The sequence below is a fragment of the Dicentrarchus labrax genome, unplaced genomic scaffold, assembly GCF_905237075.1.
Source record: "Dicentrarchus labrax unplaced genomic scaffold, dlabrax2021, whole genome shotgun sequence".
Taxonomy (NCBI): domain Eukaryota; kingdom Metazoa; phylum Chordata; class Actinopteri; family Moronidae; genus Dicentrarchus; species Dicentrarchus labrax.
Window position 1 is genome coordinate 17,650,110 of NW_026136718.1, and position 136,323 is coordinate 17,786,432.

Genomic DNA, 136,323 nt, shown 5'->3' on the forward strand with positions numbered 1-136,323 from the left:
TTGCGCCAGTGCTTGTGGCCTGAAAAGCCCTGTCAGAGGCTGCTGATGCTTTTCTCAGCCAAGTCAGATGTGATCATCTTTGACAAACCTTCTTCAGTGTGGGTGTGTTAAAAAAGGCCCCTCTCCTATTGGTAGATCTCCAACTTTAACAACCACAATGTATTGCCCCATGCCCTCTGATTATATGCAAAAAGGAAGCTTGAAAATTTAAAAATAAAAATAAGCAAAGAAAAGTACATTCCAGTCTCATATCATGTGAAATGAAAACAAGATGTTAAGACACTGCGTACTTTATGGTGGCAGTTAGACCCTTTTGTGGCACTCGGGGGCACCAGAAAAGCTCCAAAGAAATCAAAGACACATGTATGATGAAAACAGGCATGAGAGAAATGCGTCTGAGCACATGTGTCTGAGTTTTATGATGATTTTAATGCCAAAACACCTGCATGAGAATATTTTGCACCTCTGTTATCTCTCCAAACTAAAACAATATGGCAATAAAAACAGACTAACCTATAGCCTGGATACTTTTCCATCAAAATATTATTGTACAGCATGAAGTCAGCACCCTAATAGCACAGAATGTTTGATATTAAAGGATAAAGTTTCTATGTTTTTAACCATGATATATGTTCGTCTTTCAGAGAACCTGTTCTGTGTCTGATGTCCTCCCACTATGTCATTTAATATGCAGAAGTATTATTCTTCTAAAAACTAAACTAAATGACATTTGGAGTTAAAAAATCACACGTGGAGCGTGTCCACGTTGTTTCCTTGAAAAAAAGGAGCCACAGACACACTTTTTCACACAGTTGGTTTTTTTGCGTCTGAAAGAGGTCTCCCCCCTCGGAAGAATTTACTACATACACAGATGGAATAGCTTCAACCGTGTAGAAGAAGAAATTTAAGATATTTAACCCATGTGTTGTTCACACGCGTTAACTTTCCATGGTTTGGGGTCAAAATCAAGACAAAATCTTCTTCTGAGGTCATAAAACCCATAATGTAGAAAATGTACTTTTTACAAACAAAACTTCTACATTTGATGGTCACAAAATACATACATTTCCATTAAACAGTGTTATTACACCAAATAATTAATATTTATTTAATTTTATATGTTATATGGACGAGGAAGAAACAAATAAATATTCATTTTGTTTGCCAAAAGACAAATATATGTACAGTGTGTTTGACCTGAGAAAGACCTGTTTGACCTCTTATGAACAAACTGTTATGAACTCCAATAACAGGAATCCAGATAGACTTATTTTGGATTTGGGAGGCGCTGTGTAAAAAGTGCACTGATCACAGAAATAGATTATATTATATTATATTTTATTACATTAGAATTACAATAAACCAGTTTTACAGCTGGAGTCTCTGAGACTCCAAACAGAAGTAAAGTGACATTTTCATCATGTTTCCAAGCAATTCTCATAAAATTAGGAATTCTTGAAATCTCTGTGTTTTTTGAGCTGTTAAAGAGGATCCAAGAGTCTCCAGGACTCCAAACACAACATAAAGTTTGGTGGAATACAAAAAAATAAAGAAACAGTAAGTGTTGCTCAGTAATCAGCTGCTGCTCTATATTTGCCTTCTCCAAATATAGTCCACTACGTCTTTTATCTCACATGTTCAAGTATATGTATGTCTTTGTATGTTTAGGTGTGTTTGTATGTGTGCTTGTTGGGAAGGTGATGCTTATGGCCAGACCTACAGGCCCAACCCAGTGATTAGAGAGAAAAGCAACGCCTATCCCCCCTAGCCTGTGATCTCAGTCTCCATCTCCACATTCACTGCTGCTACTGTATCTGACCCCAAGAGAGACTTGCAGGGATAAACGACAGCGCAGAATGTCATATCCTGTATGAGACACACCCAGGCAGACTCACCAAAATTATGTTTAGTTTAATGGAAAACGAGTTTGGGAGGAGGAGGAGGAGGACTTTTATCAGCAAAAAGAGGAAGAAGGAAAGTCGAACGATAAAGAGAGGGAGAGAGGAAGAATGACAGGTATATAAAAACAGTCTGCTTGTGGCAGTTTGGTCTGTATACAGATCTGATACAATGTCATTCAGTGCGTTTGATCTTCAATTAGTCTGAGCCCTTGCGGAAATTAAAAGATCACAACAGAGAGAACATAGATTTCCTGCTGGGGAGGAATTCCTTCACTTTCCTGTTGTTGCTTTTTCTTCAGCAAACCTAAAAGGCTGCACATTTGTTTCACATTCCTCTGTTTGCACCGCTGAAAGATGATATCCATTCTACCAGAGCAGTTTTAACCCACGCAGACTACCTCATGTATCTGCTGATTGCAAATATTTAAATGAGTTATAAATACAAGCAATCTGTTTCCTTATACGTCTTCTTTTTCCTTTTCTCTTTGCCTCCAGTGTTAACATGTGTTTACAGGTGTAGTCTACGCAGGTGTAGTCACAATAATAACAACATGCAGTCCATCAGCCTCGCACGAAATCTCTGAAAGTGAGACTTAAACCTCATAAACATGTGTTTGGGCAGCCGTGCAAACACACTCTCACACACAGATCCCGAATGGTGAAATCCTCAACTTAAACGCTCGTTCTGATGAGTCACTGAGAAGGCTGTTTCTAGGAAAAAGGAAAGAGGGGACTGGGTTTCAGAGGACGATGCAGCATAAATATTTGCAAGCGAATTTGCAGCGGGGGGCCCCTATGCTTCAGAATGGTTGCACCATGTGTGTACAGTATGTGGCTTCCACACTAAAGTGGGTGTTTTGTCCAGAGCCAGCCCACAGGAGGTGTAGTTTCATGTGTATTAAGTGTGATCTGGTGACTTTCGGTGATTTTGACCTGGAGCCACACTTGCAACTTTGTCTCTCTTCTTTAAACTTTATTGCTTGCTCTATTGCGGGTGCAAGGCCATCCTCTCATTGTTTTTCATGACTTCACTGACACTCATCACATTGTGTTCTTCTTTATCAGAATGTTTCCACTCTCTTCATTGCCATCACTGTCCAGACACATCAGGAGATGGAAAGACCTTCAGGAATTTCTGATGAGACCTTGAAGCCAGCTGGAGACTCAGTAATGTCAAAGACAAAAAAACCCCCACAACTTATAAATCATGGTTTCACTAAATCATAAGGCTTAAATCACATTTTACTCAGTGACATAAAGAGAGAGCTCTAATTAACCAACATCAGAGTGGATTTTAGCTTTAATTGCCCATTCAGAAATCAATTAGGTGAGGGGAAAGAATTGCTAGGCAGGAAAGAAAGAAAGAAAGGCTCCTCAGTTGGAGTGCAGTCTTTTACGAGTCTCCTACTAAAGACATAGTAAGGTCATAAAAGAGCCGCAGAGAGACTTGAGGAGGAGACGTGCGTTTGTGAGGACGGCAGTATTTTATTCCTCTATTCAAGGGTGACACGAAGAGGTCGTGTTATACACTGATGCAGGCAGTTTACGAGGAAATTAACTGACGCATGAATTGCTCGTGTGTTTGTGTGTACATGCACAGGACGTTTGTTTATATCTAACATCCCCCGAGAGTGTCTCTTGTTTGTATCCACTGTTCACTGTAGACTGTGTGTGCCCCTTTTATGAACCCCTCAGCCCTCACTTTCCAGTAAGTGAACAAGCAAGACAACAAACACAGAGGAGGAAAATAATCTACAATACTCCTCCTGGGGGGGAAAAAAGTAAAAAAGTACAAAATGTGGAATTGAGGAGATCGTAGATTATAGACTAATGATGTGTGTGTGTGTGTGTGTGTGTGTGTGTGTGTGTGTGTGTGTGTGTGTGTGTGTGTGTGTGTGTGTGCAGAAACATCCAAACTAACCATTATTTTTTTATTCTACTGGACATGCATGAGTCTGAACAGTTTTAACAGATTAAATCACTTCTGTGGTCTCGCTGTTAGGCCATGTTGTCTTTTTGAGAGATGCTGATCATCATTATTACATATCATGTTCGACACACGTATAAATATATGTAGATATAGATAAATTAAACCAAAGTGCATGTACAGATGCCAAACACCAAGACAGCACTGTTACATAGCATGAGAACATTTTTCAGTTGGATAAGGCAATGTAGGTAATGTAGACACCATGTTTTGACAAGGAAGAAGTGTGAAGTGAATGTGTGGGGGGAAAAAAAACGTCCATCATGAGTCTGACAGTGTTACAGGAGTGCAATGCCAAACTTGGTAGGATACTCTTCTTTGAGAAAATCTGCCGAGATTACACCTAGAAATATGCAGAGCCCTTTTTCCTCTACTAAATCCTGTAATATGATCTCACTGAGGAAACTTCAATGACTACAGATGAGTGACCTCATGAGTTTGGTAGGAAGCCAGAAACGTCAGTCTTCTCCTTATATAATGTTTGTCATATCTTGAAATATATATATATATATATATATATGAAAAAGTGCATGTACAGATGCCAGACCCTAAGATGGCACTCTTTCATAGTGTAAAGACATTTTTGTCTGCGAGTTAGATAAAGCACGTGCATCTAAATACAACTACAGTATGTATGCATGCGAGTACTGTATAAATTGCATACACGTGCACACATCCCCAGAGGACCATATGGGTTGAAGGCTGTACATCTGTTGCTGCGTGTCCTCTTTAAGTCAGATCATACAGAGCGTCAGCTGTCCTTTATGTCCAGTACACAAAGGCCTACACACATTTGTCATGTATAAAAGTACACAGAGTCCCAACTGTGATATGTACACATAAAGCAAGCACGCATATATGGATGTGAGCAGGCTGAGATACACACACATAACACAAACCAGTAGCTCTGTGTGCCCAGTTGAGTTGTCTCCAGTTTTTCCACCACAGTTTTATGTACATTACATAAGCGCTTTTGCACATTTGTGTCGGTGGTTTCATCTGTATGTTACGAGAGGAATGCAGCTGATCAGAAACTTGAATGAGTCCTATGTTCAGTCCATGAAGGCAGCTGATCATGCCAGTGTTCAGTCAGTTAAAAAGGAGACTTGCGTCGCTCTGCGTGCAGGAGTCAGCACCAGTCTGGTCAGACCAGATTTACTCAACTCTCAAACTGATGTCCCAACTGAGGAGAAAGAGAGATTTCATAGCTATTTGTCTTCAACTGCTCCAGAAGATGCCAACGTCTGACTTGGCAGCAGTCAGAAGGGGTTGCACATGTTGAATTAAGATTATTGCAATGTTCATTTCAATTCCTGTTGACTTTCCTATTTTAATTATCTTAATTAGCTTGCAACCTAATCATATCTAAGAATAAACACATACATGTATTATTTTACATAAAATACTGGGTAGTGAGTAAGGTACTGTAATGCTGTGGAGTGATGTTATATAGAATTTCATTTATTAAGTCGTGTTTTGTGCAAAGACATTTAAAAAGTAACCAAAATGGCTGACAGGGCCATCAAAGATTATTTTTAGGTCAGAAAGATATATATATGTATTTTTATATATATATATACACACATAGATAAGATAAAGCCCCTAGTGACAGAAGCCCTGTTTGACCGTCCACTTGTTTCTCTCCTTGATGAGGTCTCGGACTGTGATGATCCAGCTTGGCTCAGGTTTGGCTTTTGCTCTCTTTTCATCAGTCTGGCTGCTGTCTGAGCTTGATGTCTTTGGCATAGCAGAAAACAAAGTTTGCATCATTCCTCTCACGCTGCTGCCCAGCAGCAGATGTTCTGGTCAGGATGTTCTGCAGGAATGATTGAGGAGTTTATGATCTGGCAGCAAACTGCCACCAGATGAAGTATTTGCCACATTGACCATGTCATCCTGTCTTTGATTTTGCCTAAAACCAAATTAAAATCCTGATCATAAATATGTTTTAACAAGTACAAAAAACATAGTCAAAACCTCATTAAAGATCTCTTATTTAAAATACTCAACTTCTCCATAGCCGTATATATAAAAGTTAAGTCTCTGATGAAAAACTAGATGTAGATTTAAAGGGAACTTAAACAGGAAGTACTACTGCATATGTGAATACAATTGACTAAAGCCTTTTGTGGATCCAGACGGACCTTCATGAAGTTTGATACATTTCCTCGAGTGATGTCACTTGAGTCAGCGTCCTTTGGGGCTTACAAAGTTTGAAAAGCGAACACTGCTCCTCATCTCTGTATAAGGCTAGCGGCTCGAGGCTACATTGGCCCTTACTAGCATAACACACCCAAATGTCTGTCAAGTGACATTGTGGGTAATGTAGGCACCAGACTTTGACAAAGAAGTAGAATGTGTGGAATAAATCTAGAGTACTATGGCTAATTAATATTATAAATATTTTAGACTTTCGATCATATAGTGCATGTTTTTAAATCAAATCAGGACTACATGATGCTGTTGACAGCCATTTGACACTGAAACTCTGGAGACCTCCTTCTCCTCCCTGCAGGTCAAGCTTCAGTTCTGAGAAAACAAGTATGTTGTCCCAGCTTTGTTTTCCCTCAGGTGTTCAAGGAAGCTCCTGGTCTCAGGTCTGGTGCCTTGCAGACTGCCATACAGAGAAACATGAGCATACCATCAAATGCAAACATGCAACACAAACATTATGACCCTGCCTCAGTTCCCCTGCTAGTGTCTTACATTTACATGAACTGCCACTGATTCAGAGACGTGAACCAAGGCAATGAATCACAAAGAAGATCTGACTGAAAACCTGCTGTGTGATTTGATATGAATCGTCTGTTTCTCACGTGCAGGACAGTGGTGGTGATCTGGCACCTGCTGTAGTCATCGCATCACCTGCTATACCTCCACATATCATCACAAAGGGAGAGTTCAGCTAAATGTATTACAGTTTGTAAAACCTATAGCCAGACACAAATAGCAGACCTCATGATAAACCCAAATGAATAAACCTGCAGATGCAAAGAGCACACATTGCACTGAAGCAGACCATTGCAGTCTGGTTTTAATTCTTGTTGTAGAACCCTTCTGTGTGATGCTTTTTAAAATGTCTCTGATGAATCAACAAGCCCAGATTTCCAAACAGACTAAATGTTTCATACAAGGAGGAGAGCAGCAGGCAATGAGCTTGTGTGACTTTGTAATAGATACAGATGTTGATATGGGAAGGAAGAAAGAAAGGGGAGTGAGATACAGCCGACACAGAAACATGGAGGACGCTTCAGTTAGACGACTCATCAGGACAGACATCAGAGAAAATAAACAGTTACTGTTCAAAGGTCAGGAATCTGGGTAAATGATGTTGCACAGCACGGGGTGAGCCTCAGGATCAGTGGAGTCAGTGTGCGTGTGCGTGGGTGTGTGTGTGTGTGTGTGTGCATTCCTTCTACATTGACCTCAGTGTGGGTGCTCGCATACATGTATTACTGCCTTAGTGTGTGTTTGTGTGTGTGTGTGTCCAGGTGAAGTGGCACAGACCCCTTGTGCACCTCACCCCAGCGACCATGGTCATGTTGATTTAAGTTGTCCGTTCTACATCTGGTCTGGATGGGTGTTTGGTGAAGTTTAGTTTTAGTGGAGAACCAGCTGCAGGGACACTGCTACATGCCGTGATTTATCCCCAGCATCCTTTCACCCACAAGTCATGTCCTCTAGGCCCCCATCTTCTGTCTCCATTTACCTCACTTCTGCTATGTGGCACTGCTGTCATCCATGGATACATGGATGCAGGAGTTTTTGTCACATGTATTGTATGGATGCAGTGACTGCAACCCTCTCACATAGTTGTTTCCAATGTAAATGTTGTATATCAGCTTACTCTATACCTGCACTCATTTAATAAATCTGCATAACATTACAATACAAAGGGAAACAAACAGTTCGGGCTTCTATTTATGGTTATTTGACACCCTCTAGTGGACACAAATAAAGATGACAAGCAAGCTGCAAGATATTGTAGACCACTGACAGTATATAAGGTGTAGACAGATGGGTGGGAATGTGTTAGTGATGTTGGCAATGTTGAAAGACCTATAGATTTGATATAATGGGGTCACCTGTACTGCCACAAAATCTAACATGACATATTATTGGCTAAAAGTATGTTTGGGTGCAACTGCAAGATAAATATGCATTTTGTCTTAAAGACTGGAACAAATTCACCTAGGAACACAAGGAAACTGCATATTTAATTTAATAGGAACTTTTAAGTCGGCTAAAAATTGTTATTGTAAAATGTAATGATATGAGCTATTGTAGATCATCAAGCTACAAACTTTACCGGGATTTGGACACATTTTTCTGGTTTACACCTGTTGAAAATGTTGTTTCACTCAGTTGATGTAGAAGCTCAAATTACCATCCAAGTCTGACGTTGAGTACTTCTTCAGTAATATACATATGAGTCCTCATTTGTGCTACATGACAGATGAGCTGCAGTGTTTGAAGGAGTAAAGTATCTGTGGAAAGACAGGAACTCCATTTGTAGAAAAGGAACTTGGGGCCAGTAATAGATAAGACTGAGGAAGTTAGAGGGAAGAATGAGCTATATCTGGAAATCATAAGCCAGTACTGACAGTTGGTGTAGTCATTAGCTATGAGTGTGAAGTACAGAGGTCAAACAGCATTAAGATCATTTCCTGTTGCAGTTAAACACACAATATGTAAGTAATCCTAGACAACCTTCACATTATGTGCTATTATTTTATATCACATGCAGCACAGACACTTGTTGAGATGACCTTTAAGACATGACATAACCAGCTTTCCCAAACCTCCCACTAGGTTAGCTATTGCCGGCGCTTGCTTCTTACCTAATTTCTTCAGTTTTCACTGGAGGTCTACAAGACATGTGAAATATATCTTTCCTTCATCAGTGGACTTGAGTAACACTCCCTCTGCTATTTGGCAAAGTTTCAGGGCACCAGAACAGCAGTCTGAGTGCAAGTACTGTTGTTACTGGATCACGTATCAGACTTACAGCAATACGGTTTCAGTCAGGAGAAACATCATGTTATGTGAAATAATCAGTCAGTGACAATACTCCCCATCATTACTACTAACCATGTTTGAAACATACGATACACAGGTATTCCTTCCATTAGAGGTATGGTTATCGTAAGATGTACACCAGGACCTGCTGAATGTGTCAAGTATTGTGACGATTACATTTCATTGCAACTGATTTTGACTGCTTGATAGGTGTTTTTGAATAACTGTGAATAACATCCACTTCCTGAACATTCATTATTGCATTAAGGCTATCTATGGGCTGGAATCTCAAATTTGCTTGCATCTTTGATATTTTCAAACCAATGTTTGTAGAGTGCTCCTAACTCTCAATGGAGCCATGTTTTGTACTCAGTCTGCTCTCAAAAAGACCAAAATGTTAATACTGTGGAAACTGTATTCACTGAGTCCATTTCAGAGTTTGAGTTGACGTGTGTGCTCCAACTGAAATGTTCAGGAGTCCACGGAGTCAGCCAGACTCAGTACCTAAGCCAACAATATTTAGCATTAAACTTACAAAGTGCATCTTTATAAGGAAGGGACAGAACAGAAGGGTTGAAAATTAGTCACACCAGCTCATACAGTTTTTGTTTTAGCTTGTTGAGCCCCTGAAATTGACAATTCATAACTGGCTGTTTAAAAATATGAGTCAGGGAACAATGTTTTGAGTAGCACCACTGCAAAAAGATGAAAAAAAAACTTTTATTGTTGGAGACAATTTACCCTGTGAATTGTACAACTGAGCTCCACAAAACACCAGAAGCTGATTTTTCCTGCCACTGAACTGAGCGTGGCAACTAAACAACACTGTCAATGGAAAGACAAGAGAACAAAATGTAACACAAAATACTAAACACATTTGAGTTCCAGAAAACTGAAACACCGTACATTGAATCTGAGGCTTTTATCAATCAATAGATTGAACGCATACACGCTCCAGGGGCTTTTATTACATTATCCAACAATCACACAAACCAAATACTATTTACAAAAATGCACTGATTGAAATATGTTTTTAAAAAAAGTCTAACAAGTATGGATAACCAGAATGTGACATGTAGTTTAAAAACCTTTTTTTCCCCCAGCAGCTCAACACCACCAATCCTCTGTGTCATAACAGAATAACGTCAAAACAGGAGCCTCAAGCTCTGAACAAATTAATTGCAACAATGGCTCATTTGATGAGAATGGAAACATGCTTCAGACACAAACTGGAATACAGAGAGAAGACTAGTGAGGTTAGGTCCATCAGTCCAGATGTCTATAAACCTGAATTTACAACACAGAGCTCTGACGTTGCGTGACTCTGCACCACAGGCCAACCCAGCTATAAAACATATTCTTGTGAGCAGACAGTCGTGTTACAGACAACGTGGGTTGGACTGAATGGTACAGATGGTAGTAAAAGGCAGGAGGAACACTACATCACACACACACAAAGAAAAATTAGGAAGCGACCAGAAAAATAAAGGTCTCCATCAAAAATGGATTGGAATTGTGTCAAAAAAGAATTCCTGGTTTAAAAACATGTACAAAACCAAGACGGTCACATCCTTCACGATATGACCTCCTGAAACAGCCCCAGAACTGTCTTCAGACTGACAGACGTCAGTAACGTCGACCAAATGCTCCACCCTGCAGCCCGCTGCCCTGCATCAGCTGGTTCTGTCTGTTGAGAGCTCCAGAAAGGGACTGAGATGTTCCTGTGTTCATGTAACCTCCACGGTTGCTGAAAAAAAACAAAGACACACAATGAACAATACTGATCTAACACACAGTGCTTGGGTTGGAGCTGAAAAAAAATATTTTTCACTACACACCCTGCCATTCCTCCACGTGCCATGTGGCTCTGGCCTGGGATGGCACCATCTCTACCTGGAACATCAAAGCAAAACGTAAGACACAGTAGTTATAGTTCTATATTGCCATTAAGCAGGAGACCACATATAGTTTCAGGACACGTTACACCATTTTCTTTCAGCCTGGTACTATATTTGTGCCATCTGCCACTCCAGTCTTCAGAAGGCAAAACTACTGTACTCCAAAATGTACATCAAGGTATCAAAAAAGCACACAGTGTAACTAGCAGTACAGTCCACACACACACAGACACACAGACAGACAGACAGACAGACAGACAGACACAGACACACACAGACACACACACACTTTGCCATGTTCTGTCTCCATCAATCTTCCGGCTGGAGTCCCAGTCTCGACTTCCTTCCCTAAAAACACAAACAAAAATCATATTTACATTTTGCCTGATCGGTTTTTATTTAGGTTTTAACAAGGCTAGAGCTGAAGCCTCACCTGGGGTTAATGCGTCCACTCCAGGAGTCCCTGCCGTCTCTGCTATGTCTATCTGACCTGTCTGAGAAGTGCTGCAATGAGACACACAAGACAGTTAAACTTTCTGTTCCTGTATAGTTGATACAAATGTTAGGCTACAAAGATGCATATGTTTTACTGTTCTATAGGCAGTTGTGCACATCTACAAAATGGGAATAGTGTGAGGATTTGTTTACATGTGTACTGGTCTGTGTCAGTCACACATGTGGCTTTAATGAAGTGCATGTGATAACTCTGGACTGTAGTGCTGTTTAGGATTCAGAATGGAGGAGCTGTTGCAGCAGTGATTACACCCAATCAAAGGTTGTGGCTTTGTACCTCAACAAGTATTTATGTCCTTCTTAAAAGAGTGTAACCCACACTTCTTACCTGACCATCTCTGTCTGCACCGATGCCACGAGCATTGTCCCGTCTGTCGACCATCATGTCGTCTTGGAAACGGCCCCGGTCCCTGTGGTCGAAGTCCTGATAACGCTCCTGTCGAGTGAAGTCTGAACGGCCATAGCGGTCATCCATGGCCATGCGCTTTTCAGGCCAGTCATCTTTCCTAAAAAAAAAAAGGAGCAGAATATCCAGAATATCAACCGATCTGTATCCAGCTGATACATACAGTTCATAGAAAAGTACTTAATCGCTGATCAATAAATCCATTGATCAATCATCCTGTTCAGCATCACTATGTCCATTATCTTTACCTGCCATCCATGTCGTAAGGCCTCTTAACAGGGCGTCGCTCCTGTTCATAACGCAACTGCTCCTGCTGCCGTCGCAGCTCCTCGCGCTCCCTGAGGATTCTTTCCTGCTCACGTCGCCTCTCGTACTCTATACGTAACCTTTCACGCTCCAAGAACTGACGCTCCATACGGTCGGCTTCGAGTCGCTGCTTCTCAGCCTGGGAGTCGAACCGTTCATGGGTTTCAGTAAGATTATCAACACGAAACTAATGAGAAAGTAAGGCTGATGATGAGAAATTTCACAAATTGATATATGGGAGCAAATTGATTGATGAACAGCTATTTCTATTCCATTATTAGCTTAAAACAGTATATGAATCCAAATATAATGCAGGAAATGTACAAAGTAACACAACTCAGTGAGAGAGATAAATAGAAATAAGTAATGTGACTGCACCTCCAGCCATTGTCTCTTCCGGACCAAGTGTCTCCTCTCTTCTCTCTCCCTGAAAAGACGGATTCGCTCGCGCTCACGGTCCGGACGGTTGTCACGATCACGGTCCCGGTCACTGAAAGAAGATGTCGTATCTTAATCTCTCAGCACCAAATGAACTGTTTTAAAAGACGTGTTGAGTAAATAGCGTCCAGTGTAAAATTATACTTATTTCGTAATCCAAAGGAATAAAGGAGCTTTATTAATACTTAAATTATGTCTTATTAGCTGCTATGGGGGGATTAAGATTGTTCGTTTGTGGCACCCCTTGCATGATTCCTTACGTGCATCTTCTTCTTTCCACCTCTCTGATCTCCCTCTCTCGTTGTCTCTGCCTCTCCCTCTCTCTCTGCTCCTTTATCTGGTCAAATGACAGGATGTCTTTCTTCTCCTTACTGGATGATTTGCGGTCCCGACTCTTTGTGCTCTGGAGAAGGAGAGAAAATGTAAAAAGAAATCAGTTAGGAGGTGGTTTGTTTTGCCTCCAAAAAACTACAAATGTATGGCCCTAACCTTCTTCTCAACCTCTGATATAATTATACTAATATATAATAAATATAATACTTAATGTATCAACAACACAACTCAAAACATTATTAGGGGTTGTGTATGTTGTTATAGAGTGAATGTTTCCTTACTCGTTCCTTGCTTTTGGTTTTGACGCTGATGACAGGTTCACCTTTGGACTTGTCCATCACTACAGTCCTCTCGTTTCGCCCTGTCAGACAAATTGACATTGTCAAAGAAAATGTTTTAGAGAGGTGAACATTGTTTTCAGAATTTGCTTGATACGTAGAAGCTGCAAATGATCCAACGTTTCTCACCTTTGCCATCTTTTCCTTCTCCCTCGGACTTCTCATCCTTTCCATCAGATCTACAGGGAATATTAACAGCATGAGCTCCATCAGACATATATCAACACACATTTTAAACACGGGGTTTCTGCAGGTCCCAACAGGTGAAACTGAAGTTTAAAATATCTGCTCACACGATATTTAAAAGCACACCGGAGCAAAATAAAAAGCTGCTGGGATATTTTTAGTAAGAGACTTTATTCAAACAGCTTCTAAGCCATCTTACTTGGAGTCAGAGGAGTGTCTCCTGTCACTGCCAGACTTCTTGGCGTCATTCTTGTCTGCTGGCTTCTTCCCTGCAGGCTCATTTTTAGCCTACAAACATTTAAAAGGGAACATGTTTATTCACAAAAGCCAAATCAACAGATTAAATTTCACACTGATCACACCACACAATGGAAATGCCTTATAACACCTATTTTGTATCAGATTACTTGTGATAATTGCTCTTCAAGTTATTTCTTAACAATTGTTACCATGCCTACTATTTTCCACTTCACAGACTTCACAATAGACCTTAAGCATGAAATTTACCAACATGTTCTGTAGAAGCTTTGCCAGCTGCTTCATCTGATCTTAGCTTAACAATCTAAGTGAATGTATTGCTTAAGGCAACACGTAAAGCTTACGACTCATAAAAATTATATATAGGCTCACCCTCATCTGGCTTGCCTAATGACCTTTTTCTTTATTGTATGGGTTTCTAATTAGGACTGGATGTGTAATAACGATTGTATCCATCAGGTTAGAAACACTTTTAAAGTTCTCCCATCACACTGAAGAGAACTTAAATTAAAAAACCGTAGATAGAGTCCTGCGTACAAATGATTCACTCAGATCCATAAAAAGGTGTTTATTTGACTGGTACCTACAATCATTGGGAGAGCCAACAATCACACTACGATGAAGCACAAATCTTCCTCCAACACTCACCCGCTCCACAGAGATCATCCTGCCGTGCAGCTCCGTCCTGTGAAGGTGGCTGATACAATTGGTGGCTTCCTCTGTGGAAGACATGGTGACAAAACCGTAGCAGCGAGCCCCAGGGCTCTTGGCGTTGGTCACCACCTTAGCTCCAACAACCTGCAGGAAATGGAGAGAGTTAGTGGAGGGGAAGCAAGGACAGAGAGGTAGAAGTGACCAGGGAATCCTCCATAAAATACAAATGATTTGTAAATTCTAGGCCTGGCGACAATGGCAAGGGATAGTTTCCATAGACTAACCTTGCCATATTTGCTGAAGAGAGTCTTCAGATCAGTTGCTCTGGTAGTGGAAGAGAGACCACTGACCCACAGATTCTTGCTACTGCTTGCTGCAGCAACACTTCCAGCAGCTACACACAAAAACACAATAAGTCAATGAGCAAACATCCATTGAATTTGAAGGACCCGATCAGGAAAATACCACTTAATTCACTCACCCTTGTCATCTTTTGACTCGGTCTTGCCATCTTTTTCCTCAGCGCTAGAGACAAAGAAAAAAAATCCATGAATATACAGCAGTAAGGATACCTGGGATCTCTCATCACACAGATGTATATACTTATGTGTTTTATGGTATAATACATAACTGACAGTGATCAGCCCATCATGTACCATAGTGCAGTGATTTAACGGTGAATAAATGGACCTATAGCCCATGGCAATCCCAGTACGTTACTTGTTAATGGGTAATAAAGTGGGATAGGTGAGTGTAAGGAATGACAAATGAAAACGAACAAATGCACAGAACGTTTTTACCTCCAAAAGAGCATCCAAATTTTGCTAGCACAAAGGAGCCAATGCAACAGAGATAGCCATTTTGGTTTCTAGTAGACAGAAAGCAACAAACCTCTTTGTCTGATCATCGCCCTCTACAGAAGAGGACTCTTTCACTGTCGAGGCTGAATCCGCAGCAGCTTCCTCTTCTGTCTTCTCATCCTCCTCCCCCTTCTTAGACCCCATTTCTGAATCAACAGTTTCACCCACAGCACCCTGTTCGCTTACACTAACAGCCTGCGAGCTTTTGTTTTCAGCGTCAAATGTCTCTTCTGGGACATTCTGCGTGTCCCCAACCTCATTGGAATCAGTCTCCACAACATCCCTGTCGCTCTCCACATCTCCAGCGGCCTTGTCGGACTTGGCACTGATGTCGGACACATTTTCTTCCCCTCCGGCGGTGGCAGCTTGCTCTTCTTCAGGGCTCGTCTCGTGGCTCTGGTGGTGATCTTCGTTAAGCGGCTCAGATAAACAAGACCCGGCTACTTTGTCATTTTCTACGGATTTAACAGGAATAGAATGGCACAGAGTTTAATCACTTCTGAAACACAGCAATGGTTAACGAGGAACTGGCAAGGCCTGGATTAGGAACGTCATGACCACTGGCCTGTGCTCTTAGAACTATGTATTAAAAGGGTGAAGTAGACCCTACGGAGAGACTGGAAAAGAACCCAAAGGCTGGAGGACAACCAAGCAACTATTGCGACACTTTGGCTCATCTCTCAAGTTGAACCACTTCACTCTGTTCACCTGATCCAGAGCAGACAAAGAGTTCAGCGCTGAAGAGAGCCACAAGACCAGCAGCGCAGCGGTAGATTCTCGCTGCAGTCCCGTCTTCTTTCAGCCTTTGACTTTCCCAGTGTCCATTCGTGAAGACCAGAAACTTCAGCTCAAGTCCAGCAATTTCATATCCAGCTGATTTCTGAGTCAGTGTCCTTAAAAAGTCGTAACAGTTGATGAATCTTGATTGATCTTCTTTGTCTTGATCTTCATGTGGCAACCTAGAAACACTGCAATCACCTGCAACAGCTCACACCTCCCTGACCTTGACATTTAATTGCTGCCAATGTGCATCAAAGTGTTAACCACTGCTGTTTTACTTGTGCCAGAACGCAACTGGAAACCTGAGAAATATATATAGCAGTAATATTATTAATTATGGTTAACCCAATTTCAACACAAAGCCAGCAATTTCCTTTGGGCTTCCAGTCTCTCTTCCTGGTTGAAACTAAACAAAGTGTTTGCATTCCAAGCTCAACACTGTAAGAAAAGATGCCTCCACCTTTTTATAACCCATTTACTACAGTACCTGTTTCTTCTTTCAAGTCGTCTGCATCTGGATCCTGAGCCTGCGAGAAAAGAATGACTGTCTTAATGAATGTGACCATTTGTGACATTTAGTTTTACTGTAGCTTCATCACAGGATTTACATACATGAAAGAAATCTGTGAGGGAACATACCATATTGATTGATGAGGACGCAGTATATTCATGATTATCTAACATCTCGGACTCATCCATCTGTTGAAATAGATACAAATGCAGTAACATTAAGACATGCCAGTTAGACAGATAATCGACTAGAATTAGTAGACACATTTATAGTCTAGTTTCTCACCTCTGGACCTCTTGCTTCATCTTCTGACTCGAGGGCCCTGTCATCATTCTCGTCATTCATCACTGCGTCTTCATGAAAATTGTCGGTGTCGTCCTCGGCTGGTATCCCGTTGTCATTCTCCGTCTCATCCAGAACATTCATGTCGAGGATGTCCATTTCCTGCATGTTCTCATGATCATCCTGAAGCTCTTCCTGAAAAAGAAAGATGAAATTCACTAAAAAAAACAAAACAAAAAAAAACACTGACAGAGATTAACAACACTGCAGTTGTTCAGAATAGCTTCCAATCTTGCAAAGAAATTATAATAACTTTAGCAAACTCACATGGCCATCATGGGATTCGTCCTCGATAGTGCTGTCCTCTGGTTCATCATTCTCTTGCCTCGTATCTACAGAAAATATGCTTTAGTTTAGAACAAGTCTTATTCTGGGTGTCTTACAGGTATCCGAGAAAACAGTTGTGTGTCAGACTCTACCAGAGGTGGACAATTGTAATGAAATCCAATACATCAGAGATATGTGCCACATTTACATATCTTCAAATGTTCTGTAATTGTGTCATAGAAGTGGTGATTCAACTCTACAGTTTGCACACCCAACACCATAATACATCAACTACAACTTTACAAATTGCCATTGCCTTTGGAGAACAGCTGCCTTATGGTCTAAAACTTTGACATTTTATGACTCATAAAAAAGTAGCTTTTGTTGTTTCACCCCCACTTATGTTTCCATGGAAAAAACAAGTGCTTAAGTGAACTTGCTAAAGTTTGACTGTTGTCCAAACACATTTTCAACATGTCGCTCACAGTAGTACTACTTCTAGCTCTGACATGCCCTTTGTTAATGTACACTGTACATTTCTGCAATCACTGCGAGAGCACTGGGGCTGAAAGACACGTTTAACATGTTATTCAAGGAACTTGCAATTCATTTAGTTTCTATCCATATTTAGGTCCAACACAACAGCCTTGAAGTAAATTATACCTTCATGAACATTATGTTTTAGTTCAAACTGACATTGTAGTCCATTTGGAGGCTGAAGTTTCTTCTCGGTGCTGTTTATTTGTATTGTATTGTATTACTTACAGATGCTATCTACTCTCAGTATAATACCTCCAAAAATGACCATGAAGTTTAATGATCACCAAAACAGTTCGAACAAACACAGAATATTATATCCTTCATAAAAAAATAAGGTTTGTTTTAAGATGTGCAGGCTTTTTAGGTGGACTGATGATGTCTACGTGCATGCTACCTCTAGTACGATCCACCTTTTCCAACCTGTGTACCATAGTGCTCTGTGTTTTAACTCTGGTTCCTGTTCCCGCTTTATGATTCGGTAGACTGGCCGTCACTAAGTCTATGTGGACAATTTCATTTGTATATTTTTGTGTACAAGCCCATGCTGGGTAAACTCTCCTCCTATTTAAGTAATTTCCTGCCCAGAACTCCAGCTTTGTTCCCTTTAAGCTTTGTAAAGGGTTTTTACTGAGGCCAGGAAAAAAAAGCTTTCTCCTACTTTGCGACATGGACTTGGTATAATTTGCTAAACTTACTACATCCTAATGATCTAGTCCCATTGGAAGAATTTAGGGATCATGTTATTTTATTTCTCTTTAAATGGTAACTAGTGTGCTGTATTGACCAGGTTTCCCTTGTAAAAGAGATTTCAATCTCAAGGGTCTTCTTAGTTGAAAAACATTTTTTTTAAATGAAGATGCACCTAATGAAATGACAACTGAGTGTAACGTTACTTCCAAGTACTGTCCTTTACACAAATACACAGAGAATACAATAAATAAAACATTGTACACACATACACTCATGTACTTTCTATTATTCCTGAAGGCAGCGTTAGTGTTATAATGTATCAGAGCAGTAGACTCTCCAGTATAGCTGAAACAGAAACTAATGGGTGTCACAGCTTGTACACACACTGTATGATCCGTGGTGTAAACTTTACCTTTGCTAGTCCGTTTGGGTGTTGATTTCTTTGGGGCTAATTCCGGAGCGACAACAATCTCATCAGGATTTCCACCCTCTTCTTCGATTGCCTGTTTATGGAGATTTAAGCAAAACGACATACGGATACTTTAATAAACTGTACAAGACAGAGTTTAAAACTGAACCAAAGTCAACTAATGGTTTGTAAAAAGGCCACAAACGCCGACAGCACTTAACCAATTAAAGCTAACGTCAGCTAACGTTATCACACAGTTCAGGTCAATGGGCCCTCGTAAGCTAATGTAGCATTAGCTACGTTTGCGTTAGTCTGACAGGTTGCCTTCAGGAAGCCACACAAACACATGCATCTGTATTCAAATTGAGTGTCTAGTAGTTAAACAAATGAGCATTTAACAGACCTTTTTCAGCCGCTCCGACAGCACGCTCTTCACGCCCGTGGTGTCCAGGTTTCGTTTCTTCAGCTCGGCCTTCAGATCGATAACTCTCAGCTCCGACAGTTTGCGGATCTCGGCGCCCTCCAGAACCTCCACGTCTGCTGATGGGTCAGCCATAGTTTTATCCATGAAAGTACTTCTTCAGCTTGACAACAATCCTTTGATGCACTTTATTTACTAACGCTGCACCGCGAGTGGAAGCGGCTGGTTAGCAAAACTGCTGCAAAATGGAGGCCGCGGTGAGAGCCAGTTGACGGGAGTGCGCAGGCGCAGTCCAGTTGTATTGCAGAGGCAGAGATGAGAGAGTTGCCCTTATTTGACAGCATTGATTGAAAAACAGATTGCAAACACACATTTAGTGTTTAAAAGGATGAACAAGGAACTTACACATGCAGAGTTTATGCAATTCATTTTAGAAACATGTTTTATTTCTTCCATCTTACAAACAGAACACATATTAAACTTGATCTGCAGAGTAATTACATTTTCAGTGCATTATAATGTAACCAATTCTTAAAACAAAAACATAGTTTGACTCTTTACTGACACAGACATTTCACAGGCTTTTTCTCCCCATATTTTTTGTTAATGTGTGCTTCTGATTTATCAGCGTGTAATGGGAATAGGTTTCATAATGCTTAATGAGAATGAAAATTGTACATGTCACTAAATGTGTAGTTTGTGTCATTCAGTTGGCTGTGGGGCAAGCTTTTGCTGGCAACAAGAGGTTGAGGGACGTCAAATAATTCAGGACTGTCAGTCTCCTCTGGTACGTTGGCACTTCTGGATGAAGTTGGAGAGTCAGTGGTGGATGATTCTCTGCCAGTTTGTGCATAATATGACCACGCGTTTGAGGCTGAACCAGCAGAGGCAAAGCCCTCAGTGAAGGAAGAACACTCAGGAACGTTGAATGAGTCGAGGCTGAAGGATAAAGAGTCAGAGCAGGCAGGAGGCCGTCGTGGTTCATGCAGGTTGAGTTTGGAGACCAGTGGTTTACCGACTGTCACTGTTTGCCTTTCCTCTACTTCTTCATCCATGTTGGAGTAAGTGTAATGAAGGCAGACAGTGAATGTGAGCTCCGTCTATAAAGACAGTATAGAGCAAAATGTGTTTTTCAGCTTCAGAGAAATTAATTATGGACTTTTTCAACATACATTTTGATTTTGATTTTATCAGCTTTCTGACCTTAAGTCTCTGCAGGCCTCGGATGCGTGTGTAGCGACTTGGGAGCTCAGGTGAAGGAAGATCTTCCTTGATCAATAACAAACTGCCGGCTTCAAGCAGAGTCTCCTGGTTACTCTTCTTCAGATCAATTTCCACATCCTGCCAAAGTGACGTAGAACACAGTGTACAAGCATCCACAATAACAAATTAATTCCTGCTTAAGATATAGTTTATTGTGAAACACTGAAGGATTCCCAATCACAAGCATGACGAGTCACTAGCCAAGAACAAGAACAAATGTCTCTGTGTATCTTTAAAATCTCAAATCTTCATATGTAATATTGGCTAACAAACCTCAGGGAAGTCAGTAAGCTGAGCACAGCAGGAAACAATCTCTTTGGGCTTTTCAAGTATCCGAGTGTAGATGACCATGATGTTGGAGAACTCTGCAGCAAACCCGAGCTGAACCTTCACTCCGCAGTCAAACTGCAGGCAGAGACTCTTAGGTAGAACTACAAAGGACGAGAAAAATGTTTGAATGTCATGCCAACATTAAATAAAGTAAACAAATATAATCATTTTTGCAATATTTCATCATTTAATGTAATGTTAGTGAAAAGAGTACCATGAGCAACAGCCCACTGCAGGTTTCGTGCTGAGTAGGATGCAGAACATTCTGCTGTTTGAATCCGGTCGGTGAGGGAACGTCGCTCAGACAGATTACTGCGTAGCTCCAAAGCCTGCCTCCCTCGTGTGATGTCACAACGACCCATATCTGGTCAGAGTAAACAAATTTTAACATGCATTAATTAGTGCTGTTAAAGAGTTGCACATCTGACTAGAACCCAAAGAGGTGTGCTCCATCACCTGTCAATGCTGTAATATGACTGAGTGGCAACATGCTCAATATTGGAGCAAGCCCCATCTTTTTCCCTTAATACGCTGTCCCACACAGAAACAGCCACATTACGGGTGCATTCAAACTGAAAACTTTCACAGTGGTCTGATGCATTTCCCTGGCAAAGAAAATTGTTTTCCCGACAGTTTTGTGCACCAGAAGAAATGTGGAACTGCATTTATTTGCTGCTATTGTTGCAACTGGTAGTAATACTTTGCAACAGGAAGTTCTCATATCAGACAGGTGGAACTAATAACAATGATGAGGTTTCATTTAGGTGTGTCAGTAATGCACTTCATTGAGTCAACATGCACATTACCAGAGCCCTGGAACTTCAAGAGTGAAACATTTGACACTATAAAGAATAACACCGCAGTGGTTGGTCAGGTAAAGTTATGATTACACCTGTCATTTCAGTAAGTTTTGATTATCTGATAAAATCACTAACAGATAAACAGATGCAGATTACACATGTAATAATCTAAATATAATCTCTGCACAATCAAGGAAGCAAAAAAAGCAAAATAAATGGCTGAAATAAAATTCACATACAGGAGCTACTTTGGATACATGTCAGGCGTAATCATACCTTCCAACAATAGCTGCTTATTGCATGCCTGGTTGGTGCAAATCTATTGAAGGTCTAAATTAGCAATCTCACGTGCTCTACATACCTTCAGCCACTCTGTCTAGCATGACTGTGACCTTCTCATCTTCACACACTCGCCGTTTGAGAAAGCTTATGAAGATGCCATTTGACACGTCTTCCCTCTTCACTTCGTATGCCTCCGCGTCTACACACCTAAACACACAAAGTCACACACGAGTGACACCTTTTTTTTAGTGATTCGGACATGTGTGTTTATTCTATTGTCTCCAACACTGAATTCATTCTGAGCAAAAAAAAAACCAACACAGTTTGAAAACGAATGTGTGGAAGACTCAGAAACTTACGTGGCATATCCAAACACTATATTTGCTGTCACCTTAATCAGTCCTGGCTGTACAATGATATCATCATTTGGGTTTCTAAAAAGAAAATCATTAGAAGCATAAATATGTACAGCGGATGACGTAACCTGAACTTGACATAAAAAAAAAGCTGGCACATCATTCAATGCATTTCGAAAAATGTATTTCACCTTTTGCGACACATGTCCAGCAGGAATACGTTAAGTCCCGTCTCTTTCTCCTGCATCCTGGTCAATATATTCTGTACACACAAACAGTGGTCTGACGTGTAGGAGGCCGGCGCATCGATGGGAACCATGAAACTGTTGCCGTAATTCTCATAACCATGACCAGCAAAGTATAGCAAGCCTGTGGAAGGAAGGACAAAGAAGGGTGTTACTAGCATGTAGTACTAGTATCAAAAGTATTTTAAAAAAAACGTTATGTGCTGAAATATTGGCACAGATGCTTGGTCAGATTCTTATTTTTTTAGCTTAATTGACTATGTAGGGGTAAAGAAGTGTATAGCTTGTTACAGTCTTTAAAAGTACAGACACAGATATGAAACACGTTTTTGAACATATTGTCCAGATGCACAAGAAACTAACCGTAGACTCCCTTGTCAAGCAGCAACAGGAACTCTGTAACAGCGCTGTGCATCTCCTGACAGTTGAGGTCGAGCAGGGAAACCACCTTGAAGTCCAGTTGTCTGAGCAGGTTGGTCATCTCGTGGACATCAGCGATGGGTGCACACAGTTGAGTGTGGTAGAGGTAGTTCATGTTGCCAATCAGGAGAGCAACTTTGTCTGTTGCTGTGGAGGAAGAAGTTAAGGCATCATGAAAGAACCAATGATCTAAAATTACAGCGTGTGCTTAAATCCACAGATACTGTATTGTGACTACAGTGTTTGTTTGATTAAAACTCACCATGGAAATGCTTGGCTGGTGTCGGTGGATTGACCATCTGTTGTAGCGGCTGTATTCCTGACCTGTGGACTTCCTGTGAGTCTGTCAACACAGAAAAGATTAAAGATTAAAATCAAATGTAAAAAATCCCCATGTGTTTGATCTTACATAAGACTGTTTATTTAATGTCTCATTTTAATTTCTACAGTGTTTTGTGACCACACATACTGTACACATTGCTTTCTTCTTAATGAGATAAACCCAGTCCACAGTTTGAAGATTTCAACACACACACACACACACACACAACAAACACACACACAACACACACACACACACACACACACACACACACAAAACGAAAAGAACACACACACACACACACACACACACACACACACACAGTCTACCAATACCAGGTCAGATTTTAACCCATGACCGCTACAGTAAGGACTCAGCCTTGTTACATGGGGTGCCAGCTCTACCATGGGAAGCTATCAGGGCACCCCAATTTAGCTGCTTTGACACACAAAATAAGCCTATGTGATAATTTATCACTGATGTACAAAGAAAAACAGGAATTAGGGGGGATGAAATGACGCACAAAAGGATGACGGAACTAAGATATAACTCTAGTTCCTCCATTCACTCATATATATTCTATCAGAATATAAACAGTACCTGGACCACGATCAACTTCTACCCAGGAGGCATCAGTGATGGAACTGGGACCTGCAAAAAAGTATAAAACAGGAAGTTATTCAGTGCAAAGCATGGCACTTTTGCTCAAGTGTGACATTGAACCTATAAATGTGTAATGTCAAACTTAATGCTGGTCTATCTAAATAATAAGTAATAAGTAAGTGATAATATTCATACAATTATCATTAGCATTTACACCTTTAACATCCTTTTTGATCTTTCTCATTTAGAATTTTACATTTTGAACACAGGAAAAAGAAATGTGCCTGGTTCTCACCAATGACAACTGTTGCTACGTCAGTCCACACCTCGTGGTACAAATTGAACACCTTGCATTTGTACAGTCCTCTGTGTGCTGTGGTCACACATGGGATCTACAGTGTGCACAAGAATACACAACATCAAGTACCAGTAGACCAAATGTGAGAGTTAGTTGTCAACTGTATTTTGATTAAAAAGTCCCAACACCTACATTACCGTGGCCTAACATATCTGCTTTCATATGATGATGTACAAAAACTGGAATATTTGAATCCACACCTGGTCAAACTCTTCATCTGATGACGCACCATCAACATTTTGGTATTAGATCATACTTACACTATATAAACTATGTAACAGAATCTGAAATATACAGATTACAAACAAATAGGACTTTGCCAATTTGGGAGGAGCTCAAGCTAAACAAACATTTATTTTTTGTTTGTTTTATTTTTTATAATGATAGCACAATTGTTTTATGGTTCTTGGCTTAGTTGTAAAGCTTTTTCTCCTTCTTTAAAGGTCCAGTGTTAAACATTTAGGAGGATCTATTGGTAGAAATGTAATATAATATTTATAGGTCATCAGTGTATAATCACCTGAAAATAATAATTGTTATGTTTTTGTTACCTTAGAATGACCCTTTTATATCTACAGACACCTTCCATAGAGGCCTCTATGCTGAATGAGGGAGTTGCAATCTGCAACTAGACTGCATGAAGACACTAAATCCTGCACACTGGTCCTTTAAGTTTTAATCCAAAAAAATATTAATTGTTATACACTAGTAAGCAGTTCACAGGTTTGAATAAACTTACCTTGAGTGAACGTGTGTTTTGTTGTTTCATGGGCACCATGTTGTGGTACCACTCGTACTGTGCAGGAGGGTTGGCCTCTGCATTGCACTCCAGGAAAAGAGTGTCGCCTTCAGACGCTGCTCGGGATTGAGGCTGATGGGTGATAAGCAACCCGCTCACGGATCCTTGAAACAGACTGCTGCTGCAGCCTGAGATGACAAGATTACACCACATGCCATGAAATAAAATAAAACAAAGGGAACCAAGAGAATAGAAGGAAAGAGAGGAGAGATACCTGCAGAGTGGACCAAGCGAACATGAGCCCACTGGGAGAAGATGAAGTTTACTCCATGGTTGACCCTACAGATATAGTGGCCCTGGTGGACCGGGGCTAAAGGACAAAGGACCAGCTCTGGTGTACTCCCTGTCTCATCCAAAATCTGATACAAGGAAATAATCAATCAAATAATCAATTTATAACTGACATGTTGTAATACTTCTTTTTCTTGTATATTGTAATCATGTAATAATAATAAGATGTTGGACTGACCTCTTCGTTGTTTTTGAACCACTGGTAGCTAAGTCCAGGGGGACCAGAGGCTTTACAGGTCAATACCAACCTGCCCCCAACTGTGGCCTGCTGGGACTGCGGCTGCACTGTGATCTGGATCAGCTCAGTCACTAACACACACACACACATACACAAACAAACACACACACACAGCGAAGCAGAGCGCAGGTGAGCAGCTGAGGATAACTTGTTGTCACTTCTACAGACAAAAATGATCCAGAAAAAAATACTTGAGCCCTATCTTTCCTCTTCCACTTTGAGGGTTTTATGGTTGAGCCAGGACTATTTCTTCCTGGACAAAGGAGAGACTGCAAACATGTACCCAAATAACCAATCAATAAAATGAATGAATACCATTAATAATAGCTGCATGACATTTACATTAGGTGTTCCAGGGTCTGGCTATTGTGCAAGCTGTGAACGGTACAAATGTACAAAGCCAGTTTTTGAGTACATGTGCTTTCAAACTCTAACCAGAACATGGCGAACGCACAATGCAACAATGGACAGTATAAAAGAAACAATGTGCTCTTGAATATTAAAGCACGTACATTTTACTAGTTGAACCCTAAAGAATAAATATAAGCACGCAAATGTGCATAATATGTGATCTGTAACAATTTCACACACACCCTGTGTTTAATGCCATTATAAGAAAAGATCTCATGGCTTAGGTCAAGGGCTACAACTCTTAAACATCTCTAGTAACATCGTCCTACAGCTGGTAAGCAAAGTGCTTTGTATTTTTGGATGGATCTTTATAGTTAAAGAGGTATTTCCTGGAAAACATTTCTCTGCATTTGCATTTGTGACTTCTGCTTTACCCATGGTGCTGAGGTACTGCACAGCTTCCTGGTGGTCTATCTTCCTCAGACAGTGGAGCAGGAAGTCCAGGGAGCAGCAACGATCAGCTAGCCGAGCCAGGAGGGCGCGTCCCGGGCTGCCTGTGGCGCTCAGCACCTGCAGCGAGCAGCTGGTCAGCTCAGTCTCACTTCAGGGAGGGAGTTCAGAGAGAGGAGCAGTGTCAGTAGGGGTGCTGATAGAGACAGGGCCCCAAAAAACTTACAGGAATGTAGAGTATGATGGAGGGGCAAACCTTTATATTACATAAAAAGAAGATCCTTGTGATACAGGATGAAATATAAATGTGTGTCAATGGCTTTGAATATTGTTTAAAGGGCTGCTACCATATTTGCGTGATGCCTTCATGGTCTCACCTGCAGCGGAATTTCGGTTGCTCGGACACCGCGTTGGCCAGCTGCCTCCAACCGCAGGTCGAGTTGTCCAACATCTTCGCCAGCTTGTTCAAAACTTCTTCACTCAGAGTCCCAATGCTCCTTTTGCACTCCTCCATCTTCCTGTGTGTCACCACTAATATAAAAAAGGGACGTAAGAAAGAGGCTTTTTATGCGCTAAAACCTGCCCCGATAGACTCTATGGCCTTAAATCATCCGCTCCACCACACAGCACTGATGATTCACTCAGGATGTGACTGACAGATGACCCACAGCAAAGTGGTTTGATCGCTGAATGAATCGCCCACTTGTTCGCCCACACGACTGGTGCGCCACAAATCTACAGGTTGTAAACATGGGCTCGGGTTTTCCCATCTAGTCAAATGAGGGAGGAAGACCCGCACCTAAACTGCACACGCATTAACGCGGCAGAGGATATTAAAAAACTTTACTGAGAAAATTAAGTCAAAAACGAAACTAACAACACCACGACGTCGATTAATAACGTCAAAAAAAGTGACATCACTTGCTGCTTCCGCCATTAACGTAACGACTTGATTTATCAAAGTCGGGAGGAAAAGTTTTGGACTTACCGATTTTTCAACGAGTACAGACCGGCGGTCAAATCCAGTCGAGGAGAAAAAGGAACCGGTGCCTTTTACATGGAAAGAGAGCTGTCTCACGCATCTTTACACCCAATCAGTCCTTCCAATCTTACGTGATTTTGTTCCCCAGATGATTTGCTTCTCATTTCGGTTCCTCATTTCTGTCGTCTCCGGTAGCCTCGATCATTTGCATGATTTGCGTTGTCATAGCAACATCGTTTATTGAAGTCAACTTTTACTAAAAGATGAACTAATGGTAATCAGATTTCCACTAGTGTTTCCCTCCCTTTTAATAGCTTGTAACAGCCCTATAAAGTATTAACTAATAAGAACAGACCTGTAAATGATGAATAACTCAGTTCTTAAACCCTTTATAAAGGGTGGCTCATTAGAAAGTGATATCAGATTAGTTCATATGATGATGTTTATTAAAGCTACGAGACATTCTGCAAGAATAAAAGTCAACAAATCTGCAGGATAATTGCATGTTTATTTATAATGAGTCTGAGAAAAACAACAAATAGTGAAAAAGTGATTAGTGGACATATCATCGGCCATTTCTCTCCATTGACAAAAACCAAAACATGAAGACATGTACAGATGAATTCAATGCAATGCAGTATTCCTGAAACAAATGCTGTATGTCTTTTACATATGATCGTCTACAGTTTAATGACAAACTCTGGGAAATACAACCCGCTGAAGAAGACTGTGTGATACAGTTGAACAACAAGGTCTAGAGTGAACTTTCAGTTTATCTTTCTAAAGTTTTTGTTGAGATCTTCTGATGTCTTACTCTGGTCGTATGTTGTGATCCATTACACTGTGAAGGTTTTTCTCCATTTTTAAACATAGTAATGTCACCAGAGAGCCACTCAGTGTTCTGTATGATTTTAAATAACTTGGTGTAAGTGGCAAAGAGATTCATGTCTAATGATGTTTCACTCTGGCTCTGAACATACACCATGTCAGATAATTCAGTCCACAGAGTCCGAAGCAACCTGACGTACAGGAAGAAGCCCATGGTCAGTCCAATGAAGGCCTAAAACTTCTTCCCCTTATTCAGTCTGTTGTGACGCCAAATGTTTTCCTTCCTCAGGCGCTTCCAGTATTCCCAGGTGTCCGAGTTGAGCTCATTAAGCTTTTTGGGCTCTCCCAGGTTCAACTGGTACAACCTGAGTGAATGATAGTAGGAGAGGGCGGTCAGATCAGTGACGACACATCAGAATCAGCTTTATTGCTCAGATATGTTCAGGCATACAGAGGATTTGATGTAATGTGTTACGTTGTATGCATGTGAAAATCAATTTTTACCCAGAAAAATACAGCAATATATTGCAGTATATTGTAATATGATTGCAAAATACTACAATATTGCATTACATTGTCTGGATCTAAGTGTGCAGAAAAAAATAAAAAGGCAGAAAACATTACAGGAAAAAAATAGCCATTACAAGCAAATGTGTTGTTATTTTTGTCCATATAAATGTATCTATGTGTATATGGCGTCATTCAACTACCAAAACATCAAACCTAGCCTTTTGCGTGTGTAGGTGTGGACAATAGCAATAGGGGCAGGCAGCATGTGATGCTTCAAATAACTGTAAATATACAGTAACAATCTTTATTTGGGTAAAAGATGTGCACAGTTTTCTGCTACAGAAGGAATATGTGCCCTCACCACTCTGGATATTCCTCAGGGGGCTTCAGCGGGGGGTCTTCTCCTTGCTTGAAGATGTTGACTCCTACTGCATGAGTAGTAAGTCTGACAGTGTCTTGACACACTTCTGGACCTTTCAGGTTTTCTTTCATCATGCCTTTGCCTTTCCCTTTGGACACTGCAGAGGAGGAGAGAGAGATATTAGTAATGTTTACATCACAATAGTGACACCTCGAACAGAAAATAAGTACGGCTGCAAAATATGGTAAAAAAATAATCATCATATAGCTATTATTTTGAAATATATCACAATACGATTCATGATTAGTGTGGAAATTAGCATACAACAGGACAATTACATTCCTGCCTTACACCACAAATATACATCCACCATGTATCCCCCACTTTCTCTCTCTCTCTCTCTCTCTCTCTCTCTCTCTCACACACACACACACACACACACACACACACACACACACACACACACACACAGTGCAGTAAACTAAACTAATCTGTTTCATAGCACAGCTGAAGAAACACACTGAACAGCGATGGTAGCTGTCCTCTTCACTCACCAATCTTCTTAGCATATCCGCATGTCTGTGTCCTGTTCAGTGTGCTCGTCCTGCACAGCAGCGTGGTGGCGTTGGTTGGGAGGCGTCTTGTTAACTGGACTATCCTGAATAAACTGCAGCCTGACATTTTGTTTTCACTGTAGGTTACTTAACCACGCAAACACCACCATGCTACAGTTTGACATTCATTTTTCCTCCAACTTCCGCTGCCTGATTTGTCTTTGGCTCTGTGGAAATGATTTACTGCCCCTATCTGGACGGGAGGACCCATTGCAGGCCGCGTCCTACCACCTCAACCCGACAGGGGGCAGCACCGCTGTGTCTGCTTCCGGTTGACATAATAACAAAGCAGAAGAAGAACGACAGGAAGCTTCTCGAAAATGTCCGAGTACGCCGCGGCCCAGAAGAGTGCCCTCAAATTAAAAGGTGTAGGGGCTGTTTCAGCCGCCAAAAAGTAAGTCTTGTTGTATTTGGGAATGTTTTTAAAGAGACGGGGTGTTTAAATTGATAAAATACAAGAAGAGAGAGTCGCAACTGGTTAAAAGAAAGCGTCTGGTATTCAGGCTAGGCTATCGTTAGCTTGTTTGCTAATAGAGAAAAACAGTGTTAAGGTAAAGTAATTAATAATAAAACTGTGATTGTGTGACTACAGTGGGGAAATGTATCATGAAAATAGCATTGTACGGTGGAAACATTGACAGTATGGGTGGAAACCACTGATCTCATCTTCAGCTACACTTACTGTTGACATTATTGAGTGCTACAAAACATTAGCTTGATAACTTTAGGTTAACTATAATAATAACTGTAAAACGTGTAACATGTAACCTTATATCATATAGATCACTTCTTTTTGGTTTAATTTACAGAACTACCTTTTCAAATTTTTCAAAGATTGACATATTTACTTGTGTTTAACAATCCCAATTTCTCTGCAGATGAAATTGGGATAATTCACTTGATTTATATTTTAGCTAAATATTATATCTACAAACTGATGTAACTTAAAGCTTAAAAGATTACAATCCTTTTATACTTTTATAAATAAAATATAATTTCAAATGTACTTCAATTGTTTAGCAGACTCCTAAAGTTTTTCCCCTTTATATTATGAAATATGCAGTAGTAGTTTATAATGTAATGTTTGGTATACTTACTGTTGTTCATGTATTAAATAACTATTTTCTATATAAAGTTTAAAAAAATACTACACAGCATGGTGTTACATGATATACGCAATTTCAAAGACAGTCCATGGTAGTGTAAAGTGTAAAACATAAATAAATAGGTATAGGTAATAGCACATTATTCAATAGGATGAAGAAATGTCTTGGAAACCACACACACATAAGGTCACATGATAATCATCAATTTGTCATTCCTGTGACTCTCCAGAACATTTGATCACGTGTCTGTACTTGTGTGTGCCTCTTTCTTTCTTTTTGCTTGACTGTCGATGGGAGTGGTTGGCCTGGCAAGCCACCAATCAACTATCTGACTGTTTACATGTCTGTTTTTAGGAAGAAGAAGAAGGATAAAGAGAGCAAGCATCGCCTGGAGCAGGTCGCGACCAATCAAAACGATGAGGAGGTGAAATCCAAGAAAGCATACGTTGACAAAAGGACGCCGGCACAAATTGCTTTTGACAAGATGCAAGAGAAAAGGGTAAGTTAAAGAGCTGCTGTGATTGGTCAAGGAATTGAGGCAGAGACATGGCAGTGCAACAGAAACACCAAATTGTCCATGTGTGGGTTGCAGGTTATTAACTTGTGCACTGTTTTGAGCTTTCTTGTTCTAGTGCTGATTATATTTGAAAAACCACGGAGAGAGATGCCAACTGTGTTCAGTTCAAATCTTAGCACAGAAGAAGTAACCCTACGCTGGAATGGTTTTAAAATAAACGTCATCAGCGGTGTAGTTAATATTGTTTCATAGTCTCAGTTTATTAGTCTTCACATCATCATACTGACAATGTTTATCAGTCCTTTTCTACTCAAAGGACAAAGTCCGCAGTGCATATTGCAACATATTGTACTGTGGAGAATACACATAGTGAAAGACCATAACATGAGCACAGTGTCTTTTCTTTACTTTGAGGGTAAGCTGATTAACATTTCTACTGCCCAGAAACAAAAAAACCCTGCAGACATGATTGTGTTGCAGTGGACGCAATTTGATAGCGTTAAGGCAGCTTTATCACGTGATTTATGGCTAACAGGTGATATTGTTGTTAACTGCAGCTGCTGTCACTGACCTTTAAAAATAACATCAAGTCCAGTACTCGTGTTTTCTTGAGTTTGGGGTGTTTTGAATGTTGTCATTGCTTAGAAGTATTATGGTAGTGATGTCCTTACAGTGACAATGATATTATATATTATTGTTTGCATTAAGTTTTTCTCTCTCTCTCTTCCCTTTAAAGCAAATGGAGAGAATCTTGAACAAAGCATCAAAGACACACAAACTCAGAGTGGAGGTAAGTCATGTCAGACCTGGCATAGCAGCGTTCAGTCCGACTCGTTAATTCAACTGTAAAACAGCACATTTATTTAAAGTCAAGTATTTTTGCTGATCAATATATCTAAATATTTAAAAAATGAAACATGCATTTATGTCTGTAGAATTCACGTTGCTGTTTAAATGTCAGCAAAAATGAATTATCTTCTGCTTGTTTGCAGGATTTCAATCGCCACCTGGACAACCTGACTGAGCATTATGATATTCCTAAGGTCAGCTGGACCAAATAGAAGAGGAGCAAATGTTCATTTTATTGTTTTCTTCACCGCTTGTACATCACTTTTTTGACATTTATTTGCTAGCTTTATATATTAACTATTAAAATGTGTTCAATTGGCATTCTTTTGTTGTAATTCCACGTCTATACAATAAAGGATTTGAGTAAACACGTATCTTCTGTGTTTCTTAATCATACGTTACATTCATCCTTGTGATCTGATCACAGAGCGTGTGAAAGCACCTGTGTGTGTGTGTGTGTGTGTGTTAACAATATAAATTATGAAGAAGGAAATATCACAAGTCAGAATATACTTAATCTTTAATGAATACACATTTAATTGAACTGTAACGCTGCACAAATGGCACACATACTGTAAACCAGAACACACAGAGTACAGCAGTGCACGTTGAATCATTTGGGATGGCACGGTGGGAATAAATTAACTGCCCTGAAGTATTTAAGACTTTAAATACCAAAAACAAAAAGTTGGTAGAGAAATACACAAATTTTACTCCAACAGAAAAAAACTGCTGTATTGATGTTTAAAAATGCTTGTGATGTTGAGCAACAGGTGCAACTATACTACTATATTGTTTGAACCTGTGGTTTTAAACAAATGGGTGGATTTACTGTTGTAACACCGCTGACAGAAGCGTACAACGGTGTAATTTATTCATTACCAGTATGCAAAACAGTGAGAGTAAGAGGCTGCATCAAACAACAGCAAAGGATGCTCTCTCTCTCTCTTATTAAGAGACGAGATGTTCAGGATTCAGGAGATGTTTTGTTCATAAAGTCCAACTGCTTTCATTTACTCTTTTCTTACATTAGAAAAAGGTATTTATTCTTTGTTTTGTAGTGTTTCCTGTGTGTTGTCAGAGTTCACTTTGGCCCCAGCATCTCACTGGGCTTCACCCACTGGTCAAACTGCTCCTCGGTCAGGTAGCCCAGCTCCACGGCCACGGCCTTCAGCGTGGAGCCCTTCTTGTGAGCCGTCTTGGCGATGGTGGCCGCTTTGTCGTAGCCGATGTGCGGGTTGAGTGCGGTGACCAACATGAGGGACTCGTTCATGAGCTTGTTGATCCTCTCCGTGTTGGCCTGGATGCCCACCACGCAGTTGTTGGTGAAGGAGACGGACGCGTCGCCGAGCAGCAGAGCCGAGTTCAGCACGTTCTTGATCATCATGGGCTTGAAGACGTTGAGCTCAAAGTGTCCGTTGCTGCCTCCGATGGTGACCGCGACATGGTTCCCCATCACCTGGGCTGCGACCATGGTCATGGCCTCGCACTGGGTGGGGTTCACCTTGCCGGGCATGATGCTGCTTCCTGGTTCGTTCTCTGGTAGGATGAGCTCTCCCAGGCCGGAGCGTGGTCCTGACCCCAAGAAGCGGATGTCGTTGGCGATCTTCATCATGCTGACAGCCACCGTGTTCAGTGCTCCGCTCAGCTCCACAAGAGCATCGTGGGCCGCCAGGGCTTCAAACTTGTTGGGAGCCGTCACAAAGGGCAGGCCTGTGAGGGAGGCCACAGTGGAGGCTACCTTCTCAGCAAACCCAATGCGGGTGTTGAGTCCCGTACCCACTGCTGTGCCTCCGGCTGCCAGCTCATACACCCTGGGCATGGCGGCCTTCACTCTCTCAATGCTGTACTTCACCTGCTGCACGTAGGCACTGAACTCCTGCCCCAGGGAGAGCGGGACAGCATCCTGGGTGTGCGTGCGTCCGATTTTGATGATGTCTTTGAACTCTTCAGACTTGGCAGCCAGAGCGTCGTGCAGAGTCTGGAGGCCGGGCAGCAGGACGTGGTGGACCTCTGTGGCTGCAGCGATGTGCATGGCGGTGGGGAAGGTGTCATTGGAGCTCTGACTCTTGTTCACATGATCATTGGGGTGGACAGGATCCTTGGAGCCCAGTTTACCTCCCATGATCTCAATAGCTCTGTTGCTGATCACCTCGTTGACGTTCATGTTGCTTTGAGTCCCAGATCCAGTCTGCCACACCACCAGAGGGAAATGATCGTCCAGTTTACCAGCTGAAACCTCATCTGCAGCCTGGACTATCGCGTCTGCTATCTTTGGGTCGAGGCCGTACTCCTTGTTAACCTCAGCGGCCGCCCTCTTCAGGATCCCGAAGGCCTTGATCACTTGGATTGGCATTCTCTCACTCGGTCCCCCAATTTTGAAGTTCATAGTGGATCTGACAGTCTGGGCGCCGTAGTACTTGTCAGCCGGGACCTTGAGCTCACCAAACGTGTCCCGCTCCAGCCTGTAGTCTGAACTGGCCATTCTGGACGTGCAGAGGAGGACTTTAGAGTTGACGTTGAGTCTTTGGAAAGTCAGGAGGTTGCAGTTTAACCGCCGGACGGTTCTCAGAGACCGAAACATGGCTTCTCATTAGAGGTGAATCCGGGGGGAGGTCAGGGTAGCTTTCCACATTGTAACCTGTCATTGGGTAAAGAGGAAACTGATCGTAAGACAGCCAATGGCGTGGCGAGAGAGGCGGGACTTCCGGCGTGGTTGTCGTATCGATCAGACTGTCTCATCCGGATCGGTGAAGCGTCTCACAACGTTGCACGATTTTGTTTCCGCTATGGCAACAAAGGGATAATTTACTTTGTAGAATAAAAGTCAGCAAATTTACATAATTTAGTTATTTAAAAAAAAGGTTGCACATTTAATTTATCCAACAGGCCTAAAAGAAATATAGATTTGACGTTTTTATGATGAAATATTTATCTTCACTATCTGCAATGTCTTGAAAAGTTGTGTTCAGGTTCTGTATTATTACACACCCTATTTTTTTTTACTATTTTTATTATTTATTACTAAGAAAAAGTTATTGGGAAAATAAAAATAAGTCAGTAACGCCTGAAAGCATTTCTACTGCTTGAATGTAATGTATAGTGCACAATGTTTGTGTAATGTTTGTAATGACACTGGACCATATGGAAGTTTATACTGTACCCGGACCGTACTGTACACCCAACTGAGGACAGTTTGTCCAATGTAGGCACTATTTAACAACTAAAATGCAATTTATATTTATTATTATTGTGATTGCTTTTTACTATATGTATGTATAATCATTTGTTTTAGTTGTCTGTTTCATGCCAGAGAGAGAGAGATTGTACAATGGGTGACTTTCCTTAAATATACCTTGAGGATAGACACCAAACTAAAAATAAGGACTATATTCTCATTATCTATGTAATCAGTGTACTGTACAATGAGTGCATGGTAATTTAGTACATTGCTGGATTTACTTTGCAAATCAGTCTTTAAGGTATTTGAATGCTGAGATATGTGACTCCTCAAGTAACAAGCTCTGTGTGCTCTATACTGCTTTACTTATTCTGGAAGAAAGTGTGTCCAATGTGTGTTTAGTTTAGGAGCATCATAATAACTATCAAGCTATTAGTGTCCTAAAATGTATAATTGAACTGGGTTTTTAACAACTTTTGTGTCATTTTGTGATATATTGTCTCTATATTGTGAATAAATCTCATGCATTGTCATGTAATTGCTTTTAATTGTCATTTCACCACCATGTTTTTATGTCAAGCAGAAGGTAGTTTATTTTGAAAACCTCGAGCCGTTCCTCACCGGAAGTGCTCCGCGTGTGGCAGCTAACTTCCCTCCGCGGTCTCTTCTCGCGGTAACGTTAGTATACTGTTAGCTTGCTAGCTAACCCCATCGTTTCCAGGTTTCGTGTCGACCTGAAAAAAAAGCAAACGAAGAGAGACACAGAGAGGCTACGCAGCTGAATACTTTTTAAATCCAGGCTGCATAGAGGAGCGGGACAATGCCACACAACTTCCAGCCCGGAGACCTGGTCTTCGCTAAAATGAAGGGGTACCCCCACTGGCCAGCCAGGGTAAGCAAGTAACGTTAGCAGCAGCCGGAGGGGCGGAGGGGATGAGCTGCTCTGTATGGGACGCTGTAGAAGGTTCTCTGTGTCTCCTCGACACTGTCTAACATGGATACCTATCGCACACATACATAACTTATATTTCTTGCTGGGCTGACAAGGCTGAGTCTCAGGCCCACAGTCAGTGTACGAGCTGCAAGCGGCATAATTTACATGAGATGCTGTTGGCCTAACGTTAATCTGCGTGGAGACGTGCAGCATCGAAAGCTAACGTTGTAATATTTTAAACAGAGATGTAGAGATCACTGTAGTTTTTCTAGAGAAGAAGCCCTCTTGTTTAGTGTAAAAAAAAACAACAAAAACCCAACAACAACAGCTGTGTATTATGCACTAGATAACCATGCAATTCTTTAATTAGCTAAAAAATACATCCGTAATGTTTTTATCAGCATCAAATACATGGTGCCATCATTTTTTAGTCACTGTGAAATGTTTTATTTGCCACTTTTTTTTTTTTTTTTTTTACTTGAAGGTCTTGCTTTGTTTACAGATTGAAGATGTGGCTGATGGGGCAGTGAAGCCACCTCCTAATAAAATCCCAATCTTCTTCTTTGGGACACATGAAACGTGAGTACAGTACTGTGTTGTCAGCTGTTAGAGAAAGGAGTTACTGGTATGCACACAGACTTGTTTAAACTCCAATGAATGTAAATGCATTTTGTGTTTTCAGCCATTTGAAAGGAGGGAATTAAATTACAAAATTGTCTGTAGTGCAGATGCTTTTTTTGTCATGCACAGTTGAATTGGCTGTTCCAGTTTTAAATTTAGGCCCTTGACTCATCTGTTTGTTGATGATATCCTCTGTGAGAGCAATGGTGTGAGACAAAAAAACACGAATCACTGCTTTTATCCCACACCACTGCACATTAGTCTCCTTTGTTAAGCTTTATTCTCTCAAGGTTCACTGTTGACTCGTGTCACTTTGAGTGTGCAGTATGTTTTTTGAGAGATGTGTTGATATGTCTGATCTGGCAACAGACACCATCTGTTTGACAAGATGGCACCTGCAGTATATTAATCCATCACTAGGTGGCACAGTCTGCTGTTCTAAAGTCTTGAATCAGTGTAAAGCATCCTTAATGTCAAACAACCTGTTGTTTAATGATAACATTGGAGGGGTTTATTTGAGTTAAGTCGTTAAGTTCTTCACATTGTGTTCTTTCTATCTCTCCGTTTCACAGAGCATTCCTTGCGCCAAAGGACCTTTTTGCCTATGAAAAGTACAGCGAACGCTATGGAAAGCCCAACAAAAGAAAGGGATTCAATGAAGGTTTATGGGAGATCCAGAACAATCCACATGCCTCCTACAGCGCCCCGCCTGTAGTAAGTTTTTCCTAATCTCAGAAATCCTGAATAACTCCATAACCCACCATTCCTCATACTTTACAAGATATGACTGGAAGTTGTTTTAACTTCAACAGTCATGCTCATAATCCTAGTGTCTGTCATTTTTACTCCCATTGTTTTACTCACATACTCGTCTCTGCTAGGTGGTAAGCTCTGAAGGACTTTGAAATGTCTGGTTGTTTAAAGCTGCTATACACATTAACTTGCCTTGTCTTTCGATTAAAATGCTGCAGTTCAGACTAAGGTGTCCTGGTGCCCAGCAGTTTAAGGAGTGAGGCATACTGTAACATCTACTGTTCATTTATGACCAGGGAACTTTACTGCATCTCCATGAGTCATTTCCCTGTCAAAGGCAAACTGTCAAGGAAAGACAAAAAGTCATAATTCTCTTCAAAAAAATTGCTTTTTTTTGACAGACCTTGAAGACTGCAGTGTGTTTAAGTGAGACATTTGTAATAATCTTCTTCTCACGGTTTGCCTGCAGCCAGCCAGCTCTTCTGACAGCGAGGGGAACAATGCCGGAGGAGGAAGTGATGAAGATGAGGACGAGGAAGAAGTCCCGGTGCCTCATAAACCAGACTTTGGAAGTGAGGTCGAATCAGATTCTGGGAGTGAAGACCAAGGAGGAAGAGGAGGAGGAGGGGGAGGAGGAGGAGGAGGAGGTGGAGGTGGTCCTGGAGTGAAGCGAAAGCCACCACCTGCTAAGGTAATTGATGTTTAATTGTACTGTTAGTTGAAATGCATCACTCCTTAAACTAAACCGTGTATTCAGTGATTCAGTGATTCAGTACTAACTCATTAACTTATCAGCCCACACTATAACTGTGTTATTGAGCTTTATAGAAAAGGGCATTCTTGGTCACAATCACGGGTATTTGGCACAATACGTACCCAAGTGCCAACCACGACTTATCATAACAATTAGTAACACTTGGATATGTACTAAGAATTTGTCTGCTTATATAAGAATGAAAACAGAAGGTAATAAAAAAAAAAAAAGACCACTAATTACTGGTAACTTCCTTTTTTATATCAGGAGTTGCCATAGCAATGACAGAAGCAATAATGAGCCATGATTAATGTGAGTTTGACAGGTCAGATTGTTTGGCTGAAGCAACCAGCTGCATATGAAAAAGAGCTGCAATTACAACTATAGCTGCCATTTTTCTATTTGCATGTTTCTATTTTAGCGGCCTCCCCCTCCCAAAAAGGCTCGAGGCTCGTCCAGCGACCGGGATGTAGAGGAGAGCGGATCCCCCTCTGAATCAGAACCCACACCTTCAGAGTCTGACTCTGGCAAGAACAGTGACCAGGATTTTACCCCAGAGAAGAAATCTGGTGGACGAGGTGGAAAGAAAGCTGGAGGCAGAGGGAAGAAAAAGGTGAACCATCAGCCCCGTTTCATTCTAAAAGTATTTTGACAGTTTGTGATTTCTTCCTTTATCTCCAAATCCTCTTTTCTCTTTGATGTTGCAGAAGGCATCTTCTGACTCAGAGTCAAACTCTGGATCAGGGTCGGATAAGAAAGTGGCGGACAGCGACTCGGAGGACGAGAAGCCCCGGCCAGCTCTGTCCGGCTCTGAATCCCAGTCTGGCTCAAAGTCTGAATCAGACTCAGATCCGCCTCCCCGGAAGGGCCCACAGGCACGCAAGAAAGGTGTGGGTTCAGTCTTGTTTAAGATAGATTATATTTCTGCTTCATCCAAAATTCTAGAGATGAATGTTGTTTGATAGTTAAGGACTAAAAGATTTTACGCCCCTCTTTTTGCTTATGTAAATGTGCTCACTGTTTATTTTTTCCCTTCCACAGAAAAGCCTGCACCAAAGCCTCGTGCACGGAAACCCAAACCCGCCACCGCCCCCGCAAAACGAGCAGCTTCATCGTCCTCTGACAGCGACAGGTCAGGCTGCTCTGAGGACTCTTTTCCTGTTTATGCACCACTTATTAAACATACTAGCGTGAGGTACACACCAACTTGTTGTAAAAGGGAGCTCTGTTTTTCTTTTTTCCGCAGTGACAGTGAAACCGACCACATCAGTGAATGGAAGAAACGAGACGAGGAACGCAGACGAGAGCTGGAGGAGCGCCGGAAAAAGGAGGAGGCAGAGGAGCTCCGCAGGCTACGCGAGAGAGAGAAGGAGGAAGATGAGAAAAAGAAGAAAGACAAAGATAAGGGTAAAAAAGGGAGTGACAGTGAGAGGAGCAGCAGCAGCTCGGACGAAGGTGTAGATGATCACCCACTGAAGAAATCCAAGAAACCTCCTCCACCGCCAATTCCCGCTCCCTCTGATTCTGATTCTCCACCGCCATCTGATGTACAGTTGCTTACTTAAAAAAAATGTTAATCACCTAAATGATATGTTATATTTTGTCTAGGTGTTATTGACACATGCAACATCTTGTGCCTTTCCCATCAAAAGGTAAAGAAATCCAAGAAGCCCGACAACCAGAAGAAGGCAAGAATAAAGAAAGAGAAGGAGAAAAAAGAAAGAAAGGAGAAAGAGCTAAAAGAGAAGAAAGCCAGACGGTCAGAGGAGAAGTCCAGAGCGAGGTGAATGCACACTGGGGAACAGACTATAGTATGCAAACCTCATTAGGAGAACTTCATTAAAATTTAATGTACACAGATCACAGAGTTTCCCCTCTGTCTCTCTTTCAGGTCCAAGCCTGAAAAACCCAAACGCAAACCAGAGAGGCCGCCAGAGAAGAAAGTTGAAAAGAAAAAGGGTCAGTCTCTCATACAGTTACACTTATTTGCATAGACAGAAACTGTGCAACAGGTAGATTCACACAAAGATCTATTATGTTCCTTTCTTCTGTGAGAGGGAAAGTAGTAATTCAGTACAACATATTAAGTGTTACTTTGTGTGTCCAAATGCAGAGCCATCACCAGAAGAAAAGCTACAAAAGCTCCACACAGATATAAAGTTTGCACTCAAAGTGGACAACCCAGTAAGTGACGTCTATAGGATCTGGGTTAAATACACGTTCACTTCTTTCTGTGTGTTTTCATGCCTGCATGAAAATGTAATGTTTTGAATGTAATTGTTCTTAGGACATAGAGCGGTGTCTACAAGCCCTGGAAGAACTTGACGCCGTGCCCGTCACCAGCCAGATCCTCCATAAGAACGCTGAAGTCATTGCCACACTGAAAAAGGTGCATTTACTGTCTATTGTTTGAGTGTCCTTAAAGGTTATACCAAGTTCACCCATACTACTGGGTGTCGCACTAAAAGACCAGCCTCTCAGACCAAAACGACAGGACAGAAACGAATTAAACCAACGGTGGTTTGGTCTAAATAAAACTTTAATTCAACGAGTTCGATGTGAAAAGGCTGCAATGGCCGCAACATAAACTAACGTTAATCCTTACAGACAAATCCGCTCATACGTCCAGTTAAAGTGCTTGTTGTTGCCACTGACAGGCTCAGATTGTTGTTGTAAGTGTCTGAAAACATTAAGGAAAGGATCCCTACACAGACCTTTTGTTTAACCAGAAACAGCCATAATATCACTATCACTCGCCACCAGACTCCAGAGACAAAAAAAAGGAATTTTACCTTGCATATCATTATAATGTCATAACTTCATTCAGCGTGAACAGAAACAAAATAACAACCACTAAGACTCTCTTTGTTAGTCTTTTCACTGTTCCAACAATCACCAACTCTGCTTTGGTTGAAATAAATTCACTGACATGAGAGAAACAGCGGTTTCAGTTGCTCTGCTCAGCTGCACACAGAGCAGACTAAACCACAGAGGCTGCGTAGACACCATGACGCCGCTATAACTTTACATAGTACATAGTTGTTTGCTATAATAATGTAGATGAAGTTTTTTATGTTTGCAAGTCAATTTGCATTAAGATATAACCCACATTGTTAAAATAATGGAAAGAATATACATGACATGGTGTCTGTATTGAAACTGTTACACTTGAATAAGTAGGGTTTTCCATTGTATTGATGATGTTGGATATTCAAATACTCTAATCCACTGCTTAATGCTGCTTCTCCTTGACATGAGGAAATGTAAGTAGAAACAGCAGTACTGTAGTTTGTCATGTCTAATTTACTGTACTCTTTATTTGAATAACTCTACCTAAAAATGTGGTTTCTTATCTACTTTTAGTGATTAACTTTATATTTATAATTCACTCAAATGTGCATTTAAAAGATACCACCACTGCAGTGAAACAAATATGGTGTATTGCCTGAGTGTTTGACAAGAAAAAGGTGTTGCAAATTGGGGTTTAATAATCAGGGCTGTACTACATTTGTTTCATTATATTATCTTCTCCATTCTTAACTTCTTTCATCTCCCTTTTTTCCTGTTATGGACAATATAGATTCGGCGGTATAAAGCCAGCACTGCAGTCATGGAAAAAGCTACTGATGTCTACAACAAGTTAAAACTCCGCTTTGTGGGCAAGGGGGAGCCGCCAGCTAAACCTAAAACGGACGACAAGGAACCAGAAGATAATGAGGAGACACAAAACACAGGTTTAAAAAAATTAAAAAAGCACACACACATCCATCTCGCCTCCATCTGAGTTCTACATTACCACAATTTCATTTTCTTATATTCATCTAAATTTGCATTTTCTAGACTCCACTCCAGTGAATGGGGATTCACAACAGAAAGCAGATGACATGGAGGTAGAAGAAAAACCAAAATCACCTGCCCCGGAGGAGAATAATGATGATACTGCTTCAAGTCCGAACAGGTGAACATCCCATGTGTGACAATGTACATTATCAGTTGGCACAGGCAGCAGTGAGGATGTAAGAGCAGATCTTGGCTTCAGGGTCAATCAAACATTTTTAAGTTTAAGCGAAGAGAACCATTGTACATCTACACTTATGTGAGCATCATCCTCCCTGTTTAATATATTGTAATTTAAGCACAGTAGCCGTTGTGACTGATAATGTGCTTTCTTTTTAGACGGAGCCCAGAAAGCCCTGCTGAACAACACACTCACACGTACGAAGAAGCAGACAACGCCATCTCTGCAGAGACGGAACCGCCTGCTGTAGAAAGCTGAAAGACCCTTAACCACCACTGCAGTGGACCAAGTGCTAAAGATGGTGGCCTCTTTGTTTGACGTCATACAGTGCCCCTGGCCCAACAACATTGCAACACACACCCAGCATTTCCTACACTATCTGTTACGTCAATGTTGATGTTTTGGACATTTTGTACTATAATGATCTCAAACCAGAAGGCCCCTGTTGCTCAACCCGTTTGGTCCATTATTTATCACAAGAAAAAGGAAAGCTTATTAGTGTGATAGTTTGTGGCGCCGTGCGAGCCCCCCCTCCTTTTGTTTTCTGAAATGTACTTTTCCTTTTATACGACACTCGGCCCGTCCTGGATCCTCACCCTGTACCCCCTGTTCCTGGCTGCTTTGTTCTTTCTACCACATGAACTCTTTCTTTGGTCTTTCATACCGTATGTATATTCAATGATTACATTTTTAGCACTTCTAACCGGAATATAGGCTGGGGTAGTATGAGATGTAACTTTGATGATCCTTGTGGGGAAATGGAGCCATGACGTTAATTTTTTCGCTAATTTTTGTGCAACCCGTGCTTGCGTCGGTTGGCTTCATTTTTTTATAAAGCCTACAAAACATCACAAAGGCCTTTTTGTCTGTGTGTATGGCAATGTGAGAGTGGTAAAGTACTATTTGTGAGTCTTTTATGTTAAGTATTTTTTTAATTATCTGGTCTTGATCCAGTTAATCCAGTCTGAAATGTAAAGCCATTAATTGAATCACTTAAAACTGTTTTCCAACAGAGGTCCACTGACTTTTTATAGCCTTGTTTGCAAATATTTGCATCTAGAGTTTTGTCTAAAAAATTAATTGCTGTGGAGTTAAAACACCTTGCACTCTCGTCTCCCCATAGTGTCCGCTTTCAGTAACTTGCATAATAAATGGAATAACTGTACAGATTGAAAACTGCCCTTAAAAGCTATTGAGATCTCATGTAGCTGCAGCCTATTTTGCCATTTTCCTGTCATATGCATACAACAGGTGTTTTTAGTGCTATGTAAATTGGTAAAGCATTTCTATCACTAAGTTGAGACTTGAATAAAAATCTCAGCATGGTTTGGTTTCTATCTCATTTCTTGCTGTGGAAAACTTCCTCTTTTTTCCCCCAGTTAATTTGCTGTGCTTGTGTAAAAGAGGGTGTTTTACCAACAACTGCACCACCATATATTGCCTACTTCTACATTACTGGGACTAAATTAAAAAAGAGTAAACTCTTATTGTGTGCAATATATCCTGCTCCTCTTACACACTCCTGTTACTGTAGACTGGTTGAAATGTCCTGAGGCTCATTCAGTAATCAGAAATACTAATATAATAATCGCAGGGGGAAATGACTTACTTCACAGGACTTGCAGTGTTTTATTCTTATTTAAATGTTTGGTACTATTTTGAAATCGGCAGTGTCATACAACACTTCACTCTACTGAACTGGGGAGGGGGGGGTAGACCTTTAATTCCCCTGATTCCCATATGAGAATCTCGCATAATACTCAAGTCAGCTGACTTTGGACGCCATTTTGTCAGCCATTTCCTACACTGATCCATTGCCAGCGTCTCTGCACAGCACAGGACGCCCCGTCTGGCCTCAGCTTCATCTGCCCGGGCTTGGTAAACAGCAGCGGATCTTGCACACACGGTCCCCGGGGTGGATGAGAGACAGTCTAGCGGGTCGGTCGGCACCCACTAGACCTCTGGAAGGCGCTTGGCCCCGCAGCACAGACGCGGCACAAGTCACAGACAGACATGGCTTTGAAGATTGTCAAAGGGAGCATCGATCGGATGTTCGATAAAAACCTTCAGGATTTAGTACGTGGCATTAGGAATCACAAGGAAGATGAGGTAAAAAAAACAACACAAACGACTAACGAGCAAACGCTGTCACATGTGGCATGTTTTAAAACCTGGCATTCATTGATGTTTTTGGTTGTTTTCTTTAAGTCGGCTCATATTACCGTTACCGTTCACTAGCTAACGTTGAGAGCTAACGCTAGGTACATTAACGTTACACTCATTTCACCCGCTAGCTTAACACTTAACTCAAAACAGTCGTGGTCAGTCGGCTACTAGTGCTGCCGACAAGAGCTAAGTTAACCTGTGGTAACAATAAAACGTCGGGGGATATATATGGTGCAAACTTTGCACTTATCGTTACCTGTCGGGAGGCTTTAATGAAGGGTTGTTAGTGACAGCTAGCTAACCGAGCTAACTGACCAGTTAGAGGAAGCAGCTCGATAGATTATCACAATTTAGCAGGAGATTACTCTTCGGCATAACAGAGATCATACCAGGCTACTGCTAATGTGAACACCCTTACTATTATTAGACAGCTACTGATAACTGTGTCCTTTTTAGTGGTTGATTCAATTGGGGAGACGCATCAAGAGATCTTAAGTAATATTGTCACTTATGTTGAGTTGAGGACACCAGAGTCAATGGATTTTCTTTATGCTCTAAAAGAGGCCTGACTTGCCTGTATCAGGTTCACTTTGAGCTTTAAAAAAATGCACACATGACCATTCTCCATTATACAAACTTGTAAACCATGTGAGAGATTGAAGGTGATGTCATCCCTGTCACAGGTCTGTGGGTGATGACAGGATCATCACAGCACCAGGTCTGAGGTGGGAGCAGGGTGGGATGGGCCATTAGAGGGCACTATTTGGGGCAGCCACGTTTCCATCTCTCAGCCTCAGCCTGCACTTCTCTTAAGCTCTGCACTGGGTGTGTGTAGCTTTGTTCCTGCTGTTAAATTGCAATGTCAGGTAGTTAGATGGGGTGGGTATAAGGCAGGATCCCTGGGTTGTTGTTGCACAGAGCGGCTGGTGCTGTGCACACCTGTCTCAAGCTGTAGGTCAGGTGTGAAATGTAGAGGTAGTGTGTCTGACCTGAGGGCAGCTTTTGGATTTGATTTCTTTCTCAACGTGGCAGATTTTGTACTGCTTCTTATCAGAAAAAACAATTTACAAGCAGGGGGCTAAAGCAGCAGATCTAATCAGCTATACACAATATGCTTGGATGTTATGTCAACTATATTTGTGTCTTAATGTTTTTGATGGTATTAGAGGTTATCAATTCTTGATCTCTTGATTCAACGCATGGGCTAAGCTGTTCACAAGTGGTAACCCAACCTGGGAAGCCTAGATAAGGTGGTGGTTGCCCAGTCAACAGCGCACAGTTTGCTGAAATATTAATACGCTCTGTGTGTGTGTGTGTGTGTGTGTGTGTGTGTGTGTGTACGCCTGAGTGTGTGTTGACTTTTTCCTGGCCAACCCACAGTTTCTCATAGAGTCTATTTATTTTTCACGTGCGTGCAGATTCTTTGCACAGGTCATTCATTCACTCTCCCTCCTACACTTTTGGAACAGCAGGCATATTGAAGAAAAGTGTCCTAAGTGTAATTCTGTGAGGTTACCAGAAAGAATTTTAGGCCTATTTGTAATTGGCGTGTGTTATGTGAAAAAAAAAAAAGGTGCAGCATAGTTAGCCTCTACTTACTCATTTTTGATTTGGCGAGCACAGGCCTCCTAGTTTATCTCCAGCTCAGTTTGCATTAGGGGCTGAAAGATTGTCTTTGCCGCCCATTTGAGAACTATTTAAGTTATTTCAATGGGTTCTGAGTTTGTCATTGAAAAAGACTGTGATGGGGACGCACTGTGTGTGTGTGTGTGTGTGTGTGTGTGTGTGTGTGTGTGTGTGTTTTGGTGATCGTGTGTTGAATACCTCCCTGCCTTCCCTCCAACCCAGCTAGGCACTGGAGCAGCAGCAGGGCACAGTCCTCTTCCTGCCCCCCCCCCTCCTGTCACTGTGCTGTCTCATGACCGCACACACATGACCAGCACACACTCACACTCTACAAAGCTATATGTGTATGTGTTTGTTTTGCAAGGTTGCCCCTCTGAACAGTGGTTGGTTGATTCCAGAGGTCTAACTGAGCTTGTCCTCCGCTGTTGAATTAAATGTACCTTCTGCTCTCGTTCAGGAAATCTAGTGTAATATTGCAGGGGTCAGAGGTGGAGCTATTTTTTCTCTCATTCATTCACTCATTTGTTAAAATGCTTTAGAGGATGGGAGAGCTGTTGAGTCTCCCATTACCTTATGAATTGCATAAAACAAGCCGTGTTTAGCAACTGTGTGATTAGAGCGATACAGTTTAATCTTTAGCTCATTTTTAATATTTTCTTGCTCAGTAAGCATGGTCAGTTTGTTCTCTGACCTAAACTCTGTGTGTTAAAGTTGTGTTCCAGCCATCAGGCCATGCATGATGACAATCTCCTAGGCAAGTGGTACCATTTAATGTGTGTCAGTAATGGCCAGCATGCCAAAGCCACATCCATATTTCAACTGCAACTATTTTAGCAGTCAAACCGACTGGCACAGTCATCATGAATTTGATGACTTTAGACTTGGTATAACTTTGAATCCAACACCAATGACTCGTGACTTGACTTAAAGCCCAGAGTAGAATAATTTTGGGCTGATGCCAGAAGCACTTTAAGAGATCTAGCATGCATTATGACTTCATAAAGTTTAGGACTTGCGTGACTTGACTTGGGACTTGCAGAACCACCATCCAGTTCCACCTCCTCTGGCTGGTGTCTTGGATAGCAACATCAGACAGACCAGGATTTTCCAGCTTGGTCCTGGGGCTTGGTAGCAGCCTCCCACTCTGGATATCACTCCACCTAATCTGATCTGGTGTCTGTTGTTTGTCCTCTGTTTTGTCTGCCCTCAGGCCAAGTACATCTCCACATGCATCGATGAGATCAAACAGGAGCTCAAGCAGGACAACATCGCTGTCAAAGCCAATGCTGTGTGCAAGCTCACCTACGTAAGATTTCTCAACACTGACTCTTTCTGTCTGTCAGTTCTACTTTATACATAAGCACTGATACACACATACATGGACACCATCATAATATGGCTCTCAGCGTAAGCCTGCCTGGGAGCCAGTCTCTTTTTCTATAGCACCAGCAGGGTTAGCCATTCACTATATAACACTCAGGATTAACAAAGAAGATCATATGAAAATTATATGTAATTTGTTATATGACACTAAACAGGTAAGGAGTGTATGTATATATATATATATATATATATATATATATATATACTAGAGAGTGAGAGCTATGGAAGATGTCTTTTGAACAGGCATTGAATATGCTCAGACAGTTTCATACTATATTACGTTGACATGCACACAATGGAAAATTCTAGCTGGCTGTGTTAACTGCAGACGGGAACCGCACACAGACTTCACTCTTTGTATATTATCTTTTCTATTCAAACAGCATCATGCTGAATCAAAGGCCATTGTTTCTGCTCAAGGCTTCGTGAAAGGCAAAAAGAAATGACCAGTTAGAAACAACTTAATCAGTTTTTCAAAATGGGTACAAGGTTCCATGTATATGTTTTCTTTTAGTCACTACACAGCCGCATATTGAGAAGAGTGTACAATTTATGTTTAAATAAAAGCACTCTATTTATAGCCTAGGTCCACATTTTGATTTAGATGGCATGATGCAATTGGCATCCATTCTGACTTTGAGAGCTTTCAGCTCAAATCATTTAGCCTCTCAGTGCATCATAGGGACAGCTTAGAGCCCCTCTTCTCCTTTTATTCACCCACATCTCTTTGTCTCCTTTCTTTTCTGCGTTACAGCTTCAGATGCTGGGCTATGATGTCAGCTGGGCCGCTTTCAACATCGTTGAAGTCATGAGCTCCTCCAAGTTCACATACAAGGTACGATTGGAGTATAATGCGAAGTCTTGGAAATGCAATTCTCCCAATGTCTCTTTCTTGACATAATCTTGACTAATGGGTATGATGTTATGACTGTGGTGTATGCCAACGTGTAGATTTGCCAGGACATTATTGTTGAGGTACAAACAGACTCACCAATCATTTCTCCACATAGATACTCATCTGAAAATAGCACAAGGAATAGTCACAGCAGAGCCAATGTACGCTATAGATCAGTCTCTGTGAAAGGTTGAATGTTTGTAATAATAGCAATGTACTGAAATATACATTATGTAATTACACAATATGTCATTCTTTCTGCTTTCTTCTCTTCCTACAGAGGATTGGCTACCTGGCAGCCTCGCAGTGCTTTCATGAGAGCACTGATGTCATCATGTTGACAACCAATCAGATCCGAAAGGTCAGTTATGTTCCGTGTCTGTGCCCCCTATGAATATTTCTTTGCTGTTATTCATCCCTCGGCCAACCTTTTCTGTCTTATGGACTCTTCATTTTGACCTTTTTGTTTTTTTTTTTCCCCTTCAGGATCTCAGCAGTCCCAACCAGTATGACACAGGTGTAGCCCTTACTGGCCTCTCTTGTTTTGTGACCCCTGACCTGGCTCGGGACCTGGCCAATGACATCATGACACTGGTGAGTCATGGACAATATGTCAAGAGGTTTATCAACAAGGACTGTCTTTTCTGGCTACAGTTAATGACTCCATTTTAACTCCTCCGGCATCTTTATTTACCTCAGAACAGTCGAGAAGAGGTGGTTTTCCTCTATTCTTTAACAGGTTGAACACAACTGTCTCTACTGTCTTTACTTTTTTCCCAACCTAGATGTCCCACACTAAACCTTACATCAGAAAGAAAGCGGTGTTGATCATGTACAAGGTGTTCCTGAAGTACCCAGAGTCCCTGCGCCCAGCTTTCCCCAGGCTCAAGGAGAAACTGGAGGACCCAGACCCAGGTATCAGGAAAGACACTGCATGATAGACTCAGCTGGAAACTCCTGTGGACAGGCTTTCTTTGTCACCTGAACCCTATGAATTATTCAGCAACTAAGAATATGAGATTAAGGAAGGCTCATTTGTGATACTGCCAGGGCTGTCTGGGAATATTGACCAAGTCACACGATCTATTTCTGTTGCACAGACAAAAGCATCTCACAGGACATTTATCTGGTTTTGTAATTTTTTTTTTAGCCATACTTAATTCAACCTGACCCAATAAACACAAATAAATTAATTTAATAAATTATGTTTAATTATTTTTTGTAAACTTATTGTGACTACTACATTTTTATTGATTTATTTGTTTTTTTGTTCCTGTGTAATGCATTTTCTCCTCTTTAGGTGTCCAGTCTGCAGCAGTAAATGTTATCTGTGAGCTGGCACGGAGAAATCCCAAGAACTACCTGTCTCTGGCCCCACTCTTCTTCAAACTCATGACCTCCTCTACTAATAACTGGGTTCTCATTAAGATCATCAAACTGGTAAGTCATCAGGATACTTTAAGAGTTTGTGGATTCGTGCAGAAATTGCACACATGGTCTTATATTGCTGTATGTACCAGCAGCATACGATACTATACTGTGCACCACCAAGCTACAGTTTAGTTTTACCCACAGTATTCCACCAATCATACAGGGAGAAATCCATCATAAAAGAGGAATTGATACTAGTTCCTCCACTAGCATTAACCTCACTTGACCAAAATGCAATAAAGTCACATGACATGTTGTGTTTTTAAAGTAACATTTCTTCTCTCTTGACTAAATTAGAGCACATTTTTACAATATAACTTCCTGTATCAATCAGTGATCATGAACAGATAGGATAGTATCAAGAGTAGTTTTAATTTTAGAGGAAATTCTGATGTGAGAGATGTTCAACTGTGAGTCAGGGCACCCTTTGTGTTTGTTTTACAGTTTGGTGCACTCACACCACTGGAGCCACGGTTGGGAAAGAAGCTGATCGAGCCTCTGACAAACCTAATCCACAGGTGAGATGAAATCCCTCAATTCTAAACGTTTTCACGGATGATAAAAGCAGTTTCATCTGGCCGGTATATCAATAATAATCTCTCTCTCGCTCTCTCTCTCTTGCTCTCTCTCTCACTCTTTCTCTTTCTTACCCTGTCCTCCTTTCTCACAGTACCTCTGCCATGTCTCTGCTGTATGAATGTGTCAACACTGTAATTGCAGGTCAGTACTGGTATTCTGTATGCAACGTAGTGGTCTCATTCAGCTTAATGTGTGTTTGGTATAGTAGTTGCCAGAATTTCAAATGTGAATTTATTGTTGCCTCTTAGAAAAATCCACATCTTTTCTTCTCACAAAATGTTATGTTCACAGTCACATCTAATAGTTTCTTTGTCCCGCATTGCAGTGTTGATTTCCTTGTCCTCTGGGATGCCTAACCACAGTGCTAGTATCCAGGTAAGCCTCTGAGGTCCACTCCTCTATCTGCACTTTCTTATAGTTAGATGTTGACCATAACCCTTTCCACTCCAGTTGAACCACAATGCATGCTTTCATCAGAGACACAGCAACTCTCAGGCAGGCCAGCGATAAAGCTCATAAAGCTGTTTGCTTCTTGCATTCAGTCCTATCAGCAATGCATGAAAAAATCCTATTGCACCATCGAATATATAGGGCCCATTTCCCCCCACTTTTGTTCGTCTGACCGCATGACAAGACTGAAACTGGTGTCGAAAGGTTTACAGTGATGTTAATGACTATCACTTTCTCCCCCCCTTTTCTGTTGTTCTCCCTCTATCTATCTATCACTTTCAGCTCTGTGTGCAGAAACTGCGAATCCTGATAGAAGACTCGGACCAGAACTGTGAGCCCTCTGTCAATGCCTGCAGTGTGTCATTTTCTCATTGTCTGCGTGTTTCTGGAACAGTCAACCCTTTTAGACGACAACAACGTAGACCCCTTGACTCTGGATAACTCGAACCTTATTACCTTCCCATTCTCAATTAGGCGGCTTGCTTAGGATGCCATCTCAATTAAGTGGCATACCTTGTGTATGACACAGGAAGTGAACTTACAGAAGAGTTTTCCTGATTTGTTAGTTCAATCTGAAAGGGGTAAAAGTTGCCATTTTCAAACATGGAGCTTAAATGCTTAAAATACACTCCTTTGGAAATTTCAAGTTTGAGTTTGTGCTGAGCATGCAGCATCCAGCCATTCGAGTTATCTGGATAACCATACGTAGATAGTTGTGTGTGAGTAGAGTTATAGACCTGTTAATAGAACAGACTGTGAAACTGTGGTTTTGTGGTTATCCTTTTACCACGCCTCTGATTGGCTCTCATAATCACGCTTTAGGTAAGAAGCCGGATTTATACATCTCTGACGACCTAGCCTGACAGTCATCTCCCCAGAAATGTAACAACACATTGCGGCGACGCAGACCCCAACAACTGTGATTGGTCTGCTTTGTGTGTGTCAGCCTTGTCTGAGAATGGGGAGCAACTCACGCGAAACCTGAGTTCATAATGCTGTTTGAGAATCCCTCACACACACACACACACACATTCTCAGACTAGCGTGTCCTCACGCACACATACACAGACAAACAGGCAGCATCATTCTTAATGCATTAGGTGTATTACAGTATACTAAAATAGTAAAATAAATTACCTTTAAGTCACTGTTTTTAGATGCATTATGTGTTGACACAAACACAAGATGCTATAGATTTATTCCACTCTTAAGTTTATAATCTACACTTTAACTGAAATTTTCAAATGTTTTTTAATGAACAGGAATAATCCTGGAAAGGCAGCGATGTAGTAAACAATCGTTGAAATGCATGCTCGCTTTCTCCAGCTCACATTTCATCGCTCAATTGAGAGAAAGTTTCATTTGAACCGCTGCTGTCACTTTTCCATCACAGAGTAGATTCAGAGGCTGTGTCGTTGTCTCCTGCAGCTACACTGAGGCCACATCCCTGATCATTTCTGCAATGTATTCACTGCAGTGACCAGCGTCACCTCACCCCAAGGTCACTACCACACACACTTATTGATCCAAGAAGCCGAGAGGCATTTGTCTCTGCCAGATTAGATGATCAACAGAAGGCCGTGATTCAGCAGATTTCTGAATTTAAAAAAATCTGTTAGGTGAGTAGGAAAAGCTGCCAGGATACGACGGAGGATAAAGCAAAGCAAATCAAAACAACTGGGTCCAGTGTGTGTGTGTGTGTGTGTGTGTGTGTGTGTGTGTGTGTGTGTGTGTGTGTGTGTGTGTGCGTGTGCGTGTGTTTGTACCATGTGTATGTGTTTGTGTGTCCTTTCCATTGTTCTGTGTTTTGTGTTCCTTTCCTTTTTGATATTTGATATATATACAGTTTGTTATTCCCTCTACATTTTATAGATTATTCCATAGAAGAAAACATAACAGTAATTTGTTTATATTGTATTCAAATATAGATTTTTTCTATATACAGCCAGTTAGGCTTTATAGTGTGACTAGATCTAGGGAAGTGTAGTATAAACTGAATATAATTTGTCTGCAACCAGACATTATATTAAAATCAAGTAAGGATAGTCAGGAACTTGATTAAGACAATATGACAGCAAACATTGTTGTTAATTCAGAGAATAATTTCAGGTGATACAAGATAAAGATCAAAATACCTAATGTAGCTACTTGATAGGGTGCAAGACGGCTAAGGGTGCGCTTGTGTCTGTTTTTAAATACGCTAAGGCCTTCTGTGTTTTATGTTTTTGAAGTGAAGTACCTGGGCCTGCTAGCAATGTCAAAGATCCTGAAGACCCACCCCAAGTCAGTGCAGTCTCATAAGGACCTCATCCTCCAGTGTCTGGATGACAAGGATGAGTCCATCCGCCTGAGAGCTCTGGACCTGCTCTATGGCATGGTGTGAAGCAACAACTTTTATTTTTACTCATCTATTTGTTTGTTTGTTATTCATCATTTTTCAGTTTTAAGAAATGTGTTTCAGTGCCAGATAATCTTGGTTTCACTTTGAATTTCTATTTTTGAAAATTAACTCAATACTTAGCAGGGCAGGAAACTCCCTTCTTTGCCATAGCTACTGGTGACATGATTTACTAGATCGGTTACTATGGGTTTGTCAGGGAACGACACAGTAGCTGGCCAAAGTAAGCTAATAGATGGTGTAGAAACTTCTGCAGGTGGTGTTGACTCCAGTGGTTGTGTGATATTATATTATCCCATATGGACAAATTCTGTGATTTATTCCCTGTACAAGATATTACACAATTTATTGTTCTCTTAATTTTAAAGCTGTTTTGAGGACATTCTGCCTCTTTCAGCCTCAAAATATCATATTTTTTACATTCATGCATGTAATTTGATTGTTGTTGAACTGGTGTTTGCTCTCCCAGGTATCCAAAAAGAACCTGATGGAGATTGTAAAGAAGCTGATGCTCCACGTGGACAAAGCCGAAGGAACCACCTACAGAGATGAGTTGCTCACCAAGATCATTGACATCTGCAGCCAGAGCAACTACCAGTACATCACCAACTTTGAATGGTCAGTCTCGCAGCCAGGGACTCCACACCACCATCGTCTTATACTTATATACTCTATATTTTTAAACTTTGTTTGATGTTTTTTTCCACTCTGTGACACAATTTTCAACTGCACCTCTCCACGTCTGCTTGACAGGTACATCAGCATTCTGGTGGAGCTGACCCGATTAGAGGGCACACGGCATGGCCACCTCATTGCCTCTCAGATGCTGGATGTGGCAATTCGGGTCAGAGCCATCCGGGTCTTTGCTGTTGCCCAGATGGCCACCCTGCTTGACAACGCTCACCTGTTGACAGGCAACATGCAGCGAATGGGCATCTGTGAAGTGTTGTATGCTGCAGCCTGGATCTGCGGTGAATTCTCGGAGTAAGTAGATTTATCTCATAGGGATACACACACACTGCTATAAACGGATTGTAGAAAAGTAAAAGAAGGCATATTTTTCATTTTGTACACAATAGGGTAACGGTAAACTTGAAGTACTTCAGCAACCCTGCATACAAATTTCATGTATTATATAGTAAGATATCCCATAATTCCCAGTTGAATGAATTAACTTACAGCTTGGTTCAGTTACTGCACTCTGCACCCTCTAACATCCTCTTCTAAATTCAAATAAGTGAGAAGGTTCTCATCGGTAATAGAATGTCTGTCTGTATATTCTCATATTTTTCTCATATTTTCAGATGCGTATTTCTTATCATGAAATAAGTATTACATCAATGTCATGGTGGAACGTACATTGTGATAGTGTAGTTTTCACTCAGGCTTTTTCTAAATCCACCCCCTCTTTTTAGACACCTGGAGAACCCGATGCAGACGTTAGAGGCCATGCTGCGGCCTAAGGTGGCCACCCTACCAGGCCACATCCAGGCAGTGTACGTGCAGAACGCAGCCAAGCTGTTTGCCACTGTGCTGAAGAACCAGGAGGGAAACACGGACAGCACAGCAGCACAGGAAACCAGCCAGCTAATGATAGACAGGCTGCCGCTGTTTGTCCAGAGCGCCAACCTGGAGGTGCAGGAAAGGGTAAGCTAGAGATATGCATATATGTCACAGTTGGGTTTTCTTTTGCCCAAACTCAAAATACAGATCCTGCTTTTTACCTTTTTCTGCATTTCATATCTCACAAGGTTACCACTACATACAAATCTGATAAATAACCTCACTAATCTCCACGTCTGCCTCGCCTTCTGTCTTGTCCTCAGGCGTCTTGCATCCTGCAGCTGGTCAAGTACATCCAGAAACTGCAACAGAAGGACGTAGAAGTAGCAGAGGAAGTATGTGCTCTGTTTGCTGGAGAACTCAACCCTGTAGCCCCCAAGGCACAGAAGAAAGTGCCTGTTCCTGAAGGGTGAGTGGGCTCAGTACATGAGGACGCGTCATTAAAACTACACTGTTACATAGTTTGACATGACTGTAAACCCATAGTGTTTGTTCATACCATGGTGGACCAGCAAGATTAGCTGAAACTTCAATGCTCACATATGTCTCTGTGGGTCTTGACCAGTGAAGTGAAACTGAGTTTGTTTGTGTAGTCTGGACTTGGATGCCTGGATCAACGAACCTCCATCAGAGAGCGAGTCTGAGGATGAGCAGCCTAAGGCTATTTTTGCCAAGGAGGAACCCAAACACTCCCGCCCTCGTCACACAGAGGTGGACGAGAAGGAGCTGGCAAGAGTAAGCTGGTCGATTACTGTAGTATTTCTGAATTGAACAAGCAATACTGTTTTTTTTTTAATAGTATAGACGTACAAGTGCATGTAAAAAAAAAAAAGGATCACTTCATTATTTTTTAATGACCTTAAATGTTTAGAGAACCTTTTTAATTGTTCTAGTTTTATCAGTGACATACAGATAAATTTTTTGTGTGCACTTATATGTTGTAGTGTTATTTTATTTCACTACTTGTATACTAAATTAAGACATTCATATAAGATGAAAAAGTTTGATTTGTTTCTTTTTACTATAAATCTGACTTCCCACATGGTTCCTCTCACAGGTAGGCTGTGCCTTCATTGATTAATTAATGCAACTGTATTTCTTTTCCCCACACCCAGAGGAGAGAAGCCAGAAAGCAGGAGCAAGCCAACAATCCGTTCTACATCAAGGCATCCCCGTCCTCTCAGAAGGTGTGCAGTCATCGCTTAATTTTTTCACTACACAGTACATGTCTCAGTTTATTCCAGTCTGTTTAACCTGACCTGTATAAATAATAATTGTAGCATATAAATTATATGTAGTTGGATATGTATACACCATAAACACTGTTTGGTAAGCCATGTTTTAAATTAATGTTTGCTCTGTGTAGGCGTACCAGGAAGCCCCTGGAGTGGAGCACATCCCAGTCGTGCAGATTGACCTCAGTGTGCCTCTCAAAGTCCCAGGTGGGACACACTGTTCTAACACTACCACAAAACACTAAATACCGAAATCACAATGGCTTACTTTACTGCAGTCGCACTACATGTCGTACTATAATCGAATTACGATATGTTTGTTTTATGAGTAGTAAATTAAAACCTAGTAGACATTGCTGTCTTCCGTCCCGCAGGTCTGCCCATGTCTGACCAGTATGTGAAACTGGAAGAGGAGCGTCGGCAGAAAGAGAGAGCGGACAAGAAGAAGAAGGAGAAGAAGAAGAGGAAAGAAAAGCGCAGCGGGCGAGGAAGGAAACATGATTCAGGACCAGAGAGCGAGGAGGACATCACGCCTGCCCACATGGTTGACATTGTTACCGAGGAGATGCCAGAGGTACACCGGAGCTGTTTAAACATCACAATGAATTTGAAAGGGAACGCTAGAACTAATATGATATCTGCCAAAGCCAGAAACATGGGGGATCAGATTTGATCCTTTATTTATATTGACAGGCATCATGACTCATCGTATTAAATATATATTTGATTTCATCATTTGTATTCTACATAGGGCTGTAATTTACTGTTCAAAGATATATCAGTTTTCCTCTCTAAATTATAACGCTGTTTACACATTACTCTGACCTTATTATTGACCAAAGCCAACCAACAATATTGTGTCTCAGTCAGAAATAAATACCCTTATTGCTTGTTTTATTGGGTTCACAGCTGTGAGACAACTGAGACTCGAAGTCAATATCTCAGATCTTTCTTTTTGTGGGTTGTGGATGTAGATTTATTTAGAAAGTTATTAATTGTGTTTCATTGATTTCACCTTCTCATTACTTCAGAATGCCTTACCCAGTGATGATGATGACAAAGATCCCAACGACCCTCATAAAGCCCTGGACATCGACCTGGACAAGTGAGTCCTCCCTATGTAGATCCTAATTCTACATATTCTCAGACCCTTGTGTAAATGTTGCTCTTGATATAAGCAATTAATGTTAAAGTTGCTGAAACTCGTCATTTATATCTGACTGAGCTAATCGAATTCGATTTTTCAGTCCAAATTTAGAGCTGAGACACACTGAAATTGAATCTTGAATGATTGTTTTAATTTGGATATTTTCAGAATTTATTCCTGACCCTCCCTGCCGTAGTGTCACAGCCGATGTGACTCGGCCCTTTCCCTCCTCTCACTCCTTCTCATGGCGTTCTGCTTTCTGCTTCCTCTTTTCTATGCCTGCACACACCCCATTACTGCCTCTTTGTGTGGGCAGCTTGTTGGAAGCGGCTGGGCGCAGGTGAGTAGCACCCCAGCCACAGGACCTGGGCTCCGACTGTACATGGATTGCTTTCTTTTTCTCGTTCTCTCTCTCTCTCTCTAAATAGTTGTCTTGCTCCTCTCACTAATATAGCTGTCCTTTCTTTCCTCATTTGGAGTTTGCAGTACCTGCTTCCTCTTTTTGCTCTTTTTTCCCCCTGTTTTTCCAAATTCTATTGTTCATTGTAGCCTAGTATGATATCCAGTATCCATTTTCTCTTACCCTGCTTCTTTTTTTAACTTCTTGACAATGTCAGCAGCATATTACTCTGTTTATATCCTTTTTTAAAAGAAGAGGAATGCTGTTAAAAGAAGATAAATCTTTGATATGGATTATATAGTTTAATAGACATAAGATCATTTCTAACTGGCTGCTGCTGATGTTCTCAGGACTTAATCTTTTACCACATGTCCTCCTGGAATAGGCTCCTAAAAGCATGTTGACTCCTGTTTCTCTTGGAAAAGATAATCGGCATCAATATGCTTTTAGGAAACTTATCCCAGGGGTTAGATACTACAATTTTTTGCTTACATTTCCCAGATCCTGCCTCAGTTGAGTTCAGTAGACTCACCATGCCTTTAAATCCTCACCAGCTGTTTTTTAAGTAGATGCTCCTTGCCTGCCCTGGGTGGAAATAACAAGCACATGTGCCCTTAGACCAGTACTATGACTTAGATATCTTAGATTATTTGGATGTTGTAAGATTAAACCCATGTTTTAGACTATGAAAGGAAAAGGAGCAGAGATGATGCAGGAGTTATTGTAAACATCTGTAAGAAACTGTAGTACATACATGTATATGCTATATGCATTTCTTTCACTGAAAATTGTCCCCAGTAGCAACAGATATTATATTTTTAACATTGTCTGTTAGATCACTGAAAACTATTATTTTATTACTATTACTATAGACTGCTGCTGCCTGTCTCTGGTCAGTCTCAGGGTTTGTCTGATGGCTTTTTAGTTGACATGGTTCAAACATCAACAATCCCAGAAACGGCTACATACATTAGACATTATTGTTATGCATACAAGCACACACACTATGGAAGTGTGCAGGAAACAAAGTGCATAAATTATAATGAACAGTCTTTCTAAGACAAAAACACACAGCCAAAGACAAAGTAAAACTCCATAGTGAAGCTTAACTGGAACTGAAGACAGATAATAAATGTACGATGATTATTACCCAGGTCGAGGTAATGACGGATAACAATGTGTCTTTATAGAGAATAACCAGCAGGGGGCTGCAGTGCATGTCATTGCTGCTTTAAAGGGTCATGCTTGGGGAAATAAACTTGACAGCTCTTACTAGTTGGAGGAATTTATTGGTATAGTTTCTAGTTGTCTGGGAATTTCCAAAGCTTCTATCTCCGCCAGGGGAATGGCTTACCTCAATGCTTTGAATGAGAACTGGCTGCTGCACAGTGCAGAATATGTGCCTGAATATGATGGATTGCTGCACCCTAAATCTTATTGTTCACCTTTTCTAACCGATTAATACTTAACTAAGAAAAAAAAGGAAGTTACAAAATATTTTCCACATGATGGCTGAACTCCAGGTGAGCCATAATCACCTCATAGGTCCAAAGTGAAAATGTGTATCTGTGCATTTTTGTTTATCCAGGCCACTTGCGGACAGTGAGAAGCTACCGGTCAGGGCACACCGTGCAGCAGAGGCTCCAAAAAGCCCGGCAGAAGATGGAGAAGCAGAGAATGCTGCTTCACAGGAGCCCAAGAAGAAGAGCAGCAAAGAAAAGAGAGAGAAGAAGAAGGATAAAGATAGGGACAGAAAGGTGAGGATAAAATGGCAAAAGGATTATGCTCCTTTCTTCCCGGAAAACCACTTTCACCTCATTCTGTCAATGCTTTTTAAAAAAAAAAAAAAACAGTAAAACAGATTTATGGAGCGGTTTGTGCAACGGGAAAACAACAGAGCTGTCAACCATTATGACGTGACGGGTCGGTGGTTGCGGTTCTCAACCTTATTGTGACACACAGCCGAATTTATCCTCTTGTTTTGTTTTTTTTTTGTTTTTATTTGTAGAAGAGCAAAGAAGAGAAGAAGAAGAAGAAACACAAACATGAAGAAAAGGGGGAGGATCTCCTTGGGGGTCAGGCAGACGAGCCTGTGGTCCAGTCAGAAGAAACCAATGAGGTGGCTGCACTGCCCACCTCCACCAGTGCCGAGGTATGTCCCTACGAAAGGGTGGAGCGAGGCTGTTTCCTACCTAGCAACAGAGTTGATATCTTATGTCTGATTTGAGCCAGAATTCTGATTTAAATTTCATAATTTGATGTAAAAGTTGTAGTGAAAAACAGTTTAAAAATATCATTATATGTAGTCTACAATTTCTGCTAAAAGGTTACATGCAAGCAGATATCTTTGATCATATTCATTGACTCAACGCTCCCATTGCTTCTTCCCAGCCTGTCTTTCAATCAGCTTTAGTGATCAAGTATCAGTTTCCTCGTAGCTGACTGTGCGGTCTCTTGCCAAATACTTGATTTATTCATGAAATAGAACAGTGTAATCTCTGTATCCATTTTCATGAATAGTAGAAAGATACAGAACCTGTTGGCCCCTCACCCCTCTCACCTCCTCGCACTCCTCTCCCTCCCTGCCTCTTCTAGGTTTCGGATCTGGATTTCTGGCTCTCAAACGCTCCAGTGCCCTCTAACACCCAGGTTGAGTCACCCCCCCCCTCTCTCTCTCTCTCTCTCTCTCTCTCTCTCTCTCTCTCTCTCTCTCTCTCTCTCTCTCTCTCTCTCCCTTTCCTAATCTCTACAGTTTATACATATCTCTTTCATAACTCCCATGTTTTATCGATCTACCATTATGCGTTGGTTTTTGCCATACGTTTTATTGCCTCTTGATTTGGATCAGTTGTTTTTCCACCTCTTCCACACCTCACCTTTTTGACACAACTTCCTCTCTTTGGCAGGTCACATAACACTTTCCTCTCTCATTCTCCAGCCTTCCTATGTTTTCTAGCATGATTGTATGTATGCCTGTGTACACAGTATGTGCGCATTTGTCTCACAAGTGGTTCTCTTCCTCAGCTTTTGTTTTGCTCGCTGGGTGTCGTGTCGGTCTTGAGGTCAAAGTAGATTTTGTTGCTGTTGTTGTTGTTGTTGTATTGGTGGTGTTGACAATTGAGCAGAGGTTGTCTGAGGTTCCCTGAAATCTGGTCTGGAGTCAGTTCCTTTGGTTCCTGTTGTCACCACATGTGTCCTTTTGACTGCTTCCTCCATGAGCACACATGGGGTCGTGCTTGTCTTTGTTTGTGTTTGAGTGTCACAACTGTACAACAGAGAAAAAAGTAAACCGTAAGAAACAATCATTTTAAAGAGAAGCCCTGATATCTCACCTGGTAGTGCTGTGCCCTATGTACCAAGGCTGAGTCCTTCCTGCAGCAGCCAACGATTAAAGTCCGACCATCTTGAGCTGTCCTATCTAATAAATGCAAAAATCCCCCTGTGAAATGTTTAGCCACTAGTAGTGCGATAGAGCATTGTTTTTAAGAGTGTTTGTACGCACATGGGTGGCACAATGCCCAGATTTGAAGCTATTCTGCTGATCAATAACGAGCGTAGGAAATGTAGCAACACGCCAACACAAAAAGATTTTGAGAAAAACTGAATGTAAACATAACCTTTTTAATACCTTTTTAATAACAACACAAAAGGAGATTTTTATGAATAAGGTTTGAAATTAAGGATTTGTTACCATTGGACAGAGCCAGGCTAGTTGTGTCCCAGTTTCTACTCTTTAAGCTAAAGAGTTCATATTGGAGATATGAGTGTCTCTTACCAATAAAGCCCCAAAATGTCATACTGTTGCCTTAACTTTACAAAATAGCTTTTGACATTTACCACAGATGTTAACACAGACTTTGTTTTGCACCCTCCATACCTTTCCATCTATAGATATGAGATGTGTTCAGTAAAACCAGCGCTGTCAGTCATGTTAACTTTGGTTTTGAGGAATTCTGTTTTTAATCATGTGAGCTGTCAGCCTCAAGCACTGTAAAAGCACTTCTGACCTAGAAATTGGACCTTTTTAAGGACATGCCTCAACATGTCTCTGGAAGACTTGTTACTGTATTAACTGTCACACTAGCATGACAGATCAGAATGTGATTTATCAGGAGCTTACAAAATAATATATGTAGGCTGTCACTTGGATCCTGTAAAGCAGGCTCTTAAATCTGTTGGCAGAAGCTAGTTAGTATAATCAACCCAGCAGTCCCAAAACAAAGCCACCATACATGTACAGATACCTTCAGACATAACATACTTGTTGGTGTCTCAGGCAGGCTCATTTGTGCTCCTTTGGCTGGCCAGTAGTCTTGCATGTAATGCTCTTGATTTGGTAGCTGTATGTTTGTGGTATCACAGAGCTCACTAGGTTGCAGCTGATGATGAATGATGTTTTTATGACTGAGGGAACTCACTAACTTCACTTACCTCTGTTGACACAGAAACTGAACATTGCTATGTGTGTTACATGCTATGGTTTCTCGCTGCTAATGCCGTCATGTGCTTTTGTGGTGTGTGTGGTGTGTGGTGTGTGGTGTGTGTGTGTGTGTGTGTGTGTGTGTGTGTGTGTGTGTGTGTGTGTGTGTGTGTGTGTGTGTGTGTGTGAACAGGAAGCAGCAACGGTAGCAGAAGCAGCCCCCGTGCCTGAGGCAGCCTCTGGCACGGCGCCAGACTCCGAGCCCGAGGAGCCCAAAGACACCGAGATGGAGGAGACTGTGAGTCACCACTGATGATGCGATAATAATGAAGTAAAAAGTTTGGCTGCGGTGCTAGAGATTCCAGTTCACAGTGACCTGACAGGATGGGGATTATTGGCAGGTCTTATTCTCACAAGCTTGTGTAAATGATGTACCAGGGAGCTGTCAGTTCTTATGTCGTCTCTGGAGGAATATTTCTACCGGTGGCCATGTTTCGTGACCAATTCAGTTTTCAACCTCATTGAATTTCTAATAAATTGTCTCCATCCTTCAATGATTAGAAGTCCTCCAAACACAAGAAGAAGAAGCAGAAAAAGGAGAAGGAAGAGAAGGAGAAGAAAAAGAAGAAGAAGCATCATCACCATCATCACCACAGTGATGGAGGTGGAGAGGAGTCGGTGCAGAATGGCACTGTGGAGGAAGAAGAGCCTCTACCGGTCAGTGTTTGTCATCAGCGGTTTAACCTCAGTCAGAAGTCTGAATGACAACATTCAGCACTCTGAGCACAATTTATGCATGTCTTTTTTTATATGCATTCATAAAGTTCTGGACTTTCCTCTTGATTTAATGTTGCTTTTGGGGCAAGTCACTGACCTCAAAGCCACAAATAACTTGATGCTCCACGTAGGCAGTATAATTTATCATCATTCTAATCTGTGCCTTCCAAGCACCACTGTTTAAACCCGATGACCGCTGCAGACTGTCATACACACACACACACACACACACACACACACACACACACACACACACACACACACACACACACACACACACACACACACACACACACTGCCTTGCTTGTTACACACCAGCTAGGTAGAACCAGCTCCTGTTGCCTAGTTAGCATACTGAGTGACAGAGAATGCCTGATCTGACCTGAGCTCTTCTCTCCTTTCAGCCCATGTCCAATTACTGCCTGCTGGCTGAGAACTCCTACATCAAGATGGTGAGTGATGAGCGATTGAAATGCTGCTACTTTTACCACTGGACTCTGATAATTATTTTTTACTCATTATTTTTAATAAGTGCCTGCCATTTGGCCTCATTTTGGTCATGATAACATTTAATTCTATAGCCACATTATATTATACATTATCATGCAGCTTCAGCAGTGCTGTTACCGCCATAAATGACAAAGCACCACACAAATGTGTCAAACATTATCAAATTGGGTTGGGAATTCCTTATGTAGCTTTCAATCATGTTTACATTCTCTTCACTTAATAATATAGGGTGATGCTGAAAGGGTTTGGACTATACATGTGTTTGCTTGTTTGACTACAACAGACACTATCGTCTGATTACTGAGAAAGACAAATGTATATTTGATCATCTGATTGTCCGTTTCCCCTTATTCCTCTCAGTTGTGTTGCTGTATCACTGCAGACCCATATCTCTGCAATAATAAGTAAAATAACCAATAATGAGATCCACATCAATCAAATTCCAACCTTAACGCCTCTGTGTACACAAATGTGGAAATGATCATGGCAAACACAACCAATCAGCTAATCATAATCAGCTAATGTCCATGCTTGATATTAATGTGGAAGTTATCTAAGACAACAGTAGCACAAACAAACAAAGTATGCAGATCTCTCCTTTTCTCTCCCATCTCTTTAAAGATGATGGAGGATGCTGATGAGGTACTGGTTAAAGTTCTGTCAGTGACAGAATATAATGAAAACTCTTTACTAGATGTGTTTCTGTTCTTGTTGCTCTTCACAGACTGGCCTCTGAGGCAGACTTTGTATTTCTAAGAATGATTCTATTTCTCTTCATGCTCAGTCTGGTTTCTTGGAAACAGTGATGTGTGCTTTGGTGTTGGGTTTTATGAATCAGATTTGCTGTGTTTACTGTAAGCCTTCTAATAATCATCGCTCAGTTTTTAAAATAAGAGGAGGGAGTTTTGAACAGCTTGGGTTTCAACAGTAATTCCCAGTGTAAATACATGTAAACAAATTAATTTCTTTTTTTCACTCCCACTAAGGTGTACGACATCCAGGGAAACCTGCAGGATGGCAGTCAGGTGGTGGTGTCTGTTATATTTGAAAACAAGTGTGACAGCTTCCTCAAATCCATGGAGTTTAACGTCCTGGACTCTCTCAACTCCAAGCTGCAGAGACCAGAGGGGTCGGGTCCACATGATGGCCTCACCGTCCCCTTCCAACTTCCACCTGGTCAGTGATTATCTGCAAAAGTTGATTTTGAATACATGTAAACAACATACCCATTTTTAAATTCTGATTGACGGTGAACTTTACTCTTGTGCTTCAGGGGTTTCCAATGAGGCGCGATTTGTCTTCACTGTGCAGAGCATCGTGATGCCACAGAAACTGAAGGGAACCCTCACTTTCATAGTAAAGGTCAGTAGGAATACACACACATATATGAAAACAAACATAACTGTCATTTTATTTTAGTCTCTTTTAGTATCAAATTTGAATCCAGTCATAGCTTCAATAGTGTGTCATTACTCTTTATGTTCCACTTTTCATCGACAATTTATTTTCCTACTGCCCATCCTCAATATGTCAAACATAAATCGTACTGGTTGAATTTTGTGGAGTTAGATTTGTTAATGTAATTGTTTCCATTTTGTTGAATCCACTTATGTGTTAAAAACAGCAGAGTGACAAAGTAGCATTGAAGCTTGTTCAGCGAGACAAGGAATCCTTACCAGCTCCAGGGTTCATTTTGGTAACTAACCCTTCACCCAGATCTCTGCACAGGTCTGCAGGCCAAAAGAGAATCAGTGAAGTACCACTTTACTTTATGGATTATGTGTATTTGTTGTTGTGTTCACCACAGAATGAGGATTCCTCTACTCATGAGAAACTGGACTTCAAACTGCACTTTACCTGCACCTCCTACCTAATCACTACTCCTTGCTACAGGTCTGTGTATTAAGTTTCTGAAACACCTTTCATTCCACATTATAAAGGTGGAAAAACTTCTTACTGTTTTTAATATTCCTTTGGACAAATGTTTTTCCCTCTTGGGACCATGTAAGTTTTATGGCAATATGCCCATTAGAAATTGTTTTAGATAAAGGAGTGGGAGTATTGGCGGTTTGCCCAAAGGATGTTGTTAAAAAATAACTTGTGGAGTGTCCAAAAGGTAAATAGGTCATCATCCTCTGTGCAGCAGGAATAGGTTTAGTAAATTTCATGTCAATCTGCACATTAGATTTTTAGCATTCCTGTGTAAAATTAGAGATTCATGATTAATGATAATACTAGAGGAAAGAGTTAGAAAAATGTTGTCTAGGGACCATGAATATCTGCAATAAATTGAATAAACATTTGGCTATTAGTTTCTGAGTTGTTTTAGCTCTTTGTCATGTTTTTGGCCCAGGAGTTATTGGAAACTGAGTTTCTGTTGTTTTGTTTGGCCAGTGATGCGTTTGCAAAGCTGCTCGAGTCGGGCGACCTGAAGTGCAGCTCTGTCAGACTGGAGGGAGTCATCATGCCCTTCCACCACCTACTGGCCAGGATCTGCTTCCACCACCATTTCTCTGGTACATATACACACCCAGCCAATTACTATTTGTCTCAAGTCCTAAAACATCAAGTTACCAGATGGGTAGGGCGTTCCACTTACAGAATTCAATAATACAGTGTTTGTCAGGAATTTATGCCTATCATAGGAAAGTATTTGAATGTTAGTTTGTTTCTGTTTGGTAACTTTCAGTCTGCGCTGATTTAATAAGCCCCACTCATGTGGTAAACCATGTAGTGTACAAGAAAGGTTAATAATAATCAATAATTGTCATGTGACGCATTTGTTCAGAGTGTTGCTGATGCTTGTGTTCTTTTTGTCTCGTTGGATTAGTTGTGGAGAGGATCGACTCCTGTGCCTCCATGTACAGCAGGTCTATCCAGGGTCACCATGTTTGTCTGCTGGTCAAAACTGTGAGTTGAACCAATGAAACTCCTCCCTTATCTTGTATATTTTCATAAAAAATTGTTATTTGGACTTCAGATTGTGACCTTGATATTCTCTCTCTCTCTCTCTCTCTCTCTCTCTCTCTCTCTCTCTCTCTCTCTCTCTCTCTCTCTCTCTGTCTCTCTCTCTGTCTCTCTCTCCTTCCTTCCTCCCAGTCTGGTCAAACAGTGTCCATTGATGCTAAATGTGACGAGCCGACGCTGCTTGGGAATGTGCTGGATGAGATCAAGCAGACCTTCTCTCAGTGCTGATTGTGTCCGACAGTCCCAGGGTGCCCTCGACCCCTCCATGCCACCCCCCCTTCTCTCACTCGCTGAAACACAACATAATCATGTTACGAAAACACTGCGGCCGGCACTTCCAGTATCGCCCTATTTATTAGTCCTCAGATTCGCAAGATTTCTTTCCCCTTACCGTCTTCTTCTTCACACTCTGTCGTTCCTTCCGCACTCCGATCTCTGTGGTCACTCCCCAACACTTGATGTTGTTTTACAGACTCACTGTGTACATGCTCCGTCTTCTCTGCAGTGCGATTTAATTTTTACTTCCTGGTTTTCTAAGCCAAACTGCTCACCGTGTTCCTCCCTGACTCTGACTCTATACTGAGCTCCTGTTTCTGGATGCTCTGCACCCTCTACTCTCTCCTGTGTACCTCTTTGCCCTCCACTCTGTCGGCAATTCAGTTTGTGACAGTCATGTAATGTAATGTTGACAACTGGACTTTTGCTGTTGATGGTTGAATTGTGTTTTTACCGTGTTGAAGGTTTTTTTGTCTTTGGTTTGTTTTTGTTTGTTGTTTTGTCTCTTTTTTTTTTTTTTTGTCTGAAGCCTGTCTGCGCCTTTGTCTCTCCCCCTTCTTTCTGCTCACTAAACATCAATGTGCGTATTGCTCCTCTGTTGTAGGCCTGGAAAAAAACATTTGATTGACTGTTTCTCAGAATGGTCCGAGCTGGAAAAATAGGGACGCTAACCTCCTCACCCACCACTGACCTGGGCCTGGAGAAGACCAGACACTGAGCAACTGCAGTGGTAATAGTGCAGAGATGAAAACAAAGCTGCACATAAGGCATGGGTTTAAACTTCTTTGTTGGCCCTACTTGCCTTTTGGCCAGATCTGTTAGCGTAAGTTCAACAGAATCCTTGTGTGGCACTGCGGGCGATTTGTAGATCAGTGGTTATGCTCTGTGCCTTAGCCGTGCAGTCTGACCTACTCCAGTGTATCATGCTATATGTCTGCTCCCTCGTCAACTGTGCTAAGCTGCAGTTTGACACCCCCCCCCCCAAAGAACTTCCAACATATCATTCTTTTCACAAATCAAAGAATAATTCAAAGACAGGAGAGTATGAAAGTGATTAGATGGAACTCTGGCACTAGAGTTGAAGTGTACTCGGGACAGTTTGCTGTCAGGCACCTTTATCAGCGCCCTCTTCAACTCACAGATGGTTTGGTTAGTTGTATAGAAGATGTTATATTATTGTAATACACAGAAGGATACTATTATTTCTATGAAAACGCTATGGTGCTTAGGGCCCTTATGTGTCTCACCACATGGTGAAGTTAGTGACAGAATAATCTGACATTAAGAGAGCTGTTACATCGCTGTCCCTTTTTTCTGAAAAATCCAAAGTATGACTGGCTGAGGGATGACAAAGTTACACTATCAACCTGTCTTTATTCTTAAAAGCAGCTGCATATCAGGTTGCTGAAGTTGTTCTCTCTGTAAGCAGAGACTGTAAGTGGTTTTAGGTTCTCTTTCAATCAGTATTAGGCGACATGGCTTCCACTGTAAGGAAGCTTCCACTCTGTCAACAGCAGAATGCAGTTTTGTCTGTCTTCATGTGAAATCATGTGAAACCTTTTACGCCTGTGCCACTTTGACATTTGCATCACAGTAGCTGCACCCGAGCTGGGCGACACCCAGCTGGCGTGCACCCAGATAAACCCCAATGTTCCTTTCCCCTTCAGAAACTGCCTTGCCACTTTTTTTATTTTTGTTCATTGACATGTTATGATGAACACGAATGGCCATTTAAAAAAAGAAGAAAAGGAGAAAAAAAAAGGAATGGCCGCCTCTTAGAACTCTCTCAGAGGTACTTGATGTTTTAGTTTGTGTCATTCATGTCTTAAAGTCACTACCCGGTCCAACACGACTTAACCTAGTAGTAGCAAGATAAAAACCGACTCGGGTGCGTGTCTGATCATATTTCCTGGTAAGGCCCTCTTCGCATCTGTCTGCTATTGTAGATAACAACTATGATAATGATGTCTGTGACCTGAAGACCAGGTCAGCCATTCCATGAGATTCTGTGTCCATTAGTAGAGTCTGAATACAGAGGTGATCAGCTGTATTTCAGGAATGTCAATAGAAAATAAGTATGTATGTATTTCCTGGTCCTGAAAATGACTGATATAAGTGAAACTGAAAAAAACACCCTCCCCTAATCATACATTGTCCTAATTCTGATCTTTTTTTTTTTCCTGTGCATAATATTTCATTAAAATTTGTATATTGCATGATTAGGAATGTACACTTTTTATTTCCCTTAATTTTCTGTTCCATTGACCTGCTTACACAAACAAAAACTTGTCATTCCATTTTGTCCTTTTTCTTTATTGTTTTTTTTTTTTTTATGAGGTTTACTTGACCATTCTCTATTTTTGATGGTATTGTGTTTTTATCTATTCTAAGTTCAGACAATTAAAAAAAAAAAAAAAGAAGTGATATCTTTGAATGTTTTAAATTATTAAACACAAGAGGAAGGAAGGGGGTTCTATTTGGCATCATGATACTGAGGGCATGGTACTCCAAATGTTGAGTAGAACAGACCACGTGAAGCAGTGTACTGAGAGGCAACCCACTCTGTCTTAATTCTCTATTGGTTCAGTTGTAGTGAGTTATTTTACCAAGTTTGGCTTGTGACATTGAAATATACTCTCATATGACTCTGATTTCTGAAGGTTCTGTCTTTTTATTTCTCCATATTCAATTATCAAGCTGTACAATGTAAAATGTTTTAAAGGGGACAACATAAATTATCTACATTCCCTTTAAAGAAAGTCCACCCAAATTAAAAATAAAGGCTGTAAGAAGCTACTGTAGTCGTGTGTGTGTGTGTGTGTGTTACAGTGAAACAATAAACACCCACATTTAATATATTTTCTGTGTGTATGAGGAGACAACAGATGGATAACAGATTAATGTGTGTGGGATGCTCTTATATTTTTATTTTTTACACAAACTCAGAGATGTTTGATCTTCACAGCGAGATGTAGTGCTAGAACTTCAATTCCCAGAAAGCTTTGCACCACAAGTAATCGAGAGCTCTGTACTGACTGACAGCGAGCAGCTGAGTTGAGTAAAGTTAAACTGACAAAGCCCCAGGTTATGGTTTTTGCATTTTATGTAGAACTAGTTTGTCTGAACGCAAAGGTCGTCCAGTCGACCTCCTTTTTCTTGTGGGGAAAGCGGTACACCCGTCTGAAAGAGAGGACTGGCTAGCTTTCGTTAGCATCACTGTCAAGTTAACTAACCTGGAGACGTTTCCGTGTTAACTTTCAAAATAAAATCCCCCTCTCAAAGTGTTATTCTTCAAAGGTTACGTGAAATGTCCGTTAAGCTTTGTAAAATACGAAAGAGCAGACGTTAAGAGCAGCTTTATCGTATATTTTGACAATTAAATGTATGTTTTGCTACGGGATGGCGTTCAGATCTTACGCTAAAAACCACTAAAGCCAACGGAAACAAAATTGACCAAAAAAGAAAAACGTACCTCAATAATATACGTTACTATTTTTATTTTTATTTGAAAAGCAAAAATATAAACAAATACACGTATAAATAGCGAGCTGTTGGATATGCAACCAAAAAAAAAAAAAACGTTAAGTTAAATAAAGCAAAAATAAAAAAATAAATAGGGCACTATTTCGAAAGCTGTAACCGGAAGTGGAGCAGATAAAGTGCTTGTCTTGACTAACAGTAGGTTCAGATGGTCGTTAATACCTGGGGCTCCCCGGGATTGTTCACAACAACAGAGGAAGCAGCACCAGCTCTGACCAAATAAAGCCCCGTCGCGATTTTTTTTTTTTAGATCCTGTTTTGGAACCATTACTAACGGAAACTAACGTTAACGCGTTCCTGTGCGAGCAGGGCTCCGTTCTTCCACTGATAGCCATTGTTTGTACCGAGCTACGTTAGCTTTGTCCTTTCCTCGCAGTCACAGCTGTGGTGGGTTGGTTGCTGATATATATTTATATATCAAAAATCGTTGTGGAATATGGCTCAGCATGGACATCATGTAGCCAGTTCCCAAAAAGCACTAATGCTGGAGATGAAAAGTCTCCAAGATGAGCCAGTCGAGGGGTTCAAAATAACTTTGGTGGACGAGTCGGACATGTACAACTGGGAAGTAGCGATATTCGGACCCCCAAACACACACTACGAGGGTGGTTATTTTAAGGTGAGTAGCTAATGTTAGCTAGCAGTCGATCTATTGTTCTTTAGCTGGTAGATTTAACCCACATTTATGTAATTTATTCTTAGAGGACAGCACAGCGGTTAACCTTAGCCACCGAGTGAGCGGCAGGTAACAGTTAATAACGTTAACTTGTGTTAACGTTAATTAAATTGGCAGTTGTTCCCCAGTTCAACGTTACTGGGATATATAACGTTATATATATTTATAAATATAAATAAATATATATATATATAAAGCTTATTTTGTTCAACTTTAGCTCCATTCATTCAGGGGTTTATTAAATGTTTCTGTTACCAGCTCCTCGACAGCAAAACTTTTCTTTTCTCCATGTGGCTGAAACAGAGATTAATTGAGGTCCTTTATGGTGGCAGTCAGCACACGATCACGTTTGACAGTTTTACTTTAGTGTTGAAACAAAAGGTTGTTAGTATGACCGCCTCAAGCTTTAACAGTACTGTGATTAGTCAAACTCATTATCCAACTGATTCAATCATTTCCTTTTGCTCTCCGTCTTTTTTTTTTTTTTTTTTTTTGGTTTATCATTATAAATCATCAGCCCTGGGTTGCTAACCTTGCTTTTGAAAATGTAGACAGCCACAATCTTAGCTTGTATCACGTAATTTGTTTTTCCAGCATACTTCCTCCCATGAGAGTGAAGATGTGTTGGTTTCACATCTGTGTTGTTCCTGTTTTTTTTTTAAGTATATCTGTCATTGACAAAGAGGGTCGACTGAGCCTCCACTGTGTTATTAACTACTGAATTATCTTGGTGTAGACAAACCTTCTCTTGCACTTATTGTTTAATTGTAAGTTGTTGTTTTTTAGAGGAACAGGAATGTCAGCCCTACCTTTATTTTCATGGCTGTGACCCTTGACTTGTTAATTACTGGTTGTTGGTACTTTTGGCCTAAAGGTTGGAGCTACAGTACTGGATTTTAGACTCACTTCAAGCTACACACATTACATTGTAAACGGGGCACACAGTTAACACCTTTTACCAGCCAAATGTTGGTAAGATATACAAGTGGTTTGCTTTACTCAGCAGCCAAAAAACAATGGCAATCTATTGAGTGGAAATGAGTAGAATTTGACTACAATGAGGTACATTTCGCACAATGATTGTAAATCTAGAATAGCATTGCCATAGCAGAGAGAGCCCCACTGTTGTCTTATAACTAAATGTGTGTGTGAAAATAAACTTCACATATTGCAAAACACCGGAGGGATTGTTGCGCACCCAGTTTACTTTAGTGTCTGGTAAATAAAACCCTGTTAGTGCTGCTTCAGACTTGCCCTAGATAGTTATTTTATTGGACATCAAACAAAAAATAATTAGCTTTTATTGAGGTGGTATAATAGTCCTGTCTGTCTGAGGAAAAAAAATAATATAGGTCAGGCCCCTGAAAGAACATTTGTCTTAGAGTGGCAAACAAAAACAACTTACAAATTGTACACGGTCTCTCTACAAGGGCTTTTTGTCATGGGCTCATAATAGTCCCACATTAGCCATAGTTGTTCCCATATCACAACTAAACCATAAAGTATTAATGGAGGCTCCCACCATGTTCAGATATTGCAACCGCTCTCTGTTTGTTAACTACCACTTCAACCGTACAGCGTTTTGTGATTCCAGTTCTTGAGAAGCTTGTTCATTTTGGCCTCTGTACTTTTCTCCGAACACAAGCAAGAGGGGCCCCGGCCAGGCCACCGTAGACGGCGTTCAGAGTATCTGTGTGGGTGCTGTGTACAGGATTCCTTTGTCGGGCCAGGAATGCACAGCCTGGCTGTGAAATCCACCGCATGGTTGTGAGTCATTGTTCTGTGCTGGGTTTCCATCCAACCCGTTTGCCATATTCTGACAAAAAAAACAAAAAAAATCCCACCCTGTTCTGTTCTGACCAGGTTACCCAAACAGCCAAGCAGTTATGACATGCTGCAGCTGCCTGTTCATCCGAAACAGGGCAGATAATGACGTCACATGAAACCTGGCTGAGTCAGGTATTTGTTTCACATGGGTGTTCCTCCCAGAGAGTCACACGATGACAAATACATTATAACTGCAGGCACACTGGACCGAGACTTATTATAATGTCATTCAGACTACATTAGAGATCTGTCCTGGATCCACAATACATAAGTAAACACTGTCTCTTATCATAACAAATTCACCATTGACCCGTAGGACTAACAATAGGCCCTGATGCTGACATTCATTCATTGGTTTGATCGGTTCGGAGACATTTTCATGCTTACAGTCCTTTGTGCTGTATGCCTTCCGCTTTGTCATGTGAAGTATCCCTCCAGGGTCTGAGTGTCTGATGATTACTGGCAGAGGGCCAGTCAGTCCTATAGCCAGCGGTGGTCCTGGGACGTGTATGAAGCAGAGTAACTGGGTTGCCTACCCTCAGAGTACAGACTTACAGGGATGTTTGGACAGTGACTTACTGTGTGTGTCTGTACAGTGACTGAGGTTTAAACTGTCTACTTTATTAAGTCAGATACAATTTAATCTGAGACTTAAGTATTTAAAAATGTCTATTTATTTCAATTGTGCGACTGCACAATTGAAATAAATAGACTGCCAAGTTTATGATTCACTCCAACTGTATGTTGATCGTGTCCATATAATCATGACCAAAACATACAATTTGTGCTAGTCATTTTCTGTCTGGGTGTATTTTCTAGTAGATGTGGCCCATGGCTGTTGATTTTCTCCGCTCTTTATCCTTTCTCTTTAACATCTCTGTCATCTCTCCTTTGAGTTTCTTGACCCTGAGCAACTCTTACAAAAATCAGGAAGTGACCCTTCAGTGTTTTTGTGACATCATTTGATTGAATCCCAGTATTCAGCAAAATTATGCAAAGCACAGTCCCTATGCTACCACGATTGTTTATTTAGATGTTTGGGTCTCCTCAAAAAATTCTTATTTGCTGAGGAGCTACTTGTTTTTGTTTCCAATCTCAGAATCTGTGAGTTTTATCTGATATTTGCAATATATCTGCAGTGAAATATCAAAATTAAAAATCTAGGGACTCACTTTTCCTCTTTTTCTGCTTATACCGACCTAATCCATGACTGTTATTTTGATCCAATGAACTCCCTCTTCAACAAGCCGAAAGTAATTACTGTACTTTCAAGGGGGCCCCTAACAGGCTTAGCCAATAGGCTTTTACCTTACATGGCATCAAGTACAGTATATATGAAGCTCTCATTTAGTTTAGCTCTTTATTGTGTCAAGTATTAGTTTAATATCTATACATGGTAAAAAAAAAAAAAGCAATTCTATTTTAAATTAGGTTATTCAGCCTTCAGTTCAACTCTGTTTCTTAGATCTCAATATTTCTTTAAATTTGTTTTCATAAATGTTACCATCTGTATGGTGGAGTAACATAAAACACAAAACCCACCACATTATCTTGCTTCGTGCTGGCCATGTCGATCGGCTTATTGGGTTAATAAAACAAGGACGGCCACGAAGACTTAAAACCGCTCCATGAACTCCACTTGAGAACTATGACATTGCTTTTTTTTCCGTGGCATCAGCGACTGTCAGTTCACATTTGGCCGATATGACCTCTTCCTGCTCCGTTGCGTGTCACAGCAAAAAAAGGTACTCTAGATCCACAACTATGAGGTCATCTGGTTGTGTTTCACAGCAACGCTAGTCACGGTGATGTATAACAGAAACTATGCTGTGTTCGTAGTGACAGAGCTGCACAGCTGGGGACGAGGATCTGGGCTCTGTGGGAGAAAAAAGAATAGCTGGGTGACTGTGTTTGAAGTGCTGCTGTGTCAGCACCTGGCAGCTGTAATTGTCATCTCTGTATTGCATGTAATTATGATATGAACAGGGTCTTCGCAACACAAAAATATACTGTGAACATCTTTTCATATAGTAAAGTGGTTTTATTGAGTGACTTCCTAAACACTGCCAGACAACTTCTTCATAGCAAACATGAAAAAGATGGGTGTTGCCCTTTGGTTTTGGCCCAGGCCTGTCTGTCAACTGTGTGTCTGAAGCTAAAAGAGACAGACACCCAGTTCTGTCGAGCAGTTGCCTCTGTGTTTGTGCCTTCCTTCCTCCTCGGGGTGCACGCTGCATAGTTTGTACCGGCTCCATTTTAGCCTTGCAGTAGCAGCGGAGGGGAGGGTACAGGCAAGAGGACTCAATCCGGCTGCAGAGGGCTCGGCTGGGCCGAGACCGGCTGAGCTGCCGGAGTCATGTTTCCACCCCTCTGGCTGTGTCAAAGAGAAACGATAGCAGGGGAGAGGGGGAGAAAAAAAAAAGAGGGAATACAGAAACAGCCAGATCAAGAGCAGGCAGAGCCCTTCCTTGCAGTGGTGCCCCTTTGAAAGGAGAGCCTGCTGTTAATGGAGGTGAGTGTGAGGCCCCAGTAGACAGTTATAACCGTCCCCTGAAGCCCTGGCCATGTGTTCTTTTTCCTCTTCCTGTGTCGGCCACCAGTGCGGTAATCATTCCTCTAAAACTTTGTGCTGTACTCGGCTGTTTGATTGAAATTTTGTGTCAGGCTTGTAACATAACTTCAGCTTTTGATCCTTTTCCTTCTCTTCAACACCTCCCCCCCCACCCCCGAGTTCAGTTAATGAGGCAGGGGCCTGTTGGGTATGAACATGATAATCTCTGGGACGTGTGTGTGTGTGTGTGTGTGTGTGTGTGTGTGTGTGTGTGTGTGTGTGTGTGTGTGTGTGTGTGTGTGTGTGTGTGTGTGTGTGTGTGTGTGTGTGTGTGTGTGTGTGTGTGTGTGTGTGTGTGTGTGATTTGCTCTACTCAAGGACCCCTTTCCTTGTCATTCAGTGTGAGTGTGGGGTGGGTGTAGGATGTGGGTGAGGATAAAGTCTGTAGAGAAGTGAAAGAGGTGTACAGGGAGAACAGAATGATTTGTTCTGTTCAGGGTCTTTGCATTGACCTGGTTTACTTTGCCTTGCTGTCATTTTCCAGGGGGCGGGCGTGTTCACTCTCATTCCTGCTCTCTCTTCAAGGCAGTCTTTTTAGCTCACAACCCAAGAAAAATGTTCATAGAAAGAAGATATTGACCTTGCGCTCTGTATTCGTGGTAACAAGCCCTTCGCGGGTCCTTTTTTTTGCTTCCGTAGCAGGAAATTGGCGGCACTATATGTCCACCACTCAAATGAGCTGTTCAGACTGGTTCACCTTTTGACCGCGGATGCTGTTAATTCTGCGTTCAATCAAATTATGAGGCATGACATGCAAGTCAGCGGTGGCTGTGGTGGCCAGTGATCTTGTTTGAGCTGCTGTGTTTTGAAGCTAAAACTCCTTCCCAGTAGTGGAGGCAGAGTGAGAGTTATCTGTCCTTTTTTTTTTTTTTTTATACATGTGAATGATCCCAGGAGTCTTAAAAGAGAAAGCTGATATTGGCCTTCTAAGATGCCGCCGCCTGGTTCTCTTTCTTCTCTCTCCTCCTTGTGTTTCTCCTCTTCAGTCTGCTCGCTGCTGGGGAGATAGAAGACGAGCTGCTCGCTGCTGCAGAGAAAATTAACTAACCGAGCAGCCTGTCTGTGTTCAGGCCCGGCTCCGTCACACTTCTCTACCCCCTCCATCCATCCATCCACCCCTCCCTCCTCTCCCTCCATCCCTCTCTCCACCTGGGTGGGCAGGTCAAGAGTTTCAGTCTTTCCCTCTGCTGCCAGGGTGACCTGCCATCCTGAAGTCAGTGGGATTTTAACACCACATACTGGTGGCTATTTGGGCTCCATACTGGTGTTTTTTTTTAAGTCTCAACTACAGCTTGTTAACCCACTCACTGCCTGGGTGGACCTTCAGGGCAAATTGCCCTGCATCTGATTCTAGTGGTTTTAAATCTATAATATAGTAAATCTATAGTTGCTGCTGCTAAAACCACAACCAATATGAATTTTTTTTCCCCTTCTTCTCTTGCCTCCTGGCTTTTACAATTTTAATTTTGATAGTCTCATGGAGCTCTAAATGGTATGTGTGCATTTGCTTGTGTTTGCATACAGTTGGTGGCATTGTGTTACAAGAAATACGGTTTTAAAAGCCTCCCGGTAAGCTGCATTGTGAAATCATGCTCTTACCTTCTTACAGGGATCAATGCTCACGCTTATCCTTAATGCATATCCCCACCTTCCTGCTTTACTTGTGGCTTGCATTCAGACTCACAGGATTGTGATGAATGAAGCTATTTTATTAGTGTTGATGCATAGGTCTCCCAGCAACGGGCTACAAAGTGAGATATTGGATGATTATTTTATTCAAATATGTATGGGTATAAAGCTTGTGTATCACCACAAAGTTGGGTTGCTCTGGTTTGTTAGCTATCTTATGTGTGTTTTCATTTTTCTTCTTTCCACAATATTCTAAAAAGTAGAATGATTAAACTGGATGGACAGACAGTTATTTTCCTCAAGGAACTAGATTTTTGGTTGTGTTTGCCAGTGAAGTAAAGATGTCGTGGGCTCTCAGAACTCTGAAGACCTTTTCATACATACTGTTTTGTTGGAAAATCAAACCTGGAAGATAAACTTTGCCCGCTGTAAGTGTTCTCATGGCTTTACGTTCAGCTGAATGGCCTCTAGTTCTCTTTTACACCACTTCCACCCCCTTTTGAATTGGACTAAATGTTACTCTGAAAGTAATACTGAATGGCCGCTGATAAGAGCTAGAGTGGTTTATTTAAAGCATCCTCACTGGCAGACGCTGTAGCTGTTTTTTCCAGATGAAATGTCTTATTGGGGTCAACAGAAAAGATTTTCTTTGCCTAGTTCTCAGCCAGTGGACAGATATGATCTTGATGCTTACATTGTTTTGGAAGACAAACCAAGCTCTCACTGTTGTTGCCCCCATCTTCCTCCTCCTCCCTCTCTCCCTCCCCCTGGCTGACTGCTATGTGTTGCACTGTTGCCAGCCTGTAATGTGTACAATGTTGGCCTGAACCCTGCACTCTGAAGGACCGCCAGCTTTCTGGCAGGGTCAGTCAGACCCTGGGATTTTGTTTTTTTCCTACAAGCGTCATTCTCTCAGGACTGTGTCAGTGTTTCCTCTCCAGTCTGTTTTTTTTTATGGCGAGAGCGAGTTTATTATACAACACGGCAGGTAAAACACATGTTGCACATGTGATGTAGTTCAGGACATATCTCATTTAGTGTTCTGGTCTGAGTGTTGATATGTTTGTGCTGCATACCGCCTGGTTTAAATGCTACATTGCGGGCAAAGTGGGATTTGACCTTAATGGTGAGCAGTAGTATTATACTGAGCACAGCCCCCTTCATTCTAAGTGAAATCCCCCATTCCTCCTCCCACTACCACTCCACCATCTCCCTGCTCCCTTGCAGCCGATCCCCCTGCCTCCCGCTCATCGGTTCACTGTGGTGAGGACCAGCTGACCATGCCGAATGAGAGAGAGAGAGACTGTGTGTGTGTCTGTGTGTGTGTCTGTGTGTGTGTGTGTCTGTGTGTGTGTCTGTGTGTGTGTGTGTCTGTGTGTGATGGGGGGGGGAAGATCAGCAGAAGGTTTCATGCTGTGAGTGACGTGCATGTGTGTAATCGGTGTAGTCGGTGTCCCCCTCCTGTCTCTCCCATGGCACGCCTTATGGAACGAGAGGAGGGGTCCTCTATACATAGTAGGATTTATACAGTGTGTGTGGGTGTGGTTTCAGTGTGTGGACATATAATAGCCAAACGCGGGTGTGAGTAGTGGATTGTCTTGGGTTGCAGTGGCAGCTGGAGAGGACAAACCCCCACAATGTCTTTATGCCACCAACTCCCCTCACCCACCGGTGTTACTCTAAGCTCCACACACTCGGCAGCTGAATCCACTGCAAGCTTCCCCACCCCCCAACCCCTCCCTCCACATCATATTACATTACACTGTCATTCGCTCCCCACGCTCATCCACCTCCGTAGGGTTTGCCATGACTCTACAGCTACTATTTATAGGTTTTCTTTCAATCAATGTTGAAGCTAATTAGCGTGATTGTGGAGATTTTCATCCAGCAACTTCAGCGCTTGTTGACACCAGTGCTGCAAACATTCACCATTCAGAGTATGTGTGTGTGTGTGTGTGTGTCGCTGCATTGTACAGACTCAAATTCTTGATTCAGTTATTCCTGGTGTGTATGTGTGGGGTAGATTTTCTATAAGCAAACTACACTACAGTTACATGCAGCAACCTAACTATGGCTAAAGCAATCACCCTTTACTTTTAGACCTAATCGATGGAGAGGATTCTCCCAAACAGTAAAAGTTTGAAGGGAAGTAGTCACAACTTGTCTGTTGGCAAGGGAGAAGTGTCAATAAGCTGCCTGCCTCTCGCATTACTAATCTGTGTCTTCTCTTGCCCTCAGGCTCGGATCAAGTTCCCAGTCGACTACCCGTACTCTCCACCTGCTTTCCGCTTCCTCACCAAAATGTGGCACCCCAACATTTATGAGGTAACTCGACCCGTTCCAAACATACAGTAGCTCCTATAAGTTGGGTATATATGAGTAAGATAGTGATTTAACTATAATTTAACTGTAACTAATTGGTAATCAATAAAATATAGTTTGAACATCTTTTGTGTGACACTCTTGTGTCCCTAGAACGGAGACGTATGCATCTCTATCCTGCACCCACCAGTGGACGACCCACAGAGCGGGGAGTTGCCCTCAGAGAGGTGGAACCCCACACAGAACGTCAGGTACCCGACATAATGTTCTCAGTTCCATCCAAGGTTATTGTTCTAAGGAACTCCAAAAGTATAAGCAGGGTTACTGTTTTCTGCTTTTTAGATTTGATTATTTTAATCAGCCGTCAAACAAGCTGAAATGAAATGTTTCAGATGCATTTGTGGTTGAGTCTGTGCAGGTATCACTCTTCATCAGTGCTCATTTCCAGCTTTCTACTGTCCACATTCCCCCCCTCCATTAATACAGGCTAAAGGCTAAACATAACATGCAAGTGTTTATGCAGCTTATACCCCATTTCTTACAAATGGCTGGAAATTTGCCATTTGCCAAACCTTACCATAAATTTCTAGATTGATTTCCTTCCTACTTAGATCGATTGATTTGTTTCTGCCATCTCATTATCTTTGCTGCGGTACGACAGTCAACATGCAAAGACTGTAAGCTCTCTGTTTCCTTCCTTTCTGGTTGGACAGAGTTATCACTGTGTATTCATATATCTGAAAGTGTCAGCGGTTATAAATGTGTAGAGTGACTTGATTGACTACAGACATCAACAGTGAAATCAAAGCTTTTAAAGAGAAACAAACCTCCAGATCATTGCTTTTTAAAAATCACTGATGTGATGGTTATAATTGACAAACCTGACAAACACGCTAAAGGTCAAATCCCAAGTTTTTACCCCATTTGTTTATCCGTCTCCGTTTATAAAGTATCTAGGAGCAGCAACGCTAATATTGTCTCTCCTGTTCACGCGCAGCTGTTTGAGTTCTGCTCTCAACTACCAACCAACTTACTGCTGCATAAATGAAGTAAACATCCAAACATTATGTATAATTCATACCCCCTTTTTTCATACAATTACATGACACAGATTTATCTATTCAATCCTGCTGCTTTCCCATTCTCCTTCTCTGCTTAACTTTTTCTTTTATGCATTGTGTGTACAGCCACAAACTCTCACAGCTGCTTATAACCGTGCCCACAGTAATTGGCTCCTTTGAGCTGATGATCACAACAACACAAACAGTCACACATTCTGTCTCAAGGAAAGAGGAGATCACAAGTGTGAATGTTTTTATTCAGTCTAACTAGTTGATTGACCTCCAGTCAAAATATAAGTATAATATAAGTATAAATAACACCATTGTCTATTAGTATCTCGTGTAGCTGAGAGGTAAAATCAACAGATGACAGCGGAGACAAATGGATGTTCTTGGGTTGAGCAGGCTGGCTGTCTGATGCTAACCTTCATCTTTTACCCTCCCCCTCTTTCTCTCTTTGTGTCCTCCTTTCTTTCTTTTCTTTGTTCTGCACTCTCAATGTCTCTTGTCTCGTCTTACCTCCATCTTCCCTTCCCCACCCCGCGTTCCTGTTTCCCTGTCCTTCTCCTGTATTGCTTTCCTGTATTTTAATCTCCCTCCACTCCCGTTGACGTCTCTCTTCTCTCTCTCTCAGGACCATCCTGCTCAGCGTGATCTCTCTGCTGAATGAGCCCAACACCTTCTCCCCGGCCAACGTGGACGCATCCGTCATGTACCGCAAGTGGAGGGACAGCAAGGGCAAGGACAGAGAATACATCGAGATCATCAGGTACACACAGAGCACAGAGCACACAGAGCACTTTTCACACTTCCAGTGGGAGTTTGTCAGTGTAGCTGGTACACCGAGTACCAGCACTGACGCTCTGCATGGCCTCATCCTACTTTCCTCTTATCTTCAACTCTTTCCCACCCCACAGGAAGCAGGTGCTGGCTACCAAAGCTGACGCAGAGCGGGACGGCGTCAAGGTTCCCGTCACCTTGGACGAGTACTGCGTCCGCACCCAAGTCCCACCCACAGATGACGGCTCCAACCTCTTATACGATGACTACTACGACGACGAGGAACTGGAGGACGACGACGAGGACGACAACGAGGACTGTTGCTATGACGACGATGACTCGGGCACCGAGGACTCCTGACCTCGTCTCCCCCGTGATGTCACCTGCCCCTGACCAGACCCTGCCCTCACCAGCCCCCCCCGCCGCCCCTCACACTTCCCTCTCTCGTCATGGACTGAACTTTAATTCCTTAATTCTTCCCGAATCCCGCCAACCCCTCATCATCCTCACTTAGCACAGGCCTCCCTGTTCACCTTCTGTCACATGTGCAGTCACAGTATGCACACTAAAACCTGATGCATCGAAGAAGAGAAAGCTACAGAGTTGTTGTTTTTGTTTATTTCTTACATGTTTCTTTTTATTTTTTACTTTGTTGTCTGAGTAGAGGTTGCACACATGATGCGCACACACACAGCAGCACAACTTACAGTAATAGTACCGAGAACCGGTTTAAATTTTCTTAAAAGCGTTTTAGCTCCAAGACCTACTTCTTGGTTAAGGGATGGTCATGCCTTTTTCTCAATCATCAGCAGGGTGGAATGTAACGTCACAGGTCAGATCCGAGTAAAACAAGCGCAGAGCTTTAGCAAAGGAAGTTCATTCAGGAAAATAGGCATATGTGTGTTTTTGAAAAAGCTGAGTCACTTCCGTCTCTGAGCCATGTTTGTGTGTGTGTTTGTGTGTGTGTTTGTGTGTGTGTGTGTGTGTGTGTGTGTGAGACCTCTGGGTTAGCAGGCAGTTAGAAGCCCTGCCACGCTTCACCTTTGACCTTTTTTGAGCCCCAGGGCTTGTGCTGCTCCAAACAGGGAAGTTATCCATTTCAAAAAAGCCGCTCACACTCCCTCGTGCCTTCCCTCACTCCCCTGGTATCACAGATCTGAAACGACCTGTGGGACAGACCGTAGATACACAGCGGGTCAAAGCAAACTCCTCTACCAGCCAGACAAAAACAAAGGTGGCTGAGGGGAGATATTCAGGCCCACAAGGTCCCAGGTGGGGGGGAGTTACCGTGCAAATAGCGCCCCTTCCTGATGGAACAAGTTTCAACCTATTTATAGCAGCACCTGTCAGATTTGTCCGGGGTGTTAGTGAGAAAGGTAAGATCCAACAGCTGAACTAAAGAATGGAATGTAGATCAGAATCCCACAGACGTCCTCTACAGACTGCCACGCAGCCTTCATCACACAAGCACGTGCTACTAGTGACCTGGATGCATTAAGAAACAGCCAGCCGAGCCTGCTGCTGCTCATGAAATCCAATGTACTGTATATAAAAAAAAACGACAAAAAAACCAACCTATGCAGTCAATGCTTGAAACCTACTTAATATGCAGTGCTTTAGACGTGGCAGTAAGGCTGAACCTTTTCAACAGTCTTGACCCGAACTTGAGTTTGACAAGCCAGATATGTACCTGTGAGGGATTTGGACTGACTGTGTCCTCGGTCAGAGATGGACAATGTGTAGTTGTATCCGTCTTTATCTTTGTTGATGGTTGGTTTGTTCTAACTCAAAGAGTAGTCTCTAGAGCAGAAGAAACAAGGAGTGAGAGTGTGCACTGGCCTCCACCAGAGCTTGCCCCCTTGTGGTGGCTGTGTGTTACAGGCAGTTTTTTTTTTTTTTCCCCCCTCTTCTGAAATGCTCGACTGGGCCGCAGCCATCTTGACTCACCTGAATCAATGAACCCTGTTACCTCGGAGGAGCTGAGGCAGCAGTGTGAGCGATTCAGAAGAATGAAAGTGGCCTGATGAACACGCAGACTGACGGGGGGGTTGGTCCTCAGTCTGCACTGTCAACAGGCCCTGTGGTTCCTCCTCACTGCCAGGAGTGCTCCGTTGCACAATCAAGACACATTACCAACATCCAGCAGTATTTCAGATGATTTTCAACGCTGCTGTAACCATGTTTCCGTTAATATCCGCCGATCGGTTTATAAGATGTGCTGAGAAGTGTGGAGAAAAAGTGCAGAATTAGGGAAGGCATGGGGAGATAGGGTTGACCTTTGAGCATGAACAGGAGAATGTGGTTCTTCACTAGCATGCTGTTATGATGTGTTTGTGGTTTTAGATCTGCTATAAGGGGTCGGGATTGTGTCCAGGGACAAAGGTCCTCTACTCAATTTTATCTAAAACTGTTGCATTGTGAATGGGCTGAGGGTTGTCTGTTTTTTTTTTTTTTTTGAGGGGGAGGGCTTCTTTTACTGTTTTGATGTAATCTTTTATTTCCAAATTGTGGTGTGAGCTGCAATGTTTTCTATCTTATACGTATAAGTGCTACGATTATCGACCTGATTGTTAAAAACCCAGGATTGTTCATGCAAGAATGAATACATTTACCAACTTATTGTACACAAAATATCAAACGGCAGAAAAGTTCTGCAGAACCAAATTGACACAGCACTCCACACAGTAATTATTCTAGCCTTCAATCAAGCCCCGAATGCTCAGAAATGAGCCATCAATAATTGATAATTGCCCGATGTCCATTACACAGCCTATTAATGATCCTCTCCCCTCTGTTTGGATGTTTTAGGGTGAATGGGATTTCATTTTTGTCAAACTACTGTTGTTTTTTTATCGTCTTCTCCTCCCCACTTGTCCCCCAGTTCTCTGAGCTCTGATTGGTGGCAGCATCACTGAGGGGAAAAAAACCCAGCAATTAATTACAGAAAAACTACAAGAACCTCAGGAAAATAAATAAAAGAAAACGACTACCAACCAACAAACAAACATCCTTTTCCAACAGAGTGAACCTGACCCTGGGGAGTCTCACTTTTTGGCTTCAAAGGACTGTTTACAATCTCTACCTTGATATGCACATGTGGATATTTGACGATCACTTGATGTTTTTTTTTTTTTTTTTTTTCTTGTTTATATTTTCTTTTTTTTCTTATGGTTTGTAAATCTATTTAAAATCTGAAATAAAGATCTTTATTAGATATTGATTTGGTTTTTTTTATTGGAATTTGGGATAAATGGTTTGATCATTTTAATGATCTCATTGGTTTCTCTCTCTTCTGTGTTCTCTTATAGACACTGAAATGGCGAGTGAATGAAATTTGAATGAAACTCAGGGCTAGCTCTGAGAGGTAAGACTCTTGTCCTTCCTTTTTCACTTCCATTTAATGGTTGTTGGGTTTTTTTAAACCTTTTAGTGGAGCTACAGTGTGAGGAAAGTGCATGATGAGATGTGTACCCAGTAGTCACCCTCTTAGACTCAGAGGGTGGTGGAGACTTTAAAGGATTTCCTGATGCTTTCCATGCTTTTATCCATTACAAGTGGGAATTTAGGATTACTTTTCTGAATGTTTCTTGTCTTCTGTTCTCCTCTCCACTCTAGGAAATGTTAAGTCTTGGACGGTAAGACATTTATGTATGTTCTCTTGAGGTCTCTCCATTCCTCCTTGCTGAACTCGTTATTTCAGCTCTGCGTTTCATGAGATAAAATCATCTCTGTGTCTTTTTTTTTTTTTTTTTGACATGTAGTGAAATAGATCAGGACTGCTCAAACGTACTAAAGAGCAAAACTCACACACATTCATGCATAGAGGATCTAGAGCTATGTGGAGTTTTGCCTTTATTGGTTACATGGCTCAGGAGTTCAGACTGGTATTATATCCTTAATTAAATTAAAACTCCACATAACTCTGTTCCTCTACATGTGAGGGCCTCAAGTTTGCTCTTTTGTACATGTTTGCATCCCATGAAATACCCATCGATCACACCATTGTCTTATAAGCCATGCTAGTGGGGTAGCTCTATGGATGGCAGAGTCGGGTCTGTTCACCACGTTTGTCCAGACTGAATTATCTCAACAACTAATGGATCTAATGCTACCTGCTGATCGCCATGTGGTTTTAGGTGAAATGTCTCAACAACTATTGGATGGATTACCATGAAATCTGATACAGAAACTTCCAGTTCCCCTCAGGATGAATCATGACAGCTCTGACTTCTGATTTCGTGCTGTCAACAATATAGTTTGTCCAACACTTTCACGACCAAATACCAAACAATGTAATATTGTAATGTAATATTCCCATCAGCCTCAGCTGTACTTGGTGTTTAGAGATAATTAGCAAATGTTAGCGATCTAACATACTAAAATAAGATGTTTGGCAATGGGAGCATATTATCATTTAGTTACAGCCTCAGAGCTGCTAGCACGGCTGTAGACTCTTAGTCTTTTTAGAATAAGAATGATGCTTTAATGCACTCAATGACACGAGATGACACAAATCAGATCACCAGTATGGGCTGAAATATGGAAACTTAAAAGCCTCACAACAATTGTTAAAAGCCTGTGCTCTGATACTGTTTACATACTGTAGGGGACAGGTTTGTCTTTTTATGTCATACTGACTACTAACCGGTTTATTGCATTATGGTTTTCATTGACAAATACTGAAACAGAATATTTCTGTGTTTAAGTGGGATAGTAACACAGGAGTGTCATTAGCAACTGGAGTAACCCGACGACTCCAGTAACTATGTTTTTATTGACTGATCACATTGTGGGCCGAAGAGATATTGCAAGTAACATTATTACAGCAGTTATCTAAAAGCAGATCTAATGAGCCCCGAACAGTTTAACGATATAATAAACAAACAAATCATACAAGTGAGGAAACTTCAGAACATCTCATCATCTAGCATCTGAGGCTGCAGATGATTTCCCACGCTTCTTATATCTTTCCTAATTGCATCATACTGTGTCTGCTTGGCTTCAAATATAACACTTTCAATTGGCTGTTAGATTATTAAATAGATCCTTTCAACCTTATGGGCCTTCAACTCTCCTCGTATTTTCCTGTGCCTTTGAAATTTGACACATCCTCTGATTAAAAACCTGTGAGATGCTGAATGAATTCTCTCATCAGCATTCAGAAAGGGATGTTTTGTTTCACTTGCTTTTAGTTTTATTGGACAACGCAGCTATTTTCAAGAAAATAATAAAGGTTCCTGTTGCTGTATCTTTTCTTTCAGGTGCTTTTAAGAGTCAGTGTGATGCAAGAAAACTGAGGTAAGACTGTGTTTGTTCTTAGTTGAGTAACCACACAAACACCACTAACCTTTTTCTTAATGGAGACTAAATGAGCTCATATTATTAACTGCTTCCAGGGGATTGCACGTGTGTATGTTTTACCTCGGCTCTAATAGATAAAATCACTTATGTTATTGTGAAATACAGTTTGGTTTGGTGTGTTCAGACTGTGTGAGGAGTGATGATGATTAGATCTGTACCCTGCAGTCGCCCTTGTGATCTGGGTGGTGGAGATGCTGAACATACAAACTATGTGCTTTTATCATTTTCCTGACTGCTTTGTACCTCTAGGGGGCAGCAACAGCTCGTTTCTTGTTACATTTGAGCAGCTAGTCTAAAAGCCTCAGTGACCACAAAGATAATAGATTTAAGAGGTCAAAACGTGAGACGGATTTATAGTAAATTATTTTTCAATATTATCAATCAATAAAAATGTGTATTTTTCTTTTTTTTTCTCAGCTCAAACTTCTGTGATTCTTCAATCAGCGCCACAAGCTGTAGCCACAATTCTTTCCTGCCTGTGTTCTCCAGTCGGGGGCGCTGCCATTCTCCTTAAGAATACAGACACAGACAGTAATATGGGCCATATATTTCACCCTCTTATATCAATGTGCCAAAGTATCCTCTGGTCATTTCCACATTTCTCATCTCCCACTGTGACTCTGTAACTACTGCCAGTATAACTCACATGCTGTGTCGTTATATGCTGCCCCCTGCACATGAGTTATATGGTTTATTATCTCCACTTTCTTATTTCATCCCAGTAAAATTGACTCACCTATGGCTGCCTGTAATCTGCTGCTTGAAAATGAAAATCATCAATCTGTGAAACTCCTTAAAGTGAAGTTTCACCTGACAACAATTGTAGATCAACATATTGTATGTTGGCGTTTCAGGCCAGCTATTTGTGTAGTCTTTCCTTTCTGTTTGCAGCCCTTTACCAACACATCCCTCCGCTCCCGGGTCATCCCATCAGTATCCCCCAACAGAGATATACCATCTTTGCTGCCGTGTCCATCAAATTTGTTTCCTGTGGCGACAGGTCTGACCTTTTGCCCTGCGTGTGTCCAATCCAAATGCCAGTTCAGCGGACCAGAACGAGCAAGACACTCAAATGGTCCTGGCATTTGCAGAATTGCTTCCCTCTCTGTGGTTTTCTTCCATGCAGTTTTTTTTGTCTGTAAAGGATAACACTCTGCTTAAACTGCAGGGTATAAACCTCACTCCTGGATCAGAGCCAGATGTTACAACCCACACTGAGTCCCATGTGTTACTCCAGCTGGCATCTCCAGACTCCCAATGACTAGACTGAGTCAGAGCCCTTGGTGACCTGTGGATAGCTGGACGTCCCGAGGAATGAGCGACCCGGGTGAACTGTAACAGACCGGAGGGGTGAAGACATGTGAGATGAAATGAAGAGAACAGAGAGGTGGTTAGTGAGGGAGGGGGAGGTGGGGGGATTGATTCATATGTCAGGATATCAGATGTCTCCAAGGCAACAGAAGTTGTGAGGAAGCGGGTTGGCAGGAAGGAGAAAAAATGGATGGCAACAATAAGAGAGAGTGGGGTAAAAATGGACCCTATGACGTGTCGGCCATAATGAGTGATCATATGTGCTAAGAGTCAATGCAGACACACACACACACACACACACACACACACACACACACACACACACACACACACACACACACACACACACACACACACACACACACACACACACACACACAGTTCACTGTAAAAAAAAGAAGCAAGTGAGCAAACCTGGAGGAACACTACACCTCCTGCAGAGCTTTTGTGCAGCTTCTGTTCAGCCTCATTTCTGTGTACCCAACCACAACTCCTCCTTCGTATCCTTCCAGGAAGTCAATTGGACGTCAGCAGGGAAGATGGTGGTGGAACACTCTGTGGGTTGACTCCCTCAGCTGCTTTTTTCCACATATAATTGCATTAGTCGCTGCCTATGTGTTGGCACATCTGTCCGTCCATGGAGAGAACAGGCAACACACTGGTGCCGTTATGTATTATTCACTGAGGAAGAACACTTTTAGGTTTGTAATAACTTCAGTGTTAGACAGACATAGACATAGGGTTTGGCCCCTTAATGAGAGCAGAACAGACACATTAACCTTTTCTGTTGTCTGTCCTCCTCTCAACACTGAAGATCCTCAGACGCTTGTGTACAGATCTCATTATTTCGTAAAGGAAGCTGTTAACAGTGTGAGCATGAAGTGGTATGACATTCAGCTGTTCCTCCATTTTGATAAACTTTCAGATATTCTTTTTTATATTTATCATATTTATAAGGTCTCTCGTGTTTATAATAATACTTCAAGGTTTGTGTTAAAGTAACAATCATTTTTCAAGTAAGAAAGCTTAAACATTCAAACTTTACAACTTCTTTTCTACAGTTGTCTGTGATCAGTTTTATTAAATATTTACATGTAGATTGTTGTTGACACACAGGGACATAACCAACACTGAAAAAGCACTGATGCAGAGAATTTACACTAAATTATAAAATATCTACATAATTTCTAATCAAAATGTGCAAACATCTAATACAGCCCCAGTATCAGTCCTCATCTGTGTGTTTTTATCTGTTTTTGTATCACAGGAAAATCTATTTGAATTTGTCACTTAGGGTTCTAGAAAATTGTGATGAGCTCTCAAAACAATTAGTTAACAATATAATCAGTGGAATAGTCAAAATGATGACCAGTTGCACTGCAAATAAACCAACTAGTCTTGGGTCAGTTCTGAATTGCATAACTACAACTGATTCAGCACTGAAACCTTTTAAAACACGTTTTGCTTGATAAGTGTAACAGGTCGAGTGTCTGCTGGGTGCTGAGTGAGCACTGCCTGCCTCTCTGCTGGCTTCAGATGACAGACAGCAGTGGGTGAGGGTTTAAATGGGGCTCTGCAATCTATATGGTAAGTGGCTCTTTTTACAGGTTGATTACATCAGACAATGACCTCCGAGAGGACCTCAGAAGGCAAGACGTGTAATTATCTCCACTCAGAGCTGGAATAGCTGACATGCTTTACATGCCAGACTGAGGTTGACGTGATGTGGGTCCTCGCCACTACAGGTTGAACCGTCAGGACCGGGTTCCCTTTCACAACCTGGTGAAGGATGTAATGTTGAAGGTTTATCCTCCTCTCTAGATCTGGGTTGTCTGCATAGTTGCACCTGTGCGTGTGCAAACAGACATAGATATGTTTGTATGTGGATTGATAAATGTTATATGCATTCTGTAGGCACCTTTGCTTGACTGTCAGTTGACAAACGTTACAAATTGAATGTATTAGTTACATAAGTCCTATGTGTCTGAGAGCAAATATCCATACATCTGAGTGAGCTCAGAGGCAAATGTAGAGAAATATTTATGAGAAGGCAAGAGGGTGCCAGAAATATATGCTGATTTAATCACAAACAATCACCTGTATCAGCATTTGCTTGGAAAAGCCTCCAAATGAATATATTTGAACTAAAAATCATTATAATGGAACATTAGTAACTCATTGAATAGAAATATCCAATCAATTAATTTCTTTTCTTCAGACATTTTTCTAAATGTCTTTTTTAGCTGACCTTGAGCCTGTTAATTAGTCTAGAATGTGTCCATAACAGATCATTAAATCATTTAAAAACTTTTAATGTTGTTATGTTGTTTTCAAAATAAATGTACATTAATTTGTTACGTTTTACATTTTCTCAAGCTTGCACATGAGAAGCGGTCCTACAAACACAGTTTCTTTGACAGATTTCTGTATTTGAGCTTTAAGCCAAGAATATTTAATAAATAGATATAATATATAGAGAAATACGTTGATACTAACACGTTTTCATGTGTTTTTAAAGGAGGTTGGAATTAGAAGTTGAACCCAAGAGCTCATTTACTGTAAAGCTCTGCTTGTTTTCCTCTGCGAGCTCCCAATTAGCTGTGACAAGAAGTGCATCTGGATCCAGAACAGTCAAGCTCATCTCATTTTCCATCTGAGTGAGGCAGAGGCAGGTAGAGCTGACACCTATTCCAGGGCTATTCACATTGAATGTCTGTTAAACAGTTGTTTTTGTTGTTTGTTGCCTGCACACTCACAGCAGCTGACATTTACATTCCTAAATTCCTTCCTCTCAAGTCAATGCAGAGATGTTATTGGCTCTATGCAACTGACCTCTGATAAAGCAGCTGCTCTACCCCTCTCAGTCCATGGCTTACACGGCACTTGACTCAAAACCAAGCAATCTGGACAAATAAAGTGCTTTTTGTCCTACAGATCAATGAAGTCAGTGGGGCCCCTTCCTATTTTAGACAGACAAATGTATTTGTTGCCATAGCAAAGTTTCCAGGGAAACCGATCAGTCAGTTTAAACCCAAAGGAAGACAGACAAAAAAAGGGAAGAAGGAAAAAAAGATGTAAATTGAATTAAACCAAACAGTACACAGGTGCATGTGCACCACACAGACACAGCATTGTCTTTCTCAGCTGCATGTGCTTTTCCTGCTCAAATAGCCAGTCTTATTATATACAATGATTTGCTGAGACACAAAAGCTCTGTGCTAGTGAAAAGAAACAAGAACAAATGTGACTCTTCTGAGGCTCTTCGACAGAGAGCCATATTGAAATGCATCAGAGTGAAAACAATTAAACTGTTTTTATTCCTGGGGAAAGAAAACACAATGAATAAAGCAGACTGTGGTATCATTACTCTTATCTTATAGGTTATGTGCCAAAGTAGACTTGGAGCACACTTGGAAACTGCACAGATATCCCCACAAAACATCCTGATGTTGATGAGTTCAGACTGCCCTGGTTAGAAATGTTCAACCCACCTGTAAGATTCCTTTGCCTCTGATATGTAACCAGTGTGTTTTCCAGTGGGTTTTGTTGGGAAAGGCACAGTTTGATCTTATTGGTCAGCTGCTGCCCTGTGCCGTCTATAAAACGCATGACAAGAGCTCCGGAGCGGAGACTGTCTGAGGGCGCAGAGCAGCGCCGCGCAGCGCACAGGATTCACCCGAGGAGGAAACACCTGTTACTGACGGAGCAAGTGGACAGAGAGGAAGGAGTGCTTTGCTTTAGTGCTGTAAGTATATTATTTATACATTTCTGCCGACAGGAAGAGTGCGTTAACCCCATGAAGGCATTGGATGTTTGAGGATTTGGAAAACGGACCGGTGCGCAATTTGAGGAAGCCTTCTAGCACCTGTTGAACTGAATATTGGTTTGTAACTTTTATAGAATATTTTTTTCTTTTGTTTACATAAATCCACACAATCTAAAGGAGCTGAAATACAAATGTTGTTAGATAATTTATTTTAGGAATATTAATATTGTTTAATCTGGAGGGGGGGAAGTGAAATTATTTTTCCTGACATTTTCTTCACCACATTTTTTAGTAAATCTAATAATTAGAATAAAATATGTTTTTTCACACTTTAAAGAATAAAATGCACATAAACGGTTCTCAGTTGTAGCAGGAGACGAGGGGGCAGAAATATGTCATATGTTAATACAACGTCGATTAATAGTAAATCAAACAATACGACTTTAAAGTCTTTATACTCTTTTAAAAACGCAAAGATTCAAAAGAGAAGAGTGAAATAGTCCCTTTGTTGTTGTTGTTAATCTCTTCCTAGATTGACTATATTTACACCAATCAATGAAGCCACTCTGCTGCCTAAAAACAATTATGCCTCTGTTTCGCCTTGTAAATGTTGTAAAATGTTGTAAAGTTGAACTCTGGTTGATTTTGTACCATTTGTCTGTTCAAAGACTTCACGTTGCAGCCTATTGAGACGTGTTGGCTGAAATGTAATAACCCTTGTAAATGAACTGCAGTTCTTCAAAGGAAGCCTTTTTGAAGCGAGTCAATAGCTCCAAAAGTTAAGCTCAGATTCAACTGCAATATTTACTGTTTATTAAGTCTTGATCTTTTAAATACTTGAGGTTTCATCGTAGACTGCTCATCAGAGCTTCCACACCTTGGTGTTATTTTTATCTCTCTGGTCCCTGTGGAGAAACCGTCCTCTGATCATTTGCATCCTCCCCTGTGTGTTATTAATTACAGACACACCTGACTGCATCTACACCACACACCCACACATCCCACTGCCTGGTGGGACCATGTGGGTTCTGGATAAGATCCGCGGGTCGGTGGAGACTGGCGTGCTGCGACAGGGGGAGAACGGAGACAAAAAAGCTGCCACGCCATCTTACAGCAACGTCCTCACCCCAGACAAGATCCCAGACTTTTTCATCCCGCCAAAGCTGGTGAGCACCCCTCCAGAACCTGAGATTCCTAGCCTGAAGCCCAAAGAGGGACTGCAACCCTCAACTTCAGAGCAAACCATTGGCAGTGGAAAGAAGATCAGCAGCCCAAGAAGTCCACGGCTGGTAGCCAAGATTGCAGGGGACACCAAGAACTTGCTGAGAGCAGCAAACCGTCACATCATACAGATCGAGAGTGCTGATGATGTTGTGGCTGGAGACACAAATGCAGACCCCCAGTCGCAGACAGCGATGTCCCTGCCTTACATCCCCAAGACTCACACACCTTATGGCTTTGCAACCCTGAAGGAAAGCCCCCACACTCGCCGCAAAGAGTCACTCTTCCATTGCGAGCACACCAGTCCCATCACCTCCCCGAACACCCAGAGGAAGGGGAAAAGCAGCGATGGGGGAAACCATCTGAATCCGGCTGACTTCAACACCTCTCACATGAATCCTTATCGATACTTCAGCGGTGGGGAAAGTGACACTTGCTCCTCCGCTGAGTCCTCTCCCTTCAGCTCCCCCCTGCTCTCCCGCTCTGCCTCCCTGCTCAAGATCTTCACCCATGAGACACAGGCCAAAGTCGTGAAAGCCAAGAGGACGTTCGCTCGCCACAGTTCCCTCTCCACCGACGAGTGCAGCTCTGCCGAGCCCAGTCCCAACATCCAGCGAAGGCTCCATGTGCCCTCCTTGCACGGAGGTGCTGGGGGGTCAGACCACGGGCTCCACCGGGAGCACACCATCAACCTGCACAAAGGCGGGTCGTTGAGGATCAGCGCCAACTACGACTCCAGCACCTCCCGCCTGCTCATCCGCATCCTGGCTGCGGAGAGTCTTTACGACAAGCACTTTGACATCAAGAGCATCAACTGCTGTGTGTCCGTCTACCTGAACCCAGGCAAGCTGCAGAAGCAAAGGAGCAACATAATCAAGAACAGCCGCAACCCGGTCTTCAACGAGGACTTCTTCTTTGACTCAATAAGCTCGGTTCAGGTGAAGAACCTGTCAGTGAAGTTCAAGGTGGTGAACAAGGGCACCAGCCTCAAGAGGGACAATCTGCTGGGAGAGCGGGAGGCGCCTCTTACAAAGCTGCTCTCAGGGCTTTAAAGCCACAGGGGGCAAAAAAAACAAGGATGCTGACTGAAACTTTAATTAGATGTTTGCACTGGTTTCTATACAAACGGCTCTTTTTATTCCAATAGATGAAAAAGGCGAACTACAATAAAGGGAGGGGACAACAAAGGGTTTCCAGTAAGTGAAACATATTCCTAGAAGGAGGGAGGCTTTCTTTTGAGTTCTAAAAAAAGAAACACCAAGCTCAGAAAATGAATCACTTGATGTACATGGTCGGATGAAGGATTTGTGGTGGTCGAGGCCTGCCTGGTTGAATGCTCATTAAACCAAGCCGGGCTCGACAGCAACAGATGAATTCGACAGATGAAAGGGTTTTTTTTTCTTTTCTGGATGTATCTCCCAGCCAACTTCCTCAGCCAGGTCTGGTTCAAAGGTTGGACGACACCTGTGCATCAGCCTGTCTCACTGTCCTTGTCTGCATTGTGTTCGCCATGCGTGGCACGGTTTTATTATTGTAATGTGACAGAGATCCACAGCAGCACAGGATGTGATTCTGCTTTAGCTACATCATGTGTTCGGCACAAAGACGTTTTTGTGAATCAGTGCGAGCTTTGAAGTGGCACTACATCCTGATGTGCAAATGACCCTTTGATCCCAGTTGCCATGGCCCACCTCCTACAGGGGAAGGTGAGGGACAAATAGAGCAGTCACAATAGACACATTTACATGCACATCGAAAATAGAATTATAATGTGATTAGTAATGCAAGTAAGACTAAACCTGTGATTGCATAATCTCATTATGTAATTATTAACAGTTCTTAGTAACAGTTAATATCCCAGTAACGTATAAGTGCTCCAAAAATCTCAAAGTTTTGTAAATTTAGTAGTAGTAATGTTAAAGTTAAAGGTGACCTAGTAAACAAATGTTGAGTTTACATTCAGTGTCTCTTACCAAAACCCACTGTGTGAGTCGAACCTTCCTCATAAGACAACATTTGAAAATGTTATAGATCCTGCATTCTTTACGTCAGTGTTCACTTGCTAGCGTTCTTCTTCCTGACTGCCTTTGTTGGCACATTGTTACATTTGTTGGAGCGTTACACCAACTGTTGATTGGCAGAATAGTGTGAAACCAGCAGCAGGATGTGGACTGCACGACACAAACAAAATGGGGACCCACTTTTACAATCTCCACAGAGTATCTTTAAAGTTTATTTTTCTTGAGACAAATTTACAAAAGTTGTATGCGCAGTAAGAATATTTGAACCTCGTTCTAATGCAAATCAATGTATGTCAAGTAATGTGAAAGAAATTAGAATTTTTATTGATTCTAGAGACGCATTCAGACGCTCTTGTAACAAGTTGATTTCTATTATTCCAACAGAAAGGTTGAAATATTCTTAGTGCACTCGAAGATTTCTTTACTTCTTTTATGAAAGTTAAGTTTCCAAGTCTTTAACTGACTCACTGAGTTAATGAATGTGGAGCTATAAGGAAGAAATTTTTTATGAGAAACTTCATTCATATATTTGATATGCATTTTATTTCTGTCTGGTTGATGAAATCTCTTCAGGCTTATGAGGGACCTGTGTGGACACTCCAGCTGCAGACTGTCACGCACGCCTCATCCAGTGTGGGCACCTTGATTAAATCTTTTGCAACTAGGCAACGGGCTCCTGCCAAATAGATCCGACCAACATCTTCTCTCTCAATTCAGATCAGTCGGCGATACCTATCTGTTATTCTGCACACCAAAAACACAGCAGCAGGGACGATCAGCTTTTTTAGACACAAAAGATCTTTTAGACGTTTAAAATTTATTTCCACTCTATTTTCCATTTTCTAAAATGTTCAGTCACTAAAAGATGAGTCGGTCAAAATCATCTCTCCCAACATTTGTTTCTAAAGTAGCACCTGATGGATAGCATTTTATAAATTACTTTAATAGAAGTGGCAGTGACAAAGTGCTTTATTGTGATTTAACTGCGTTTTGATCCATTTTGACAGCAGTGGCACAAGAAACGTGGTTATTAAAAGTCAAATTAAATGCGTCTTTCATGTAAACAGAATTTAACACTCTTCAATTTATGCAACCAGTAAAATACAGAAAAATACTTGTGTGCATGTTAATGTATTAAATGTCTCATATGAGAAGAACAGAGCACTGGCGTGTACCAGTTGCATGGCATGAATATGTCAGTGACATACTGGTGTTTGCATGACATGCTCAAAGTTTTATGAAGCCCTAAAGCCTTACTGTGTGTGTGTGTGTGTGTGTGTGTGTGAGTGTGTTTTGATTAGCATGACATTTTGTCCAAAGTTGTTCATTTTCTATGTACGACATGTAGTATTTTGTAAAAATGTTTTTGATTGGTTTGAAATGACTCGAAACGTGTGCTGGATTTGTACTGTATATAACTACATGTGTACTAGTTTCTACGATTGTCAGTGAAATGCCAATTATGCACCAGCGAGTGAGAAGTGCTGATGAGAGGCATTTTAATTACGTCTGTTTCAATGTTAATGAAGCCCGGGGGAGGAGGCAGAAATGTCAAGAAAGAAATGAGGAAAACACGGCAACGAGGAAAACTATGTTATGTGTTTTGACATGAACATCCTTGAAGTACTCTGCTGTCCATCTGATGAATTAGAAGAAATTGCATGTGATTGCAGCCTCGAGTGCTCGACAGAGGAGAGCAACTACAGACAGAAAAGAAGTCAGAGACATCAGAGTGATGCAAATTACTGAGGTTTCTCACACACTGCCCCAAAGCTTCAGTTTAATTCTGTGAGAATTACTCTCAACTGGTGTTTGTAGCTCACTTGTAGCACTGCTATTGATATGGTCTATATACTTTATATACAGTGACACTGCTGGTTGTTATGGTGTGAAACTCGGGTGATCTGTTGTAATCCCTGTTGCAAACATACAGTGCCTGCTCGTAGAGTTATTGTATTTTCTACTCAAACTTCCTAAATTATACTCAACCTTGTTGTTACCAAACCCTTTCTGAGGTTTCTTCTAGCATGACTAACATACTTAAGTAGTGTCAGTACTAAACGTCAGTGGATTCTTATTGTTTAGTGGTGGGTCGCCTTGTGTTCTGATTGTAGATGAGGTTTCGCTGCCGAAACAAATGTTTATGATGATGATACCCCTGAAATATGGGTGACGTGTTCCGCAAATTGTCCAACTGAGTCCTATTTTTTTTATAACTAATTGTTTTGACTGTTTTCATGTGGCTTATCATTTAATAGAATTGAAATGCAGGGAGATAAACAATAAACAGTTATGCGACTGCTTCTGCCTGGCCAGGCTTAGCTGCTGTTATCTGGCCTTGTCACAGACTCGTAGCTGCAAATGGTGAAAAGTTTGGTCGCATGTCTGAGTAGAACAACCTTATCGGTAAACATATCTAAAGGAATATCTATTGTAGCTTAAAGAGATAGTCTTACCCAAGTCTTACCTTGATAGGAGGTTAAAAAAAAACTGTTATACTTAAAAAGTTTGTCTTTAACTTTATTTTTATGCCACAAGCTTACCAAAATCCACAAAAGATATTTGATAAGAAACCTATTTTGGACCCATGTTTCACTTCCTGTCTCCGAATGGTTCCAGAAAAGGCAGAAACCGAAGACAAGAGTGTAGGCTTTAATATGTCACATTTGACAACACAGCAGCACAAAGCTTTGAACACTTTGTGCTGCTCTTGTGGTAGATTTTGAGCTAAGCTGGAGGCTCAACGCATGTCTTATATTGGACAATGCTGAGAGGTGATAAGTCCTGATAAGCCCACTTGGAAAAAAGGGACAGTACCTTGTCTTTGTTCCCCTTAACTTTCTGAAAATCCTTTATTTAAACAGTACTTGTACTTTTTTGTCAAATTAGATGCTCTTATAAGTTTAACTAGACACTAGCCTTGATGGAGGCTTCAAAACAGATTTGATTCTCACTAGTGGGGAAAGAAATATGTGTCAAAGGCCTTGTTGTTGCTACATAATTCATAAAAAAAAAAAGTTCCTCTGCTAAGATAGTCTCCTGCTACTATTAGCATGTTAGCATTAATCTTAAAGTGTAGCTGATTTGACATTTTGAGAAAATGTCATGCCAAGAGTTAGATGAGAGGATTGATAGCACTCTCATATCTGTAAGTTAAATATTGAGCTAGAGCCAGGCAGGGATTATATTAGCTTAGTGTAAAGATGGAAAACAGGAGGAAACAGCTGGCCTGTGTGTGGAAACAACACGCCTACCAGCATCTCTGAAGCTGAGTAATTAATAACCTACATTATATTTTGTTTGTTTAATCTGTACACAAACTGAAATGTCAGAATGGCAAGTTGTGGTTTTAATGGGGGATAAGGTGCTGTAACTATTGGCAACCAGCACAGCGATCAAAAAAGGTGAAAAAATTTTGACCTGTCGGTGGCTCTAGATAAAATGTCAATCGAGCTCTAAACTGGGTTCTCCCTCTGAGGACTATGAATATATCAAATATTATGACAGTTCATGCGGTATTTATCAAGACATTTCATATAAGATCATAAGATATTTCAAGTGTTGAACTGACAGACATTGCTGTCCCCAGAGTCACACTGATTGCGTGGTTAAAAAATGCCAACCTTTATCTGATCTACAGAAGAATTAACTTTCCCATTATCCCTTCGCCTTTTGTTGTGGAGGAAATCAGTCCTCATATCTCTGCACTCAATAGCTGTTTAATTAGGTACAAGGTGCAGAGGCTTGACTGATAACATTTAAAATGAGAACTGAGGAGAACGTCAGTGCCTGCATGTGTGAGAGACTGAGAGCGGCGGTAGCCAGTTGGATGTTTTATTTAATTGATGGTCACTTTTTATTCGTTAAGCTGTTTTGATAAAGTGTATATATGCTGTAGCGTTTCTCAAGTCTTCCTGTCTTGACAGGTTCTCTATGAAAAATGAAACTGAAAAGTGCCGGTCCGTTACTTGACGCTGAAATCTTTAGTTTATTTCCAGGCTTAGATAAACAATGGAAGCTGGTTTCCATGTGCTGTTGCTGTTCTCGTTGTGCGTCTGGCCTACTTTTTTTTTGCTGTGATGCTACAACCACTGACAGCTGTCCTCTGGTTACTTACTGTGTTAATGGGTGTGAAATACTTTAATTAAAGGAAAAGTTCCACAGCATCTCTGCTTTTGTCGTTTTTGATTTACAGTTAATCTGTGCACGTATTTTAGAGCATTAATATTGCACGTTGGTGCTCACAGACAATGAGGGGGTCAGAACTGAAGGTCTGACATGAGTATACAGCCTGACTGATGTAGGCCAATAAGAAATCTGATGCATTGGTCAATACTGTTGTTCTCCAATTTTTAAATGGCCTTCAATGAGCTGCCGAAAATCTAAACCAAAACACACTCGACTGTTTGAAAGATCTACTGTCACAAAGATAAAATCAAGGATGTTTTTATTCGCTTATAAAAGGGTGACATTATCGAGATACATACATCAACATTTTTGATAAGGACTCACTCCTTTACTCACATTTGTTTCAAAGATTTGTGATAAAATAATGTCATGAGGCTGAATATTGATAATACACTATATTATCAAATATGTAACAGTAAATATAACACAATAAACTTTACTAGAAATAAATCATCATAACTATACAGAACTGGTATATCTTAAACTCCAATGAAGAAAAATGGAGGGTCAAATAGACATAAACAATAGTGTTCATTGTTGGAACTTTTCCAGCATTTTCTTCCTTTTACTTTCTGAAACTCTTTGCTTTTCAAACTTATGGAGTTTTGTACAGAGCCACTGCAATGAATATACAGTATAATGTAATCTAAAACTATGGGTATGAAATCAAATCCAGAATGAAATATGAAACTAGTTACTTCATTTATTATAAATTGCCCTTTTATTTTGGAGAAATTCAAAACAAAACAAGTATGTTTATTTGTTTTGTATAAATATAAGCAGGCAATTAACTAACTGCATTATGCCACTTTCCATTGTTCATCTGCTGCCGATGTTTCCTGTACAACAACAACAACAACAACAACGACACGGTTCAGCTCTGTCTTGTGTCTCTGAAGCTGTTAGGAGCTGCAGGTAAATGGAACATTCGCTTTCAGCATTAAAGAAGCAGACATAAATACTCAACCACTCAACATTAATAGTAACATGCAATACCAGTAAAAAAAACAATAAGTGATAGCAATAAGTAAAAACAAATTAAAGCAGGTATAAAACAATTAGACGGATATAAACAGGGACTCTCTTGTTGCTGGGAACAACAGATTGTGCAAATTAATTAAGTTAAGTGATTTTATTGCACCTAATAAAAAGTCATGTTAAAATCAATTTCACCCGGGGATTGAATACCTCGGCCTTAAAGGAAACATTTTTTTAATGGATTGTATCACTGGCAGCTTTGTTTGCAAACTGCTGCTCACCTGTAATGTCACTGGACGCCTTTGTCAACTTATTCAAGTGGTCACTAATAATGTGTCCATACTAAAATGAAAGACTGCAACAGACTGAACTGTAAGTGTGTTGATATTAAGAAGAAAATCATTGTTTTTTACAGATTGCATCAAGTTCTCATCAATAACTGTTCATCACCCATTTCTGTCCTTGTGATGACTGTGGGAAGATTTGGTTAGTGAGCGTGACCATGCAATAAGAAATAAAAAAATCTTGATTCGACCCTGTTGTGCTCAGCAGGTTGGGAGACACATTTCATCTGCACATCATGAATAGGAGAGGAAAAGGTGCTTGTGACTGACAAGATGGAAACATCCTGTTCCCCTCACGGCTCTCCTCTGACTTTGAGTAAATTCCCAACATTTTGTGTCAGGAGAGTGTCACCACCTCGCTCTTTGCCTTCCCTCATCTTTGGCTGTGTCTGCCTCTGTCCTTTCTGTCTCTCTAATTACTTGATTTTACCACAGTAATGTGACACTCTTGCTCCCTCAGACTAACACGGAGTCTTGTTAATGATGTCCTCCCACTTAAAATCCCATATCCTACAGAGTTTTCCAGCCTCCCGTCTTTCTCAACCGCTGTCCCCCTTCTACCTATAGCATCAACAGTGCCCACAAACAGAGATATTAAACATCTCATCTCTACCATACTGTCTTTAATTGGCAGGGTAAAAATACTGGACCATCACCATTATCCCCAGGGTGGAGTCAGTCCTGGAGCTGCCTGTTTAGAGAGGAAGTGTGTGGGAGGCGGGAGGAGACAGGAGCTGTTACACACCAGAGACAAACCGGTAATAACCGCTGTCAATGTCACATTTCTATTCCTCTGCATGCTTATTTGATTTTTTTAAAGCATCATTAAAGCTACACTAATTGATATTTTCATGATAACATTATTTCGAATGTGTAATCTGCCAGTGGTTGCTTGTATTTATGAGCCTACAAAGAATTATTGCACAAGTCTGCAGTTCCCGTCAGCTCTGAGGGAAGTTTTAGCACCTTTCATGTCATTGTTTTAGTTTTTAGGGTCCACAATGTTAATAAATGTTGGTTCACTCTCACTGCTTATATCAATAGTGTTTCAAGCTTCAGTGCACAGCTGTTTTCAGAATAAAAGCATGGATAAACCCACTTTACGCTTGCAGCTCATCACCAAACGACAGACATTAGAACCAGATATTTTTTCTCTGGAGTTGGAGGAGACCAAAACAGGAGAGTGAATATTGGACTTACATTTATCAGGCGACAACAAACATGACTACAAATAAACATGAATGTGTTTACAGGTTATTTCACCAACCACTAAGGGTTAAAACTACATTCTACAGCCATACTAGAGGCTTTATGAGACTATATGTCAAAATCAGCTGAGCTTTGAGCTAAGTGCTAACATTAGCATGCTTTGAATGCTAACATTAAGCAAGTGTAATGTTTACCATCTTCAGCGTCTTATAAATGTTATTATAAAAATTGAATTCTGAGTATATGAAAATGAATGTGTAACACATTTCATGGCGATCCATCTAACCCTAGTTGTCATGGTATTTTACTCAAAAACACAAATGTTTTTTCAGTGAAAATTAAATTTGTGATGCAAAAATGATCATTAATGCACTAACTGCAAATCATATCACAACCAATATCTGTCGAAAGAATTGCAATATGAGATTTTTAGCACATCATACAGCGCTTGTATTGTCTGCACTAGTGTCCAGCAACCTGACCTCAGTCTCTCATTGTCTCTCTGACTTGCAGAATTTGCAAAAGGGGAGTTTTGTAAAATCCCAGATGAGTCAATGGAGGCCATCGCATTGTGGAAACATCGTGACCTTAATGTGAGAGCAGATAAAAACTCTGTAGGAGCATCAGCCATCTTGCTTTTTCTGGATTATTAAAGTAAGCTAATGGTTTGGACGGTTGGACGGCTGTCAAGTTCAGCTAGGAAAGAAGTTTATCCGAAGTTTATCTGCTCAATATGTGAGGAAAAGGTGAAGTTGATCTACTAACAGGTAAGTTAAGGCAGATAATGTATTGTTTTGAGATACAGTAGTGTTAGCTAGCTACATGTTGACTACAATTTGTGTATTGCCAGTAATGTTATGCTGGTGGTTGATGTTGAATAAGAAATAAGAATAAATTAGCACTTGCTTGCAGGTGGTTCGGTCAGGTTGAAAGTAGGGCTGCACAGTTAATTACAGTATTTTCGCAGTTTAGCTAAGTGCAATATGCAAATCATAAGAAGGTAAAAATGTGTGTCAGCCTTATAATGAAGTACTGTAGAGATTCCCTGACCAAAAAATCTGGTTCTCCAGATTTCAGAAGTTTGTTTGTACAGACAAATATAACATCATCATGATTTGAATTGTTTTTTTCAGTGATAATTAAAATTGTGATTGGAAAAATTATCATATTGCAATTGCAGTATCTGTCAAAATAATCCTTTTTTTTTACTATATGGTGCAGCCCTAGTTGAAAGGTGCGGGTATGGACCATGTACAGGTGTCTGTTTTAGGCAGGGGCTGCATATGGGTCTCAAGCAGAGGGCTGGACTGACTGACATTGCTAAGCTTCTAGCACGGCTAAAAATGGATTGTTATTACTTATTTTAATTTGATTTTAACACCTTAAACAGCTCTTTTTGTGAGACTCAACAGGTTGGAAAGTTGTGGTCTGACCCTGTGAGACAGACAGGTGCTGGAAACTCTACACTCACTGATGAATACATTCACCTTTGGAATTTGTAGTGGTCAAATAAGGTGATAATCTCAAAATCAATCAACTCAATAGATTCACAGAACCCACAGCACACACACTTACTGACGGCTAATCTTTCTGTCCCCTTCTCCACCACTTCATTCAACAATTGAGTTACCTCAAACAACTTTCCCTGCTATGACTGAACATTTCCACTATTTATTATTCAGGATACCACACAAGCAACAGACTCATACTGTACAGATCCTCTTCCTCTCTCCTCATCCCCACCGTCCCTAAATTCATCACTCACACGCACACACAAAAATACTATTAGGTTTCCTGTGCCAGCTGCACATGAGACGATGCCACAGCCTACACCCGCTCACTGTGGCGGCAAGAAAATGTTTTCCAATATCCTTCATCTGCCATTGTTCATTTCCATCCTCTGCCGGATGCCTCTCGCAGCTTGTAAATTGATTTATAATGCTGTCTTCTCCCGAGTTGGGTGGAGGATGGGGTAAACACAAGGTAGGCTGGGTGTCTGGGAAGGGGTTCAGGCTATGGGTGTGACGTGGCGGCAGCAGTGAAAACCTTATACTCTGCTGGGCAAATTTGATTGGGGGAAATTTTCATTCCCGGCTTCCTCGACTTCAGGGAGGAAAGGTTTAGGGCTGTTATGGGCTTTGGGATTACTATGGCAACCACAGAGCACAGTGTTATCTGAGTGAAGGAATGAGACGAGTGTGTGTGTGTGTGTGTGTGTGTGTGTGTGTGTGTGTGTGTGTGTGTGTGTGTGTCAAGAGAGGGGTTGAGTATTGCAGTTTAAATTGCCATCCAGTGTAATTGTAGCACGCTGTGTTTTTCCTTTCACCATTAACTCTCAAACAAAAGATGAATTGTGGTGTGATGTTTAACTAGTGGCCCTCTCATTGTGTCCAGTCACAAATACTGAATGCTTTTTATTTTTATTTTGGTCAGAGGTGCTGTATAGGCATACAGATGTAATTGTAAAAGAGCATCTTCTTCTATATTAACAGTTGTATTGACCTGTTGCAGTGTCAGTGTTTTTACTTGTCGCACTGCAACTAGTAACATTGATAATGGCGGCATTTCAGTGGCTCGGGTGAATAGAACAAAGCTGCTTTTCTCAAATCTTTGCTGTTGTTTGTGGATATTGGATAATTGTACCTCTTTGGGGCCTCAGAAATGTTGGCAACAAATGAAACCATCTGTGAAGTTGAGAGGGGGAAATGGCTCTCATGTCTATAGCTGAAGAAGTATTCAGTAAAAGTAGCCCTGTCAGTGTTTTATATGTTTTTGGAGTAATATCACTTAACTGCATCAGTGTGTATGTTGCATTTTACTGTTTAATCTCCAACAGTGCATCATATTCTGTACGATCACCATATGTTTGTGGTGTTGCTGTCCTGTGAAAACCTCATATCTCTAAAAAGTCTTCATGAGCTCAGAAAAATAGCCCTTTTTTTGGGGTTTGTGACGATGCATTTTCCAGATAATCCGAGAGGATTTTTAAATTGTTTATTTAGCTCAAGAAGATTTTTCTCAGCACATGAAGGAACACTTTATCCTTCAGTTTAGCTGGGGGAAAAAAAAGTCATATTTAAAATCAACCCATTTGGAGATACATAGTTTTTATTGGAAACGAAAGGCATGAAAAATTACAAGTACAGTACTTGATTACCTCTGAGGGTTGACAAATGGCCCGAATACACACTTTTTTAAAAAGGGGTCACGTGAAAAAGGTTAAAAACAATTGGCTTAATCTTTAATTAAGTATTAACTTAACACTTAATGTGTTTTATGTAAAATCTTCTACAAGTCACTACATGTAGCGAAGTCAATTTCCCTCTGAAATGTATAAAGTATACAACCACTGATTGGCCTGTATCTGAGTGAGTGTTGGATAATGTTTGTACACAGTATAGCTGTCATGTTGACAGTTGCTAATGGACTTGCTCAAGTCACACAGCCTTCATTGTCCTCATGTAAACTATATGATACATATCTGGAGTTAAGGGTTGTCGCTCTGTCCTGCTCTTTATCAGAAGAGAAATCATTTCACAGTAATATTTTGACTTTTTGTAGTTTTAGCCCATAGTTTTATCGTCCAATAGGAAAAGTCCAGGCATTTATAAAAACAAATACTTGTGGACTGGACGTGGCGGGTCTTAGTGAAGTTAATTCAGTCCTTCATCACCACAATCAGTGATGTGAGTTACAGTCTATGGGATAAACACACTGAGAGACACTTGTTACAGCTGTATGGAGTGCCGACAAAGGCGGGGTATCCTTGAGCAGCATTCGTACTGTATTTATCACCTGGCAGCCAGCACCATTAATGATCAGGGGCTACTCCTTTGTTGGCCTGGCCTCCAGTGACCCTGTCAGCATCAGCTCCCAAGGGCCTTAACCAGGAAGATGGCCGACCCTCAGCCACCAGTGCTGCGGCTCAACCGTTGTGATCACAGGAGACACTTCAGCTCTAAACTCTGTTAGGGAGCCAGCAGTGCTGTCAAACCCAGCGTGTTACCATAACAACCCAGGGGGCATTTGCCACAGGTGAGGGGGAAATTAAGGTACACTGGAGGGGGGTGTTTGGAGGAACATCAGGTGGTCAGTGTTGCAGAAAAGACATTTTCTGATCATTTGGAGTCAGTTGAAGCACACAGGGAGGGAGTGTAATTAGCCTCAGGAGGTCAGCTGATGTAGAAACATCAAATTCTCAACAAACTGTTGAAAAAGGATCATTTTTACTATATTGTCATATCTATAAATACAAATCTGAATGGATAAGGGCTTTAATTGTGTGGATCTTGATTAAGTTAGTAATCGTTTGATCCATTAAACTTGAAAAATGTCCATCACAAAGTTCCCAAAACCCATGACTTTTAAAAATGTCCAAACCCCAAAGATATTCACTTTACTGTCACATTTGAGAAGCTGGACCCAATTAATTTCAGTCAAAAGAAAAATTTTATGATCAAAATACTTGCCGAATCCTTTCCTGCTGATCGACTAATCAATAAATCAACTAAATGTTACAAGTCTATGGATTGAATAGACAGTTTGTTTCAAAATAAGATCTTTCCCGCTCAAAACTGTTGGCATCTACTCTCACAAAATAACAGATGGAATGAAGAGAGAAGATTATTAATGTCATTATTCATGTTGAGATGTTTTCTCATATAACTGCATCATTATAGAAGATAATCATTGAAATATTGACTGATAAAGATTAAGCATTAGGCTGTAGCTTTTTGAAACAGAATAATCTATATTCATTCAGCTCACCCACCTTTTTTATTTACCAAAACATCACTGTAGTGATGGAGGATGCATTTGTCCTCCCTGATTTCTCAGTGGAAAATAAAAGACAGGAAAACGCCCACCCACCTCTTTGACAACCTATTGATTTTTTTTATTTTTATTATGGAAATAGAATTGCCACAACTTCCCTTTTCCAATGAAAAAACAATAAACTGGATGAAAGGAAATGAAAGCGGTTTCATTAACTAGTCATCAACACCCTGTAGACAAGGCGAAGGCTATTTCCCTCCCCAATCTCTCGTCATATTAGGACAATATTGAGGGAAGTACTGCACTGTTTGTTCTCTTACAAAGCGGCAAATTATGCATCTCTCCCAATACAGTGACAACATCCTGACGTGATGTCCTTATCAACAAATGCACATGACATCATTTAATCTCCGAAACTCTTGTTTCTTACCCTCGGCCTTGTGTTGCACGTCTCTCTTTAAACCTCCACCTCTCCATGTCACAGCTTCACAGGTAAAAACAATATCACATATGGCTTTGTGATTGATGTTTTAAGTCTTGACACCTATGTGCATTTGAGATGGTGTCTCAGAGAGTCTCTTTGTAAGCATTTGATTGCACAAAATGTTCAATCAAACACAAAAGCTTCTGTACAGACCAAATGGTACAACCAACATGAAGGGTAATTTTAAAAATGTATCAAACAGAGCGAACCGAAGTCGATTGGCGTCAGCTCTTTGGGAACCGGTTCTCAGTGTCAAAATTACACTTTATATAAATGACATCGAATGACATTTTTATTAGTGTCATCCATACAACTATGCCCAGACACCACACAATCATGCAAGACAGATTTAGAACACTGAATATTTATTTTTAAACAAACTAAAAATAAAGAAAAACCAGAACATGTACTTTATAATACTGATGAAATCAAAAATAAATACTGATTTAAAAAATACATTTTGCTTTTGCTTTTTCAGGCTTTTGTTGGCAAAAAAAGCAAAACTTTAAGGTTATATATGAGATTTAAAATGTGCTATATAAAGATATAGGTATGGAGTCTGGTGTCATGCAATAGTGATATAAAAAAAAGGTTTATCTCTGTAGGGATCCTTTCCGTAATGCTGTCAGACACTTTGGATATTTTCAGATCTAACTTGGTGAAGTTATTTAAACCAAACCAGCATTGGTGATGGCTGGAAAGACTAACAACGACAGTTTCAGTGAGTTGTATTTTGTTATTGGTCTGAGATGCTGGTGCTGCAGTGCAACATCCAGTGGCAACTGAATACAATCTTTAAAGGAACAGTTTGACATTTATGGAAACACAGTTACAGTTATTCACTGTCTTGTCGAGATTTAGATGAGAAGATTGACACTCCTCTCATGCTTGCACTGTAAATATGAAGCTGCAGCTAGAAAGCTTAGCTTAGAATAAAGACTGGAAACATGGGGAAACAGTTAGCCTGGCTCTGTCTAAAAGTAACTAAATCTGCCAGCCAGCACCTCAGAAGCTCACTGATTAACATGTTATATCTTGTTTGTTTGCTCTATTAAATAGAAAACTGTAATGGCACTGACAAGAAGTAGTCTGGCACAAGGTTCTGTAAACCCCACAGCACGATGTTTTTACAGTTTAACAATCAAGATATAAATATATAAAGGTTTAGGGGTGATGGTAGGCGGGTTTTGTTACCTTCAGACAGAGTCAGGATAGCTGGTTTCCCCGTGTTTCCAGTATATGCTAAGCTATCTGACTGCTGCTATTAGCGTCATATTTACCAGCCATGAGAGTGGTTTCAATCTTCTCATCTCTCGACAAAAGAGTGAATATTGAGCATATTTGAGCATACTTCCCAAAATGTCAGCCTATTTTGTTTCAAACGTTGAAATGAAACCACCACTTCAATTTCTGATCATGTACACCGGCATATTTCAAGTTTTTTCCTGCTGTAGAAAATCATCATTACAGGTCCAATGCAAAAGAAAATGGAACTCACTTTCCACTTTTTCTGTTTTCCTCATGAATATTTTTGAATCTGCCGACTTTAGTAACCAGAATATCTCTTCCAACTGGGCAGCTAAAGATGTTTGGCTTTAAGTTAAGTGATCCCGGGCCCTGTGTCTGTGTATCAGTGGAACTTTACACAGAGAGAGCTGGAATTAAGAAGATTAACGTAGACCGCAGACTACCGAGCGATGAAAGAGATGGTCGTGTGCTGAGATGAACTGTAGACGTGTAATGAATCGACCCTGAATTCCCACGAGAGTGAGCACATCGATCTGACTAGAACAGGTTGTTGAGCAATATATAGCTTCCCTTTCTGAGTGAGAATTAACGCTCACATTCATGGCGATCCGCTTTGAGTAAACATCCGGGGAAGTTAGGCTGCTAAGGGGCTTTAGTGCTCTTTCATGAACAAGCCTTTACTCTTCCCCCCTCCCCACCCAGAATGCACTTTAAAATCTGACTATCACCAGCCAGCCTCAATTTCCTGTTCAGAAAAAATCAGCAGCAGGTTGCCCATGCCACAGTGAGCATTGTCTGTTGTCCAGATTAATCAGTCCTGATAAGGGGAGGATAAAAAAAATAAAAAGTGTGCCTGTTACGGATTAGACGGCATACCTTGAGGTTGCTATGGTGACTGGCAGGCAGCAGACACCTGTGAATTAACATTAGTGCTGCAGCACCAGGATCTTAATTAGAGACGCAGGGGAAGAGCAGGACGGCCGCTCGATTCAGCGCATTATCCCAGCCCTTTATCAGCACACTGCTTCCATAAAATCAAAGAGAATTAGTTTTCAAATGAACAGGTGTCATATAGAGACACTGTGAGACATTTACACACTGGTTAGTTTAAATCCTCAGGACATTTTATGCAGACTGAGGGGTGAATAGCCTTCAAAATGGAGAGTACTGGCCGCTTCCCAAGCAGGATTTGTTTTTTGTTTTTAAATGTCTGCTCATTTCAGACTAAACCACATCTGCTTTATTCATGTTTCTGCAAAAAAACAGACGACGCCAGCAGCAACATTAGCATCACTATGCTCTTACAGCTACTTCTGAAGAAATTTTAATCTGTTGTTGTTGACTCACCAGTGGTACACTGATTTTCACAGAGAGTGTGAAAGACACTTTAGTGGAGGTGTCATCAATGACAGGAAAAAATTGGGAAATGGAACTATTTTAATATTTCTCTATGTTGAATTAATTCCTCAGTCGAGCTTCACTGCATGATGTTCTAAAAGTGGTTGTGTAAGAGCTTTCTTCACTTATTTCTTCATTTTTATTTGCCTGAATTAGAGTAGTCAAACATAATGGCACTTTGAGTCCAAATAATATGGACTGCCTTTTAAAAAGAACCTCTTCTGTATGTGTAATTTTAAATTATAGATAAAGTTTTAACTAGGACTGTACCTGACTTAGAATTGGTCAGTCGTGTCAGATTTGGCTGTTCAATACAAAGATTTTATTATTTTTCCTTCTTTCTTTTCTTTTTGTTATCTATACATGAGTCTCATGTTTTAGCCTGCCTCGCGTTTTAATGCCTTTTTCGTCATCTATGATGTTAAAGCATCAGCATAAAGATCAGCAGCGCACCACGGAGCATCACTCCTGCTGGGTTGCTGAAGTTGTACCACCGTTTGGTTCAAAAGTGGTTTAGCCGACTTCAATGACAGCCATCACCAGAGCAGAGAGCATCAAAGCAGCCGATGCCCCGCTGTCCAGCATCACACTGTCCTCTGTTTACTATCACTTCACTTCCATCACAGTTAGCTTTGTAGTTTGTGGTCATTTTCAGTCTTAGTGTGTGAAGTGTACAGCCTGCCGTGCTGTCGCTCTGTGTACAGATTCAGCTGAAAAAAACAAATGTGCAGAAATTCGACTGACAAAACTGATGATTCAAATCATCAACTTTTTGGGGGGCACCCTAATATTAAATGCCCTTCTGATTCTCAAATTCCTAGAAAACTTATGAGGACAGCCGGCTACAGCTGTGCCTACAGTGCTAAACTCTTATACAGAAAAAAAAACAAAACCCAAAATCACATCACAACATCACAAAAAGCTACAGAATACTGTACAGTAATGTGTTTGTGCCCCAGGAGTTTAAATAGCATACACAGGTCTAGATATACCTGTAGGTGTACAGAAATATGCTATATTATTGTATAATTACTATGTTTATGTGCCACCTGATTTTAGGCATCAAAATAATTATTTGTTTTAACTAGCAATAAGTCTTGGTTAGATTAAGTTAATAAAATAATAATTACTAACTAACTACAAACTAATTTCAGTTCATTTTAAAGAGTAACTTTGTTGTGGATTGAAAATCAGTGTTTCACTGCCCACTCTTTTTATTAAAAGGCTGTTTTCATGTCATGATGTACTCACACACCTTGTACACGTCTACCTCACTGCAGCAAGGTGAGAAGTTAAACCACTGGAAGTCTAAAAAAACATGCTTTTCAGTTTTCTATATTTCTAATGCATTATTGCTGTGAAACTAATGTGGCCTCAAAGGTTTCGGTTATTTCTTCATGTTTGTAATTTGGATAAAAAAGACAACATTTCAGCTCCCTGCTTGAAAGCAGTTTCCTAGAAATCTTATTAAAATGACATTTGTCCTCTTTGTGTTTGTATCACCTGAACCTGATCGACTCGTCTCAGATTAAACCGATTCTATTTCCTTGACTTGAGTAACTCAGCCTGTGAGGCAACAGAAAGGTTGTTAAAACCCTGAAAATGTCTCATTTATATCCATTTCATTCAGGTGAAACAGTTTCATCCCTGCTGATGAGTTATTCGTCATTGCCATTTTGTGGAATTTCGTTCAGTTTCTTTTCTTCTTTTCACTTACGACTCGTGTTACGGATTGCTGATTTAATCATTTACCTCACAGTCCTGCTGATCTCTTTATTGATCCCAGGGCTCTACAAATTTCTCTCTTTTAACGCTTTACTGTAAAAGCTCTGAATTGCTCAAAGTGCCTGGAGAGAGTGCTCTCGCATGTTCTCGCGTTCAGTGTGATTCAGAACCAACAACACAAAGGTGTCTATTGTGTCATCCTCCCCTGATAAATTATTCATCGTTATTATTGTTAGCGTTTAATGATCTTCGTGATCTGGCCCCCAGGTGGATTTGCCAGAACACGGCCTAACGTCCCCTGGTTCAGTTTTAGTCGTGCTGAGATCCACAGTGGCAACATGTGAGTGGATGTTTGCAGTCAGGGTTGAGTTACAACCTTAAAGTCCAAGGTTTTTACCTCCTTTACTTTCTGTTGTTGAGTTAAAGACAGAGAAGGAAGTGAGCAGATTAACTTAATAATGAACAAATAATTAATTGTTTATGTTTTCCCGTTATTTCCTTATTAATTACTTGTTTTGTATAGCAGCAAATGCCAGATTGGTGCCCTTTATTCTGCCTGTCACCTCTTTTAATGAGCAAGTAAAGGGGGGGGGTTTAAACTGACATTAAAGCTCCTGCAGAGAAGGTTTTCATGGAAACTCTGGAGGGTGCTTAATAAGATAAAATAGAAAGAGCTGTTTTTTTCCCAAACTGAATGAATATACACACAGACTTTTTTTTTTTAAATCTTAAATCTTGTTTTATCTCTTAATATTTTTAAATGTATCTTAATGTGAAGTTTACAATAAAAGCTTAAGTGCTTTTCAAGAAGTCTGATTTTAAATTCAACAGTACATTACATGAGATTGATTATGTGTTTTCTTGGCATGTCTTTTTAAACTACTATTACATTTAAATGGCACCTCGCTGTCATAGTAGCTATAATATAGTGAAGATGCAATCAGATATACTTTAAAGGCACCATATGGCATATATTTTTTATAGAACATATTTATTATAATCAGATCTTACACCGGCACGTAATTTGTGTACCTAAAATAAACATCAATTTTGTTCATGTGTGGATTTATATGAATGTTTGTCATCAGATGTACCTGTGAATACAAATTATACTTTACTTTGTGTAGATAGACCCTCGCTTTATCTAAAAGATTAATGACTTAGTTTGATAAACTAGAGTGAACAGTCAAAACAAGAAAACTTTTATCTTTATTAAAAGAGACAAACACAATGTGCAGCCATCTGTTGTCCTAGACTCTTCGGCAACTGATTTGTCTTCACTGCCATGCCAGACAGCAACAATACTTTTACTCAAAGTCCATTTTTATTGCCAAGTTCTGTCTGCAGGTAACACCAGTTTATGCCAAAGAAAATGTCATCAGTCTCCTACTGAATGCAATTAAGTTTCTTGTCAGCGGCAGTGTGAACACAGCTTCAGTTGTTAGTTGTATGGAGATATTCATTCTCTGGGTGCAGACGACCTGTTTTCTCATTCTCACAGTCGTCTACACTGTCCACATACATTTCCAGGAAGTGTTGACTTACTGTGTGTGCTCTCACTGTTCTGTGTGGCTGGGTGTGGCAGTGCAGGTTAGTGATGTTTGCAGAGTTCACCTGGGGATAAAACTAACCTCTGTGAACAAGAGGAATATGTTCAGGGAAAGAAATGAAAGAGAGACATATTCTGACTTGTGCTACATGTAGCATGCTAATATTACCCAATTTCCATTCGGGGATTAATAAAGTCTATCTATCTATCTATCTATCTATCTATCTATCTATCTATCTATCTATCTATCTATCTATCTATCTATCTATCTATCTATCTATCTATCTATCTAATATCAACGAGTATGTAATCATTTACAGTTTCTAGTTTTAACTGACTGTTTGGTGAACCTCTGCCCTTAACAGTGTGTGTCCAATCATGCACTCACTCACTGGCTCCGTTGCCCACTTGGTCAACTCAGCAGCTGCTACTACGGCTTAGAACCATAGAGATAGAAATATCAGGGTGCTCTGATACAGCTAGATATAATCTAGATATGACACCAGTAAGAGTCTTATTGTGTTACCAGAGAAAAGGTCCGTGCTGCAACAAACCCCTATACTTTCATCCCAGTGACAAGGCGCAGCTCCCGAATGGAGTTTGACGTTGTTGTTTTTTCCTGCAACTACTTTATTGATGAAAAGTGTCTTGACTAAGACTCTTCTCATCAACTCAGTCAACTGTTAGGGGACCACCCTAGTTTTATCACATAAAAATAGATAAATGTTTGTTATTTGCCACCACAAAATTAACTACAGCTAGCACACGGCAGAACAACTGAATGACTGATGAAGAAAATCTGTCAAATACAAATGTCATCTTCAATTAAATAAAACACAAATGTGGTCTTATTTCTTTTAAAATAAGCTATGATCGACATCGAAATTGCAGCATACAATAATTGCGTGATTTGTACCAAGATATGCAATTTGACTGTGATGTTCAAAAAGGCAGCACCTTACACCTCAGTGTTAATGTGTGCTTACTGTCAGGGTCGGGCTAAAGAAAGCCAAGAAACAAATTATGAGGTGTTGTAGCTAAATGAGGGCCAGTGATGATAATACGAGGCCCAGACGCCAGGAGCATAATTACCACAACAAAGGCTCTAATTGAGGGAGCAATGGTGAATAGATCCTTCAGAAAATCTGCTATACCGCTATCATCTCCAATTGACACACACAATGTATGACATTTTTATGTGAACAAACACACATTAAACACACATTAGGCCCTGAAAAAACATGTTTTTGCTTCTAAATAAAGTCTAGGCAGACACTGTGATAAGCACTCAAGAGGACAGAAATAAAGTGTTTTGGTAATTATAATTGTTTGCATTTGTTTGTCTCGCCCAGTGTGACGTGGAGACGAAGGGCGAAGAGTGAAAATAACAAAGAAGTTGAGACAGTTGGCAACCTTTTCCTGCCTGTTAATGTGTATCGAGTCTCCTCCCCGGCTGCATGTTGTCCTCTTGAGTTGTTATGAGAAGGATGCAGTTGTCATCAGGGTACAAACACAGGTCTATTGACAGATGGGAGTTCCTTCTAGATTAAATGATCTGTATCAACAACATACAATTCATTTATAAAGGGGCGGGTGCTTGACGTTTAAAATATATCCCTAAACTTAAGACCATAAGAAACCATGATCAACCAGTGAACTTAGTGGACTGCGTTTGCTTCATTTCAACAAGAGATATAAATATGAGAACGTTTTTTCACGATCATATGTGGTCCTGTGAGATTCCTGGTATCAAATGACATTTATTTATTGTGATACTAAAAGAGTAATTTCTCTTTTTTAAATCACCGCCCATGCATGGTGTGAATTTACCTAGTTTCAGTCTCTAGAACTCTGCCCTCAAAGCCTGTGAAGCAGAAAAACAGAAAAACATGGATGTAATGTCTGTGACGTCACCTTTTAGGTTTCTGAAGTTTTTAAGTTTGAGCTTCTTTCAATTTGCACAATGGGTACCTGTCAAAGGGAGAATCATAATCACCTCCATATTCATTGTGGTTTCAGTCAGTCATTGCTTCAGTGTGGGTGTTACTAAAGTGTACCTGTCATGGTAACTTCACAAGAAGTGAAGGGAGTTTTTTTTTTCCTTTAACACGTCACAACTTGAGCCTATTATAGCTGATAATAATCACTGAGTGAACAGAGATTAGGGTATTGATCCGTTGTTGCTTTCATAGTTACAGAGCAGTGGACACTCGCTCTCCATGTCTGTTTCCACTGTGTGTTGCTTCTGTTTAGGTCCAGCTAACATAACAGAGAGAAAGTAAATGGTGACATTTTCCACCAACTTCATATGCATGTTTACATTTTTTTGTATTACATTTAATTTCAACTAGTGTCATTTTAATCCAAAAATAATAAATGCTGCTTAGAATTCAAAATTGTTGAGATTTTATATCCAACTAAATCTCTTATTGGACAAATAGTTTTAGCACTCAAACTCGAAGACTCCATAAAGTGCTGTGTACTGACACACAGACAGACTTACAGACTACTCCACCTACTTCCAGCTGGGCCAATTTCACTGACTTCAGGAGGAAAACGAGCAGCCTTCTTGCTCTGAGTATATTCATTCATTCGCGCCGGGCCGAGGGCAGAGGGGCTTAAACGTATTGATTGGTCACAGAGCCGTGAGAGGCACAGATAGGAATCAGACCTCCAGTTGCATTTGGGGATTGAGTGTGATGGTGATGATAGTGATGGTCTCAGCTGTGTCTAATTTCTCTTTTTTCATTACAAAAGCCCGACACTGCAGTTCATGTATTTTGATACACTGCTTATATTTCTGTAAAGGACCAGCGATCTGTCCAAGGTGTTGTTTTCTGTCCAGTGAATTAAGGCATGAAATAATCCATGCTTCTATTTCAAGTTTGCATATTTTTTACAGGCTTCAGTGGTTATTCTGAGATGGTCTAATATTCTTTTTCGTGAAACCTCATCACACATGAAATTAACCTCAAGGAGAGATGGGAGCAGGGAGAGATTAGGAGTTGTTTGAGACACAGTTGCTCCCTCAACTCCGTTGGTGTTGAACCACGATAGGCTGGCACAGCATGTCAGTGTCCACAAAAATCCTGAACACATGCAGTAACAAATGACTGCACATTATGGGCTCATCTGTTTCTTCTGATCATGGTGGATGAGACAATTGTCAGTCTTTGCATGCGACTGACAAACGCCACAATAGGTTTTGATCGTGTTTGACTAAGAAATGTTGTGCAGCCGAATATGTGCAACACTTAAAGGCTATATCGAGCATCTAACGTATGCAGAGTGCATGCGGAGCAGATGTGGACCAGATGCTGCAACACTACACTCCCATTATAATCAATGAAACTGGCTACACCAGGTGCAAGGGAAGGGCGTAAGTGGCATGTATGTGCCATGAAGACATGGTCTGCAATTGGAAAAATAGAACAGTCTTCTATTAATGTGTCTTTATGTGTGGGGTGTGGGGTCCTTTTACACAGAAATGGGTCATATGGTGTCTATATTTTCTGACATGAGAGATTGAAACAGCACACTGAATGACAGAGAAATGATAGGTTGCTTTTAACTTTATCCCTTACAGCCTCCTGTACACTGTATATGTTATCTCACCCATATTACACAAAAAAGAGTTCAAGTTTCACATCGCTGTGCTGGGTCCAAAAACTAAAGACACAATCCTACAATGAAAGCTAACCGTCTTGTTTTGCCACTCACACAGGAGAGGTCAGTCACAGTGGATCTGTCTGTCACTGTTAACAATGACTCTGCAGAGCAGTTCATACACTTCACTGATAAACCACAAAATAGTAGAGTAACATCAAGCTTTATGATCAGAGAAAGTTTTATCACGTCCACACTTCTGTCCATATTCACATTCTCCCTCTCTCTTGCTCATCCACATTCACTATGTGTCTCTCTCTGTCTCTCTCTCTCTGCTGTAAGACTGCATCACATTACTTTAAAAAAAATAAATGCCTGCTTTTTCTGGCTGTTGCAGCCTCAGCACCCATTCTCCCCGCATCCATAACACTATCAGTAAGTAACGTAATCAGTAAAAAGATTCTGCAGTACATCCGCTCTGCATACGTTACGTGTTCAATGTAGCCAAAGTAGTCCTAAATACTTATTAAATTAGCTTATTTGCTTTCTTGTTGAGGGTTTGATGAGAAGATTTATGCCACTGCCAGCAGCTGGTTAGCTTAGTTTAGCACAGAGCTGCTGGCTGGACCTTAACATTTAATGGACAGATATCAGAGTGCTATTGATCTTCTCGATCTCTCCCCAAGAAAGCAAATGAGCATATTTTGTAAAATGTCAAACTATTTGTTTAAGACCTACAGTTTGAGATTTATAAACTGTACAGACACCAATATTATATCTTCAGCTGTTGCATCTCTGGTTTGTCTCTTCTTATTCAATCACCACCTCCTTTTTGTTCTTTTCTCTGTCCTTCTCCTCCTCCTCCTTCTCTCTCCTGCAGCCTCATCTGGTCACATGGTCTCTGGCTGCAGATTTAGGAGAGCACTGGAGGGATTAGCGTAAGATTTGGTTTGCCTTTTCTCTGCAGAGCTGAGGGCCATGTGCTCCTAAAAAGCAGACAGACAGGGGAGTATAGATTTCCTTTGCAACCTGGCTTAATAAATCTGTCACTCTGCTTTAGCACCCACACTACGCTTCACTGCACACTGCAGCAGCTTTTTAGAATCCACCACTGTTAAAATATGATGCATAATGTACAGGCTAGCAATGTGCAGCACCTTCCACAATTACAAGCACCATTGATGAGATGAGCCAACAAAACTGCAGCAGCTGAGTAACACAGATAATAAGCCGCACTCATTTTGGTTTTTCATTTTTAATTTCTCTCTTTTTTTTGGAAGCAGCTCTTCAAATGTGTTTTCGCAGTGTGCAGTAACCATTTTTAAAAGGTCGTACTTTGTGGCACCCTCGCAAAGCTGATTGAAGTCTTCAACATTAGTAGAGTACATTAACTAATTGTGTCTCAGCATTTCAGATGAAACAATGCTGGATCAACAACCCTGTGCTTAATAGTGCCGTCTTGAATTTTTCATGAAATCTAATGAATTTTGTCTTGCCGTTTTATCCACAAAATGTTTTTTTCTTGTGTGTTATAAAACGCCACACTGAGGAAATATCTATGTGTTACATGTACCGTTATGTAATTAAAGCTTGTGCATTTCCTCAGGTTACTTTTACTATTGATTGTGTTTGAGGGATAGAGTGAGAACTTCATTCTTTATATTATATTTGATTTCCAGTTGCGTGACATTTCATCAGACACCCATGATATCCACAAAGTCCGCAGTTATTTTCTGCCATTTGCTAAATCTGCCCTTTCAAACATTTTCTATCACTTCCTCCCCATTTCTCTTTCTCTCCAAGAGTCATTCACAAAGCCTTTTAGCACTAGAATAAGTCTGCACTATAACACAAAATAAGTCTGAGTCTTTCTCAGTCTGAGAAAAGGTAGAGAAGGTCTATAGCAGTAGTTCTCAACCTGGGCTCCTTGATGAAGTTCTAGGGGGTCCCCAAATAATGGGGAATAGTTTAATTTAACTATTATTTCATTGGCTAGAAGTTGATGCCTAATGCAAGGGTTTTTAAGACCGACTTCACTGTTATTCTGCCAATCTACAGTATAGACATTATAGAACAACTATAGAGATCCATGAGACCACAACTTATGAAATACAGGTCTGTGGCCTGATGTGTGTCCCTAAAACCTGCTCAGTCAAATGCTGCAAGTAATGCGCCTCATCACATCAGTGTTTGTGAAAAGATCAGAAGAGGTATTTATCATATATCTGAATGTCTTACACATGTTGTATATCCTGTCAATGAGGCCAACAGAGGACTGGATGTAGGTTATTTTTTGTGAAACCATCCTGTTCTCAGTTATAAATACACAGAGTAAATGATATTGAAAGATAGGACACACAACATACTTCAGGCTTTGTTTATTGTCTGTGAGAGGCACTGTGGTGTCTGCTGAAGGATAAAGGTCCTACTCAATATATTTGTGACCTCCATGGCATTTTTGACGTAATAACTACAGCTTGAGCGCCAAAGCAAAAACTCTTAGGACAAGTATTAATAATAGCCACACAGAACACAAAATATCAGAAAATAATGTTTTATTATTATTTAAAATGCACTTTGTTCAACAGTTCATACTCACTTTTTTTAGCTCTATTTTGTTGTTCCTTATTTTAAGATTCTGAAGCATTTTATGTAATTTTTAATAATGTTTGAATAATTTTTATTTACTTTTTTAATTTACTTTTTATTGCCAATGAGTGAACAGGTGTAACTTAAAAAACCTTCCCCCGTCTTTCTCTGGACTGATTTCTATGTATTTTTCACGATTCCTGTGTGCCTCCTCTCTCCGCTTCACTACAGTAGCAACAGTGAGCAACATTTCACATTGTTAGCTCATAAATGGAGTCCACTTACATCTACAAAGGACTGACAAACACCATAACACAGTCAGTCCAACGCAAAGTCCAAAGTCAAAGCTACTACTACTGCAAAACATGTGAATCATACTGTGATATTGTTGCTTAAGCTGGCTTACCATTTGCAGGTTACTTAATCAGCTGGTGTTGAGGGGTGGAACATTATTCAGTATGGCAACAGTGGTTGTCTGAAAGTTAGATTCTGGCTTCTTCCACAGTTTAAGGAAAAGGAGAGATTTTCTGTGGGTTTTTCTTTCAAGGTATTGCAGCTTTTGTGGTTGAAAAATTAGGGATCAGTTGTGTTCTCCCTTGTGACCACAGGATGAAATCCAGCTTGTGCTTTCTATTCAGTGGATTTGATGACGGCCCATGTAGACATTAACAGGGAGTGAACCATGGCGTGATCTCAGTGACATAGCAGAGAACCGAGGACCCAGTGGGAAATGGTGCTGCCACTCTCTCCAACAATAGGACCCAACTCTACGGTGTTCCACCCCCAAACCCGACCTCTACAAAACCATTTTGGGGACGAGAGAGAAGTAATTTGGTTCAATTGTGAAAATAATGTGGGACAAGCATCTCTTTTCTCCTTTTTTTTCTAACACAACATAAACACACACATGAGGCTAACTAATCTAGCGCTGCTCTTCGAGATAGCATGATTATTCTACTTCAACAGATGTAACAAATATGTCCTGAAAGACTCTCGATTGCTTTGTCAGTATTGTAATGGCTGTTTCTACAGTTGATTTTGTATGTAGAGGATCAAAGTCACAAAGTTGTTGTAGTAACACAGATCGCTCTCGTCTGTGGAATATCTATATATATCTATATTATCCACTTATGTCATCTCTACAACGGAAGAGGCGAGTGCAGCATGACCCAGAGGCACAATGGCTGACAGTTATGAGAATAAAACCCAGGTTGAAACATGATGGAATTTCCCTTTTAAGTCCGTCAGTTTAAAGTGCTTTAATACAGCAACAGGTAGCATTTGTGTCAAAACAAACACCCTGAACACATCAGTGTTCCTCTGTCGCGTGTGAAGTGATATGCCTGCAGACGCTGTATGATGAATACCTGCAGGCAGATTTTTCATTAGACTCTAATACTCGTCTCTCTCCCGGTCCCCACTCAGATTTTCTCAGTCCTCCTCTCCACCACCAGCTTCTTACCCCACAGAGAGCATTATCTCTCTGCTTTCTCAACCTCATCCTTCCTTTTTCTGCTCTATCTTCTCCCAATCCCCTCTTTAATTTTACCTCTAGTCTGCCAACACACACACACACACACACACACACACACACACACACACACACACACACACACACACACACACACACACACACACAGATGTCTCCTATCTCCTCACTGCGTCATGGCTGTAGGGTATCTGCATTGTGTTGAAATGACACCATGCTCTCATTTGCTCATCGTTTACCGTTGCCATGGTAACAATGCCTTGTTAAGCCTATAGCATAACATAATAGGAGTACAATTAGCCAGAGCCAAAGCAGTTTAATAAATGATGAGGATCAAACCCAAAATAATTTGTTTAGAAAGAACCCACATGTGGACAAAAGGGTTCAGCTACCTGCTGCTTGTGAGTTGGTGAATTAGTGTTGTAGTTTATAATTATTCTAATTCACTTTATAAATAACTCCCTTCACTCTTTCTCTGCAACACTATTTATAAACTGTTCATGGACCCAGAATGGCAGGTATATATGTGCTGAATGTATTGTCAGGTTTTAACAATGCATAGCTTTAGCCTTTAGCTCATAGAAGAGGATTTAAAACTCTTTGACTGGATGTTTCCTACCAGACTTGGACTTAGGTTTGAAGTTTCTAAAAAATCAGATATTTTTTTAGTGCAGTTACTCATCTTTTTTACTGATGATTCAACCAGGAGAGTTTCATCCCCATTCAGGTGTTAGTATGCTCTGACTGCCTGTCGTGTCACAATTTACACCTTGGACACACAAAATGACTCCTTCCACAACTGCATTTGAAAATGAGGAAAATGAAAAGGCGTCGTCGTAGCGAGCCTGCATCCTGCGTCACCTCTGAGTTAGCATGTGTTCCTCTAGCTTCTGAAAGTCAGTGCAATCTCTCCTTTAGCATTTCTTTCATCTGACTTTCTAAATTAAATTAAATGTGCTCCAGGGGTTGTGAAGCGTGGGGACTCAAGCAAGTTTTGCCATGACCACTTTAAAAGCTTTGATGAATTAAAGTCAGAAAACACCTTCAAAATAAAAGGCTGTGTTTTCTGGTTATTGTGGCAAAAGGTTCTTTGATTTAGGCGGATGGCTCCCTCGGGTTCCTTGTTAAACCTTTTTTTATTAGTTTAAGTTAGTTTTATAGCGTGGTGGTGTCTCCTGGCCGTGTGTATGTTGGTGGTCAGAGATTCCTACCCCTTTATGAACTGTGTTGATGTTTCATTTGCACTGATTGTCAAGGTTTAATTAATGTATTTTAAATGTCTTCTTGCACATGAACACGTTGTTTAATTAAGTACAGTGCTGTCTCTGAACCATATTCATCCGCTAACAGTGGTGATCATTTCTTCTTATTGAGAAAATTAGGTCCATATATATTGTGCAAAAACACACTTCTAACGAAATGGATTTCTTCCAGTTGCATGACTTTATTTATTCATTCACACTGGCTTTACAATAATGGCTTTTGAAATTGAGCTTCAACCTCAATATGGAAACAAGGAGCTTTACTGTTTCTCCTGTAGCACCCTCAGCTCATGCTCAGCTTGTGATGTCCATTCTTAGACCTTAAGTCTAAATATTCTTTTTTATTACAGTCTAAAGCCCCTAATTCAGTCACTCAGCGTCAGCTTTAGTCTCCTAAGTCTCTGTTCCTTGCATTTCACAGCCCGGCGCTCCCCTGCTGTTGTCTTCACTGCATACAGCTTTCCCCATGCTCCACTGCCTGTCTGATAAGAGGGAGAAAGAGTGAGACTGACAGACACACAGTAGGGGGGAGGGCGGAGCAGAGAGGTAAAAAGAGATGAGGTTAGAAGGAGAGACAGGGTGAAGGAAGATGAAAGAGCAAGACGGAGAGAAGCAGAGACGTTGGACTAGACAGAGAATAGTAGACAGTCAGCGCCTGTTCGTGAGAGGAAGGAGGAGTGGGTGGACGGGCTTTGACGGAGGTGGGCAGCAGTGGGAGGGAAGTGGAGGGGAGGGAGGCCAAAAGCCTCATCACTTCCCCATTCCCAATTTTATTACCCATTTTATTCATCTGCGGCGACTCATAACTTTTCTTCTCATAAATTAAGAAATGTGTATCATCATCTGAGTTCACTGCTCTGCTGGGCTCCGATGTCTCTCCTACTTTAAAAGTTAAAATTATATCAGTCTTTTAGGCATCTGAGTCAACAAAGGGTCAGTATTTGCATTGTTATGACTCTTTTGATGAAGAAGGATGGGCCCGGAGCTGCTCTCCTCTCCATTACCTGTCTAATTACACCTCCGATGATGAAGGAGAGCCGGGCAAACCTTGTTATCTCTAAAAGTCTAATGTCATTCTGGTTTAGAGCAGCAGCAGCAGCAGACTGTGAGGATTTAGACCAGGATAGTGTCAGTTTTCAGTGAGATTATTTTATAAAAGAATAATGAAGCAACAGTAACAGTTCAGAATTAAATATCAACGATTAAAAACTGAACCATGACAGCAAAGTGTAGCTTCCTAACAGTTTGGCTGCAAAATATTCACATAAGTCACCAGCTGAGAGACCATGTATTTTCCATTTTTTGATTAAAAGGAGGGGTGAGCGAATCATTACAAGTGCTGATACTAAGCACTAAGTCGTGATTTGAGTATAGATTGTAGAATTGATAGGAGAGATTAAAAAAATATATTTGTCAGTGTCCCGTCTTGACACATGAATGCTCTTAGCACAGCAATCAACTCATTAGCTCAGAAGAGACCATGTATTATGTATTATTCAGATACATTGAGAAGACACAATACATTTTTGTTTTTTACTGTTTAAAAAATCTTATGTTTTAACAAATGTGATTAAATACTTGACACTGAGAATTGGGATAAGAATGCTTTCAAATCATTTGGTGCTAATGAAAATGGCTGATAATCAGACTGAACAGCCATTAAATTTCACATCATCCATTCAGCCTGACATCATGTTCATGTTACCTTATTTATGTTTAGAGGGGGTTGTTTTGTCACTGTCACATTTAGATATATTTTGTTTTAAATAACTAGTACATACTGACTATTCTGTCCCAAATATGTCATTGTCAAGCTGTAATAGCGCTTGCTTTGAGATTGATTTTTCAGGATTGTTTAAGAAATATGCCATTTTATGATTACGATTGATTATTTAAGACTTGATTTACAACCTGTACAGCTGCTCTTGACTCATCCACTCTTGTAGCAATTTTTCTGTTGCTTGTTTTTTATGGATATTGCCATTTTAAATATGATATTTTATTATTTTTGTAGCATAAAAAGATGATTTCTCTATTTTTACAAAACAATTTTCCAGTTATCTTTGTAACCAGGGAAACAGCCGTCAATCAGAATGGCTGACATATAAAAAATAATAAAAATGAAATATAAAACTAACCATTACCAACCGTAATCACTATTTGGAGGATGGAGTCCCACTTATTTCATCAAAATGTGCAAATGAATGTACAGTAGCTGTAAAGGGCTTTAAAACACACACTGGATGTGTCTTATTGCAAAATAGTCACATAAAATATATTGTTATAATAAAACAGGCTGTATCCTGTAAGCTGAGGCAGACGTTGCTGCAATAAATAGTGAAAGCCCTCTTGTGTTGGGGAATTTCACTTCATTTAATTGATCAACTTTTCCGGCCCCCTACGCCTGCAGCGATTGCAGTGTTCATTGTCGACAGTAAAGCTCATCAAGTGATGGAATCAGCTGTTCTGCTAAAATTGCAAATTCCCTGTTATCATCAACAGACTGCTTAAATCTCATCTCCCCAGGACAGAGAGGTAATTGTTTTTAAAAGAGAACGCTTCAGAACAAAAAAATACCATTTTGGGATCCAAATAGGCAACATAACCAAACAAAATCACTTAAATCTGGTACAGTAATACAGTATTGACATTGCTATGCGCTTTTTCTTGTCACATCAAAGCTCAGAGATCCCATCTTTAATTTGCCCACAGAGGTTTGTCATAGTGCTGATAGGGAGCAGAAGAGGAAACAGAGGAGGCAGTCTGATGCTCTTCTGCCAGGTAAACACAGCAAGTCCCCTTCCTCTGGCAAAGTTAGAGGGAGGATGATATCTGGACCGTATGAGAGGTCAGAGAGGTTCCTCTGTGGTCGTTCATGGATTTTTAGGGATTAGATTTCACCCTGAAGTGTCTCTGCGTTTGAGCTTTTCAGTCTGCTTTTTGTTCTCCATGCCTGCCTTTATATACCTGGGTTCATTTGTTCAGTGCTGTAGGCTGGAATGTCTCTCTTTGCTGCAGGGGGATTCGGCACCGCAGGCGAGATGACAGCTGTTGCCCTCAAAACACTAGATATTCAGTGGCAGAGAAAACATGACCTGAAGCTCATTATTACACATTTGTAAAATAAAAAGGATCCACTGTGCCATAATTTATCAACCAAGGATTCGGGTTACCCTCTGTCCTTAATTAAAATGTGGCATTGTTGGTTTGGGCTTTGCAGCGCAGAGGAGGCACAAGAGGATGGTGAGAAAGTCGAGACAGCTGTGACTTGTTTTATGAGCATAATAATAAGATGAGCGATGAAATATGTGTGCCTTAATGTGCAGGCACATTTCAGGTAATTGCTCATTGAGGATGATTTAAAAAATGCCTTTATGATTTGTTTTGTGGCAAAGCATTGCTAGCAAGCACTATGTGCTTATGTAGACATATTGTATAATGCATGAATGTTGGTAACACCTTATGCTCACACACAGAGATACACAAATACACATCACTGCAGGTCACCCAGAGCCGCCTGCAAAATGTTATTACAGTGTTGTTTGGCACGGGTAAGTGCTCCATAATGTCTTTGCTTTGAAAGGTCGAGAGTGCATTTAAATACCCACCCCAACCCCCCCTGTACTCCCCACACATCTGAAATCTCACAATGTTCCGCCCTTCGTCACTCTCTTTTCTACATCTGCCTATTTGTATCTGCACGTCTCTTAATGCTTCTCTCCTGCTGGTTTTAGCTTGAATTAGCATGCTCATCAAGTAGAAAAGTGCTTGGTGTCACTTTTATTCTGTTTGGCCTCTCTTGAACTGGTTTACATTACAATAGTTTGGCATTTGGGGAAGTATACGCTTATTCAAGTTCTTGGAGAGAATTAGATGTTGTGTGTTAAGTGTGGAGTGCTTAGATGTCCACAATTTAAAAAGTTCACCTACCACCACTTTTAAAGCAGGGTTCACGTTGGGCTGCTTTTTGCATGTAGTTGTCGAGCAGATGAAAATATCAACAGCCAAAATGTGCCATTGGGTTGGATGGCTTCAAGGTTGCCACAATAAATGGGCCTCTAACTATAAAAAAGAAGTCCAGCGTACACGCTACAATTTTCCCCTCACATTATTCTCCTGGAGTTAACCCCTGGAGCGTAAGCGTGGTCAGTATTTCAAATCTCAAATATTCTGACTGTATGAACATTAGCTGTAGCTAGCTAGTCAATTTACGCACCAACCTTGCGTGTGTTTGTGTGACAACTCAGACTCACTAGAAACTCTGTTACTTTCCTCCAGTCTCTTTCCTTTTCCTCTCGTATGTTTGTGAAGTTGATTTACAGTATACAATCCAATTCATACAATTAATCAAGTTAAATGTCCAAGCCTCCGTTCGCATAGCAAACATGTAGCTTTCAGTAAAACCACAAATTGCCATTTTTACCTTTTAATTTGTGTCGGACTTAAAAAGATACAACTTGTAATTTAGAGTTTCTGAAGGGCATAGTTTAGAAATTTGGAAAGAGCCAGGCTAGCTGCACTGCTTCCAGTCTAATGCCAAACTAAGCTAATGTCGTGCTACGCCTCACACAGGGCTCCATTTATGTCGGGCTCTACGACGTAGGGTGTTAGAGTGGTCTAACTGTAATAGTTTAATCAATTAATGGTTATCAAAAATTATAATTATCAAAAGATAATAGAAAATGACTTTAATTAATATTAAAGGTCCTCGGGGCACCACCCTTAAATAAGGGAACGATAACCGATAATCGATTGATCAGTCTCATAAAAATTACACTAAACTATTAATTCAGAAGTCAGTTAATAATTAAATTAATAATTACAACCAAAATCATTAATAATAGCTAGAGTGGGAGCTTTGGAGTTCTACATAGAAGAGGTTGGTATTACTCACTCTTATTAACCAGATATAATAAAAGCAAACAGAGGAAAAATACACAATATACAATCTAACTCAAAAGGAAAAAGGAGTGTGTGTGTGTGTGTGTGTGTGTGTGTGTGTGTGTGTGTGTGTGTTTGTGTGTGTGTGTGTTTATCGGGGTCATAAAAGGCTTATGTCCTGTGTCCTCCGACCAGATGTTTTAGGGTGTGAAACACGTGCTGGTGAAAGGCAGAGAGAATGAGAGGCGGGAGGTTTTGAATCGGACTCCACGTGTACCTAGACCAAATATGTGTGTGTGATTTTTAGATTAACAGTGCCTTAAGGGAGTAAGTGGATGCAAAGACGATGTCTGTCTCAAAGACTACAGTTACTACAGTAACCTCAGTTAATCAAATCAACATCACAAGACCACAGTAACCTGAATATAACACACCAGCAACATTAACAATAATTAAACAGTCCTTGTTTAGCCGTTAACTCTGTTAAGTTGTCTGTCTATGCCCAGTACGTTACCAACAGTCCATTGGAGATGAAAAAGAGTTTGGTCGAGTGCGGTCCTGTGAGCCAGGCTGATCAGAATTGTGGGTCTGAAGTCCAAACAGTCTCTGCTGTGCGATGTCCGCTGGTGCAGGTATCGCAGGAAAAGCAGGCATTGTGCCGTGCTATAATCCTATTGTCGTGCGTCGTCGGTGGGTCGGGCCGCATCGAGGTCCAGAGCTTATCACCTAGTGTGGGCGTGAGCGAGTTGAAGGAAGATGAGAAGAGAGAAGAGAAGATCATCTCTCCGGCTTAAATAGCCATGATGACAGGTCTGGTGTCAGAGCGAATCTTGACCAATGACCGGCCGGTGTTTGGCCGTTTTATTGCCTTTAAGACACACCCTGGCCGCATTCCAGCACCCCCCCACAGAGGGGTCTGTTATCTGGCGGGCGTGTTTCCTTTGTCTAAAAGACTACTACAATCAGGCCTTTACTTTTACATACAGGCCTCAAGAGTTTCTGAGCACATGGTCAAATTCCAACATGTCCCTTCGTGTTTCAGTTAAACACTTCAAATGAACAAGTTCATATTTAGGGGTATCCTTGGATCCCAACACTAATGAACTCCAAGCTCTAGCCCCATTAGTGCTGGATACCGAACTTCATATCCACTCCCCACAAAAGCGGTATCGAATCGGTTTCTTTACCAGTATTGTTATCGAATATTTTTGAGCAATATCCAGCCCTAAGCTCCATTACATTAAAGGAATGTGAAAAATGTCGGTTAGCTGATTAGCTTAGCACAAAGAATGCAAACAACTAGCCTGGCTCTATCCATGTGTAAAATCCCAACCACCACCTCTAAAGCTCATATAATTACACATTATATCTAATTTGTTTAATCCCCACAAAACCCAAGTGTAAAAGGGTGTAAAATCTGTTGTTTTTATCCTTTAAACTAAGCAAACCGCCTGCTTGTTAAACCTTACTATTTAACAAGGGTATCATTGATCTTTTTATCTTTCAGCAATAAAGCAAATAAATACATTTCCCAACATGTCAAATTGTTGCTTTACGTGAAAATGTCTGCATGTATTCGTGTGTCACAGCCTCTCCACAGTATGGCGGAGTCCTCATCACAGCTTTAATACACAAAGGAAAGGTCAGACTCATCCACCTCGTCTAATCAAACATCCATTAGTGTACAATATGTAAATAGGCCACCCAGCTCCGCACCTACACTGATGCACACAGGTTGCAGCCCCCCTGTCACAACCCCTTAATTCAGCCACGTATACACACACTTTTGTGGGGCTCAGTTGCAGTGAACCTTCTCTAGAGGTAATTACACCCTTATATTCATCTATCTCTGTAATTATACCCTGAGCAGACACCCTGCACCGTACTGTTGAGCAGTGTGCCACTGAATCAGTGAATCAAATGTTTTCAGTTCCCCTGTGGAGCGGGGATCATGAATATCTTTTCTTTTATGGGCAGGAAGAAAGGATATAACGTCACTGGTTATGTTTGAATTACATAAGAACTTGTTCACGGCAAACTTCTATATAATCAGGTGAAACTTTGAAAGCAGACATTTTTCTTAGTAACCAAAGTAATACACAGATCTCCAGAAGTCCCAAAAGATTAGGGATGTTCCTGGCGACCAATTTTGCCATCAATTAAATGAAAATGTAACTTCAGACTAGTCTACTAGTCTAAAAGTAATTACACACACAGCCAGGCTTCACAAGTTACTGTTGTTTACCTCAGTATAACCTGGAACCGGGGGCATTATCTGCATTTACATGTCAGTAAACACATTGTGATACTAATGAAATTGGCAACATGTGGACAATAACTTTCTGCTGGATAACTCCAATAATAACTAGAAAGAAAATAAAGACGCTGTCGGTATTATTAGAGGAAGTCAGAGAGATCGCTTTCGTGGTTGCTTGATCACCATGGGATAACTGGATACATGGTTCCTTTTGAGTTTTTATTTAACGACAAAACACAGATGGCATGACGTCGTTGATGATGTGAAGTTACATAAGATTCAGGACTGACTAAATATCACCTGTCAGTCAGCATAAACAGCGAGGCTACCAGGTATTTTATGATGTGATTGCTAATTTGTCAGTGCTGAATGTCATTGTAACTTACCGTACTCTGAGTATTTGCTTTTCAACTCCAGTTCCTTTTTTTTAAAACTTTTTTTTCGACTGAAGAGTCTATGTTAGTAATAGTAATGTGTTATTCTATGTTAAATTTAATTCACAGACAAATTTCATCCATTTATCATGAACTTTTCCAAATTTTAGAATGTTATGAATATATCATTAATTGGATAAGCATATTTTAACAAATCCTGTCATGTTTCCTGTTATTTTCCATCTGATAAAGGCAATGACCCCAAAAATATTTATGTAAAACAAAACAAAACGAGTTGGGAAGATGAGCTATATCAGATTTAAAGAAAAAAAAAACTTTAAACCTTCTGATCATCTTGTTTTTGCTTCCAACTTATCAACATGCTGCAATGATGTGCGGGTGTGCTCCAGTACACTGTGACATTACCTCTGGATGTGGTTACAGGTGCCACAGAGAAAACTTCCCAGACTTGAAACTTTCAACCAGAGAGGGTGGTGAAACATTGCTTTTCATCCTGGAGTAACTCTTATGCAAACTTTTAGATGGTGTTTGTTCTCTTCATGACTAAATTGATACACTGGAGGCTGGTCGCTGCTGCTTGCTGCTGTAATTGTTCTTACATGTGTCTGTGACACTCAGTCAGGCTGGGCTCCTCAAACCAACATGACATTTGTGTCACATCATGTCTCAGCATGTGTCATCACAGTATGTTTGAAATGAAGCTGTTAATGACAAAAGACCGCAGTGAGCTTGTCAGTCACAGAGGGAATTTATTTTCTTATTATTTTTCCTCATGATTGAACACCTTCAAAATCGATAAAATGCTATGATATACAGACATCTAGCCCTTTTGTAAAAGTAGTGATCTGTGATGTTCTCACATAAGCCTCATAAATGACTATATTTCCAATAAAATACCATCAGAAATCGAAGGTATGGGCCCATTGTTCTATGAGTGTGTAATTGTTTCTCAAGATTGTGTTTTAAATGTTTTAAAGCAGTGACAGACTGGAGAACTGGGTAATTAACATAAACCGTGATAACCACCCTGATTGAGCAAGCAAAGGAAAAGCTGGTGTAAAATCCAGTTTAATGCTGTGAGCTCCGAGGGAGACGGGCACATTTTAGAGCAAAGAGATCACGTTTGTCAAATTACAGCGAGCATCTGTGTTGTGTTTTCAAGATGCTCTCAGAGATACAAAAGGGCTAAAGACAGATGAAGAAGATGTTCTGTTTCTAAAAAATTACCTTTACCTTCCTCCTTGGTGGGATGTTATTCATTTATTCATTATTATCTTGGTTGCTGTGAGACCTCAGAGACTTTAATTGTGATTGGGGGAACTACAAACAAATTTGTTGACTTGTTATATCTCTTGTTAGTCCGAGACTTATTTCAACTGTGGTCACTGATGTAAAGATGGCAAATAGGCAGAAATCCAGGTGACTATAGAAAATATGATACTGCCAATAAACCAAAACAATAAATACTTAAATATAAAATAAAAATTTACTTTTTTGTTTCAGTTGTGTTTTTATGATCTGCGAAGGTAACATACTCTGCTACCTACCACCAGAGAACAAGAAACAAGGACCCATATTGGTATCATTTGTGTCAAGTAAAGTTTTAATATCACAAAGCAAGGGAGCTATCACGTGTGTTTAATAAAATTTTTACAGCAGCAGGAGTCAGAACTTTGGTTTTGTTAAAACAGTGTTAAAAACTAACACTGAAGCTTATTTAATTGTGTTAGTCTTCTTCATCTGCGCTGTCAAAGACACACAGGTTGGGTTAATTGGTGACTTCAAAGGGGCACTCTGATTCAACCTGTGAAAACAGTTGCATAATGTATTCTGAAGGGTCTGGAGAAGCTTTACAAAGTCTGAACAAAATAACTGATGGTGTTGACGGGGCTATGTGAGCTTAGAAAGCCTGTAACAAACTGAAGGTGTGGCGTTGGTAAGATGTGGCTGTTTACCAGTAGGATCGGCTCCACAAACCCTGCAACTCTTCAAAGAGTAATTGGGTAAAGAAGATGGATAGATGAGTTATTGAGGAGTTTTTCTGTAAAACTAATTGACACACTGGGTGCAGTATTTGGCAGTGTTAGTACACTTCTTTTTTATTTTAATTTTTAAGGCCAATTTAGTAATTCATAGTATCCATTTAAGGCCGTTTTAACACCTCATATGTGGATATCTATTGTATTATGTACATTATGTTTTCAACAATTCCATGGTTTTGTTGTATTTGATGTTTCTCTTCACTGACACACAGTGGGAAGAAGCTTGACTCAGTGCTGAGAGGCTTTTGTGCACCCCAGCCTTCTAGCCTTTGACTCACCTCTGTGAGTGTGTGTATCACACTGTGTAGGTGGCCAGTATGAATGAAGCTTTGTAATTGTGCACATATTCCATCCTCCTGCTAACCCTTTCCCAATTCTGTCATTAAAAGCACAATGGTCTGCCCGAGTCCCTGCACTGAGAAACACGTTTATTGTTTTTCCCTGAATCTGCCTCTCGTTCCTCATTCGTGAAAGCAGAAAGACCAAGAGAGGGAGGCTAAAAAACAGGAAAACAGAAGAATACAGAATGGAAACTCAGTTGAAGTTAGACAGGTGTAGACTGACTGAAAGGAAAACCAGTGGAGGTAGGGTAAGAAGGACAGCCAGAGAAAGAGAGAGCCAGAAAAAGAAATGATTGACATGAAACGATGCTGCTGTGCCGCCTGGGCCCAATTAGATTGCCATTATGGAATTGCTGTAATGACGCATCATTTAGCGTGCTGTACTCCTGCTCTGACTGGTGAAGTCGCACCAGTCCAGAGCTCCATCATTCCATAACGCCTTTCCCACTTCCTCCTTCGGCTGCGAACCCAGACAAAGGACAAGAACAAAGGCTGTGTGTGGGTGAAACTTATTATTCTGAAGGCTGACGTGCAGCTGAGATTAGGAGCCCGCCCTCAGGGTCCGGAAAGACCAGGTGACACAGTGCTGATAATTTCATTGCTGCTTTCCCGTGCTGCCATGTTCATACGGAGATCTTTACAGCTTATGTGACTTATGCTTTCTGGTTTGATTCAGTCATTTACTTTCTAAGTCATGAGAACAAACAGATTTTCATATTGTAACACAAAATCCAACCTATATTTCTTTATGTGTTATGGAGGGTTACTGACTCTGTGTCTGACAGCCCATTACAGTTATTTACTACAGATGACGATAATTCACATTTAGCAGACTTACTAACTAAGGGAAATCTAGCAGCTGGTTCCGCCCCCCTACTGGTTTGGTCCCTTGATCTGCTGTATGCACCTTGATCTTGGCATATATTCTTGCTGTCTCCCCTCCACACCCACCTTTCCTGCCTTTTGTCTCCGTTGGTAATCACATTCAGTCTGATTACTGCCTTTTGTTTTGTTCCCTTTTGGCTCTAATGATAATCATGTAACGTCTGGTGACTGCCTGATCAATCGCCACATTTACATACTGTCTCTTGGTCTAGTGTAAACTCACACCACCACAGTAAAATAAACCTAACCTGGACTTGAATGATTTTTCTACAGCACTACTAAAACCAAAAAGAAAGCGCCATAGACTTTGGTTGTAATGTCTTTAGGGGATTGTGTCTCACATTTCAGTGGTCCCTACACTGTGCCCTGAGGGTTACCAAGATTTTTAAAGGAATAAGAAAGAAATGAGAAAAGAACATTGACAAAATGTTTATTTCAGACAGGGTTATGCACCTTTTATTTTTGCTGAAGGGAGGGTAGTCTGACTTTATTGGGAAAGCATCAGAGTAACCCCCCTCCCCCACCAAAATGTATATTATAGCCTTTGTTTGCAAGATTAATGTGAAAGAAATGATCATATGGTAACAAATGATGGTTTTAGAGTGCACAGTCAGGCATAAAAGTGCACAGAAGACAGCTATCCTGTTATTGTTGTAGCGCCTATTTTTTCCCATCACAATCAAATAACTGACAGATCTAATATGTCACTAAAACACAAACATGTGGATAATTATTGATTGAATGTCATCTCTACCAATAGTCATTCCACCCCCCCCCCCACCCCCACCCCCCCCTTCAAATACTTCAGGGGCTCTGAGGCACAGTATTATATGAGAGAGACTAAGGTAAATATGAGATAACTAGTAAGAAAACCAGTTAAACGAGGTGAACCAGTTTGAAATAGGAAGCTAAAGTAACGGCTTAGTTACTCTATGAATTAATATCAAGTTAGCATGCGTGTCATCCCCTCTCTCTGCCCCCCTTTCCTGTCCATCTTCAGCTGTCGCTATAATAAAGGCAATAAAAGCCCATAAAATACATACATAAAAAAAGAAAAATATACTGTATCACAAAATAGAGACAAGAAGTCTATAGATTTTTTTTTAATTCAAGGACACACTCATCCACACAAATACACACACGAACCTCCTCAATGAAATTAATAAGCCAGAGAGGTTGTTCAGCAGTATCCCCAATGTTTGAAATGACAAAATAAACTTGAATTTTAAGAGACAAGGAAAAAAAGAAAAGGCAAATGGAAAAAAAGAAAAGGCAAATGGGAAAAGAGCCAAACTCGAAAGTATAACAAGATATTAAACACTCTGGACAGCTGATTCTTATTAAACATTAAACCCACCCAGAGTTTAAACTCTGCATACATTATCTTTGTGGTGAACATTTCGGTGACTTGAATCATCTTTATTTTCTGCTACACGAGGAGCCCACTACTGTGCCTTGGCACAGTGCAATAATGTGATGCTCAGGAAAATTGTTACCCGGGGATCCAAAGTTTGTGGCACTGGCGCTTTTTCTGGCTCCCAGGTGGTAGAATACGCTGGTAGCCACATCAGCCACCGCATACACACCATCTGTCTCTGTGATTCTCATTACTCCCCTCTGGAAGGGAACACACAACTTCTGCAAACTCCCTGCAGCATTGAGGCTAAATAAGCAGTCACACACTGCGACTGGCTTGCAGTAATAACACACACTGGACGAGTAACGGACTTACTGACTTATTCACTGGCTTCATGTTTGTTGTTTTCCTCTTGAAGAAGGGGTTATTTCTTGAGACGTCCTTGTAGGTGGAATTTCAAGACCTTCAAGTTACCCTGTGTTACTTCCTTATTATACTGCATGTAGAATACAGCATAATAGGCTGTTTATATGCACTACACAAAACTATCTACTGCAGTCACAAACAGCAGCTGGTCTCTTCTAATCAGGAATCATGTGACCACTGGACCAAACTCCCAGAGAATAAAAAACATAAAATTAAAGTACTGGGTGCTGCTGAGAATTTAAGCCTAATCAACTGTTGGAAAAGAACATCAGCTAAAAGCCCAAAGGCAGTGGCTTAATTGTCCTAATTACTACAAATTAATATGATGCCATGTATCTACAAAGAAGATGCAAAGTGAGTGCAGAATTGTAAGTAATTGCAGACTTATAAGTAGAGGTAATTAGGTTATAAAAATACAGGAAAGAAAACAGTGAAATTAAAAAGTGAAAATGTGTACTGGGAGTTATCGTCTGCACAGGGCTTTGATTTGCACGTTTCTCCTTTGAAGAATTTATCATCTGGTCTTTTTATGCAAATGAAGTATAAGTACAAAGGTATAATATGTGTCTGTGAGGAGCTGGAAGTAAGTACTTACATTAAAGTGGTTCACTGAAGAAGTGTCACATTCTCTTCAGCCTGTAATTGTGCAGGACAGACGGGCAAAGCCACTGTTGAAGAGTTCTCTCAGCGAGCTGGCGTTATCTGCATTTTCTACATGCACCGCTGAATGCCATAATTACTTCTATCACATTTCAGGAGCCTGTGCAGCACTTACACGTGGAGAGCTTTCACTTCTCCTCAACAGCTTTGCTGGTCAATCACACATTCAGGTCACACAGGCTAAAGTACACACATTTTTGTTAAGTTCAAGAATACGTGCACATTTTTATTCCGGTGCAACTGTAAAACTGGTCCTTTATGTAACTATTTCAATAACCAGCTTTTAGTCATCTCTCTATATCTGTCATCTACACGAGCGGATCACAAAAACCCTGCTGATCATGATCCAAAGCGTGCCAGGCGGCCACTGGTTTGGTATGATAATTCATTAGCAGGAGCTGCTGGAAATTGGCTATCCACCTATCCCTCAGCAGCTGAAATGTGAGCTTGCTGCAGAGAAAAAAGGTCCTGAGGAACAGTAATAAGTTATTACATTATTAATTGACCGTTTGCTAAGGCCCTCCCCCAGAACAGCAGTTGTCCAATCATAGCTTAGCAACTGTAATGACGCAAAGCAATCAGGTACATTTTTGGATTTCTCCACATCATAAAGTGGTGTGTATGAAACTGTAGTAAAAACAATACTTGAAATGTAAAGAGATCCAAAAGGGGGAAGGAATTAATTAAACAGTAATTGTAAGCTGTGAACACACCTAGTATACACAGTATCTGCTTACTGTCTATAGTACCTGACTGTTACTTCCAAGGCGAACGAGCACATCATTAACTAACTACCTGTTGGATTACTAAAGATGCAGTCATGATGCACAACCTAGCAGGATGCTGGTCCTGGATGATATTACTGCTAAGGCTAACATTAGCAGATCCTACTGTTTGTTGGATTTGGGACTAAAGCGACAGTGTTGTGTTAGCCAAACACAATAACCTCAACCTTTTCTTTTGTAACATTAAAAGAGAAATACTGCTGTAAAATATGTATATAATATACATTAAGATGAAATAAGAGTCTTAAAAATGTCCTCATACTACTGGGACAACTAGAGGCTTTGTCTGGGTCATCTTCGGTCTTTTAACTCGATATCATGTTTGTTTGTACAGGGTTCACGTTATAAACTGAGACAACTGGAAACAGTAAAACATCAGCAACTGTTTCATTAAGCAAATGTTAGCTCAATTAGCTAGCTAGCTAAAGCTGCTAAAATCAAGTAGCAGCAGTTCTCCTGTGATGTTTAATCTGCCACCACTGTCATTATGAACTGTATCACTGTTCATGTGTGCGGTGTGAGAAAGTCACAGTAACTAAAGGGGGCCAGGGGGGTTTTGCGAACAGTCAATTGTGTGGAAAAAGGACTGAGTGCATGAAAACTGAACACAGCTTGGAAAAGCGGGTTGCTCCCTTCAGACGCCTACAACTAGGAGTTTTTAAAGCTTTTTACAGACTGAACTGCTGCTCTAAACCAGACCAGACCAGACAATGTATTCCCTAAGGGAGAGGAGTGGGCCACAGAGACAAAACCTCTCCAGTTAGAAGCGCCAAGCAGCTGACCTGATGTGGATCTCATATCTCGCCAGCATCTCCCCCGGCTACAAATATATGTGTGTGTACTTTTCCATTTGATTTGGTGTCAGCGGTCAGAGACGATAATGGGGTAAACAGCGTATAGCTCACTGAGT

At 40.8% G+C, this 136,323-nt stretch overlaps 9 protein-coding genes and 1 long non-coding RNA gene across 19 annotated transcripts; 6 read left to right on the forward strand and 4 right to left on the reverse strand.

Moving 5' to 3' along the window:
* Positions 1–9,587: 9,587 nt before the first annotated feature.
* Positions 9,588–19,340, reverse strand: safb (scaffold attachment factor B). Of its 2 annotated transcripts, none has more exons than XM_051378008.1 (21): positions 19,040–19,340; positions 18,640–18,730; positions 16,998–17,062; positions 16,674–16,865; positions 16,517–16,576; positions 16,365–16,404; positions 15,129–15,552; positions 14,719–14,762; positions 14,522–14,631; positions 14,232–14,381; positions 13,525–13,613; positions 13,269–13,318; positions 13,083–13,162; positions 12,729–12,871; positions 12,409–12,520; positions 11,973–12,169; positions 11,647–11,824; positions 11,239–11,309; positions 11,095–11,153; positions 10,746–10,800; positions 9,588–10,654 (listed from the first exon to the last, which is right to left on the reverse strand). In XM_051378008.1, exons 1-21 carry the CDS (start codon positions 19,202–19,204, stop codon positions 10,534–10,536), a joined length of 2,496 nt encoding a protein of 831 aa, XP_051233968.1. In that variant the 5' UTR covers positions 19,205–19,340; the 3' UTR covers positions 9,588–10,533. The 2 variants fall into 2 exon arrangements, with proteins under 2 accessions (XP_051233968.1, XP_051233967.1); XM_051378007.1 differs by having other exon boundaries at positions 11,973–12,217.
* Positions 19,341–19,481: 141 nt separating this feature from the next.
* malt2 (MALT paracaspase 2) lies at positions 19,482–27,348 on the reverse strand. The gene is made up of 17 exons (XM_051378009.1): positions 27,154–27,348; positions 26,543–26,696; positions 26,150–26,316; positions 25,305–25,435; positions 25,050–25,194; positions 24,776–24,963; positions 23,974–24,070; positions 23,676–23,726; positions 23,016–23,096; positions 22,697–22,900; positions 22,280–22,457; positions 22,092–22,166; positions 21,812–21,939; positions 20,865–21,014; positions 20,594–20,751; positions 20,261–20,398; positions 19,482–20,157 (listed from the first exon to the last, which is right to left on the reverse strand). Exons 2-17 carry the CDS (start codon positions 26,677–26,679, stop codon positions 19,714–19,716), a joined length of 2,472 nt encoding a protein of 823 aa, XP_051233969.1. The 5' UTR covers positions 26,680–26,696; positions 27,154–27,348; the 3' UTR covers positions 19,482–19,713.
* A 288-nt stretch (positions 27,349–27,636) lies between these two features.
* On the reverse strand, positions 27,637–29,617 carry mrpl54 (mitochondrial ribosomal protein L54). The gene is made up of 3 exons (XM_051378013.1): positions 29,401–29,617; positions 28,847–29,003; positions 27,637–28,340 (listed from the first exon to the last, which is right to left on the reverse strand). Exons 1-3 carry the CDS (start codon positions 29,525–29,527, stop codon positions 28,208–28,210), a joined length of 417 nt encoding a protein of 138 aa, XP_051233973.1. The 5' UTR covers positions 29,528–29,617; the 3' UTR covers positions 27,637–28,207.
* A 68-nt stretch (positions 29,618–29,685) lies between these two features.
* Positions 29,686–32,300, forward strand: fam32a (family with sequence similarity 32 member A). Its single transcript, XM_051378015.1, has 4 exons — positions 29,686–29,854; positions 30,921–31,065; positions 31,820–31,873; positions 32,076–32,300. The coding sequence occupies exons 1-4, from the start codon at positions 29,781–29,783 to the stop codon at positions 32,142–32,144; spliced, it is 342 nt and encodes a 113-aa protein (XP_051233975.1). The 5' UTR covers positions 29,686–29,780; the 3' UTR covers positions 32,145–32,300.
* A 134-nt stretch (positions 32,301–32,434) lies between these two features.
* fh (fumarate hydratase) lies at positions 32,435–34,579 on the reverse strand. Its single transcript, XM_051378012.1, has one exon. The coding sequence runs from the start codon at positions 34,514–34,516 to the stop codon at positions 33,017–33,019; it is 1,500 nt and encodes a 499-aa protein (XP_051233972.1). The 5' UTR covers positions 34,517–34,579; the 3' UTR covers positions 32,435–33,016.
* Positions 34,580–35,763: 1,184 nt separating this feature from the next.
* hdgfl2 (HDGF like 2) lies at positions 35,764–43,519 on the forward strand. Of its 2 annotated transcripts, none has more exons than XM_051378010.1 (15): positions 35,764–36,005; positions 36,532–36,626; positions 37,241–37,382; positions 37,891–38,112; positions 38,597–38,788; positions 38,883–39,063; positions 39,217–39,307; positions 39,422–39,722; positions 39,828–39,958; positions 40,067–40,134; positions 40,289–40,359; positions 40,463–40,564; positions 41,756–41,909; positions 42,016–42,133; positions 42,352–43,519. In XM_051378010.1, the coding sequence occupies exons 1-15, from the start codon at positions 35,934–35,936 to the stop codon at positions 42,449–42,451; spliced, it is 2,040 nt and encodes a 679-aa protein (XP_051233970.1). In that variant the 5' UTR covers positions 35,764–35,933; the 3' UTR covers positions 42,452–43,519. The 2 variants fall into 2 exon arrangements, with proteins under 2 accessions (XP_051233970.1, XP_051233971.1); XM_051378011.1 differs by having other exon boundaries at positions 35,765–36,005; positions 36,550–36,626.
* A 460-nt stretch (positions 43,520–43,979) lies between these two features.
* ap3d1 (adaptor related protein complex 3 subunit delta 1) lies at positions 43,980–69,217 on the forward strand. Of its 7 annotated transcripts, none has more exons than XM_051376218.1 (35): positions 43,980–44,302; positions 47,196–47,291; positions 48,123–48,203; positions 48,544–48,624; positions 48,750–48,857; positions 49,049–49,178; positions 49,564–49,703; positions 50,139–50,212; positions 50,365–50,414; positions 50,599–50,648; positions 51,006–51,054; positions 52,955–53,100; positions 53,591–53,739; positions 53,875–54,105; positions 54,537–54,768; positions 54,948–55,093; positions 55,278–55,419; positions 55,800–55,871; positions 56,051–56,126; positions 56,270–56,493; positions 56,951–57,024; positions 57,383–57,406; positions 59,055–59,223; positions 59,475–59,618; positions 60,062–60,115; positions 62,080–62,184; positions 62,448–62,603; positions 63,068–63,115; positions 63,795–63,815; positions 64,160–64,349; positions 64,447–64,535; positions 64,981–65,066; positions 65,568–65,689; positions 66,004–66,083; positions 66,273–69,217. In XM_051376218.1, exons 1-35 carry the CDS (start codon positions 44,207–44,209, stop codon positions 66,366–66,368), a joined length of 3,831 nt encoding a protein of 1,276 aa, XP_051232178.1. In that variant the 5' UTR covers positions 43,980–44,206; the 3' UTR covers positions 66,369–69,217. The 7 variants fall into 7 exon arrangements, with proteins under 7 accessions (XP_051232178.1, XP_051232180.1, XP_051232179.1 ...); XM_051376220.1 differs by having other exon boundaries at positions 56,294–56,493; XM_051376219.1 differs by lacking the exon at positions 63,795–63,815.
* Positions 69,218–70,085: 868 nt separating this feature from the next.
* On the forward strand, positions 70,086–84,082 carry cdc34a (cell division cycle 34 homolog (S. cerevisiae) a). The gene is made up of 5 exons (XM_051376838.1): positions 70,086–70,575; positions 78,938–79,024; positions 79,175–79,272; positions 80,717–80,851; positions 81,000–84,082. Exons 1-5 carry the CDS (start codon positions 70,393–70,395, stop codon positions 81,220–81,222), a joined length of 726 nt encoding a protein of 241 aa, XP_051232798.1. The 5' UTR covers positions 70,086–70,392; the 3' UTR covers positions 81,223–84,082.
* Positions 84,083–84,386: 304 nt separating this feature from the next.
* Positions 84,387–89,844, forward strand: LOC127350331 (uncharacterized). Its single transcript, XR_007880547.1, has 3 exons — positions 84,387–84,497; positions 86,124–86,160; positions 86,641–89,844. It is a non-coding gene; the product is annotated as an uncharacterized LOC127350331 (long non-coding RNA).
* Positions 89,845–90,725: 881 nt separating this feature from the next.
* On the forward strand, positions 90,726–98,708 carry LOC127350556 (C2 calcium-dependent domain-containing protein 4C). 2 transcript variants are annotated; one of them, XM_051377283.1, is made up of 2 exons: positions 90,726–91,279; positions 92,264–98,708. In XM_051377283.1, exon 2 carries the CDS (start codon positions 92,320–92,322, stop codon positions 93,571–93,573), a length of 1,254 nt encoding a protein of 417 aa, XP_051233243.1. In that variant the 5' UTR covers positions 90,726–91,279; positions 92,264–92,319; the 3' UTR covers positions 93,574–98,708. The 2 variants fall into 2 exon arrangements, with proteins under 2 accessions (XP_051233243.1, XP_051233245.1); XM_051377285.1 differs by lacking the exon at positions 90,726–91,279 and adding an exon at positions 91,286–91,417.
* The last annotated feature ends 37,615 nt before the right edge of the window (positions 98,709–136,323 follow it).

What these genes read in the sequence shown, in the direction of transcription:
- hdgfl2 (XM_051378010.1), top strand. Translation starts at nt 35,934, where the DNA reads ATGCCACACAACTTCCAGCCCGGAGACCTGGTCTTCGCTAAAATGAAG. An exon ending in TTCTTTGGGACACATGAAAC is followed by an intron (nt 36,627 to 37,240) that starts GTGAGTACAGTA and finishes TCCGTTTCACAG; the next exon opens with AGCATTCCTTGCGCCAAAGG. An exon ending in ACTGCTTCAAGTCCGAACAG is followed by an intron (nt 42,134 to 42,351) that starts GTGAACATCCCA and finishes CTTTCTTTTTAG; the next exon opens with ACGGAGCCCAGAAAGCCCTG.
- fh (XM_051378012.1), bottom strand. Translation starts at nt 34,516, where the DNA reads ATGTTTCGGTCTCTGAGAACCGTCCGGCGGTTAAACTGCAACCTCCTG.
- cdc34a (XM_051376838.1), top strand. Translation starts at nt 70,393, where the DNA reads ATGGCTCAGCATGGACATCATGTAGCCAGTTCCCAAAAAGCACTAATG. An exon ending in GGCACCCCAACATTTATGAG is followed by an intron (nt 79,025 to 79,174) that starts GTAACTCGACCC and finishes TTGTGTCCCTAG; the next exon opens with AACGGAGACGTATGCATCTC. An exon ending in AACCCCACACAGAACGTCAG is followed by an intron (nt 79,273 to 80,716) that starts GTACCCGACATA and finishes TCTCTCTCTCAG; the next exon opens with GACCATCCTGCTCAGCGTGA.
- LOC127350556 (XM_051377283.1), top strand. Translation starts at nt 92,320, where the DNA reads ATGTGGGTTCTGGATAAGATCCGCGGGTCGGTGGAGACTGGCGTGCTG.
- safb (XM_051378007.1), bottom strand. Translation starts at nt 19,204, where the DNA reads ATGGATAAAACTATGGCTGACCCATCAGCAGACGTGGAGGTTCTGGAG. An exon ending in GGAAGAGACAATGGCTGGAG is followed by an intron (nt 12,218 to 12,408) that starts GTGCAGTCACAT and finishes CTTTCTCATTAG; the next exon opens with TTTCGTGTTGATAATCTTAC. An exon ending in AGTGGACGCATTAACCCCAG is followed by an intron (nt 11,154 to 11,238) that starts GTGAGGCTTCAG and finishes TTGTGTTTTTAG; the next exon opens with GGAAGGAAGTCGAGACTGGG.
- malt2 (XM_051378009.1), bottom strand. Translation starts at nt 26,679, where the DNA reads ATGGAGGAGTGCAAAAGGAGCATTGGGACTCTGAGTGAAGAAGTTTTG. An exon ending in TCGCTTGGTCCACTCTGCAG is followed by an intron (nt 24,964 to 25,049) that starts GTATCTCTCCTC and finishes TTGTCATCTCAG; the next exon opens with GCTGCAGCAGCAGTCTGTTT. An exon ending in CGTAGCAACAGTTGTCATTG is followed by an intron (nt 23,727 to 23,973) that starts GTGAGAACCAGG and finishes ACTTTTTTGCAG; the next exon opens with GTCCCAGTTCCATCACTGAT.
- fam32a (XM_051378015.1), top strand. Translation starts at nt 29,781, where the DNA reads ATGTCCGAGTACGCCGCGGCCCAGAAGAGTGCCCTCAAATTAAAAGGT. An exon ending in GCTGTTTCAGCCGCCAAAAA is followed by an intron (nt 29,855 to 30,920) that starts GTAAGTCTTGTT and finishes GTCTGTTTTTAG; the next exon opens with GAAGAAGAAGAAGGATAAAG. An exon ending in ACAAGATGCAAGAGAAAAGG is followed by an intron (nt 31,066 to 31,819) that starts GTAAGTTAAAGA and finishes TTCCCTTTAAAG; the next exon opens with CAAATGGAGAGAATCTTGAA.
- mrpl54 (XM_051378013.1), bottom strand. Translation starts at nt 29,527, where the DNA reads ATGTCAGGCTGCAGTTTATTCAGGATAGTCCAGTTAACAAGACGCCTC. An exon ending in CGGATATGCTAAGAAGATTG is followed by an intron (nt 29,004 to 29,400) that starts GTGAGTGAAGAG and finishes CCTCCTCTGCAG; the next exon opens with TGTCCAAAGGGAAAGGCAAA. An exon ending in CCTGAGGAATATCCAGAGTG is followed by an intron (nt 28,341 to 28,846) that starts GTGAGGGCACAT and finishes TCATTCACTCAG; the next exon opens with GTTGTACCAGTTGAACCTGG.
- ap3d1 (XM_051376218.1), top strand. Translation starts at nt 44,207, where the DNA reads ATGGCTTTGAAGATTGTCAAAGGGAGCATCGATCGGATGTTCGATAAA. An exon ending in CTGGACATCGACCTGGACAA is followed by an intron (nt 57,025 to 57,382) that starts GTGAGTCCTCCC and finishes TTGTGTGGGCAG; the next exon opens with CTTGTTGGAAGCGGCTGGGC. An exon ending in CAGTGCCCTCTAACACCCAG is followed by an intron (nt 60,116 to 62,079) that starts GTTGAGTCACCC and finishes GTGTGTGAACAG; the next exon opens with GAAGCAGCAACGGTAGCAGA.